General features: G+C 41.7%; 6 protein-coding genes across 6 annotated transcripts in view; 5 read left to right on the plus strand and 1 right to left on the minus strand.

Moving 5' to 3' along the window:
- Positions 1-445: 445 nt before the first annotated feature.
- On the minus strand, positions 446-18073 carry LOC134576744 (natural cytotoxicity triggering receptor 3 ligand 1-like). Its single transcript, XM_063435458.1, has 4 exons — positions 17776-18073; positions 6605-6901; positions 4228-4329; positions 446-594 (listed from the first exon to the last, which is right to left on the minus strand). The coding sequence occupies exons 1-4, from the start codon at positions 18071-18073 to the stop codon at positions 446-448; spliced, it is 846 nt and encodes a 281-aa protein (XP_063291528.1).
- Positions 18074-38749: 20676 nt separating this feature from the next.
- On the plus strand, positions 38750-72621 carry USF2 (upstream transcription factor 2, c-fos interacting). Its single transcript, XM_063436678.1, has 10 exons — positions 38750-39154; positions 56307-56353; positions 56857-56972; positions 58064-58183; positions 59684-59837; positions 60991-61078; positions 63093-63151; positions 64831-64925; positions 67621-67752; positions 68954-72621. The coding sequence occupies exons 1-10, from the start codon at positions 39117-39119 to the stop codon at positions 69041-69043; spliced, it is 939 nt and encodes a 312-aa protein (XP_063292748.1). The 5' UTR covers positions 38750-39116; the 3' UTR covers positions 69044-72621.
- An 18301-nt stretch (positions 72622-90922) lies between these two features.
- On the plus strand, positions 90923-93864 carry LOC134578013 (hepcidin-1-like). Its single transcript, XM_063436973.1, has 3 exons — positions 90923-91076; positions 91715-91777; positions 92483-93864. The coding sequence occupies exons 1-3, from the start codon at positions 90999-91001 to the stop codon at positions 92582-92584; spliced, it is 243 nt and encodes an 80-aa protein (XP_063293043.1). The 5' UTR covers positions 90923-90998; the 3' UTR covers positions 92585-93864.
- A 12330-nt stretch (positions 93865-106194) lies between these two features.
- LOC134577140 (hepcidin-1-like) lies at positions 106195-108114 on the plus strand. The gene is made up of 3 exons (XM_063435802.1): positions 106195-106366; positions 106861-106923; positions 107790-108114. The coding sequence occupies exons 1-3, from the start codon at positions 106289-106291 to the stop codon at positions 107907-107909; spliced, it is 261 nt and encodes an 86-aa protein (XP_063291872.1). The 5' UTR covers positions 106195-106288; the 3' UTR covers positions 107910-108114.
- Positions 108115-123504: 15390 nt separating this feature from the next.
- On the plus strand, positions 123505-141023 carry LOC134576745 (NACHT, LRR and PYD domains-containing protein 12-like). Its single transcript, XM_063435459.1, has 6 exons — positions 123505-123537; positions 130157-130481; positions 131558-131644; positions 136178-136216; positions 139880-140942; positions 141002-141023. Exons 1-6 carry the CDS (start codon positions 123505-123507, stop codon positions 141021-141023), a joined length of 1569 nt encoding a protein of 522 aa, XP_063291529.1.
- An 18-nt stretch (positions 141024-141041) lies between these two features.
- Positions 141042-144179, plus strand: part of LOC134577394 (nucleotide-binding oligomerization domain-containing protein 2-like) — a 4699-nt gene continuing 1561 nt past the window's right edge. Inside the window, exons 1-2 of the mRNA XM_063436109.1 lie at positions 141042-141683; positions 143243-143329. Coding sequence (XP_063292179.1) covers positions 141049-141683; positions 143243-143329 — 722 coding nt within the window. The 5' untranslated portion in view covers positions 141042-141048. The remainder of the gene's footprint in view (positions 141684-143242; positions 143330-144179) is intronic.

Raw genomic sequence — 144179 nt, forward strand, 5'->3', positions numbered from 1 at the left:
AGTCTGTACGTTCAGACGCTGCACAAAGTTTAAACCCTGTGCGCCAAAGGTGTAACTCCACCTATAGCATCGGGTGTCACCGGCCAGGCCGGAACAAGAGTTCTTTCTTTGCACAGAATTGCATTCATTGGCTAAAAGAGCTCAGCTGATGCTCTCAGCCAATGAATGGCGACAGCCACGACTTCTGACTTCTGCGGATCTGCACAATATAACATGTTCATTTTTAATGGAAAAAGTGACCCAGAAAAGGTACAAAGCCAGTAATGTGACAGCTCCACTTTAATGTAATTATTGTAATACCAGGAGGCATTTTTGAGAAAAAGTCAAAATAAACAGGATTTTCAGAAGAATTGCATTGTAGTAAAAGTATATAGATAGAGGGACTTGCCAATCTCTTTTACATTCTCGTGAGATGTAATTAAGTACAAAAAAAATCAAGCACTCTTCAACTAAATGCTTGCTTGGCACACAAAGCGTCATTGTTATTTAAACAATCAGCAGCGTCTAGCGAGCTAGCTCTGTTTATGGAAATCAGGAAATCCTGTTGCAGTGATGGTCGCATGACGCGGAGAGGCTGGATCCAAAAAAATGTATCTATAGGGCAAACAGAAAGCATGCAATTATTTAATACAATCTCTTATTATTGTACCTTGCCCTGTCTTAGAATAAAACTATATTGTGCACCCCTCACTGTGTGAATCTTTTCAAACCCCATATGATCTATAATTGCACGAATGTATCAGTTGAATTATCTTTATTTGTTCAAATAACGTACCAAATATTCTGTTTATTGCGTGAACTTGGATTTCTTCTTTGCTAGAAAATAAAATGAAATATATTGCAAATTATTTACCAGCCAACTCTGCATGACAATATATAAAAATACATAGCAGAACATTAATGGAGAGAGTTACAGTTCAGTGATTCAGTGATTCAGGAGATTATTGTGAATATACAGAGAACCATTTTTACCTATATGCAATGCATTCTGGGTACGTAGATGGGAACGTATGGCAGTGCATTGAATAGATGTCATTTCTATACTTAGGTCACTCATATTAAAGGGACACTGTAGGCACCCAGACCACTTCGGCTAACTGAAGTGTTCTGGGTGCTTTGAACCTTTTGCACTTAGTGCTGCAATGTAAAACATTGCAGTTCCAGAGAAACAGCAATGTTTACATTGCAGCTCTAAGTCAGCTCTCTGTCGCTGTCTAACAGACAGCCACTGGATGGCTTCCAGGATCCAAACAGACTTTTGGTCCGTTATCTGACGCTGTACGTCCTCACGGACCTCCAGCATCAGATTTTCCCCAAAGGAAAGTATTGAATAATGCTTCCCTATGGGAGGTCTAATGCGCGCACGCCCATTGCCGTACATGCGCATTAGGTCTCCCCAACCGGCGTTTGATTCAGGTAAGTGGCTGAAGGGGGGGGGGGGGGGGGGACAGTCCAGGAGCCTATTGTGCCAGGAAAATGGGTTTGTTTTCCTGGCACTATTGGATCCCTTTAAATATCTCTGTAACCTTCTCAAACACAACTAAGGGCAGTTTTTCAATGGGATGTTCTACAAATTATACATACTTCATAACAATTTCAATAGCACACATTGTATATTGGTATAAATAACAAGTAAAAATGGCAGATTTTTAGCATAACAATAACACCTTCAAAGGCATGTAGAATATAAGAACAATTTATAGTGCACTTTCACCTACACAGACTTGTTAACTTGCCCTTATCGTGTAGGTCCCCTCGTGCTGCCAAAACAGCTCTGATGAGTCGAGGCATGGACTCCACAAGACCTCTGAATGTGTCCTGTGGTATCTGATACCATGACATTATCAGCAGATCCTTTAGATCTTGTAGGTTGCGAGGGGGTAACAGAGGGGTCGGGGGGCTGGGGGAGTAGGCAGGGCTACTTAGATCAGATTTGTTGTTCCAGCACTTTTCACAGAAGCTCAGTTGTATTAAGATCTGGGGGATATGGAGGCCAAGGCAACACCTTAAACTCTATGTTATGTTCCTCAAACCATTCCTGGACAGTTTTTGCAGTGTGGCAGGATACATTATCCTGCTAAAATAGGCCACTGCCACAATAAAATTGCCACAAAGGCGTGTACGTGGTCTGCAACAATCTCTAAGTAGGTGGTACATGTCAAAGTAACATCCATATGAAAACCAGGACCAACGGTTTTCCAAGAGAACATTGTCTAAAGCATAACATTGCCTTTTTCCCATAGTGCATCCTGCTGCCATCTCTTCGCCAGTTAAATGTACACACACACAGTCATCCACCTGATCTAAAAGATAACAATTATCAGGCCAGGCAACCTTCTTCCAGTGCTCCTTGATCCAGTTCTGATGCTCATGTCCCCATTGAAGGTGCTTTCAGCAATGGACAGGGGTCATTGTTGGCACTCTGACCGGACTCTGGCCATACAGCCGCATATGCAGCAAACAGCGATGCAATGTGTTTTCTGACACCTTTCTATCATGGCCAACCACAAGTTTTTCAGCAGTTTGAGTTACAGTGTGTGATCAGACAGGCTAGCCCTGCCTCAACGCGTTCATTAATAAACCTTGGGTGGCCATGACCTTGATCCTGGTTCACCGGTTGCCCTTCCTTGCACCACTATTGGTAGGTACTAATCACTGCATACCAGGAAGGCCCCACAAGACGTGCTGTTATGGAGATGATCTCAACTAGTCGTCTAGCCATTATTTTTCCTGTTTACAAAACATGAAATTCAAGAAATTCACTTGCTGTGTAATATATCCCATCCCTTGATGTAAACAATATAATCAATGTTATTTACTTCACCTGCCAGTGGTAATAGTATTGTGTCTTATCAGTGTATTAATTCTTCTATCATCTCTCTTTATAGTATAGATCTTCATGTTTCAGGTAAGAAACATGTGGGTTAGTCAAAGGCTTGAACAAAACTTTGTAGAATTTCCACCTTGAAAAATTTCTGTGACTCACATATTATATATTGTTAAGATGATTCTTGGTACCTTGACGTTTAAAGGGGCACGCCAAGAACCCACGCCCTGGCTGCAATGTCTAGGTTGTTACAGTTAATTCTGCTACTTGTGTACAATGGTAAGGAGTCTTACTAAGCACATGCCATTTTTTTATTTACACACATAGTTACAGACCCTGTGTCAAGCCAGTTTGTGGGTGGTTTATCTTTTTACAGAACAGGGGATAACGGAGGATGAGTTTCAGGAGCAGGAGAAGTGTGTCTGGTTAGTTAATAACCTGTCCGCAGCTCTGTGCACCATCTGCACACTGTATATAATTTCTTTCCTGGAAGTTCCACGTATAGAGCAGATGTCCGAGTGTGACGATACCAAGGCTTGCTGTAATGTTCGCCAATATTCCGGATAACTACATGTTTAGCTCTTTAATGACCACCAGTAGTTTGAACTTTTATAATATATACCTTATTATTCCACTAAATGTCTTAATGATGGTGCATTATACGGGCTATGCAGGGCTTAGCTGACTATTATATTCAATGCTAGTATAGGGTCTGTGTGTACCAGAGGGTGATGGTGGCATTTATTAGCTCTGTACCTTTAGGGGTTAATCCTGGTTTAAAGGGATGGTTTGATTGTTCGTGATATTTAGGGCTCCATTCTGGTTTTATTGGAAGCCAAGTGAACCCCCCCACTCCCACCTCTCATAGTAACATGTAAGCCTCCAACACCAGACTAAACTGGTGCGATGAACTGTATTAAACCTGGGATTATGCATTATCTAACCCAACTAACCCGCCTTGTACCATCTAACCTAAACTCAGTAGTTAACCCTGTCTGTGCTATGAATTAGAACAGAATACCTGTAACTGTTGACACTAACTTCGAACACCCTGTGGAGGTGGAGGCAATACATCTAACAAGGCTCTTAAAAGATAGGAATAAATATTAAGATTTTATTTGACCTAGATAGGGATGGTGACCTGATTATTTTTGCACCATAAGTAACCAGTGGATTGGTGATCTCCTTTACCAAGTGTAGAAAGGAAAGGAGGGGATTAACAGGATCAGGTACCTGCATATATCCTGCGGGGTTATCTGGGTTTTGGAAGGGGAAGCGTTCAGGCTGTTATAGAGGGTCGTTCTAGGATATAAGACTCGGGCATTGAATATTGTAACATGCTGCTGTAATGTATATTGTAACATGATGCTAGTTGTACTTACCACACCCAAGGGACCTACCTGTAAAGAACATGCTTAGAGTAAGACCAATCAGAAGAGATAGTTTCATGATATTGAGATATTCAACCAGTTGGTATCCAGTCAGTCTTGATTCTATGGGGCCTGCAAGTAGCAGAGAAATAACAGACTGAGAAACACAAACCATAAATGTCATCGATATAAGGAAGGCCGACCACTTGCCCACAGAAGGATCTTCTGATAAATGTAGAAGCTGAAAGTAGGTGTTACAGTTACTTAAATACAAGTATTGACATGTTAGCGCAATGGTTTCCAAACCAGGCCTCAAGGCGGGCCTACCATTCCAGGTGGTTTTGACGGGTGATGCCCAAGAGGCAGCATTAAGCCAAATGCGAGGTACCAAATAGGTATCAGACAATCTCGTAGTCAGAGAAAGCCAAGGTCAGGGGCAGGCAGCACAGGTACAGAAACTGTGTAACAGGAGTGTAGGTCCAGAATCAGATAGCAACAGGATTCACAGAAGTGTACACACCGAAGAGAAAGACTGTGATTATATAGGGGAGAGGTATCCACCTCTCACATACTATTGGCATTAAGATATATCAGGTGTTCTGCACCTTTAAGAGGCAGTCTTTTGGGCGTGCGTGGACGCCTAGGAACTTGGCAGGTTGTGGAGTCTCTACACCTGGGATCGACTGGGGAGAGGAGCTTCCAGTGGGCCGCAGCGTGATGGGGAGAGTCATGGTACTGCGCCCATGTGCAGCGAAAGCTGAGCATGACGGAGTCCCCCGTGTGCACTGCGACGTGGCGAGGGACCACCAAGTAAGTGTAACTGTGACACCAAGATTTAGGGATTACCCAGATGTGTCAAGGTGTTTTTTTTTGTTTTTGTTTTTTTAAACACCTTAGACACAGCAAGGTTATCAATCCTGGACTGGTAGACATGCCTTGAGGACTGGTTTGGAAACCACTGTGTTAGCATATAGTTATGTATTTCCGTGTATTGCTTTTTTAAATAATTGAGAATAGATGGTTGTGGGATATGTCCATTGAAGGGGGAATCCTCAATTTTACAGTATAAACAGGTGCAACTATGTATCTTAAAGTATTTCTGAGTTCTTAGTGCAGTGCTCAATCCTAAGTGTAGATCTAGGAAAGACATTAGAGGAGATCTATCAAAGTGTTCTGTTTCAAACTGAATTGATAAAAAGAGAGCTAGGCCTGTTTTTGTTCATATTAATCGTATAATTTTGCAATGGGGAACCTGAGTAGTCATAGCAAGTTGACCTTCAGTAAGTATTCAATTTACATTAAACATTGGACAGGGTAGTAAAACAAGGCTTGACATTTGTTTTATATTCGGCGGTCTGCTCTAAGAGTTTATAATCTTTGGCTTTTATTTTATAGGATGATCTTTACCAGCACTGATAGTTATTAGGGAGTCCCAAGGACTGTACAATATCAAGTTTATATGCCTGCAGTCTGATCTGTGCTGGGAACGTTTTAGGGAATAACTCTGAATGTCTCCAGACATATAAATTGCATTATTATCAATCATTCAATGAGTGATGCATTATTAATATTCTTATTTATTATTAAAGAGCAAAACCAAAAAAAGGTCCCCTGTGTACTGTCCTGTGGAAATCCCCATGTAGATTTAAATGACAGGAGTTTTTAATACCACTAAATTGGCCATTGAAGTGTAAGCTCATCTGTCACAAAAATGCAAACCTCTCAGGTGAGTCCTACACTAAAAATTCACCTTGCTGCTCTCTGCCAAAAGGTAAAATCTCTGATGAGATACAGAGGGGTATTTTTCTGAACACCTGCACACGTATTAACCCTTAATAGGAAACACATGCGGTGGGCGGCAGCACTGTAACATGGTTGTGTGATTATTTGTTCTATGTACTTGGTGAATACTATAGCCCAGGGGTGTCCAAAAGGTAGATCCCCAGATGTAGCAGAACTACAACTCCCATGATGCCTTGCATGCCTTTAAAATTCATGGAAATTGTAGTATTAAAACATCTACCTATTGGGCACCCCCTGCTACAGCCTTTGCCCTTTGCTGCTGCCCAAGAGTAGTGAGAGTTTGAATGCAGACCTTATTTATGTGTGCTTTCAGGATATATACATATATATATTTTTTTTAAATATATTTTATTTAAAAGCGAAAATACTTGATTATCAGTGGTAAAACACCTACAGGCTTATTCGCTTTTTCATGCTAATTTGGTGTAAAATTTGCAATTTCAGTTCTTACTAATTCCTGCTTGAGTGAATAAACGTAGTTACAATTAAAGAACTATGATGTAAGATCGTGGGATTTGGCTCCCTCTACTGTCCTGTCTTGGTAATTACAGGATAAAACATTGGTATTTAGATTCTACCACAAATGCAAGATTGGTGCACTCACTGTAGGTATAGTTGATCCTCAGAGGTTCAGACAGGGAGACATGTTGGACGCTGCACATGAAGTTAATGACATTGGCCCTTAAGCTACTGGGCAAAATCAGGTTACGGGTACAGTGGAAGACACCATGCTCTGGCTCCCAAATCTCCAGTACTTCAGATGCTGGTAATGCCGTCTCTCGACTATACCAGCTAATATGGACTGGCGGGGGATAATACCCAGATGTCTTGCATGCCAAGGTCAGCTCCGGTTCAGTCTGTGTTGCCACCTGCAGGTAAATCTCTGGGTGTGAAGGGTGAGCTGTCAAAAGAAAGTTAATTACCGGAAAGTGGGCAAATGTCGTGAAAAGTGCTGCCCTGCCGTCAAAAGATTTCAAATGGAGGATGCAGATAATAAACGTATTAATTTAGGGGCACTATAGTGTTAAGAATACAAAGCTATATTCCCTCTGCCCCTGTGCGCCTCCTCCCCCCCATCCATGTAAAGGGTTAAAAAATAATTTAAACGCTTACCTAAATTCAGCGCCGATGTCCCTCAGTACTGGGCCTCGCTCCTCCTCCGCTGACGTCAGAAAGATCCAGGAATCTAATCCGCATGCGCGACAAACGCAGCGCACGCATATTCAGCCTTCCCCATAGGAAAGCATTGACTGGAAGATTTCCTATGGGGTTTTACAAGACTCTTTGAAACTGCAGGAGAATGGTAGCCATACGCAAGAGGCAGTCTTAACCTGCAATGTAAACATTCTCTCTAAAACTGCAATGTGGTCTGGGTGCCCGTAGTGTCCCTTTAAGGAGAGGTCCTAGGAAATGCCTTGAATGATAAATTAAATTCTTTCCTATCGAATAAAAATGCAACATACAGTAGACCAGCTGCACACCAGCGTGAGTGAGGCATATGTGTCCAGAAAAACATGATGGTTCTGACAATTCTATCTAGAAAGTCGTCGTCTCCCAATTAACTAACTAACAGTTAGGGAAGCATGCGGAGGGCCTTTTGGTAGAGTTATTCCGAATATTGTGATTAAGATAGATTGCACAGAGATTGTGCCGGGACACAGCACAGATTGTTCAGATTGTTCAGAAGCTCACTGAATGCCGGATTTTACAACTTGATCTTCTGTATTTACTTCATCACTCATCTGTTTTATCCCACTATCTGTACTCACATAATTTCACTGTAAACGGTCTCACAGAATGTACACAGGTTCTGTGTATAAAGACAGCATTCTCCTTTACTTTCAGCTGCGGACAGTCACTTGGAGTGGAAACACATTACTGTTGCTAGTGTTTAACATTTTGTTTGTTTTTGTTTTGTTGTTCTTTTGTTTTTGTTTGGTTTTGTTTTGTTTGCCGCAGCTGTTATTTGATACAGAGGAGCCACTATTTTTATTTTTTGGTCAGCACACTCACTGTCTGTATCTACTTTGATAAGGTAATATGGTATCTGAGAGTAATGATACATGCGTATACAACCCATTGGGGAAAAATATGAAACTCTCCATTTGCAAATCTATTTTTAATTGATTCAATTTGGGTGGATTTACATTTTAACAATATCAGTAATAAAAGGTTAAGTTTACTTTTAAATATCCATACATCTGCCAATATCTTCCAATTAATTTGTCAATTAACCCCTTAGTGACCAGACCGTTTTTCAATTTTCTTACCGTTAAGGACCAGGGCTGTTTTTTACATTTCTGCGGTATTTGTGTTTAGCTGTAATTTTCCGCTTACTCATTTACTGTACCCACACATCTTATATACCGTTTTTCTTGCCATTAAATGGCCTTTCTAAATATACCATTATTTCCATCATATCACACAATTTACTATAATTTTTTTTTAATTTTTTTAAAAAAAATACCTTTTCTAACTTTGACCCCCCAAAATCTGTTACGCATCTACAACCGCCAAAAAACACCCGTGCTAAACAGTTTCTAAATTGTGTCCTGAGTTTAGAAATACCCAATGTTAACATGTACTTAGCTTTGTTGTGCAAGTTATAGGGCATTAAGTACAAGAAAGACATTGCTATTTCAAAATATATATTTTAAAAATTTATCAATAGTAACATTGTAACACTGTTATCTGTCATAAATCTCTGAATCACATCTCACATGTACATATTTTTTTAAAGGAGACCACCTGGGGTATTTAATATGGGGTATCTCCAGTCTTTTTTAGCAGCCACTTAGTTACAAACACTGGCCAAAGTTAGCATTTATATTTGTTTGTGTGTAAAAAATGCAAAAAAACGTAGCGGAGCCTGACCGTCTAACTGAACACACGCATGTCGAAAGGGCTCCCAACGAACTTGCTGATTTACTGAAAATAAATACAGAAACTGAGTCGTGACATACACCACAGTGATCTACTCAAGTTTGGGAAGCACAAACGAGCTTACTGATACCTTACTCTAGTATTCAGACTAACGGGAGCCCCTGGTTGTGTGCTGCGGCCTGCGGGAGCTGGGAAGAGGCGGACGCTCTCCTCGCTCTTACGCTGGTGGTGCCGATCCACTCAATAATGACAGTCATTTGAAAATTTACGCTTTGTTTTACTTTTATACTGAGCACGTTTCCTTACTGGACCATTTCCGACTGTCACGCATCCTGTCTAACCTCTCTGAAATATACCCATACTATTTAACTCCTGTCCAACTGTTGATTATCTCTTGCTTTTGCTACCTATAAAAAAAAAATGTCAAATAAGTGCACCAACACAGAATGCCACACCATTATTATTATTAATATTATGATATTTATAGAGCTCCGTCAAATTCCGCAGCGCTTTGCAATGGGTGGGCGAACAGACATTGTAACCAGACAAGTTGGACACACAGGAACAGAGGGGTTGAGGGCCCTGCTCAATGAGCTTACACGCTAGAGGGAGTGGGGTAAAATGACACAAAAAGGTAAGGATAGTATTAGACTAGTGACAGTTGCAGAAGAGGAATCAGTTGGGAGCTATTAACAGTTTAATTGATATGCTTTTATGAAGAAGTGGGTTTTTAACGATTTTTTGCAGGAGCGGAGACTGGGTGAGCATCTAACGGAGGAGGGAAGCGAGTTCCACAGGAACGGTGCAGCCCTCGAGAAATCTTGAAGGCGAACATCAGAGGTGGGAGTACGGACAGAAGATACACGTAAGACTTCAGCAGATCGTAAGGGCCTAGACGGGACATACTTGTGTATAAGGGAGGATAGATAGGTGGGAGCAGCATTATTTAGAGATTTTGAAAGCAAGAACCAGAATTTTAAATTGAGCTCTATATTTTATAGGAAGCCAATGTAGGGACTGACAGAAGGGTGAGGCATGGAAGGTGCGGCCGCATTCATTATGGACTGTAACGGCGCAAGTTGGGAGCACGTAAGACCACTGAGAAACGGATTACAGTAGTCTAGGCGAGAAAGGACAGTGGAATGGACCAACACCTTAGTCGCATCTGGCGTTAAGTAGGGGCGGATGTGCACAATGTTTTTGAGATGGAAATGACAGGATTTGGCGATAGATTGAACATGAGGCTTGAAGGAGAGGTCGGAGTCAAAGAGAACACCTAGGCAGCGAGCCTGCGTGGTGGAGCTGATGGTAGCTGACCATTTAAGGAAGTGGGCAGCCATCCAGTTAGAAACAGCAGAGAGGCAGTCAGAGACACTAGTCAAGAGGGACGGGGAGAGATCAGGAGAGGACAGGTAGATTTGCGTGTCATCTGCATAGAAATGATATTGGAAGCCAAAGGAGCTAATGAGTTTACCAAGGGAGGCAGTATAGATAGAGAACAGTAGGGGACCAAGGACTGAACCTTGGGGGACACCAACAGAGAGGAGTTGGGGAGAAGAAACAGAGCCAGAGAAAGAAACACTGAAAGAGCGCTGAGAGAGGTAGGAGAAGCACCAGGAGAGAGCAATATTTTGTAGACCGATATTGCGGAGGATGAGAAGAAGCTGTTGATGATCAACAGTGTCAAAAGCCGCAGACAGGTTAAGGAGAATTAGGATAGAGTCTTGTTATGTAATGTGAAGCGCTTGGTTAAGCTGTTGTGGCATACCGGTCCTGTTGGTAACTTTATGCACTGCAAAAATAAAAAAATTTAAAGAAAAAAAAATGCAAAAAACTATTATGAACGCTAACTTTGGCCAGTGTTTGTGACTAAGTGGCTACTAAAAAAGACTGGACATACCCCATTTGCAATTGTCTTTGTAACGCTCAATTGTTGACAAGATGGAAACAACTGCAGATTTCTGAGTTTGATAATGTTTATTACTTTAAATAAAAAAGATAATCAATTTGAACTGTTTCTTTAATTCCTGGCAGGTTATAACCAGCAGCGGTGTTTGAAGTTGTTTTAGGATAAGGTAATTTTAACACAACCAGCGAGAAGTTCCAAATTAGGATGCAGATAATTAATAAGTAGGTGTTGGAAACAAGATTATGAGTTGATGTGGAGCAGATAGCGAACCACTTAGATTTAGGATGGTTATGTATTAAGTTTGAGCCAATCTGGTTTACTTAACTTATGAAGGAGTGATAATCCAAATTGGTGATAGAGATTCCACAGAGATTCGAGGTTGCAGCAGGCAAGAGAATATCCAAAAACAGTCCGAGGTCGTAGGAGAGGAGAAGGAGGGTAAATGATTAAACAGTCCGGGTCCGATACACAGTAGAAGTAAATATTCAGGTTGAAGTTCGCGGGAGCTTTCGAGTTGATCCAGCACTGTGGTGTTGACGCGGACTCTCTATGAACCCTGGGAACGACCACGTCATAGGAGGGGGAGTGGCCGCGCTCCGAGAACCCGGAAGTCCACGGTTAGCGAATGCCGGAAGGTCTGACAGAACCCCCCTCATAAGAAGCAGCCACCGGATGCTGTCAACGAGGTCTGGATGGGTAGCGAGCATGGTACGCGTTGATAAGTCGACGAGCATGCACCGCGGAGGACGACACCCATGAGTCTTCGTCAACTCCGTAGCCCTTCCACCGGACAAGATATTGTAAGGAACCACGATGGATTCGTGAGTCGAGAATCCTCTGAACCTCGTATTCCTCTTCACCTTGTACCAGAATGGGATCAGGAGTGGTATGAACATCCCTCATGAAAGGGTCGGAGTGGTGTGGTTTAAGCAACGACACATGGAAGACTGGATGCAGTTTCATGGTAGGTGGAAGTTTCAATCTAACCACGTTTTCGTTGATGAGTGACAATATACGAAAAGGGCCAAGGAAGAGTGAACTTAGTTTCTTTGAGGGACGGTTGGTAACAATGTTTTTTGAAGAGAGCCATACAAGATCACCAACCTTGTAAGTAGGGGAAGGTCGTCTACCAGTATCGAAAAACTTTTTCTGAGCAGATGATGCATTTTTAAGGTTATCACGTAACCTGAGGAAGAGGGCAGACATGAACGAGTTATGGTTGGAGACGTATGGATTAGAAGAAGGAAGTCCTTGATCGGGGAATGAAGAAGGATGGAATCCAAAATTTGAGAAGAATGGAGTCATTTTGCTACTAGTGTGTACCGAGTTGTTGTATGAGAACTCTGCCATTGGTAACCACGTGATCCAATCATCTTGTAAATGAGAGCAATAACACCGCAAGTATTGTTCAAGACATTGGTTAACTCTCTCTGTTTGTCCGTTGGTTTGAGGATGATAGGCTGAAGATAATTTACGTTGAATGTTGAGGGAGGAACACATCTCATTCCAGAATTTGGAGGTGAACTGTGTTCCTCTGTCTGATATGATTTCTTCAGGAAGACCATGGAGTTTCACGATGTTGTTGATGAATACTTTTGCAAGTTCAGATGAAGAGGGTAATTTCTTTAAAGGAATAAAATGGGACATCTTGGTGAAACGGTCTACCACCACCAGAATGGTGGTATGATGTTGAGAAGGAGGGAGTTCTACCAAGAAATCCATTGAGATGGACTGCCAAGGTCTTTCTGGAACAGGTAGGCTCAGTAATTGACCGAATGGTGGATGATGGTCAGATTTTGATCTCAGACAGGTTGGGCAGTTTTTGACATAAGATTCTATGGTTCTGTCCTGGCGAGGCCACCAGTAATATCTTTTAGACAGCTCCAGTGTTTTTCTTGTACCAGGATGACCAGCCAGAGGGGAATCATGAATCAAGGAGAGTATTTTATTCCTAAGCAAGGGAGGAATGTATAACCTGTCTTTGAAGTAGTACAACCCGTCCTTTTTTGATAGATTGTCTTGCTTGGGAAGTTCAAGATCTTCTTCTTTAAGATGTTTAATATCATCAGTTAATGACGAAATAATACCTATGATTTTAGGAGGTTGAGTTTCGTTTACAGGAAGATCTTGGTGAATTCTGGACAGGGCGTCTGCCTTTTTATTTCTGGATCCAGGTCTGTAGATGATTTGAAAATTTAAACGGGAAAAGAAAAGATTCCAGCGTACTTGTCTGGCAGAGAGTGTTTTGTTGGAATGAAGATATTCAAGGTTCCTGTGGTCGGTATAAACAATTACAGGAGTGCGTGTGTCTTCAAGTATGTGACGCCAGTTTTCGAATGCAGCTTTAATACTTAATAATTCTTTTTCTCCTACAGGATAATTTCGTTCAGCAGGAGACAAAGATCGTGAAAAAAAAGCTACTGGATGGAGAGGATCTTGAGGCGTTTGGTGTTGAGAGAGGACAGCCCCGATAGCTGTATCAGAAGCATCCGTTTCCATGACGTAGAGAAAAGCAGGATTAGGTAGTTGAAGAATGGGAGCACTTGTGAATCTCCGTTTTAATTCATCAAAGGCTGCTTGAGCCTCTTCGTTCCAAGCAAAGGACCGTTTACTGCTATTGAGCAGGTTGAGGGGATGAGCAACCTTAGAGTAATTTTTAATGAACTTCCTATAGAAGTTGGCAAATCCCAAAAAACGTTGTAAGTCTTTAGTATTAGTAGGAGTAGACCAGTTGACAATGCAATCTATTTTGGAGGTATCCATACTTATTGAATGAGGGGAGATAACATATCCCAAAAAAGTGATTTCATTGACTTCAAATATACATTTTTCTGGTTTTGCGTATAATTTGTGTGTTCTTAATCTGGATAATACCCATCTCACGTGTTTTCTGTGTTCTTCAAGGTTGTTGGAGTAGATGAGAATATCATCTAAGTAAATGATGACACAGACGTCTAGGAGATCTCGGAAGATATCGTTAATGAAATGCTGAAAGGTTGCAGGGGCGTTACATAGCCCGAAGGGCATGACAAGATATTCGTAAAGACCATATCGGGTTCTGAACGCCGTTTTCCATTCATCATTGGCCTTGATTCTAACAAGGTTATATGCCCCACGAAGGTCAAGTTTAGTGTAGATGGTAGCTGTTCTTAATCTTTCAATCAACTCATTGATCAGGGGAAGAGGGTAACGATTCTTAATAGTTATTTTATTTAAAGACCTGTAATCGATGATGGGGCGTATAGTCTGGTCCTTGTTTCTCACAAAAAACATGCTGGAAGCGGCTGGTGAACAGGAAGGTCTAATGAACCCCTTCCGGAGGTTTTCATCTAGGTATTCCTTGAGGGTTTTTAGCTCTGATTCAGAGAGGGGATAAATATGTCCAAAAGGGATAGGAGCACCAGGAACAAGGTCAATCGGACAATCATAGGGTCGATGAGGAGGAAGTGTCTCTGCTTCCTTTTTACTGAACACATCAGCGAACTCCGAATAGCTGGAAGGTATAGTGGATTCCCTAGTAACATGCAAAATGGGGATGTGTTGTAGACATGTTTTCTGGCAATATGCAGAGTTAAACGTGAGAGAGAAAGGAGCCCAGGTAATAAGTGGGTTGTGAGTCCGTAACCAGTCTATCCCTAATATTATAGGATAAAGAGGAGAATTTATGACATCAAAAACAAGAAATTCAGAATGGACATAATTAGTAGTAGTCCTTAAAGGGACAGTTTCAAGGCGAATGGGCCCCGAGGAGATTAAGGAGCCATCAATAACTCTGACAGAGACGGAATTACGTTTTTGAACACAAGGAATTTTATTTTTTGTAACAAAGGATGAGTCCAGGAACACCCCATTAGCACCGGAATCAATAATGGCCTTAGTCGTAATTCTTTCTTTGTCCCACTGTAATATGAGAGAGACAGAGGAGAAATGAGAGGTTGGTTTAGAAGGAAGTACACTCATTATAGTCGTGGTAGAACCATGCTTACCGCCTCTTGGACGTTTCAATAGGGGACAGTCTGGGACCACATGTTCTTGCGAAGCACAGTACATGCAGAGGTTCAGTTGTCTTCTTCTGGTTCTCTCTTCTGGAGTAAGAGGACTTCTCACAACCCCTATTTCCATAGGTTCAGCGGGAGTTATAGGTTTCTCCGGTGCCTTTGAAGAGGTGAAGGGTTTTTTCCATAGAGAGCTAGTGAGTGATTTCTCAGCTTTTCTTTCCCTAAGTCTTCTGTCGATACTGATTGACAGTTGAATAAGTGTATTTAGTGTAGTAGGTAGTTCAGTTCTGGAGAGCTCATCTTTGACAGCTTCAGATAACCCAATACGGAACTGGTTACGTAGAGTTATGTCATTCCACTGAGTTTCAGGTGCCCATCGTTTGAATTCAGCAATGTAATCTTCAACAGGCCGGTTTCTTTGCTGCAGTGTTCTAATGGTTAAATCTGCAGTCGCTTGTTTGTTTGGGTCTTCGTAAAGGAGAGACATGGCTTCAAAGAATTCATCCAGAGAATCCAATATGGGATCATCATTCTCAAGAAAGGAATGAGCCCAGGCCATGGGTTCACCTCTCAAAAATGAAATAACAGAACAAACTTTAGATCTTTCTGTGGGATATGATCGGGGTTTTAATGCAATCAACAACTTGCAAGAATTGATGAACTCTCGGTATTGGGACCTGTCTCCAGAGAATTTTTCGGGGTTGGAGACAGCAGGGTCACTAGCCGAGTGTGTAACTGTGTGAGGAGTATGGGTTTGCAAGTCCCTTACATAAGTAAGGATTCTTTCATTGGTGATCTGTAGATCTTGCATGCCTTGAGTGAGAGTATCCACCCTTTGGTTTAATCTGGTGATTTCAGAAGTGAGATCTGCTGTATCCATTAATTAGGCTGGATCAATCTGTAACGCTCAATTGTTGACAAGATGGAAACAACTGCAGATTTCTGAGTTTGATAATGTTTATTACTTTAAATAAAAAAGATAATCAATTTGAACTGTTTCTTTAATTCCTGGCAGGTTATAACCAGCAGCGGTGTTTGAAGTTGTTTTAGGATAAGGTAATTTTAACACAACCAGCGAGAAGTTCCAAATTAGGATGCAGATAATTAATAAGTAGGTGTTGGAAACAAGATTATGAGTTGATGTGGAGCAGATAGCGAACCACTTAGATTTAGGATGGTTATGTATTAAGTTTGAGCCAATCTGGTTTACTTAACTTATGAAGGAGTGATAATCCAAATTGGTGATAGAGATTCCACAGAGATTCGAGGTTGCAGCAGGCAAGAGAATATCCAAAAACAGTCCGAGGTCGTAGGAGAGGAGAAGGAGGGTAAATGATTAAACAGTCCGGGTCCGATACACAGTAGAAGTAAATATTCAGGTTGAAGTTCGCGGGAGCTTTCGAGTTGATCCAGCACTGTGGTGTTGACGCGGACTCTCTATGAACCCTGGGAACGACCACGTCATAGGAGGGGGAGTGGCCGCGCTCCGAGAACCCGGAAGTCCACGGTTAGCGAATGCCGGAAGGTCTGACAGTCTTCTTTTGCAAACGTTATGCCATCAAGGGGGTAATTCTCATTCCTGGGCTACCATATGCTCTCAAAGGCAACATAACCAAACTGGAAAAATTTAAAGGTGAAAAAAAGGAAAATCAAGCATTGATCCTGTAACTTTCAAAAACACTATAAAACCTGTACATGGGGTGTACTGTCATACTTGGGAGACTTCGCTGAACACAAATATTCGTGTTTCAAAACAGTAAAACGTAGCAGAACAACGATATCATCAGTGAAAGTGCCGTTTGTGTGTGAAAAATGCAAAATAACTTCACTTTCACTGACAAGATCATCGCTGTCATATGTTTTACTTTTTTGAAACACTAATATTTGTGTTCAGTGAAGTCTTCCGAGTAAAACAGTCCCCCCATGTACAGGTTTTAGGGTGTCTTGGAAAGTTACAGCATTAAATATAGTGCTAGCAAATTAAATTCTCTGGACTTTCGACCTGGGTTGTCAGGCAGGTCCCTCAAATTGCAATCAATAAAATTACTTAATAATGTAAAAATATTACATAAATACGCACGTAGAATTTAAATATATATACATATCTATATATTTGAAGTCTACATGTATATTTATGAAATTATTTATATAATTATATATGTGTATATATATATATTTCGTATTATTTTTATTTATTTATATATACATAGATATATATATTATTTCATTCTAAGTGTATTTATATATATATATATAAAAATACAGTTAGACTAAAATTACATGTATATGGAATTTATTTAAATAGTTTTACTATTTTTACATTTTTTATTTACTTATTTATATTTTATATTTTATAATCATATATATATATATATATATATACACAATATATATAGTTATTATATATATTATATATATATACGTGTGTAATTTAAATATAAGTGTATTTTTATATTAATATTTGTAAATGTGTATATATATACACATATAAATAGTTTTTTTTTAACTTTACTAAACATTATTTTACAGATGCAGGGAGACTGAGAGCCCAGGCAGTCCCCCTGCAGGCAGCACTATGGAAGCCTATTGCGGCCATGTGATCGCTCTTACAGAGCGATCAAATGGCACGCGGGGGCCTAATTTGTCAAGGGGGGACTGTCTGGGCTGTCAGGCAGTACCCCCAGACCAGGAGCAACACCAATCGCTGGCAGGGGAACGGCGGCGATCGGGTAAGCAATCTATGTGCCCTTAAGGACCATTTTTGTCAGATGTACCCCCCCTTCCCATTGTACAGCGCTGCAGAATTTGTTGGCGCTATATAAATAATAATAATAATAATAATATAAAATAGTGACAGAGGGATGTGGACTTAAAATAGGGACTGTCCCTCCTAAATAGGGACACTTGGGAGGTATACTTCCATATGTGTACTCAGATTGTGAATATAAATAGGAAAGAATTCAATGTATTGACCAGGTCTCCTACCGTACACAATCAGTTGAGTGCCGTTTCCTTGTTCTTGCTCTTTCTCCCATATTAGGACCTTACAGATGTAGATGCCTCCATCTTCCCAGCTCACGTTACTGATAATTAAGGATCCGTCACCTTCACTGAGGAACGTCTTTGGGAATGACAGGGAGAAACGTCCTTTTAGACTGATGACTTGGGTAGAGCTGACGTTGTCCCTGGATTCTACCCGAAGCCATGACACTGCCCCTTTCACAGGGGGCTCTCTGGGTGCAAAACTGCAACTTAACTTAGTTTCTTCTCCACGAGTCACCATCAGGGATTGAGGCCATTGTGACACTCGCAAAGCTTCACCCGCAAAAATGATAAACAAAATAATTATTACATATTAGTTTTTCATCTTTGTTTTCTCTTCATTGTCTGGTCACTAAGCCAAACGTCAGTGTTTCAACCAAATGTAAAACAGTCAGCACATTTGGTTATTTCAATTGGATTTGCATTTATTTTCTGTTTGGAAACCTGTTAAATCAGACACATCTCTTTACTTTTTCACAAACAACCTTATTGCAACCAATTCTCAACTAATTCTCTTTAATTTTTGATGCAATTCCCTGATACAGACCAGGGATATTACATCTATAACTCAGAACCCCCCTATCCCTAAATCACTCTAACTATACAGTCTACTCCACTTAATCCTGTAAAAAAAGCACCCCAAAATCTAAATTCACCCCCCCAAAAAAATCTACTTTTACTTTAACAAAGTCTTGGAACGTCAGCTGATGTTCAGTTATAATTCAATTACAATCCAGTTCTTTTTAAGTGGGTCCCATTGCACCAATGAGATACATTCAAAAATCCCAAAGAAACTATTTGACTCAATTATGTTGATAGCGACTATTGTAAATCTCAGAGGATTCTATCAGCAGAATTGAAGAGAATTGAGCTAAATGAAAGTTGCGTAGTTTGCTAACACAAATTTGGCATTAAGTGGTTAGACGTGATAAAACTCTGCAGTGATTATTTTCTATGGTTTTTTTTTATGCAGACTTGTATTTAAATTTATACAAAGAGCTAAATGAATCATTTTACTTGGAGTGAAATAATACTTAATAAATAGAATATATAAACATTGTGGGAATCAAAGGCAATGAACTCCATAAATTATTGGATAATATGCAGACCACGGCCATCTTCTTAATTAAAAAAAAATAAAAAAATGGATTAACACTTTTAATTTGACCAGTTCTGCCCAAAACATCCAGTAATTCAATACGTAATGAGAAGCTATGCAATCTCAATTTATGAATCACTTGTATGAGCTCAAAAAGCAGACAGTCCTTGTCTATATTTAATGTTTAACCCCTTAAGGACCAAACTTCTGAAATAAAAGGGAATCATGACATGTCACACATGTCATGTGTCCTTAAGGGGTTAAAGGGCAGTTCGAAAACAATGCTCTAAATATAGGACAAATCGTCCCAAGGATGATTGATCCCATTTTAAGCCCTGACCCTAAATTCTGCAGAATACATTAAAAAAATAAATTTCAGAAAGACATAAAAACACTAAAAAAAAATTTAAATCAGCACTACATGAAATGTTTAGAGTCGTATAATGATACATCGCTTGAAAGACGAAAAGTGTCGCTTGGAGCAGTGAAATCATAGGTTAAACACGGCAGAAACATATCTGGAGGGCGTTAAGAAGGTAATCGCAGGTGAAACTTTATGCAGAAAGAGGGGAGCTAGAAAAAGAGGCCATCCCCAAAATAAGGACATCGCGATTTGTTTGTTTTAGTTTGCTTTAGAAATAAAAAAAAAAAAAGAGTTGTTCTGTTATAAAAGGAGACTTACTGGATTTTGTTATTTGTTTTGATTTTTGTATTTTTAAGTTAGCTTTTTTTTTTTTTTTTTTAGCTTCTATTTAGTTAACAAGTAGGAAGCAGTAATGAAGTAGAGAATAAATATATATATTTACCTTCGATAAAGGTACAAAACATTTTAAACTAAGAAGATGTAGCAGCTTTTATATGTACTTGGTCAGAATTATTACTAGTACTAGTTTGGATAGCAGAGGCCCATTCCAATGAAGCTGTGATGGCCTTTCCTGGAACAGAACCTACGACTAGTGTTTGAGCAAGATCGATCTATAATTGGTGCATTAATCAACTGAGCTATCTCATTATTTTAGTGCATAGACTCCAGGAGATAGTTATGGAATATAAGATCAGTGCACAGTTACCTACCTTCAGATAGCATATGAGTCCCGAACGCAATAAGGATGAGGCTTTGCATTTGTGTTAATGTGCCGAAGAAGGATACAAGATAATCGAGTCTGAACCTTATTCTAGCAGTCACTTAGGGGTTAGGACACGGGGAGGGACTTTTGGTTGTGAAAGAACTCTCTGTGGTTTCACCGAATATTCCGAGGCTGATTATATCAGTCTAAGGAGGAACTGTGACTTCCTATACTTTTCATTATGTTTACTTTTAACAATATATTTGATATCTGTTTGCCAGGTCTAAATACAAAAAAATAAAATGTATATATATATAAACATCCACTTTGCTGTTTTGCACCATGTGGACTACCTGTCAATCATTGCTATAAACATTGTCCTTTTCCACCATTGAATATAGATAATGGAAACCAAAATATTATGGCTTTTTTTTCACCTCTTTATTTGTATTTTGTGCTCTGGTTGTGCCCAGATGTACCTCATTTGGATGTCACTTCTTCAAAATCCTCTTTGTACATTTAAAGTGACTCTGTGATGGTTTGATTTTTGGCTTTCCTAATGCCTCCTGTATCTTAATGATTATACTCCCCCTTGTTTATTGCCTTTATATATATATATATATTCTATATTCCTTGTGCAGACTCTCAATGTATGGACGCAGCCATTTTATTATCTGCCCACGATGTCTTCTCTTTGCCCTACTGTGAGATTACTTTTGCTGTATTGTTACATTGTGTCAACTTGACTGCTATACATAAGGAAAAGTAATTTATTTTCATTTTTTATAATTCTTTATTTTTCAGTTCCGGAGCGTTACAGTTCTTGCGTATACAATATCATAATACAGTACATTGTCAACAGGTTATTGTAGGCCGTTTCGTTTACATTTCGAATCTGACAGTGTTAGTAAACATTACATGCGCTTAAGTCACCTTCATACCTAACATTTCTGTCTTTTAGCGTTTGTTACTGAGTTGCACCGTGACTTATAGCTTATCTAGATACCCGTATTGAGCACCGCTTGGCCCGTGTATAGTTCCTTTCTGTTGGTTATCTGTGCAGTTACAATTAGACCTGTTCTCATACAGCATTTATGCATTTTACAACATCTGTAGGTATACTTTTTTAGAGTCTTGGTGGTTACCTGCATTTTCACGCTTTTAAAACCAGTGGTTCAGAGAGCGTATTTTGTTTTGCGCCCTTCTGGCTTTCGCTACATAACGAACTTCTTTTTCGGGGGTGAATTGGGGGAGGGCATGCAGGGGTTGTGGGACACACACACACACCGGGTGCTTCTATCTTGTGTGTGAGTTGATGTATGCCGCCTAGGCTTACTTGTTTAGCTCATGGTATCCGTACCGTCCTACCTAGGTATTCCTCCTAAGGTTGCCACACCTTGGAAAAGGTGGCCGTAGTGTTCCGTACCTGCGCTGTCAGTTTGTCCATTGTATAGTTGTCTTTTATTTTATGTATCACTTTGTGCATAGGAGGGGTGTCTGGGCTGAGCCATTGTTGGATCAGTGCTTTTCTGGCCGCTAAGGTCAGTTTGTTAACTAATTTCTGTTCTCTTGTCATCAGGTTGTCTTGTGGTATGGCTAGAAGGTACGTCCATGGGTCTTTATTTATTGGTCGCTCTAGTACTGCCGTCATTAAAGGACCACTCTAGGCACCCAGACCACTTCAGCTTAATGAGCTGGTCTGGGTGCCAGGTCCTTCTAGGGTTAACCCATTTTTTCATAAACATAGCAGTTTCAGAGAAACTGCTATGTTTATGAATGGGTTAAGCCTTCCCCCTATGTCCTCTAGTGGCTGTCTCATTGACAGCCGCTAGAGGCGCTTGCGTGCTTCTCACTGTGATTTTCACAGTGAGAGCACGCCAGCGTCCATAGGAAAGCATTGTGAATGCTTTCCTATGTGACCGGCTGAATGCGCGCGCAGCTCTTGCCGCGCGTGCGCATTCAGCCGACGGGGAGGAGAAGAGGAGGATCGGAGGAGGAGAGCAGGAGGAGATCTCTCCGCCCAGCGCTGGAAAAAGGTAAGTTTTTACCCCTTTCCCCTTTCCAGAGCCGGGCGGGAGGGGGTCCCTGAGGGTGGGGGCACCCTCAGGGCACTCTAGTGCCAGGAAAACGAGTATGCTTTCCTGGCACTAGAGTGGTCCTTTAATGTCTCTATGTCTGCCCAGTATCTTACTACCTTGGGGCATGTCCACCACATGTGGATGTATGATCTCCTCTCTCCGCATCCCCTCCAGCATGTGTCTGTGGTGGTTTTACCCATTCTATATAGTTTGGCCGGGGTGGTGTACCACCTCAGGAGGTTTTTTTTGCCTGTTCCTGAAGTGTTACGCATATGGACACTTTAGCTGCTGCTTCCCATATGTCCCTCCAGTCCTCCCCTTCCAGTGTTTGTTGTAGGTCCTTTTCCCATTGGGTAATGTAGGTGAGGGGCACTGTGTCTCTGTCTGGGGCGTTAAGTTGGGCATATAGCATGGTTATCAGGCCCTTACGTGTTGATTCTGTCATGCATAATTTCTCATAGAAGGTCAGTGGGGCCCTGGCTGCCTCTCTTATTCCGAGGGGTTTAGCGAAGTACCGTAATTGGATATATCACACATTTTTGTAGTGGCGCATTTTGTTTTAACTCCTCAAATGTCTTGAATGTGTCCCCGTTGTATAAGTGGTAGTACCTCTGCAGGCCTGTGTATTCCAGCCCTTTAAAGTCTCGTGCCCTCATGCCAGATGTAAATGCTCTGTTTCTCAGATACGGGGTGAGGGCGTTCTGACTAGTGCGTATTTATGTGCGTTGGCGTCCCATATTCTGATAGAATTAACTATTGCTGGGCAGTCTGTGAGTAGGGCAGGTCTGTCCGCCTTTGGTACCCATATCCAGTACTGGGGAGGTCTGTTCCCATTATTATAGATTCCAGGTCTGCCCATCTGCGTGTATCTGGGGTAATGAGTGCCACTATATTATCTGGGCTAGTTGTGCCGAGAGGTAGTATAGGTGAAGGTTGGGCATTCCCAGTGCCCCCAGGAAAAGTAATTTTTTATATTTTTTTATGAAAAGTATAGCGCTTTTTTTTTTTTATGAAAAAAAAAAAGAGTTTATATCTGGGAAAAAGAACTTCACCAACTAATTGCTTGGAACTCAGCTTTTTCCAGTTTTTTTAAGAATATCCATGACCTCTCACTAATGGAAATGCATCAATAGATGGTATTATGTACAAGTGAGATTAGCTAAAATGTTTCCAAATACCGACAATAAATGCTGGAGATGTGAAGAAGAAACAGGTTCCTATATGCACATATTTTGGGACTGTAAACAAGTTCGCACCTTATGGTCCTGGGCCTCTGATTTTATTAAAAAGGCCCTATGGTTAAATATAAAGAGTTCGCCACTAAATCGGCTTATTGAATGCGTATGCGACAGCTAAAATTTTGATCGCAAGAGCATGGAAACAGAAACTCGCCTTTTCAAAGTTGGCTTTCTCTAATCAACTGCTATGGCAGCTAAAGATGGAAAATGGGAGAATATAGCATGTGGAAGCAGGGGGGAAATCTCCATATCTAAGATACTCCATATCTAATAATGTTTTAGAGCTAGATGTTTTAGAGCTTAGTCCCTTACATTGTGATAAATTGAATTTTGAGATTTCCCTTGAACCTGGCTGGCAGCCAATAATGTAATGTATTGTATGTTTTAGTTTATGTTGTCGATACTGTATCTATACGCCTTAGGGAATCCCCCCCCCCCCCCACCAAAAAAAAAAAATTACATTAAAAAAAAGAATTTAAATAAAAAAATTTTAAAAAGAGATTCACTCTATATTTAAGAAAAGATGGTCCCCCTGGCTAGGCTCTTTGATGTAAACAATTAAACCCCATACTTGTTTACCCTGGAAATTTACTACCTCAATCATTCAGCTTAGATTTTTTTTTTTCTTTTGAGATTCATATTGTCCGTATGTTTATTAATTATATCTCCGAGAAGTCCCCTATTAGTGCGCTCTGTTTGGTCTGTTTTGTTTTGGCTAATTGTCCTATTCAAATATTCTGTAGAAAAGTCAATATACAACTAGTACATATACAGTCAGGTCCATAAATATTGGGACATCAACACAATTCTAATCATTTTGGCTCTATACACCACCACAATGGATTTGAAATGAAATGAACAAGATGTGCTTTAACTGCAGACTTTCAGCTTTAATTTGAGGGTATTTACATCCAAATCAGGTGAACGGTTTTTTGAATTACAACAGTTTGTATATGTGCCTCCCACTTTTCAAGGGGTGGATGGTTGGTGGACGGCCACCCTGTTCCAACAAGGCTGCGACGTCAGCAAGGCGGTGGTGGAGTCATGTTTTGGGCCGGAATCATGGGAAGAGAGCTGGTCGGCCCCTTTAGGATTCCCGAAGGTGTAAAGATGACCTCTGCAAAGTATGTGGAGTTTCTGACTGACCACATGCTTTCCGTAATAAAATCATCTTCATGTATGACAATGCACCATCTCATGCTGCAAAGAATACCTCGGCATCAATGGCTGCTATGGGGATAAAAGGAGAGAAAATGATGGTGTGGCCTCCATCCTCCCCTGACCTCAATTCTTTTGAGAACCTTTGGAGCATCCTCAAGGAAAAGATCTATGAGGGTGTGAGGCAGTTTACATCCAAATAGCAGCTCTGGGAGGCTAATCTGACATCTTGCAAACAAATTCAAGCAGAAACTGTCCAAAAACTCACAAGTTCAACGGATGCAAGACTTGTGAAGCTGCTATCAAATAAGGGGTCCTATGTTAAAATGTAACGTGACCTGTTAAAATGTTTAAAAAGTTAAAATGTTGTTATAAGTTTGATTGAAATAGCTTTTGATTTCAGTAAATATGCTGCAAACACAACAAATGACAATTTTCAGTTCTTTACAACCTATAAAGTGTTTTGAAACTTACGGTGCGTAATAATTTGGAACAGTGCATTGTAAGTTTTTTATGAAGACCCACAGATGGCAGGTGGAGATGGGACGGCGGTCTCTCTACCAGCCCTACAGGGATACTGGGCAGTCGGCTCAGACCCCCAGCAGCAGTGTGAAGTGCAGGGAGTGGAGAGCATTGTCTCCCCTCCCCAGCGGCAGTGTACCTTGCAGGGAGAGGAGAGGAGTGTCCTTCCTCCCCAGCGGCAGGGTGAGCTACAGGGATGCTTGGCGGTCAGCCCAGATCCCCAGCGGCAGATTGATTTGCAGGAAATAGAGAGCCGTGTCTCCTTTCCCCAGCGGCAGTGTGAAGTGCAGGGAGTGGAGAGCATCATCTCCCCTCCCCAGCGGCAGTGTACCTTGCAGGGAGAGGAGAGCAGCGTCCTCCCTCCCCAGCGGCAGGGTGAGCTACAGGGATGCTGGGCGGTCGGCTCAGATCCCCAGCGGCAGTGTGATTTGAAGGGAATAGAGAGCAGTGTCTCCTTTCCCCAGCGGCAGTGTGAAATGCAGGGAGTGGAGAGCAGTGTCTCCCCTCCCCAGCGGCTGAAAGTGTGTAAGGGAGAGGAGCTTGTGACCCACTCTCCCCAGCGGCAGCTTAGCCCACCAAGGGGAGACACTAAGTTCCCCACCGGCGCAGATGGGACCATGGTTTCTGCGCCCAAGCTACAGGGAGTACAGACGGTCGGTCCTGCTCCCCAGCAGCAGAGTCGTCTACTGGGAGGGGAGAACCTTGTCCCCCCTCCCCAGCGGCAGTCTAGCCCACCAAGGGGACATGATAAGCCCCACACTGGTGCAGATGGGACCATGGTCTCTGTGCCCAAACCACAGGGGGTAGGGACGGTCGGTCCTGTCCCCCTGCAGCAGGGCTGTTTATCCAAAGGGGAAACAGCCTGTCTTCCCCTCCAGCAGCAACACCAGGTCCAGAGGGAGGAGCCTACTAACCCTTCTCCTCAGCTGAGCCCCAACCAGGCTACTCCCGTGGTAGCGCTGGCACCAGGGCAGAGTACCGCTGGTCTCTGCCCACGCAGTAACCCACTGATCCGGAGGGCTAGTACTCCCCAGACCTGTGGTGGAGCCCCTGGACATGGACAAGCTACCCACTACCCCAGGTACAGTAACTTTTCATTGTGGGTGGGCTGCACTACTGACTATGTTTTGTGGGTGGGTTGCTGGACTAACCAAGGCACTGACCGACAGGAGGCCAGATACCTTGTTAGTCTTTTTGGGAAAGGGGAGAAATGTGGTGGAACCAACCTCGCCACTGGGCATTGGAGAAGCATGAACAAAAGAGAATAGGTGATTGCGCAGTTTGAATATAGCTCCACAAATTGTTGTCGAACGTCCCTAGGTTCTGTAAATAAAGAACACCAACATAGGGTAGTATGCTAGACACATAATATTGAGATGAGAAGCTTGGAAAAACTCACAATTTGTTGAGCATTTATAAGTTTGCTCTAAACTATATAGGCAGAGTGCATCAATCAGATGTACATATGAGAAGGCTAGGTCCCCCAGGAGGTGTTTGCAGTCCTCAGTCAGGTAGATCAGGAACCAGGTAGCCAGGTGTAGATGAAAATAAATGTATTTGTACACAATAAAACACACTAAAAAGCACAACGCGTTTCGACCCAATATTGAGTGTCTTCCTCAGGAGCAGATACAAATTTCAACTGAAAATATTCTCATTTATATAAGACAACCAATAAAAAATTAATTACAGGTGTACATAAGACAAACCCTCCCATTATTTCCATGTAAGGAATATTTCCGGTCCCAGACTGTCATTTCCGCCACCTCCAAGATGTCAGCTATGATTCCATATTGCTAACACGTCTCCGTTGACCTTCCCAAGAAGGCCGCGGTTCGCGGCTAATTCCGGTTCGTCATTTCCGGTTGCCGGTTTGCTAGAACAATGTCACTTCCGGTTTCGTCATTACGGCGAGACTTTCTGGCGGCCAGATAATGACGCATTGGTGCTCATTCAAAGAGGAGGGGGACGGAATGTATATGGTTGAAAATGCATAAGACGGCCATATTTAAGAAGGGAAAAACGAAGGGCAAATGATAAAAAAAATCAATTACATATAAATACAGACCAAATAAAGGATAAGAGATGAAGAATAAAATACATATATAACCTAATAATAAATAAAACTTTCAGGCATTAAGTTAAAAGACATAAAAGGTTAATAAGATATATGTAAACATAGGGATAATAACCTTCATAATCTAAGGCCATATAGGGCATAAACAATATATATATTTAAAAAGACACATATATGATATACAGATAAAAAAAGAGACTACAGATAAAAAGGAATATAGACACAAGTTTAGACTAATCAGCTTCATTATTATTATTATAAAATAGGACCTATCTCAAAATCAATATTTAACCCTTTGGGGCATAAAGTTTGGAGTTCCAACTGGATTCCTTTTTACTTAAATTAAATATAATATTCCCTCCTCTCCAATGTGTTTGGACTTGCTGTATTGCCATAAATTCTAATTCGTTAGAATTAGATACACTATGGTTAACGAAGCCATTTCTTATGTTTCTAACGTGTTCGAATAACCTTGTCTTAAGAGGTCTAGAGGTTTTACCTATATATTGTAGGCCACATGTGCCTTGCAATAGATATATAACATTTTTAGACTCGCATGTAATAAAGGAGTTAATATTGTACCTTTTTTTAGTTATATTAGATACAAAATTGTCTCTCTTTTTTGTGCCTACTTTGGTATTCTTACAAGCGTAACAATTCCCGCAGTGGTAAAAACCCTTAGTTGTCTTAGACCAGTTACTTAAAAAATTATTACTATTTCCTTCCTGTTTATCTACATAATTTGAAGTTAAAATCTGCTTGAAATTTTTAGCGCCTCTGAAGATAAATTTAGGATTATCACCGATATATTCATGGACATCGTGATCTTGCTTTAAAATATTCCAATTTTTATTTATGATCCTTTTTAATGACCCTATATTACTACAATAATCGAAGATCAACAGAATTTGTTTAATTTGTGTATTTTGATCCCTCTTTTTATAATTAAGTAGTTGAGGTCTGTCTAAATTGCTTACTTTATCTATATCTTTCTAAATCACAGTGAGAAGACGCTGACGTCCACAGGAAAGCATTGAGAAATGCTTTCCTATGGACTGATTGAATGCGCGAGTGGCTTTTGCCTCGCATGCGCATTCGGCGCTGACGTCGGAAGAGGGAGGAGAGTTCCCCAACGCCGAGGGCGCCCGGCGCTGGAGAAAGGTAAGAGTTTAAAATCTTCAGCCCAGCGAGAGTGGAACCCTGAGGGTCAGGGGGAACTAAATACCCTATAGTGCCAGGAAAACACGTTTATTTTCCTGGCATTATAGTGGTCCTTTAAAGTAACACTTTAGTGTTAGGAATACAAAGCCATATTCCTAAAACTAACATGTTCCGCAGCCCCTCCCAGCGTTTTTCTGATTCCAATGGCGAGATCCCTCGGTTCTGGGACATGGTCCACCATCATCCCATGGAGGAACTAAGGCGCATGTGTGGCAAGCACCGCGTACACTTCAGGCCTTCCCAATAGGAAAGCATTGTCTCAGGTTTTTCTCTGATGCTGGACGTCCTCAAGCAGAGAGTGAGGACGGCAAGTGTCGTGTTACGGAGTCAAACTCTGTGAAACTCCAGGAAGCTCCTCTAGTGGGATGAAGTAGGTGACTATAGTGTCCCTTTAATGCAATTAAAGAAAATAAAGCAGAAAGGGAAATGGGAGGGCGGAAAGAGAAGTGTGAAGGAAGAGAAGAAGAAGGAAAAAAGCAACAGAGAGGCAGAGGAGGTGTGGGGCAAGGTTCAGAGGAGCATCAACACAATGAGTGGAAGACTAGCATGAAGTGTAGTCAAGCCAAGTTGTCCAAAATTTATAAGCAGAAGGATGATAGTCGTTTGCAGTTAAAGGTTTATTCCAACCACCATAACCACTTCTGATGTTATAAATAGTCATGGACAAGCAATCTGTATGTGCAGTGTTTCAGCTAGAAATGGTACCTAGACGGAGTAATATGACCTTTTGTGCTGGGATCTAATTGCACCCCCCAGCACACATGACAGCCCAGAATGATTTTTGTGCCATTTTATTCTGTCACAGTTTTAACATTCTATCATTGTAGCCGATTTTTGTGGAGCGTGCCAGGAAAAAAACTGCATTCATAAATAAAAGTATGGAAAAAGTTTTATATACGTGAAAAGTGTGGATGGAAAATTTTGAATCAAACTTGGACTGTTGCTCTGTTTAAGATTCTCAGAATTGAATACGTGGATTGTAATCTTTTATTTTAAAATACATCAGCTACTTTGGGGTCATACAGACTCAGTTATCACTTTGTTCTCATAGGGGGGGGGGTAGGTTTATGGTGAGGTGGTTTAGATGGGGAGATAAAGAGTTATCTTTGGAGGATATATTCTCTCTATAAGCAGTAGTCTCTGTGGGTGCTTTATATAAACGAACAATATGGTGTGTGCTCCGAAATTAGGGCAGTGAGCTGCTGAGCATGCAAATATTTTGGGTCAGTAGCTATTTTTCTGATGATTTCACAAATCTGCATGCAAATAAGCATTTTCTTTAATTCTCTACTTCTATTTAACACTTGGCAATTTACAAAATATGCTCTGGAGTTAACTTCAACCCTTCAAGAACAATCTGGTACCATATATTTTATGATAAAACGGGATTTGTGTAGCCCCTTCTTACAGAATGGATAATACATCTTCTCTGTGTAGCAAAGTTTTATTTCAGAATAAAGTTAATTCCACTTATGCCAAAACAGAAGAATGCCATAAATACAACGCCTGATTGGGACGTGCTCATGCTATCACTGGAGCAAATATAAGGCTTCTTCATTGAAACGCGGGGCTTCGCCAAAAGAAGACGGGCACAGCGGGTGAGTGCCATCTACATAAATTTGGAAACTAAAATGTGGGAAAAGTGTGCCTATCTATATTAGAATAGACTAGTGATGTCCCGAACGGTTCGCTGGCGAATAGTTCCTGGCGAACATAGTGTGTTCGCATTCGCCACGGACGGCGAACATATGCGATGTTCGGTCCGCCCTGTATTTTTTATTTATTTTTTGTGGCCAAATTTACTAATACTAAGTAAAAATTACTTAGTATTAGTAAATTGTGCCCCTACTCGCAATACCACGAGTAGGGGCATGTCTATTAAACAGTGAGCAGCCTTTTTTTTTCCATCCAATCACAGTGCTCTGTCATTTTACACAGCGTGGGAAAATTCCAAAGAACTTTCCCACGCTGTGTAAAATGACACAGAGCACTGTGATTGGATGGCTTGAAATTTTCCCAAGCTGTGTAAAATGACAAAGAGCACTCTGATTGGCTTAAACCAGCCAATCAGAGTGTTCTTAGCCTAATTGCAGGGCGTGGAAAGGCTTTATAAGCCTTCCACCGCCCTGCAAAGCTCAGTCTGCGCGGTGCCCTCCATGGGTGAATATGGATTTTTTTTTATTATTTTTTTTAATTGCGTCGGTTATTATGGTTTTTTATTTGGCCTTTTTTTGGGGCTGAAAAAAGAAGATTTTAGAAGAAAGAAAACATTGAATGGTAAGTTGTTTTTATCTAATTTTTTTTTTTTTTACAGGTTTTTAGTTAAAGGTCCCCCCCTCATTATGTTGAGGGTGAGGGGGGCAGGGGTAGAATTTTTTTTGTGGGGGGAGGGTTGACTAGGGTCCCCCCCTTTGTATTTAGGGCCCCCACCCACCGCTCAGGGGTGGGGGCCGGGGGGGGACAGTAGGTCCCCCCTTATTGTTAATTTTAGGGCCCCCACCCACCGCTCAGGGGTGGGGGCCGGGGGGATAGTAGGTCCCCCCTTATTATTTTTAGGGCCCCCACCCACCGCTCAGGGGTGGGGGCCGGGGGGGGACAGTAGGTCCCCCCTTATTGCTAAATTTAGGGCCCCCACCCACCGCTCAGGGGTGGGGGCCGGGGGGGACAATAGGTCCCCCCCTTATTGCTAACTTTAGGGCCCCCACCCACCGCTCAGGGGTGGGACAGTAGGTTCCCCCCTTATTGTTATTTTTAGGGCCCACACCCACCGCTCAGGGGTGGGGGCTGGGGGGGGACAGTAGGTCCCCCCCTTATTGTTATTTTTAGGGCCCCCACCCGCCGCACAGGGGTGGGAGCCAGAGAGGGGGAGGACAGTAGGTCCCCCCTTCATTATCTTTATGGCCCCCACCCGCCGCACAGGGGTGGGGGCCGGGGGGGGGGAGGAAGGAGAGTAGGTCTCCTCCCCCCCCCCCTTCAACCACTATTGTGGCCAGAAAGAGTCCCTGTGGGTTTTAAAATTCGCCTGCCTATTGAAGTCTATGGCGGTTCGCGAACATTTGCGGAAGTTCGCGGTTTGCGAACCGAAAATTTGATGTTCACGACATCACTAGAATAGACTTAAAGGGACACTATAGTCACCAGAACAACTACACCTTAATGTAGTTGTTCTGGTGAGTATAATCACTGCCTTCAGGCATTTTTATGCAAGCAGTGTTTACATTGCCCCTAGGGACACGTCCAAGTGAACACTCCTGAGATGGCCACTGGAGGTGCTTCCTGGCTCAGTGCTGCAAAGGAAGCAGCCCTGCCGTTTAGCGTCTCCACGCTCTGCATAAGATCGCTGAATTTTCCTCCTAGAGATGCATTGATTAAATGCATCTCTATGAGGATATGCTGATTGGCCAAAACAGTGTTTGGCCGTGCCCACTTACCGATTTTAGCGAATCCATGGGGAAAGCATTGGATTGGCTAAAAATCGGCAATTCTGAGGATGTCACCAAGGGGGCAGAGATAGCGCCGGTGGACCCGCGCGGCGCTGGAATTAAGGTGAGTTTTAATCCTTTTAAGGGGGCTAAGGGGAGGGCAAGCCACCTAAATGGTGGGTTAAACACTATAGGGTCAGGAATACATGTTTGTGTTCCTGACCCTATAGTGTTCCTTTAATAGCCCCCTTTGTGTAATATATATGATTTAAAGATACATACATATATATACAGGATGTTAAGTGTTGAATATCAGCCACATGAATCTCAAAAAAAAGATAACAAAAGCAAATAATAGTGCAATATAACCAGTACTAAAGTGCGTAAGAGAACTCACTCACACTTTTCAGAGCTGCTAAGAGCTCAGCTGTATAATCCCAGTCTAAGGATATAGGTTGATCATAGGTAGTGAGTTGTATATCCGGTTGTAATAAAAATTATTCTACCCCATTTAATATCCGGTTTCTTGTCAAAACTTACAGACTTTCAGCTGTTTGCAATGAACACATCAAACGAAAGAAATTGAAATAGCTCAACTTTTTCAGTTGAATTTGGGGAAACCACTTGAAGCATTCGGTGTGTTGAGCTATTTCAATTTCTTTTGTTTGATTTATTCATTGCAAACAGCTGAAAGTCTGTAAGCTTTGACAATAAACCTGATTTTCAACAGGGGGTAGAAGAATTTTGATTACATGTGTACATGAACAGAAAACTTGCTCAGGTTGTCAAGAGCAATGGTGATGCAATCCCCACCTCGGGATCTGTATAGATCCAGGACACCAATAGATGGACTACAAAAAAATGTGATTGAACTTTTATTACAGTAAAAAACAATAAAACAAATATCAATAGCAATCAAAATACAAAATGGGCAAACACTTAAAGGGACACTATTGTAACCTAAACAACTTTAGCTTAATGAAGCAGTTTTAGTGTATAGATCATGCCTATCAGGTTTCACTGTACAATTCTATGCCATTTAGGAGTTAAATCACTTTGTTTCTGTTTGTTTTTTGTTTATGCAGCTCTTGCCACACCTACCCTAGCTCTGATTGACAGACACAAAAAAAAAAAACTGGTTTCACTTTCAATCAGATGTAATTCATCTTGAACAATTTTATCTCTTGCTCTGTAAATTATTATCATTTTATTATTTATATAGCGCCATCAGATTCCGTAGCGCTGTACAATGGGTGGACTAACAGACATGTAATTGTAACCAGACAACTGGACGTACAGGAACAGAGAGGTAGAGGGCCCTGCTCAATGAGCTTACATTCTAGAGGATAGAACTTAATTTAACATACAGGACCATGGTCTGATGTCACATATACCGGTATCTTTTGTCTGCAGCTTTTACAAGCCCTCCCCTACTAACCCCGCCCAGACTCTCTGTGGCTGTCCAATCACAGGCTTCCTAATGCAGCTCAATGAGAAGTCTTTGCAAGGCAGATGCTCTGGGCAATTGCTGCTTCTTAAATGTATCTACACTGAGCTTAACAACCAGGAAGTAATATGACCTGTTGCCTGCTTCAAAGCCATTGGGTGTAACCAGGTTCATTTATAAAATTGTACATTTCTAGTGGTCTATTGTATTCCCCACCCTATTGTGTTAAGAAAGTAGTTTAGGTCTCTAACCGATACTTGCCGCTCCCTAAAAATTGTTAAAACTAATCTTTAATCCAGCGTTGCCATAGACCTGCCCCTGATCCACTTCCTTGGATGACATAATCAGAATCTATGAGTTTGATGATCTCTCTCATAGGAAAGCATTGGATTGGCTATGATGATCTCAGCCAAAGAGGCAGGGCCAAACCCTCCTACATAGGATCACTTGGTAGGTATGGATTGACACCTGTCCTCAGGGACCCTGATACACACTGACACAGGGCAGAATAGAGACTGTTCCCCCTACATAGGGTCACTTGGTAGATATGGATTGACACCTGTCCTAAGGATCCCTGATACACACTGACACAGAGCAGAATAGGGACTGTACCCCCTACATAGGGTCACTTGGCAGATATGGATTGACACCTATCCTCAGGGACCCTGATACACACTGACACAGAGCAGAATAGGGACTGTTCCCCCTACATAGGGTCACTTGGCAGATATGGATTGACACCTGTACCCAGGGACCCTGATCCACACTGACACAGAGCAGAATAGGGACTGTTCCCCCTACATAGGGTCACTTGGCAGTTATGGTTTGACACCTGTACCCAGGGACCCTGATCCACATTGACACAGAGCAGAATAGGGACTGTCCCCCCTACATAGGGTCACTTGGCAGGTATGGATTGACACCTGTCCTCAGGGACCCTGATACACACTGACACAGAGCAAAATAGGGACTGTTCCCCCTACATAGGGTCACTTGGCAGGTATGGATTGACACCTGTACCCAGGGACCCTGACACACACTGACACAGAGCAGAATAGGGACTGTTCCTCCTACATAGGGTCACTTGGCAGATATGGATTGACACCTGTCCCCAGGGACCCTGATACACACTGACACAGAGCAGAATAGGGACTGTTCCCCCTACATAGGGTCACTTGGCAGATATGGATTGACACCTGTACCCAGGGACCCTGATCCACATTGACACAGAGCAGAATAGGGACTGTTCCCCCTACATAGGGTCACTTGGCAGGTATGGATTGACACCTGTCCCCAGGGACCCTGATACACACTGACACAGAGCAGAATAGGGACTGTTCCCCCTACATAGGGTCACTTGGCAGATATGGATTGACACCTGTACCCAGGGACCCTGATCCACATTGACACAGGGCAGAATAGGGACTGTTCCCCCTACATAGGGTCACTTGGCAGGTATGGATTGACACCTGTCCTCAGGGACCCTGATACACACTGACACAGAGCAGAATAGGGACTGTTCCCCCTACATAGGGTCACTTGGCAGATATGGATTGACACCTGTACCCAGGGACCCTGATCCACATTGACACAGAGCAGAATAGGGACTGTCCCCCCTACATAGGGTCACTTGGCAGTTATGGATTGACACCTGTACCCAGGGACCCTGATCCACATTGACACAGAGCAGAATAGGGACTGTCCCCCCTACATAGGGTCACTTGGCAGGTATGGATTGACACCTGTCCTCAGGGACCCTGATACACACTGACACAGAGCAGAATAGGGACTGTTCCTCCTACATAGGGTCACTTGGCAGATATGGATTGACACCTGTCCCCAGGGACCCTGATACACACTGACACAGAGCAGAATAGGGACTGTTCCCCCTACATAGGGTCACTTGGCAGATATGGATTGACACCTGTACCCAGGGACCCTGATCCACATTGACACAGAGCAGAATAGGGACTGTTCCCCCTACATAGGGTCACTTGGCAGGTATGGATTGACACCTGTCCCCAGGGACCCTGATACACACCGACACAGAGCAGAATAGGGACTGTTCCCCCTACATAGGGTCACTTGGCAGATATGGATTGACACCTGTACCCAGGGACCCTGATCCACATTGACACAGGGCAGAATAGGGACTGTTCCCCCTACATAGGGTCACTTGGCAGGTATGGATTGACACCTGTCCTCAGGGACCCTGATACACACCGACACAGAGCAGAATAGGGACTGTTCCCCCTACATAGGGTCACTTGGCAGATATGGATTGACACCTGTACCCAGGGACCCTGATCCACACTGACACAGAGCAGAATAGGGACTGTTCCCCCTACATAGGGTCACTTGGCAGTTACGGATTGACACCTGTACCCAGGGACCCTGATCCACATTGACACAGAGCAGAATAGGGACTGTCCCCCCTACATAGGGTCACTTGGCAGGTATGGATTGACACCTGTCCTCAGGGACCCTGATACACACTGACACAGAGCAAAATAGGGACTGTTCCCCCTACATAGGGTCACTTGGCAGGTATGGATTGACACCTGTACCCAGGGACCCTGATACACACTGACACAGAGCAGAATAGGGACTGTTCCTCCTACATAGGGTCACTTGGCAGATATGGAATGACACCTGTCCCCAGGGACCCTGATACACACTGACACAGAGCAGAATAGGGACTGTTCCCCCTACATAGGGTCACTTGGCAGATATGGATTGACACCTGTACCCAGGGACCCTGATCCACATTGACACAGAGCAGAATAGGGACTGTTCCTCCTACATAGGGTCACTTGGCAGGTATGGATTGACACCTGTCCTCAGGGACCCTGATACACACTGACACAGAGCAGAATAGGGACTGTTCCCCCTACATAGGGTCACTTGGCAGGTATGGATTGACACCTGTCCTCAGGGACCCTGATACACAGTGACACAGAGCAAAATAGGGACTGTTCCCCCTACATAGGGTCACTTGGCAGGTATGGATTGACACCTGTACCCAGGGACCCTGATACACACTGACACAGAGCAGAATAGGGACTGTTCCTCCTACATAGGGTCACTTGGCAGATATGGATTGACACCTGTCCCCAGGGACCCTGATACACACTGACACAGAGCAGAATAGGGACTGTCCCCCCTACATAGGGTCACTTGGCAGATATGGATTGACACCTGTACCCAGGGACCCTGATCCACATTGACACAGAGCAAAATAGGGACTGTTCCCCCTACATAGGGTCACTTAGCAGGTATGGATTGACACCTGTACTCAGGGACCCTGATACACACTGACACAGAGCAGAATAGGGACTGTTCCTCCTACATAGGGTCACTTGGCAGGTATGGATTGACACCTGTCCTCAAAGCCCCTGATACACACTGACACAGTGCAGAATAGGGACTGTTCCTCCTACATAGGGTCACTTGGCAGATATGAATTGACACCTGTCCTCAGGGACCCTGATACACACTGACACAGAGCAGAATAGAGACTGTTCACCCTACATAGGGTCACTTGGCAGATATGGATTGACACCTGTACCCAGGGACCCTGATACACACTGACACAGAGCAAAATAGGGACTGTTCCCCCTACATAGGGTCACTTGGCAGGTATGGATTGACACCTGTACCCAGGGACCCTGATCCACACTGACACAGAGCAGAATAGGGACTGTTCCCCCTACATAGGGTCACTTGGCAGGTATGGATTGACACCTGTCCTCAGGGACCCTGATCCACACTGACAGAGCAGAATAGGGACTGTTCCTCCTACATAGGGTCACTTGGCAGGTATGGATTGACACCTGTCCTCAGGGACCCTGATACACACTGACACAGAGCAGAATAGGGACTGTTCCCCCTACATAGGGTCACTTGGCAGATATGGATTGACACCTGTACCCAGGGACCCTGATCCACATTGACACAGAGCAGAATAGGGACTGTTCCCCCTACATAGGGTCACTTGGCAGGTATGGATTGACACCTGTCCTCAGGGACCCTGATACACAGTGACACAGAGCAAAATAGGGACTGTTCCCCCTACATAGGGTCACTTGGCATGTATGGATTGACACCTGTACCCAGGGACCCTGATACACACTGACACAGAGCAGAATAGGGACTGTTCCTCCTACATAGGGTCACTTGGCAGATATGGATTGACACCTGTCCCCAGGGACCCTGATACACACTGACACAGAGCAGAATAGGGACTGTCCCCCCTACATAGGGTCACTTGGCAGATATGGATTGACACCTGTACCCAGGGACCCTGATCCACATTGACACAGAGCAAAATAGGGACTGTTCCCCCTACATAGGGTCACTTGGCAGGTATGGATTGACACCTGTACTCAGGGACCCTGATACACACTGACACAGAGCAGAATAGGGACTGTTCCTCCTACATAGGGTCACTTGGCAGGTATGGATTGACACCTGTCCTCAAAGCCCCTGATACACACTGACACAGTGCAGAATAGGGACTGTTCCTCCTACATAGGGTCACTTGGCAGATATGGATTGACACCTGTCCTCAGGGACCCTGATACACACTGACACAGAGCAGAATAGAGACTGTTCACCCTACATAGGGTCACTTGGCAGATATGGATTGACACCTGTACCCAGGGACCCTGATCCACACTGACACAGAGCAAAATAGGGACTGTTCCCCCTACATAGGGTCACTTGGCAGGTATGGATTGACACCTGTACCCAGGGACCCTGATCCACACTGACACAGAGCAGAATAGGGACTGTTCCCCCTACATAGGGTCACTTGGCAGGTATGGATTGACACCTGTCCTCAGGGACCCTGATCCACACTGACACAGAGCAGAATAGGGACTGTTCCCCCTAAATAGGGTCACTTGGCAGGTATGGATTGACACCTGTACCCAGGGACCCTGATACACACTGACACAGAGCAGAATAGGGACTGTTCCCCCTACATAGGGTCACTTGGCAGGTATGGATTAACACCAGTACCCACAGACCCTAATACACACTGACACAGACAATGAAGAAGATTGACAGGTATTCGTCACGTGACAGCCAGTCGTATGACGTAACATGACTTCCCTAGTCCCCGCCCCTCTCGGCGCGCGCCCGCCCGCTCCCTTTGTTTATGAGGTGAAGTGGCGCGCTGCTTTTGGCGCGCTGCTCTCCGTGCACGCGCACCGCAATGTTCGTAAATCAGCGAAAAAAAAACGAATACCGTATCGGGCAGCGGGGTGAGCGGGTCCTGGGAGAGCAGCGGCTCCGAGTCCTCATATCAATCCGGTTTATGTGGAAAATTATCTGTAATAAAGGTCCCAGGCCATATACTGTATCCCAGCCCGGACACTGTCTGTCTCGGTCCGGGCAATCCGCGCGCGAAATGTCTGCTTAGTACATAATAACAAAACTGCCCGATCGCGCCTGTGAAACACGGATCCCAGTTTTATACCCGCCCGCGCCGGTCTGAGCGCAGCACGTACACTGTGAATGTGATCAATGCTCGCTCCCCCTCCCCTCTCTGTGTGTGTGTCGGGCCCGCCCGCGCCTGTCTGTGCGCTCAATACAGACTGTGTGTGTATCGGGCCCGCCCGCTCCATTCTGCGCGCTGTGAGTGTGTGTATGCCGGGCCCGCCCGCTCCATTCTGCGCGCTGTGAGTGTGTGTGTATGCCGCTCGGTGCGCTCCGTATTGCGGGCAGTGTGTCTGTGGGTGCGAGCTGGGCTCTCTGTCTCTCCCCGCCTCCCTCCTCACGTGTCCCGGCAGGCGGGCGGGCGGCGGTGCGGGGCAGGCCGGGCAGGGAGCTCCTCACATGACCCGTGTGTTTGTCCCCGTGATCAGCTCCGTCAGGCCTCCCGCCTCCTCCCCGGGCCCCGGGCCCCGGCCCTGCACAGCCTGACCCGGGGGAGCGCCCGAGCCCCGACACATGGACATGCTGGATCCGGGCCTCGACTCTACTGCCAGGTGAGAAATCCAGCCCGGGGCTGCGGCCTACTCCGATACCCGGCCAGATACCCCCCCGGGGGGCAGATACCCAGCCAGTAACCCCCCCCCCCCCCGGGGGGCAGATACCCAGCCAGTAACCCCCCCCCCCGGGGGCAGATACCCAGCCAGTAACCCCCCCCCCCCCCGGGGGACAGATACCCAGCCAGTAACCCCCCCCCCCGGGGGCAGATACCCAGCCAGTAACCCCCCCCCCCCCGGGGGGCAGATACCCAGCCAGTAACCCCCCCCCCCCCCGGGGGGCAGATACCCAGCCAGTAACCCCCCCCCCCCCGGGGGGCAGATACCCAGCCAGTCCCCCCACCCCCCACCCAGCCTGTTACCCCCCCCCCCCCAGCCTGTTACCCCCCCCCCGGAGGGCAGATACCCAGCCTGTTACCCCCCCGGGGGGCAGATACCCAGCCAGTAACCCCCCCCCCCGGGGGCAGATACCCAGCCAGTAACCCCCCCCCCCCCGGGGGCAGATACCCAGCCAGTCCCCCCACCCCCCACCCAGCCTGTTACCCCCCCCCCCAGCCTGTTACCCCCCCCCGGAGGGCAGATACCCAGCCTGTTACCCCCCCCGGAGTTCAGATACCCAGCCTGTTACCCCCCCCCCCCGGAGGTCAGATACCCAGCCTGTTACCCCCCCTTCCCATGGGGGGCAGATACCCAGCCTGTTACCCCTCCTCCCCCTGGGGGGCAGATACCCAGCCTGTTACCCCCACAGGAGGCTGGTATATAGTTTGTTACCCAGGGAGGGGGGAAGATATACAGAATTATACTCCATGTCACTTGCTAGGGGTAATGGGCCAGTTATATCTTATTTTACCAGGGAGGGGGCAACGGGTCAATATTATACCCCATATCATTATTGAAGGATTATACCCCATAACACGAGGAAGGGGCAAGATTGTATTTCACTTTACCTGGGAGGGGGCAACAGTGCAGGATTATCCCCCAATATTACTATAAAGAGGGCTGGATTATAAACCATATTATTTTATTGTTGGCATTATATAGCGCCAACTTATTCTGCAGAGTTTTGCAAAATTTATAAAGAAGGAAATTTAACAATAAATGAGGGGGTGTCAGCAATATTATACCCCGTATAAATTGGAGAAGGATAATACCCCATAACCAACATAAGGGGGCAACTGTGTAAGATTATAATTCACCTTACCTAGGTAGGTGGGAGGATTCTGTATCACCAGGAATGGAGCAACGGGACATGATAATATCCCATATTACCATAGAGGGGAAACAGGGCAGAATTATTAACTATATTATTATTGGCATTTATGTAGCTAAAATTTATTCTGCAGCGCTTTAGAACATTATGAAGGTGAAATTTAACAATACATGAGAGAATGAGTATCCGGTTCACAGGAGCTTACAAATCATGAGGAAGGGGGGCATCGGGCAGGATTTTAACATCTATCTCAATGAAGGGACAACGGGGCAGATTATAACCCTATCACAAGGGAGGGAGCAGCAGGGCAGGATTACACCACATATAACCATGGAAAGTCTGACTGGGCATGACTATATCCCAAATTACCAGGGACTGGGCAACAAGACAGGATTATAACTGGATATTATCCAGTTTGCAAGGGTGGGAGAAATTAGGGCCGATATTAATGTGTATATTTGTGTGCAGCTTTGCAATTGACATATTTACTGAATTATAGCTCAGTACGGCTTTGTGTTTGCCAAGCCTCCAGCTCATAGTGGCTTCATTTGCCATCAGCTGACGAACATGTAAAGGTGGCGGCAAGAGGGGAAAATGCGGTATATATCAAGTCACATTCTCCTTCTGGGCGCCAGCTTTAAAGTTGGCATGCCTCCTGGTGAGAGTGGTCGGCTTTGCAAGTGACCGTATCACTTTAAATGATGTTCACTGCACTCCATCCAAAGACAGTCTCTTCTTTAAACTGCAGTGGACCAATAAGAGTAATGAATTTTTTTTTTTTTAAATCCTCTATATATTGTGTGCATTCTGGCTAACATGATGAAATTATTCGATTTAAAATCTGCATGTTAGAGACACATTTAAGGACCTAATTCTATTTGGCAATCATATGTCTTCCGACAGACCTACTCTCTAATTGGAGATTACAACAATAAGCCCAAAGCAAAACTGTCTATGGCAATTATATAATGCAATGCGAACATTTGCATACATGACTGTGCATGGTGTACGCTATGCAACGCGATTGCAAACACAAATGCAGGAAGGCCAGAAAACTGCTCTATTGTTGCACTGTTTGCCAATACTAGAAGGGACTGTTTAAATTATAAAGCATATATTTTGGAGTCATTTTTTTTTTTCACACAGCATTTTAAACATGCTGATGTGTAATTCGGGCTTGCTTGGGCATCCTAAAATTCTACCTAAACAAACTGTCTGCTTAGCTTTCTCTTGATAAAATACTACCTTATCTGAAGTGTGAATTCCAAAGTGTTTTACTTTAGAAGCATGCATGTACGCTGAACAAACCTGAAAACCAGTTAAACAAAGAAAAATACTCAAATTTTAGATAGAAAGTGGAGAAGGATTGAATGAAACAAATATACCTTTTTAAGAAAATCAGTTCATTATAAAACATTAAACTATGAGGTGTATTTTTCCTTCTCATTTTTGATAGCTATGAATCTTCAACACCTCGACACTACAATGATATGTTAAAGTGAAATTCAAATTAATAATACTGCCTATAGTTTTATCAGATACTTAATGTAATTTTATACGTTTTATCCATGGTGACTTTTCCATTTACAATTAATGGAAGTTAATTTAACAATCTGTGTGTTTGGGTTGGCCCTATATTACCAAATAATCAACTAGCTCTATAATTATCCCAACAGTCACAATTTAGGACCCACTGGCGATATTGGAGGAATGCCTTAAAATGCTGAGTGGTAATGTCATTAAAGGACACAATAGTCACCAGAACTACAGCTTCATGTGGTTGTCCTAGTGTCTATAGCCTGTTCCTGCAGGCATTTTCATGTAAACACTGCCTTTTCAAAGAAAGGTCAGTGTTTACATTACTGTCTAGGAACACCTCACGTGGCAGTTGCTCAGACAGCCACTAGAGGTGCTTCTTAGGTCAGTGCTTCACAATTTGCAGCACTGACATTCAGTGTGTCCACCCTCTGCATGGAGGCGCTGAACTTCCCCCATAGCAATGCTGATTGGCCAACGTGTCATTTTGCTGCACTTGCGCGATAGCCTCCTACTGCTTATCAGAAAGCATTAGTTTGGCTGAGAGAGTTAAGTTTTATGGTCTCAGCCAAGGGTGCGGCGCCGGAGGACTCGCCTTGCACTGAAATTAATGTGCGTTTTAATTCTTTTTAGTGAGGGATGGTGGCCTAATATGTGTTCTTAAAGGACCACTCTAGGCACCCAGACCACTTCAGCTTAATGAAGTGGTCTGGGTGCCAGGTCCAGCTAGCTTTTACCCTTTTTTTTTTTTTTTTTTATAAACATAGCAGTTTCAGAGAAACTGCTATGTTTATACTGAGAGTTAAGCCAGCCTCCAGAGCCTCTAGTGGCTGTCTCATTGACAGCCGCTAGAGGCGCTTGCGTGATTCTCACTGTGAAAATCACAGTGAGAGCACGCAAGCGTCCATAGGAAAGCATTATGAATGCTTTCCTATGCGACCGGCTGAATACGAGCGCGGCTCCTGCCGCGCATGCGCATTCAGCCGATGACGTCGCGAGGAAGAAGAGGAGGAGGAGGAAAGCTCCCCGCCCGGCGCTGGAGAAAGAGGTAAGTTTAATCCCTTCCTCCCCCCAGAGCCCGGCGGGAGTGGGTCCCTGAGGGTGGGGGCACCCTCAGGGCACTCTAGTGCCAGGAAAACGAGTGTTTTCCTGACACTAGAGTGGTCCTTTAACACTACAGGGTCAGGAATACATGTTTGCATTCCTGACCCTATAGTGTTCCTTTAATAATCATGCTCGATCCAATTTGCTGGTTGAAACTTCAGGCTGGAATATCTTTTAAATGAACACTCAAGTACCATAACCACTACAGACCATTGTAATGGTTTTGGTGCCTGCAGTATGATGGCACTGTCACAGAAACAGTTGTCAAACTTTTTCTAGAGCGTTTTGACAAATTATTCTGGATGATCCCCAGGGCACTCATGACACCATAGCCACTGCAGCAAACTACAACTCCCATAAATTTCCAGTCATATTGAATGTGCTGCTATTCATTTACACACCGCTAGATTCACTGTTAAATGAACTGGGCTCCGTGCAGTGATCTGCATGAGGGAGGAGAAAGCTCTATTAAGATCACGCATGTGGCATCCAAAGAGAATTGTCTTCCTGATTGACAGCTCTGAGGGCTGTCTTACAGCTGCAGCAAACTTTACATATTTGACAGTGATAAGTCTCTGTAGCACGTAAGAGTGGCTGCAGGGTACTCTCTGCACCTTAAAATTGACAAAAGTGAAATATGTTAGGGTGTTAGAAATTATCACCCCTTAAGGACCAAACTTCTGGAATAAAAGGGAATCATGACATGTCACACATGTCATGTGTCCTTAGGGGGTTAAACTACTGGAAGGTGCAAGTGAGTTTTTAATTGTGTTTTAATAGTTTCCTTGGCTCAGTGCACAACAGTCTTGCTGATAAAGGTAGCATCAGCCAGGAACCTGTCCCACTGATATAACTCAGAATATTTGTACATATTTGATGCTCTACCTGCAAAAGAGCCTGGACTCTGCCTGACACTGCCAGCAGGGCCCTGTTGTAGACAAATAATCTGCCATTGTGGCTCTTCCTCAGTTTTAATTCAGGCATGGTGAAACAAAAAGAACCAAGATGAAGATATACTGAATTAATTATCAGTTATTTTCTGAGCCTGGCACCCATAGCTGTTGTGGTTGATATGGCAAATGGAATGCTGAAGGAAACTCACACCTGTTGATAAGTACACGCAAGCTATAGATTGTGTTTTTAGTTTAATAACTTTGTCAATATAATTTTTTGATGTTATATGGTATGTAAATTACCACCTGTGATGCCATAACATGACGGCACATGCTCAACACTGTTTAAAGAATGCTGCAGCTCTCATGAACTGATACTGCATTTCAATGCAGAGAGTCTGTGAAATGTATTTGCGTCACACTGTAATACACATTTTAAGTGAGCCTATGGGAGCAATGGTCAATACCATGTCTGGCCCAACAGTATACCATTAAACGTTGTGCTTGTCTAGTTGAAAACAGGGTTTTCAGTGAGTCCATGCAGACTGCTATAGGTCATTCTGAATTGACTCACCTTATTACAATAGCCAGGAGTTTGGAAATCTAAAATAAGCCAATCTACGTGTCCGTAATGACATTCTAAAGGTGTAGTCCAGTCTACTTGTCTGTCATGACAGACTTCTTGACCTGACACTAAGTAATTTCAAATTGGAACATTTGGGGACATTGGCCGGTGATATTTAGTAAAGTCTTTATTTTTCCAAAATTACATACACATGACAAAACTGAGGCAAAAAATAGCTGCTATGGAAATTCCCCAACTAAGTTCTAATTGCAGCTAGCTATTTTTGTCTCTGTAATTTGCAAAAAGTTGGAGTTTAGTCTCTTGCCCCCCCCCCCCCTGTCTCCATAGTGTGTTGGCTCGGTGTAACGTTTGTGTGGTGTGTGCAGACTTCATGCAAATCTAAACCTGTCCTTCAGTTATATTATGCATACCACGCTGTATTAGTTTCCAGCATTCGATGCCTTCCAGGAACCCATGCAGGAGCCCTGCTGCTTGCACACAGCAGGGATAAAGGACAAGAAGAAACAGTGTAAAACCCAGAGCCGTATGTCCTGGGCATTGGGTGATACAGGTTCCACAGCCCTGTAGACTGCAGTCTGTGGTGAGACATAAGCTTGTGGCTTCAAACGTCCCAATGTCTAGAGATAGTGATACTGCTGGGGCCGCCCAGACCTATAGTAACAAGTATTTTGTGACACATTTCCCTCTAGCTTGTTGGCTTACCCACAACTGGATGCTTATAATTGAATGTAATCAACAAAGACATTTTATTCTCCCCTTATACAGTTTTCAGAACAGATACAAGCCACAAGCTGTACAGAGCAGATACAATTTATATTGTTTTAATGAGCATTCTTTGTCTTCTGTTGCTTGCATGAAGTACTGCCTTTAAATCTCACACAGCTTGACATTTCTTGTAGATTCTGCCGCTCCCGTAATCCTCCTTCCTTATCTATTACATATATTTAAAATAAATACAGACTGTACATATAGCATGGTAAGGTTCTGCAATACTCCCACTAACGTGAAGTTTAGTCTGAAAATGTACGTTCAATTAAACGGACACTATAGTTACCAGAATAACTACAGCTTAATGTAGTTGTTCTGGTGAGTATAATAGCTCCCTTCAGGCATTTTTATGCAGACATTTCAGAGAAAAGGCAGTGTTTACATTGCTTCCTGGCTCAGTGCTGCACAGTAGGCAGCCGTGCTGTTCAGTGCCCCCACACTCTGAATGGAGAGGCTGAATTTTCCTCATAGAGATGCATTGATTCAGTGCATCTCTATGAGGAGGTCCTGATTGGCCAAAACGGCCAATCCCTATGGGAAAGCATAGGATTGGCTAAAAATCGGCCATTTACGGTGCCTGAAATAAAGTGAGTTTTAAACTTTTATAGAGGGGAGATATGGGGGGGGCAAGCCACCTAAATGGTGGGTTTAGCACTATAGGGTCAGAATGACATGTTTGTGTTCCTGACCCTATCGTGATCCTTTAAGTTCATTTGTATTACACAACAATGAATATTGTGTTACATTCATTGTTTGGACGTGTCAGTGCTATGCAAAGAAAATGTCATGGTAACGCATAGCAGTCCTGAAATTTCATGCATTAGTGTACAGCCAATTTTATAGATTCAGTTGTATTAACATGACAATTCCAGCACAGTGACAACTTATAGAATGTAAGCTCAATTGAGCAGGGTCCTCTTCAACCTATTGTTCCCGTAAGTTGTTTTTTGTTTTTGTTTTTTTAATTGTCCTATTTATAGTTAAATCCCCCTCTCATAATATTGTAAAGCGCTACGGAATCTGTTGGCGCTATATACATGGCAATAATAATAACATATGTTATAGACTGCCTCTGTGCAATATGTCTGCAGTGATAAACTTGCACATGTTGGAAGTGGAGCTTCAGCCTTAATTTTACATGCACTTGATTGAAGCATGCCTGCAGGATGATGGCATTTTATATAAGCACCATCATAACAGTGGATTATTCTGAATGAAGCTATAAGTAAAAGGGCAGCACTAGCTCTTTCATTGAAAACTATAAATAATCCTCGAATTAGTTACAGACGTCTGTAGAATTCTACTCTACAACTACTGAGACAGGCGGGAAAATATATATTTCTAATTTCTCACTAGTAGCAAATTATTTACATATGTAACATATTTGCATATGTCTTTATGTTTTCTGTATAAAGCATAAGAATAACTCTCTCCCATCCAAATAAATATACTGTTATCCCCTCCTCAAGCCACACAATATTTACCTGGGAAAAAAAAAAAAAGTCAAGGTGTAGTGAATAGTCTTACTTATGCGATCTTACCTGTGCCAAACAGTGGTTGAAACAGGCACTGTTTCGTCACCCTTGCAAATAAATTCAATACATCGCTTATAGCAGTAGCATCAGTGGAATCACACGCTGATACTAGGAAGATCTAAGGTGTTTTTGTAAATATAAGTTTATTAAACGTGAATGGCTCACTGAGATTTTAAAATGGAATTTTGAATCCTTCTCACAAAGTACAAGAAAAACAAGCCCTGGCATTGTTGGTGATGTTACAAGGCGTGAAGTGGATGCTAAATTGAAGTAAATACATTAAAAATCTTGCATTGCTCCTCTGTTTGGGTATCACAGATATGTAGCTTATTTAAAACATACGTTTTCAGTGAAGTGATAATGATAAATGACCGTGTGTAAATAAGAGGCCTTACCAAGTAAACGCAGAGTTTGTACAGTTCTGTTTGGAAGCTGTAACTGCTGCACTGAGCTGTTACACCCTTCTCCAGGATTTCAGACAACTGGCAAAGAAACTGGGAAGAGTGTATGCTGATGGGTAAATGTAGAAAGCTGTATCGGGTCCAGAAGTCTTTAAATAGGACCCAACTACAGCATCTACACATATATATTTGGCTAAAATAGAGTGAATAGACTTGGTTTATCATTTATGCTTTGTAGTGCTCGTTATTTGGAAGCAACCCATTTAATCCTTCTTTGTTGAAGGTATGAAAGGAACATTGAAAAAGGAAAAAAGATAGCAGTGTTTGGGCAGTGACTTTAGTTTACACAGGACCTTTGTAAAATGCAGAATTTGGTTTCATGGATATACTGGCACTTCTGATGCCAGGGGCACGCAGTAACAAAATTCACCTGGCGATCTCAACATTTGTAGGTGAAAGCCGCATGACCTTAAGGGATTTATTTATTTGGTCACTGGTACAGTAAATTTATACATAGACTCCCGCATGGGGAGTCTTTAAATTTTAGACGGGAGGGAGATGGTTCACAGATAACTATCTCCCGCTGTGGTAGATACCAATAATACATACACTAAAGCAAATCACATATATTGGGAACACTTAGTGGCTCCGCGCCCCGGGAAGGGAATGGGTCACAAATATAATACATACATCCCTGGATAGCCCTGGTTCCCAGCTAGGTTCCCTGCATATAATGGGGATATCGGATGTACAGGGCTCTGTACATCCCCAAAATGAGTTCCACAGGATTGCTTGGTTTAGGCCGGTCAATTCAAACTTCATGCCAAAACCAAGCAATGACCAATCGGGAAAGGTGTGAAACCAATTCCGGCCAATCAGCACTAAGGGGGGGAGAGGTGTTTATCAGGAGAAAGGGCGCAAAACCCATTTGCACCAATTGGTGCTCAGGCACTAGAGGTCTTTCGCCGCCCACTCGAGAGAGGGCGCGAAACCAGTTTGCACCAATCGGTGCCCAGGGAGGAGAGGGGTTTTGCCGCCTAATCGGGAGAAAGAGCACGAAACCCCATTTGAACGGGCGGTCCTTTACCTATTTCCGTTCGTGCAGCAAGGGAAGTGTCTCCTTTCGGGATACGAATGCTCCCCTTGGGTGGCGTTCGCCTATACAAAATGGGGGCCACCCAGGGGAGCACTCATTAATTACTTCCCTTGTGGTTTCGCATTTGTTACTGGTGTGAACACTCCAATGAGGTATCTGGGTGGCCCACGTTCCGGAGATGAACGAGTTCTGTTCGTAGGAGCACTCCTGAACGGTAAGCAGGTCATATTACACAAAATATAAGGGGAAACACACAATACAAGGGTAAAACATATGCATAATCAGTGGGCATGGTACTCAGTGACAGTGATTCGTCACAGTGGATGGTCTTAAAAAAAAAAAAAACACTATAGGCACCCAGACCTCTTCATCTCTGGGTGCTTTGTCCCTGTCCCCTTAGCCCTGCCATGTAAAACATTGCAGTTGCAGAGAAAATGTTTACATTGGAGTGTAATGACTGCTTCTAGTGGCTGTCTCCCTGTATTTACACGGAATTTAACTTTGTGAAATGATGCTGGACGTCCTCACACTCTGCATGAGGATGTCCAGCCTCTTCAAATCCCCTATAGGAATGCGTGATTAAGTAATGATTAAGTACTGAGTACCCATTATTTGCCGGCGGGGTTGGCACTGGGGCAGAGGGACATTATGTTAGGGATACAGTTTTGTATTCCTAACACTAGTGTTCCTTTATATGCCCTATTTATGTTTGATACAAATCCATGGATAGAAGGCTACATAGTGATGACGGTATGGGAAGTCTTGCAGCGTTAATAACTAAAGCGAAATTTGATGACAATAAAAACAGGGTCATTCAATAAAGTGAGAATTCAAGGTAAAAGTAGCCAAGCTGGAGACATTCTCTAAGTCTGCTCTGCTTCCAGTTCAGCTAATGTGGTCTTAAACTCAAAATTCACTTTGAATTCTCACTTTAGAGAATAACCCTGAAAGTGAACTTCAGATTTAAGGCCTAAATATAAAACGGAGTTGTCTTGGAGACTGTTTCTGCTCTGACTATTTTGGCCTAAAAAATTTTTTTTTTCTAAATTCTTTATATTGTAATGACAGAAAGCATAATGGTAAACAATAACATGGCTTATGCAAAAGCCTTCATGAGGATGCATAGTTGCAGCGTGCGTAGTCATGGAATTTACATTCAGAATAAAGAGAGGTTAGTGAGTTTGTTGCCGTTCGTTCTGTTGCTTTCCGTCACGTGTTTCCAATGTCAGGATAAAGAGTGGGGGCGGGAGTCCGGGGTGGATAGTAGGTTGGGGATGTGGTGGGCTTACGGAATGTGTCAGGGTTGTGTTGGTGGGTCGGGGTTGTCAGTGTGGTTTTGGTGGTTGGCGTACAGGTCTTGGAGGTGGGGGTCTTGTCTGGTTTTTGGTGGTTGTCTCGTGAGGGGGGAGATCGGGGGGTGGGGAGAGGGGATGGAGAGAGGAAGATAGATTGGTGGAATGGGGGGGAAGGGGGGAGGGAGAGAAGAAGAAAGTGGAAAGTAAAAAAAGAAGAAGAAGAGAGGGGGTAGTGGAGGTTACGCCCCTTAGGGTCTATGGTGCTATTGCGGCTCTTATCAGCCATGGGTCCCATATTTTGTGGAAGAACTTAGTTGTATCATGGATTAGAGCGGACAACTTTTCCATTTCGATTGCATCTTCCGAAGTACTTCTGGTGCTGAGGGGGTAACGTTGCTGCCCCAGTGTCTTGCTATGGTTCTGCGTGTGGCCAATGCGACTCGGGCTGCAAGTTTATTTTGGGCCCTGGTTAGGGAGTCATGTGTTTTAGAAAGGAGCCAGATCCATGGGTCTAGTGGGAGGTTGCTATGTAGTGTCCTATTGACTGTTTGGGCCATTTCACGCCATAGTTGGGAGATTTGTGGGCAGTCCCACTGGGGGGGGAGGGAGGGAGGGGGGGTGTTGTCTGTCTTGTTTGGGGAGCCATAGGTGTAGGGAGGGGAAGTCTCGACCAAATAGGTTGTGTTCTAGGTCCACCCATAGTTTAAGCCCTGCTGGGGCCTGGAGATTCTGGATTTGGGCCAGCTGGGCCGCCTGGTGGTAATCCCAGAAGTTGGGGAGGCCTAGCTCCCCCGTTTTGTGTGGGACGTACAGTGTTGTTCTCTTGATTCTTGCTTTTTTTCCCGCCCAGATAAATTTGTCGATTCGAGTCTGTAGCGACTTAAAGTCTGGTTTGGATATGGGGATGGGTAGAGCCTGAAAAAGGTAAAGGAAACGCGGGAGCAGGTTAATTTTTATCGATGCTAGACGGCCCAGCCATGAAATGGATAGGTGTTGCCAGGCTTCTAGGTCCTGAGTTGCTTTGTTTAGAAGTGGGAGATAGTTGAGTTGGTAGGTTAGGTGTAGATCTGCCGGTAAGCGCGTGCCGAGGTATTGTATGCTTTGTGGTTCGTATCGGAATGGGTATTCTAGTTGGAGTGTGTCCAACGTGTCGTCGGGGGTGTGGGTTGGGAGGGCCTCTGTTTTGTTTAGGTTCAGTTTGTAGCCCGATACTTTGGCATAGCCGTTTCGGAGGTCGAGCAGTGGGGGTAGGGAGCGTGTGGGGTCTGTCAGGGTCAGTAGGAGGTCATCTGCGTAGGCTATCATCTTGTATTCCTCGTTGCGGATTTTGATGCCAGTGATGGCCTTGGTCTGTCTTATTATTTGAAGGAGGGGTTCTAGTGACAAGCCGAAGAGGAGGGGGAGAGGGGGCAGCCTTGTCGCGTGCCATTGTGGATTGTAAAGGAGGGGGTTGGGCATTCGGGATAAGGAGGTTCGCTGTGGGGTGGGAGTAGGGTCCCCTGATCATGTCCACGAAGGCCTCAGGGAAGCCCATTTTGTCACGGGTTGCGAATAGGTAGGGCCAGAGTATGCGGTCAAATGCTTTTTCAGCATCTAGGGAGAGGAGCGTGGGTTGTCGTCGTTGGTTAGCTATCCATATAAGGTTGAATGCTCTCCGTGTGTTGTCGCTTGCCTGCCGGTATGGGATGAAGCCTACTTGGTCTGGGTGGATCAGTTTGGGGGAGGAATGGGTGTAGTCGGTTTGCCAATAATTTTGTAAAGAGTTTGATGTCTGTGTTTAGAAGTGAGATTGGTCTGTAGTAGACTTGATCTAGGTGGTTTTTGTCCGGTTTCGGGAGTTAGCAGATGTTGGCTCTCAGCATGTCAGGGTGTGGGGGGTTCCATCCATTATGGAGGTGAATAGTGATAGGAGGTGTGGTAGGAGTGTCGTTGGGTACGTTTTGTAATAAAGCCCAGGAAACAGTCGGGGCCCCTGAGCATTTGTTTGGCTTGAGGGATTTCAGTGCTAGCGTGATTTCTTCGCCGGTGATAGGAGTAGTAAGGGTCTTTCGGCCCTCGTATGTTAGCGAAGGCATGGGAAAGCGTTCCAGGAATGTCTCTATCTTTAACCGTCTGTTGTTGGGATCTTGTCGCGATTCTGGGTTGTGGTCATAGAGAGAGGCATAGTAATCTTGGAAGACGGTCGCTATTTGGTGTGGTAGTGTGCGTAGTTGACCATCAGGTGCTTGTATTTGGGCGATGTGTCTGGAGCGTTGCCTTTGGCGTAGCCTGCAGGTCAACAGTGTGTCTGCTTTGTTCGATTTCTTATAGAACGCTTGTCTCGTCCATTGGAGCGCTTTTTAGCATCTTGTGCCATAAATTTCTGAATTTCTTGTCTGTGTATTTGTAGTTGGGTCGTTAGGGCAGGGCAAGTTTTTTAGTTGTTGTTTTTTGTGAGCCGTGGCCGCTGCTATTAGTTTGCCCCTTATGACAGCCTTATGGGCTGCCCAGAGGGTGCCTACGGAGGAGACCGAGTGTTTATTAAGTTCGAAGTAATCAGTTATGTCTTTTCCGAGGGCTTCTTTGATGATCGTGTTGTGGAGGAGTATGGGGTTGAGTCTCCAGGACCATGTTTTAGTGGCATGTGGTATTGTGAATTGGAGGGTAATGTCGGCATGGTCCGACCATGTGATCGAGCCTATTGTTGCATTTGTGACGTACGGGAGTAGGGAGGGGGACGTGAGGAACATGTCAATGCGTGAGTAGGAGGAGTGGGGGTGTGAATAGAAGGTGAAATCTGAGGTGGAAGGGTGGAGTATTCTCCATGCGTCGACTAGTTGTGTGCGTGCTGCAAATGTTTGCAGCATCTTGTCCGTCCGGGTGGACAACTGGGGTCTTTTGCTTGGTATGTTTGGTCTCCTTCTGTCTGCCTCGGGAGACATGGTTGCATTGTAGTCCCTCTCCCACAATCCTGTGGTGCGATGGGCCTGTAGGGCTTCCCAGAAGTTATTGTCTGGGACGGTAAAGGCGTATCTGTGGGGCCCGATGTGACCTGCTAGTGTTGTATACCTGCCCTGTGGGTCGGTTGTGGTGTGAGTGAATGTTATGGGGCAGGTTTTGCGGACCATCACAGCTACGCCGTTTTTCTTCCCCGTTGGGGAGTTTGCTAGGTGGCATTCTCGATAATGTCTGTTTAAGAGGGGGAATGCTCTGGATTGTTCGTAGTGGGTTTCCTGGAGTAGGATAATGTCGGCTGCGGTGCGGTTGGACCACCTAAGCAGGCGGTGTCTTTTGTTTGGATTGTTGAGGCCTTTACAGTTTATAGAAAAACATGTGAGGCGTGCGGATTTGTGTTCCGGTTTGTCTCTGGGTCCCGGAGGGGGCTCCTGTATAGGGTGTTGCGACATGAGGCGGGGTGTTGAGTGGGCGGACAGTGGTAGAGAGGGAGGACGGGAAAGGAGAAGGGGAGAGAGAGAGAAATTAAAAAAAAAAAGGGGAGGGTTGTGGGGGGGGGGGTGAGATGAGGTGTAGGGACGGCAGATAGGGGTAGAGAGTGGGTGAGTGTAGATAGTATGTGTGTTGGTGTCTGGGGGGATGGGTAATTGGGGGGTCAGTCGTGTGTGTGTGTGTGGCCTGGTCTTATTTCAGTATTGCAAGGTCGTTCTGGGCGCGGCTTGTGGTTGGTCGTGTCTATGTCAAGTCTACGTGGGCGGTGGTCCGTTGGAGGGGGTCGGTAAAGTAGGGGTTGTCCGTGGGTGACAGGGTCTCCCTCTTCCCTGGTTCCTGACCTGTCAGTTGTTGCACGAGGCGGTTATTCGTTAGTAGAGAACAGGTAGTGTATGTCTTTGGGGTTCTCTCGGTGTCCCTTTGTTTTGTATTGTCAGTGGTGTCATAGGTCCGTCGCCCCATCTGGTTGCGGTGTGTGTTCCTTCTGGAGCATGAGTTAGAGAACAGTTGTAAAACATTTTGATAATATACATATAACGTTTGTAAACCATATATAAAACTTATATACATTGACATTTCCATCCTGAGGTATTGGGTATATCTGACCCACCTATGGCATAGTATGGTGTGAGTTACACTGGTTGGGATGCCCGTGGGTACCCTAAGGTGGTGGGGGCTCTGTTATGTGTTCAGTGCGTGCTGTGGTTGTCCCACCTATGAGGCCTAAAATTTTTAATTTCACTTTGCATTCCCAACAATTCTCAATTTAGCGAATAACCCTGTATATAATGTTAAAATTACGTACTTTTTAAACTGAGGGTAAAAAACATTAGCTTGTCCACTACATTATGGGTGCCATTTGTTCAATCTGCCCCTGGTGCTACTGCTGTGCAACCTATATAAACCATATAAGAGAATCTCTGAAAATAGGCATAACACCACCAAGGGCAAACAAGCTATTGTGAAAGTGTTCACCATTATTGATACTATTTTATCAGCTGCTTCAGAAGTTTATTAACTCGTATAGGATTAAACTTTGTGATCACTTGAGAGAAAGCCTTGGTAATCATTCCCAATATGTAAAAAATATACAGTTGCACCAGGTCAGACACAAACCATGGCCTATTATTTATTTGAGAGAAATGTTAATTTTAGGCAAAATAAGCCTCCTAGACAAAGTAGCTTGAATATTCATCCTTATATTTGCAATGCCGTGGTGAATTTTACACAATTCCTGGTTGAGTTTGTAACGTTTTTGCCAGCTCAATTTGATGATGGTGGTGGTACCCCTAAACTGTTGGAAGATAGCATCCCATCTGCTGCAAAACTGGATACTTGGGAAGCTTTAAAGGGTTACTATAGTCACCAAAACAACTTTAGTTTAATGAAGCAGTTTTGGTGTATAGAACATGCCCCTGCAGTCTCACTGCTCAATCCTCTGCCATTTAGGAGTTAAATCACTTTGTTTATGCAGACCTAGTCACATCTCCCTGCATGTGACTTGCACAACTTTCCTAAACACTTCCTGTAAAGAGAGCCCTATTTAGGCTTTCTTTATTGCAAGTTCTCTTTAAGAGTGAAGTCTCCTGTGAATGTTTATCCTTCCTTTATTGCGAGTTCTGTTTAACCCCTTCCCGACCAAGGACGTCCTCAAGGACCACGGACGTACCCTGAACGTCGTATGGGAATTAAAGCTCTGGAAGCGATTATTGCGTAAATATACATTATAAAAAAGAAATATATAAATAAATTGACTCCTAAATGGTAGTGGATTGAGCAGTGAAACCTGAGAGGCATGATCTATAAACTAAAACTGCTTCATTAAGCTAAAGTTGTTTAGGTGACTATAGTGTTCCTTTAAGCTACTGTTTTTGTCACTCAATGAGAGTTCTAAGGCTGTTTCTCTCATTCATCTGCCTCAGATTAATTTTTTTAATAAACAGTTGCTGGTTTGCTGAGACATTACAATCCCTGTTTTGCAATGTAATCCGGGCTGCTGTAGTGGGGTAACTATTTTTATTTGTTGTCTCTTTGAGTCGAATATGAGTGCTTACATGTGCAGCAGCCCCTGTGGAAAGACTTCAGGCTACATCTCCAGACCACTCCTTTTTAATGTAATAGTAAATACTGGCTTTGATTTGAGTGTTGTTAAACTGTTGCGACATTAGTGACCACGTGTGGTGATGATGATAAGCGGGACTCAATAAACACCAGAAACAAATGAGATTTTTTTAAGTCATATGATCACAAAAAGGCAAGAAAGCCTTATTTTATACTAAGGGAACCCGTCGTAAACAATATTTAGGCAGATGAGGCTATGTCTTAGGTGCCCGAGGACAGTACAGCTCACAGAAAGCGATCCTGTGTTAGATTGTATTGTCATAAGACTAATATCTAAATGAAAGCATCAGCTAAAATCTGTACACACTTTGCAGTTTAGTACGTTTAACTTAAAGGCATACTATAGTCACCAAAACAACTACAGCTTAGTCAAAAGGTAGTGTTTACATTACTGCCTATGGACACCTCTCGTGGCAGTCACTCAGGCAGACACAGCGTGCATCACTGACATTCAGCTTCTCTCAATGTTTTGCCACGCTTGCACAATAGCCTCCCAATGCTTTCATATGGGAAAGCATTGGATTATATGAATTTGTCAATTTTATTACCTTTTTAAACAAAACAAGCCGTTTTGGTGTATAGATCATCCCCCTGCAGTCTCACTGCTCAATTCTCTGCCCTTTAGGTTAAATGACTTTGTTTATGCAGCCCTAGTCACACATCCCTTCTGTTCATGTGACCTACACAGCCTTTCTAAACACTTCCTTAAAGAGTCATCTAAGGTTTAAACTTCCTTGCACTATTGTACTTTCTGTTTATGGTAGAGAATTGAGCAGTGAGACTATAGGGGCATGATCTATACGCCAAAACTGCTTCATTAAGCTGAAGTTACTTTAATGCCTATAGTGTCCCTTTAAGAACAACAACAACAAAAAAAGGGACACTACAGGTACCAAAAACAACTTTAGTTTAATGCAGCAGCTCTGGTGTGTATATATCATGCCCCTGCAGTCTCAGTTCTCTGCCGTTAATAAGTTAAATCACTTTTGTTTCTGTTTATGCCGCCCTAACCACACTTTCTCTGGCTGTGACTTATACAACCTCCATCAAAAATTGTTTTCCTTTTCAATCAGATGCTAATTGGTAGTCATGGTAGTCAATATGTGAAAGTTGTCACTTTTCTCTTGAGGCTAGATTGTTCGATATATAATTTTTATTAATTTATTTTCTTGTCTATCTAGTCACGATAAAGGGCAGGACACGGAAGACGTTATTGAGTTACATGAGGGTAAGTGTCATGTTTTCTTTGTTTGTTGTCCACAGTTACTTTATGGTTTGCTTCATTTCCCATTTTCTGTGGTTTCACAGAGTTTCGCAGTGAACAATTTGTTTGTTTTCTTTTCTTTCTTTGTTTCTTTTTTTTTTTTTCTTTCTTTCTTGAAAGACGAGATGGAAGCAGCTCCAAATGGGAAACTATGGAGTAAAATGTTATTCCGTATGTTTGTTTTTTAATTATTGTAAAGATAATACACAAAAAATGGTTTCAGAAAAAAGCATTCTTCACTTTTAGTTTTCCTCGATGCACTCTTGTGGGTTTTCCAGAAACATTATAAGTTTGTTTATTTATAGGAGCAAAGTAATTTTAATATCGGGAGACATAATCTATACACCTAGCGGTGGCTACTCCAATAAAGAAAGACAAACTTTGTACTAGGCAGTGCATTCCTTGTTTGTGATATGTTTTATATTGTGTATGATTATTGATTGCTACTTACCTTTTGACTCTTGCAGGAGAGGAGACCGCTCCAGACGAGCATACAGCGGTGGCCATAGCCACTGTTCAACAAGCTGCTTTTGCAGACCACAATATCCAATACCAGTTCCGCACAGAGAATAATGGAGGACAGGTATAAGCTGTTGTGAGTGTGTCAGGACAAGCTCTATAAACAATGCTGTTTTTTTTCCCATGCAGAATTTTGTACTAAAGATACATCAAATTCTGTAATTACATGTTCTTGGTAAATAAAGGTTGCATTGTATAGATATATTTCCATTCTTAAAGAAGCGTTTATTTCATTGCCGGGGCACTTTTGAATTGGTTATATGGATATCACTGTTTGAATAATACATGTCAAGCCTATATATATAGTGCCAGCCTTATTACTAGCAATTGTATGGGTTATATTTTAGTCATTCATTTTATTTCCTTATTTAGCCAACAACTTTATTTTGATGGAGTATAATTTAGAAAAGGAATTCAGGTCTTGGTCTGATAAAATAGTGAGATTAAATGATGTGATCATGACATTTCCTAACTTTCTGAAAGACCTGGGCCCTCTCTTCTTCTTTTTATTTTTTTTAGTACCATAATAAGGAACCTTTCGTGGTCTATGGGGTGAGCCGTATCACATAAACCCCTGTCAAGTGGCCACGGTTTAACTTATCGCATAGCATGAGGGGAATTGCTCAATAAGCTGATGACAACAGTGCTGATAAGTTTAAAAAAGTCCAGTTCAAGATTTGTAAACTAGATTGTAGGCAGCAAGCTGTCAGCTATGCATGTGAGGGGTCACCGCTCGCCCCTCCCTGGAAAAGGAGGTACTAGTTGTACCGATCTCACAGCTGAGGTGGAAGTAAAACAAATTCTCCTTTCTTGGGGGTAGGTTTGTAGTTCTAATGATTTATGTTAATAGCTGCAGTCACTCTCAGTAGGGTTTACTCTGCATGAAGGCTGTTTCATTGATGCAAAGTTGTTACTGTGTTTAACTTGTAAGAATTTAACTTTCTTTAACCTAGTGTTTGTGTGTAATGTATGTAATTTTGAGTAAGTTTATGACCATTCATCATTTTGTTTTTAATTATTTTGTTTATCAATGCTCTGTTCTCTTTTTAGCTTTAGGTAAACGTGGTGTGACTGTGGTTACTTGATAGTAAAAGCTTGCCTGTGTTTCATTCAACATGCAGATCTTTCATTAACTTTCTCCTCCCCGTCCTGCAGGTGACATATAGAGTTGTCCAGGTGACGGACAGTCAGCTGGATGGACAGGGGGATGCAGCAGGAGCGGTCAGCGTGGTTTCCACAGCTGCCTTTACTGGTGCTCAGCAAGCCGTGGCACAGGTGACATATGCATTAAGTGTCTTGGGGTTGTGCAGTTGTGAAAAGCTTGACTAAGACTGAAAAGGACACTGAGAAGCAACCACTCCAGCTCATTCCTAAATAGTTCAATATAAAACAGTGGGCAGTGCCCAGATACTCTAGACATCATAACCAACATTGGAAGCTGGTCCAGAGAGTTTAGATACCCTCAGGGATGCTTATGTCACTCTGAGGGTCCTTTAATAACACCTTTTTCAAAATTGCAAAAAAATAATCAATGTTTTATTCCCAGTATTCTTAAAACTAGAAAACGTGCAAACATGCTGTGGGCCTTATATGCCCTTACCTTTTGGCATTTTGCTGGATGCACAATGTGTAAGATAGTTGCTAAAACTATGTGACAATACTTTTCCCTTTGATTTCAAAAGAAGTATGCTTGTAGCACCAAGACACTAACTGAAGCTGCCAAACGATCTGAGCCGTTAGAGAAACTTCACGAAAAACAGCCTTCATGTATATCTTTCTTTTTCTTTTCTTTTTTATGTTTTCCCAAAAATTTATATAAATCTATTAATGTAAAATCAACTGTGGTATGTCTTTTTAAACTGATATGCCAAACTGATATGCCAAACTCTTAAACAACCATTGCTGTTTGCCTTGCCTGGCTTATAGTGCAAGGAAGTCCCACGCTCCCCGTGTCCCTCCAACCAGTTGCTTGCAACTACAGTGACTTTAACAAATTGCTTCAGCTGTTAGCCCACCTCTCTCAGTGACAGACATCACAGGAGGAAGCTCTACTTCCTTTGCCTGTCCGAATACTTGTATGGCATGCTCTAAAATAACCTTCCCTACTGACTACTACTCAGACGTTTTACGCCTATGCAGCAAACAAGCATCTACAATAATTTTATTTTTTTTTCCTAAAAATAAATGGAGCTACCAATAAGCTGATCACAGCTGCTATTAGCTTTGTCATCAGTTCCATGATTGCCAAGTCTTGAACTAATTCTCCCAAAACTTGCTCACATTTGAAGTTTATGCTTTTTTTGTTTGTTTTTGTTTGAAACGCCTCCACCCTGCAATGTCCCTGTGTGACTGTTGTGATATGTGTAAAATTGTCATCTGACATCCTGTGGTAGTGTTCCCAGCCCTCTCATGTCCTTTGTGGAAGTAGCCAATTGACAAGTTCCTATTTTGGCCTAGCTTGTGGTTTTTAGATTTCGTTAATGACTTTAAATGTAACCTATGTGGTTATTCTATGGTTAAGGGGAAAGTTTTGATGATTTGGGATGTACATGAATTATGTATTAGTTTATTCTTTTTCATTTTTACTCTATTGAAACACATCTTTCTGTAATGTTTTGCTGCACATACTATTTTTCATTTTAACTCTTTAAGTGCCTGAGATATGAGCACCACATCACTGTATAAACTTGTGCTAAAACATTGATAATGACTTGTCTAAATGTTTACTGTGCACCCGCTGTAAGCCACTAACATCTTGAAATCACAACTTGGCAGGCAGTCATCCAGAATCCTTTCAGTAATGGCGGAAGTCCTTCAACAGATGCAGTCAGTGGAGAGGCCCGATTTGCCTACTTCCCAGCTACTACCGTGAGCGACACAACAGCCGTGTCTGTACAGACAACTGATCCTGCACTGGCACAGGCAGGAGGTGAGTTGGGTTTCTGGCTACTAGTTCGCAGACTAAATATTGACTGGTTTTCCACCAAGTTTTAAAGCTAGCCTGATATAAATCTGATATGTAATAACCAGGCCCACTTGGTATGATGGACTTAATCTTTTTATACAGTAGGACTCCTTTATCCATGGAAGATATGTGCAAAGCTATCTCTCCCCGCTGATGTATACAAGTTGTAGTAAACACTACTTATAAAAGTATGTAAGTTTATAAATTAAACTGTCATCGTATAAGGTAGTGTACATGATAAAGTTTTTATAATTTGTGCATAACAAGACTGAAATTCCATGAGATTTGACAGCAGAACTGCAATGATTAAGTATTCTGAGGCCCCAGTACAAAGCGTAAACACAGTTTAGTAAAATCACTGTATTGTGCTGGTAAAGTCACTAGTAAATGTGTATACAGTATATAAAAGTGACGCCATAAATGTAAAACCTCTCTTGGCACTCAGTCAGATTGCTTGATGGGTGCTGTTCCTTACTCACTGAAAAAGCATTGAGGGTGTCATGGAACATTCTGAAGCTTCCTTACCTATAGGGGTTAAACCATTGACAAACAATTTAACCTCTATGGGTAAGGAAGTGACAGGGACCTCCTGACGCCATAACAAATGCATATCAATGAAGTTGTTATGGTGCCCAGAGTGTTCCTTTAGATGTATTCATTTCTTATGCTGCAATATTCGTTTAAGGTATGAAAGTGGGCATTCCATATTCAAATATTATGTGGGTGACGTGCTTCCTTTGGTTATTAATAAAGCACAGTCTATGCACTGCTTCAGGAATATTTGCAGTATGTCCATTAGATTATACACATTGTATCTTGGTTTGTGCTATGGGATATATATTAAGGTCTCTGACCATGGCACCTGCAGTATTTGTAGTTAATAGAAATATTCAATGCATTGCAATAAAAAGTACAATTAATAGTTGTGTTACGTAATGAATAGCTTAAATTTCAAACTGTAATGTTTTACATTAAGTGCCATATTGTCACATGTATGACAAATCACATGATTAATATTTTACATGGTACAGCTCCCATAATCAATACACTAACTGCTGGCGCCCATAACAACACACTTCAGGTTTATTCTGATGCTAATTATTCATTCTTTCACTAGGTCAATTTTATGTTATGATGACCCCTCAGGATGTACTTCCAGCTGGATCACAGCGGTCTATTGCACCCCGGACGCACCCATACTCTCCGTACGTATCAACTAGAGGCACTCTTTGTACTGTCTTAATAAATTACAGCTGTGTTCCCAGACCTTTAGCAAAATAGTTATTCATAAAATATGTTGCTGACCTATTCAAATTAAAGCACTTGTTCTGTAGTGATCTTATTTTCACATTCTGATAAAACACAGTGCTGTAGTCTGGCTGTGCTGCCATTCATGTTGTATCCAGTGCTCTGCCTCGTGTTTGCATCCTGCAATGGTACTACACAGGTGTAAGTTTCACTGTGCTACAATTCCCATGTAGCACATAGCTTAGTCTCTTTTTTTTGGTTTCTGCCTTGCTGAGCATTGTTATTGTAATACATGTTCATTTTCATTGGTCCAACCATTGGTTTTCTATCCGTGCATTTATTTATTTTTTTCCATGGAATGATTTGATCCTTCCAGCATGATTAGTTAGAAGTTAAGAAAGCAAAGATTAGACTTGTATCAATACAGAGCTCGATGCACACATGCACCTTATTCTGTGCTTATTCATGCCGAGGATTGTATGAAATCTTGGCAACATTTTTGTCAAGAGTGGGGGTGGTTGTATTGATGTAATTGTGTTTGTTAGAAGATCAGTGTGTGAATGCAGGAGTGTGTTTGTGCGAAACATCATTGTATTTATATGGAGATATTTGTTGACATCTTGCTTTCTGTCCATCCTGTCCTCATGCCTATTCGTAAGAACAATCTCTTGATTACAAGTGAACTTTCCCTTTTTTTTTGTTTTATATCATGATTATGCCCTAGCATTTTGACAATCTAGAAGTCCAGCTTCTGACAAGGTTTTGTGAAATAGTGCCATCTAGTGGCTATTTAATTGTTTTCATTTAAAGAGTAACCCTCGCGTCAGAACAGTTTTAATATTATGTTTACTTAAAAGGTTACTTGAAGTACCATAACCACTTCAGTGTTTTTAAGTGGTTTAGTTTTCTGTTTGAAACTGCACATACAGAGATAAAGCCCAGTGCTTCCAGAGGTGTAACTCCACCTCAAGCAGTATCATTAGGACTGGTTAATGTGAAGTCTGTACCCCTGTTGTTCTGGCCATCTCCCAGTAAGTGGGAGAACTTGGACTCCATGTGGGATCTAAGTTTATTTCTTAAGTTTCCTTTATCTTTGTGGGGGAGGGTCAATGTCAGTAAGAACCAAATATATATTTTGAGAGCTGTGAATGTATATATAGTAATTCACAACTCTCTATCCTGGAACTGAATGAGCTTAGCCCCAGGTCAGTCTGGAAGTGAGCTTAAAGATCCAGACAGGGAACAGGAGAAACAAAACCAATAGGGAAGATTGATCAGCGTCACGGACAGTTTCGCTCCTTTATTTTTTTTTATTTTAAATTTTTGGAACTTTTTATTTAATCTATCAGATTATATATGTTTTCCTTTATGCCATTTTTTCAGCAACTCAATGTTTCTGTGACTTGGTTTTTCCCCACTGGAAACATTTGTTTTACTTCTTCTTCTTTTTTTTTCACTACATTTTGTGACCCTTTTTTTAAAAAAAAAAAATATGGATAAATCTGTGGAAACATTGTGAAAATTAGGCCGAAAAAGGCTTTTGCGTTTTAGAAAAATGTTATACATTTGACCAGATTACATACAAAAAAGAAGAATGGACACTTTTCATAACCGCTTGATAAATTTCCAACAATGTGTCCATTTCTTCACGTCATTAGTGATATGTTCTATCATAAGGAACAAATCGTTATTACTAATTTTCAGTGGTTTCATTTCCAGAGACATGACGGTTCCCAAGTATTTTTTTTATATATATTTGTGTTTTCTCTAACTTACTAGAGTCTTATCTGACTGGTTTCTAGCCTCTGTTGGTTTTATGGCAGTTTAAGTTAAAGTCCGAGCACAATATATTTGCATTACTTTATTCATCCTTGATCCTTAGTCATATAAGCAGAAACCTGCCACACAAAAACATGTGTGGATAATAGCTTTTATAACATGTATATTTGTTATCCTTTGCAATTTTTGTAGTAAAATGGACGGAAACCGGACTCCTCGAGATGAAAGGCGCAGAGCACAGCACAATGAAGGTAAGTTGAAGGCAGATGTCGCTCCTATGTTTAAAAAGGGTTCAAAATCCGTGCCTGGAAATTATAGACTTTTGAGCTTAACTTCTGTGACTGGGAAAGGTATTTCAAGGGCTTGTAAGGGATAATATTCAGGAATTCATTGGGAAGAACTGTATTAACAATAATCAGGATGGCTTTATGAAACACAGGTCATGTCAAACTAACCTAATTGGATTTTGCCAAGGCATTTGATACGGTTCCTCACAATAGGATTAAAGAAATTGGTCTAGATGAAAATTCTTGTATTTGGGTAAAAACATTGGCTTAAGGATAGATTACAACGATTTGTCATTAATGGTACATTTTCAAGCTGGACAAAAGTAGTAAGTGGTGTCCCTCAGGGTTCTGTTTTGGGACCGCTTCTATTTAACATATTTATAAATGATCTTGAAATAGGTATTGGAAGCCATGTTTTAGTGTTTGCAGATGACACAAAATTTTGTAAAGTAATAAAATGTGAGCAGTTTATTGCCTTGCTCCAGATGGATTTAGATAGATTGGGGAACTTGGCACTAAAATGGCAGATGAAATTTAATGTAGAGAAATGCAAAGATATGCACTTCAGGGTAAAGAAGGCACAAGCAACTTACACCCTAACTGGTAGTGAATTGGGGATTACAACACACGAGAAGGATTCGGGAATTGTTATAAACAACAAATTAGGTAGCAATATGCAATGTCAATCTGCAGTTGCTAAGGCCATTAAGGTTTTGTCATGTATAAATAGGGGCATAAATTCTCAGGATGAAAATATAATTTTGCCACTTTATAAATCGCTGGTAAGACCACACCTTGAATATGCTGTGCAATTATGGGCACCTGTTCTAAAGAAGGATATCATGGCACTAGAAAAAGTGCAGAGACGAGCTACAAAATTGATAAAAGGAATGGAGCATTTTAGTTATGGAGAGAGGTAAAAAATTTAAATCTCTTTAGTTTGGGAATAAACGCACCCCAGAGGGGATATGATAACATTATACAAATATATTTGTGGGCAGTACAAACCATTATTTGGAAATCTATTTATAAGCAGGGCTATACATAGGACACTAGGTTACGCATTTAGGCTGGAAGAAAAGAGATTTCATCTAAGGCAAAGAAAATTTGTTTTTTTTTACAGTAAGAAATGGAATTCTCTGCCTGAAGAGATGGTTTTATCAAAGTCCATACAGATGCTTAAAAAGCAATTGGATAAATACTAGCAAAAACATAACATACAGGGATATAATTTCTAATTAGTGGGGTAATAGCTGCTTGATCCAAGGAGATTTCTGACTGTCATTTTGAGGTCAAGAAGTAATTTTTCCTAGTTTGTTGCAAAATTGGAAGCGCTTCAGACTGGGTTATTTGCCTTCTTTTGGATCAACAGCAAAATCATATGTGTGGAAGGCTGAACTTGGACGCAAGTCTCTTTTCAGCTATGTAACTATGGTTATCGATAAATATTCACACTTTGTGTAGTATTTCAATCATCATTGTGGGTACTGCACTGCATTCATGACCCCCCAGATATGCACATCTGTTTCTGTTATGTTACATTCATTCTCTGTGAGAACATAATTCTCATTTAGTTTCTCTCCTAAACTTGGGGGGGGGGGTTAACCTTTTTTAAAATATTGAACACACATTTCTTTTTGCAGTGGAGCGGCGACGGAGAGATAAGATTAACAACTGGATCGTCCAACTGTCCAAAATCATTCCAGACTGCAATACAGAGACTAGTAAAACTTCATCAGTAAGCAGAATCTGTCTCTCTCCCATTCTTTCACCAACACCAACAAGAATGTAAAGAAAAGTCTGGGCCAAAGTTCTAAAAGTGTAACAATTAGCAGAAACATTCAGTTAGTTTGCATGGCAGTTTCATTATTTTTCAGCGTTGTCTCAGTCTGTAGACTCCATATTTGTAGTCCTTATTGCTGTGCAGATGAAAAAGGTAACCAACATCAGGAAAGAAGTAAAAAATAGTCATATATTTACAAGCAATCTGCCATGCATGATAAATTAAAATGGAATAGAGTAGTATATGGTAAAAATGTTGACGGAACACTCTATGCTCCATAATCATAACCCTATTTGGTAAGAGGAGTGCCTTGACACCCTTCTGGGTTAAATAGTCAAGTCGTTTGTGAATGATTTGACAGCTTACCTGGGCTCTGCTGAGCACTTCTTAGTCTGCAAAACAGGCTGGCGAGTGGTCAGCTGATGCTGTGCGGTGAGCTGGCCGTTACGGCTTAGCTAAATGGAGCTAACAGAAGGTCCTAGTTGGTTAGCTGCTAGTTTTAGAAGCGGCTACTCCAGGTAAGCTGTCAGACCATGTAGTGGTTATGGTCCTTGGAGTGTTCCTTTAGTGACCGTGAATAAGCACACAATATAGTAACATTCTCTAGACTGTAATATCATTTGAGCAGGGCCCTCATCTACCTTTTGTTCCTGTGCCACTGTGTAATTGTCTCATTTATTGTAAATTCTCCCCCCCCCCCCTTTCATAAAGCGTTGTGGAATTAGTTGGCACTATATAAATACCAATAATAATCATTGTAATTGATGTTAACATTTTTAAGTGTCCCTGCACATCTAAGTGTGAAGACGGACTTACATTTGATCTCTTGGTCTTCTCTAATATCCTATAAAATGTATATGTTAAACTTTATGGTTATATTTTATTTTTCGGATACTTGGATGCAGTGAGTATAGAGGTAAAAACTACAAATCGGCCACTACGGCAGAATGTGAACATCCATAGTCTTGCAGTGGCCGTTTAGGTCCTCGACCCCCGCCTAATTTAACTCACCATTTCTGCCGTGCCGGTCTCAAGGGGAAGAGCTGCTTACCGGCAAAACGTGTGTCGGGGCTCCTACTCCTAAGCGTCATCCTGCAGCTGACTTACTATCAGACCTTAATGCGTTATCATGCCACTTGACTTGCCTACCTGACCCTTTAGTATGCTTCTTAGGTCTTAAGTCCGGTTCCACCAATGAACCTCCAGATTGGTCATTTATTTCGTAGATACCCCGATTCACCATTTAGATTACCTGCCTCTAGATATTTCTTTTAGATTATTAGCTAGTGCAGCAGTTTCCAGTATTTACATTAGGTGCCCTCGAAGGCACAGACTAGCAATCAGACGATAGGTGCCCTTGAAGGCACAGTAATTGCCACTGCACGCACTAGCTTGTATTTGCTGTTTACCCTCTCTGTGTTACCTGGTATATCGGCTTACTTCAGTGACCTCCGTAATCACTTCATCTAGGGTCTCTCGTTTTTTTTTTTTACCCTGATTTCCTATCTCAGCCACTTGGAAGTGCCGTCCGTTAGCCTGATTCACACTGTAAGGGACTTCCCTATTTAGACAGCTGACCGTTATCAACTCGATTCTCTGTGGCTTGCAGTCAAGTATCGCTTGGATGATACTTTGTCTATTACCATAACGATAGGGAAATCGCCACACCCTATATTCTATCCAGGCTAGCCTTAACTTGACACATTCAAAGAAGCATACGTTTCAGATTGTTAACTATTTGCAGAAATAATCACTTAAGTTAGTATCAGCTTATCCTTTGTATAAATTGTGTACATACTTTTTTCTTTACCCTTTTCACTTGTTTTGGTTCATTCTCCATCCACTGATTAAGACTTGGCAATTAGCCTAGCCTGTTTTAATAATATAATAAAAGTAAATTTTTGTTTTACTTTCAGCCAATTGACAAAGTTACCTCCCTTCTGTTCTTTACTAATTATTTAGGGCTACCCCCTCCATTCTCTGTCTTGTTCTCTATTACTGCATTTATATTTTCTTGATTCCTCTATCCCTAGTTGATACAGCAAGTACATGAATTGGTTATTCAAGCAATTATCTAATATTAACACACGCATAATTTGGTGTATGCGTTTGCAACTACAGCAATATAATTAGAATGATCTATAGCCTAACCAGTTTGAACAGGAACGTCCACTGTGAGGAAAAAATAAATAAATTTTACCACTAGGTGGAGCCCTTTTATTAAAATCGCAATTACTACTATTTCTGCACAGATACAAATACTACTTTAAAGGAACAAAAGATAAATTGTATGAACAGTTTAGTAAATATACCCTCAATGAAAGCATGCATGTAATTTGTTTTGCATATTTTCTCTGGGGGTACATGACATCTTAGCTTTTTTTTTTTTTCTCCAGCACAGTCTTTCTCGACTGTGCCGTGGAATAATCCATCATACTCAAAAGGTAGACGACCATGTAGAAATCTGCGACTGCCCAGGCACCTGCCTTTTGAGTTTAGCTCCACAGAGCTAAATGAGCAAAACACCTTGCGGCTGTCTGACCAGGTGGAGAAACATTAAAAATAGTTATATATATATTATTTAGAATATTTAGTACTCCTATAATGTGCAGTGCTTTCAACTGTCCTTAAATCCTTGTCTGTATTTTAGCAAAGTAAAGGTGGCATCCTCTCCAAAGCATGTGACTATATCCGGGAACTTCGACAGACAAACCAACGCATGCAAGAAACTTACAAGGAGGCAGAGAGACTGCAGATGGATAATGAGTTGCTACGACAACAGGTCAGTAAGTTGATTATTCCCAAGTGACCATGAATGCATTGTCATGTTGGGCATAGGGGTTATGGGATACACAAAGCAATCCGATGCATAGCAGCGTGAGAACCAGTGCAGTGATCTCTGCTATGTCCTGGTCTCTGTAGGCATCATTGTAAAGGCAGCAGATTGTGAGAAAATGCTGCAAATAAACAACATTCAAAACACACTAAGCACAAAAGAACTTTAACTTCACAAAGCAGTTTTGATGTATAGATCATGTCCCCACACCTTTCCTGGTTGTGATTCACACAGCTTAATTAAAAACAATAAAAGTATAATTTTCAATCCGATCTTAAAGCCCAGTGTGTTCACTAGAATGTCGCTCTCTTGCTCTGTAAATTGAACACACAGGGTGCTGTTACAGAGTAGTAATAGCAGGTTATTAACAGAGAAGGAGAGAAGCCTTATACATGCACCTTGGGTCAGAAAGTGTTTGAACACCAACAGTTGGTCTCTATGGTCTTCCCTGCCTCACTCCCTGCACAGAGAAGAACATAGAGACTAACTTCTTTTAACAAATATTCCAATTTCCTTTTAAAACATGATGAACTGATCATTATATTAAAATACAGTTTTGAAGTGACAGTTGTCTTTTAACCCCTTAAGGACCAAACGTCTGGAATAAAAGGGAATTATGACATGTCACACATGTCATGTGTCCTTAAGGGGTTAAAGAGGTTTCCATGTCAGTGTGTTTAGTGCTTAAACGTTTCCTTAGACTCTTTAGTACTTGCAAAGTGATACATATTGGAAGTAGGGGGACAAACACACTGACTGAGAGTCCAAAAGAGGTCAGCTAATCTATCTATCTATTATCTTCTCTGTCCGTCACCGCGAAAATAGACATGGTTTCTAAAGCGACTTAGATTGACACCAGTTTTGTTGGTAAATAGGTCATCAATGAAGAGACTTGTCATAAATGCTGTAGCCCAGCAGCACATATATCCGCTTCTGCAGGGGCTTCTTCCTAGTCTGCAATCTTCATCTTTTTCTGTGGGATTTTCCATTAGTCTCAGCCTATTTACTTAATAGGCATAAGAGACTTGACAGCCATCTGATTTACTCTGGCCATCTAGCTGTTTAGAAGTTAGAAAGCAAATGTTTAAATGTACTGGCCTTGTAGTGTGTGTCGTCTTGTTCTTGACGTGATTGTACCTTTTATTAGATCGAAGACCAGAAGAATGAGAATACCTTACTGAGAGGACAACTGCAGCAGCATGGCATCGATGTGGTAGAGGAGACCCAGAGGCAGTAACTGTCCACCTTTGCACCATTTCTTTTTGAAGTAGGGTTTTTTGTTTGTTTTTCTTTTGTGGAATGAAGAGGAGGAACAAGCCACAAGGAACCTTGATATCTACACCCTTCCATCTGCCCCATGTTCTCCCAGAACCCCAACTCACTTGCCACCTCCCTTCATTTAACCCCTTCTATCTCCTTTAATTTTATAGTGTCAAAGACCTTTTGCTTATCCTTTTTGAAATACTTTGAGGACATTAAGGCACAAATTCAGTGGTTGACAGCCACAGATCTCCCCAGCAAGAGTGGAGAACCATTCAATTGACCCCTTTCACCTGGAACATTAAGACATTAAAAGTATATAGGGGCTGGTCCGTTGCCAGTGGGGCCTGTCCCATATCTCAACACAGTATATTGAATGGCTGCCAGCCGAAGGCTAGAGAATTTAATTGCTTTCTTTCTTTTTGTTTTTTTCCTTGTGCATATATATATAATTTATATATGTAGACGTATGAACAATAACATACACTTTGACGATATCACACAACCTTTCCTTATTCTGAAATATTTTTTTTATTTTATTTTTTCCTTTTTAAAAATATTTTTAATCCTCCACAATTTGTGGAAGGACAGATGATCGCATACAAATAATCTGTTTACGCCAGAACTGTATTTCCGATAGGAACCGAGAGTCTAAATCTGCACAGAATGATGTTTTTAGTTACAGGTTGTAATATCCTGCATCGAGTGGAGGGGTTAGAGATTGGGCATGTGAGCTAAGGTTACGGTAGCCAGCACGTAGCTTGCCAGGAGGAAATTAAACTCCCACAATTTCCAAATGAGCTTAGAAATAAGGAACTGTTGGTTCATCTGCCACTGATGATTAACTGTCAGTTCTGGATTTAAATTAATTGAACTTGTTGATTGTGATTTGCTGTTGAAAAAGGAAAATTTGTTAAAATAATTGACTGTCAGGAATGCATCAAGCTCTATTTAAATGTTGCTCATAGCTCTGGCACTAAGATGTTTATGTATCTTACAGACATTAGGTAACTCAAATGATCACACCGGCACCTTTTACTTACAGCAATCAGATTCAGTCCTGTTTGTGTACTATACAAACTGTCATGTAGGCTATGTCATAGGGTCCCCAGGCACCATGGGAGGATGTCCAGCCAGATTTACATTTCTATTAAACCATAACTTTCTGCATTCCTATTAACAGAGACCAAGGAGACGGCTGTGCATATAATGATAATTGTAAGTAATCCTCTGTCTCTACATCTGTGTGCTCTGTTCTGGAATCCAGGGAGAGCTCAGACTGTGTATTTTAAATGGATCAAGAGATCATACCTATTGCATTGAATTGTTGCCCCTGATCTGGTGTCCACCTAATTTTACTGTCATGATAAATTCCACTTGAAGACAGCTGGCAAAAAAGGCCATTCTGTACACAATCATCTTGTGGAATTATAGCTAGTTCTACTTATCTCCAGGGTAATGCCATCTTTTTCATATTTCTTGGAGAAATGACCATACAACAGCCTTGCATATCACAATAGCAATTGTTTTTGTTTTTTCACTGTCAGACTGACATGTCCAACCCATCAATGGTTCCATGTTCCTTCATTGTTTTAAGAGCACCTGAATGCCAAATAAACAGGCTCCACTCTGTTACACAAGCTGTAGAATATCAATATGAAAATGGGAATAGTTTACTTTGATTTTATTTCACCCTCCCATCAGTTGCACCCAATGATGGGAACATTTAACTGCTTTGACTGTAAGCCATCATTCAGAGTCATCTTGCCTTTCTGTTGGGCCATGGTACATTCAGTGTTTTCACTTGGAATAACTTATCAGTCGTCTGCAGAAGTCTTCTGCGCCCTAAATTCCATTGTTTGAGAACATCATTCCTAGAATCAGAACTCCCCTTGGTATTGGATGCTCTAACACTTATTTAGGCTCTCCACCTCCAATGAAGCCTTGGTTTGACCTGAAGGCTTTGTTGTTAAGTAAGATATTGGGAGAGAAGAAACAAGTTGTTTTGTGATAATTTAGTTCTATTTTTAAAATAATGTTCTGAAGGGTACACTTTAGTTGTTTGGGTACACCTCCAAATAAAGTCCAGCTGTTATTAATATGGCTGGAAAGTTTGGATTGCCCACTTGAGTTTATTTATCAAACAGGAAGTTTATAACCAATAATAAGTTTAAGACAAAACTATTGAGTGGTTGAAAAATCTGATGAGACGGTAAGCTTTTTTTCTACCAAAACATAATGAATAGTAATAGTACAGATTAGGACTGTGTACTGATCACTTTTTCATATTGAATGGATTTTAATTGCATGATGCTGGCTTTTCCATAAAGAATACTATGTCAAATGCCTTGCTATTTATCAATATTTTTTATATTGTATATGGTGCCACAACTCAGTTACACGCTTTATTCTCTCCTCACCCCCCTCCAGAAAACCTTCAAAAAGTGTTTACAGTTTATTTCTGTGGATTTTATCTAGACTAATTGCTATCCTTGTTCAGTTCTGCCCAGAAAGAGAGGAACAGTAATTTGGCCAATAGCAAGGACTCTGGGCACCAGGAATCCAGAAGTGCCTACTACTTTTTTCTGCAACGGCTAGAACTATGAAATTACCATAAAGAAGCCATTAGTGGATAAAATACATATTCTTAACACCTCAAAATAAAAACTGCTTCCACAATTCTGCATATTGTAATTCTGCCACGGTTTTCTTTCTTGTCTGCACACTCCACAATGGAGAGGCAGGAGTACGAGCAGTGCTATTGCCAAGTGACAAGTTCCCAATTTCTAGAAGCAGTCATGTGGCTGAGCAATACAGTCTAGCTACGTAAATGAGATAAACAGCCTCATGATAATTGTATTTTATTATTCATTAATATCATATTTTGGAGATATTTTAGTGTTTTTCTATAGCACAGCCTATCCAAGGACAGAACTGCTTTTTTAAGAAATTGATCAGCTAGAACAATGCATGCAAATGTCACTCTAGCTGGATGTTCAGACACTGCCACTGAAGTTAGAGGCCAGTCTCCTAGGTCTATTGTTTCTCCAGCCCTTCCTGCACCTATTTTGACTATTGTCACTGTGGCAGAGAGATACCCATTGTTTTCCCCAACAGTTTTTAACTGCACAAAAGATGTCTCTACCAGCCAGCATCTCTAAATGTATTTAATAGAACAGCTGGCATACTTTGAGTATTCATATCTTATGAATGTTTAATTTGTCACGCCTATTTAATTTTGCAAATTTAGATCTGGTCAGACGAGGCTACTTATGCATTTTCGGTAAGAACAGATTTAAGAGGCTAAATAGATGCTGGCTTGGAGTGTACTCAATGCAAATAAATGAACTTGTTTCTTGTATTTTTCCAGTGTTCCTACACCTTTTAATTCCTAGTATTCTAAGCTCAGTACAGATTCTCTAACTCAAGAAACGATGAATGTTCCATCTTCTGTAATATAGTTCTAGGCCACGTGATGCAGACTGTTTATGATAAGAGAATGCTTTCTAAATTTAAGGTTTCAGCTTCCCAATAAAGTGACAGTTTTTGAAAATATTCTGTAAACCTTGTTTAATTATTTGATTTGTTTAGCCCACTTCCTTGGTGAATTGTTTCATTTTTATTTAATTGCATTAAGGACTCATTCTAAGACCAGTCACAGGTGTTGTCGTCACGCCAGCCGTCTGTTTGGTGTTCAGTGAAGACACCCAGGATGGCCTTGGTAGTCAATTGAATTTCTTTTGATAACTTCAGGAGTAGGATTGTGTTTGATGTAATGGTTGGGATTATGGTAAGAAAATACACAACCAGTATTTTTATTACGATTTAAAAATTAGTTTTGTCTTTGTATTTTGAACACCTGATGTCAAGGTACACATTTATAATGGACTTTCCCACAGACTTATCTCATACGACCAGACAGGGATTTTGTCATTAGTTCACTATGTATTTCATATACTGTCTAGACTTGTGCATTTGATTTCTCCAGAAATGTAATACATATGAATTTTAGGTGATCTGCGATTCTAAACAACAACAAACTCCAAAACAGACAATGAGCAAGCAGTCTCGTTTGTTTCATGGGAGGGTGCAGTGATTAGTACCTAACAATAGTGGAGCAAGGAAGAGCAGACAAACTAGGGTTATGGGCGCCCAAGGCTCATTGATGCATGTGGGGAGCGAAAGCTGGTCCGAACACACAGAAGAGCTATTGTAGCTCAAATTGCTGAAAAATGTAATGCTGGTCACGACAGAAGGGTGTCGGAACACAGTGCACCACAGTTTGCTGCTTGTTGGACTGTGCAGCCACAGACCAGTCAAAATGTTCATGATGATCCCTGTCCACTGCCAAAAGCACCTAAATTTCAAACATGAGCATCAGAAGTGGACCATGGAGTAATGGAAGAAGGTTGTCTGGTCTGATGAATCAGATGGATGGCTGTGTGTGTCGTTTACCTGGGGATAAGATGGCAGCAGGATACACTGCAGGAAAAAAGCAGTGTTAAGCTCTGGGCAATGTTCTGCTAGAAAATCTTGGGTCCTGGTTTCATGTGGATGTTACTTTGGCATCTACCATCTACCTAGAGATTCCCTGATGGCAGTGGCCTCCTTCAACAAGATAATGCACACTGCAAAGATTGTTTCGAGTTCCAGGTGTTGCCTTGGCCTCCAAATTCCCTAGATCTCAATCCTATTGAGCATCTGTGGGATGTGCTGAAACTACAAATGCTATTCATAGAGGCCCACCTCACAACTTGCAGTATATAAAAGATCTGCTGCTAATGTCTGGGTGCCAGATACCACAGGACACATTTGAGATCTTGTGGAGTCCATGCCTCGACGCATCAGAGCTGTTTTGGCAGCACGAGGGTACCTACACGATATAGGGCAGATGGTTTTAATGTTTTGGCTGATCAGTGTAAGTGATCGGAAGAGAGATTTTCTTTCTAAATTTATCAGCAGGGTTTTCACTAAAGTGAGAACTGGGAATTCAAAGTGAATGTTAAATTTAAGGGCAAAATAGTTAAACTAGAAAAATTTAAGCAATTCTTCAATTTCGGCTGCTTGGTTATAAATTTGTAATTCACTTTAAATTTTCAACAACTCCCACGTTAGTGAATAACCCTGTTAATAGATCTGGGTAACGTCTGCTTTATTGCTTTAGTATGAAACCAATTATTTTTCTTGGAGCAATTGAAGATAAAACTAATTCACTAAACTGTATTCCACATTTTAAGTCGAAATAGCTAGGCTGGGTTTTAGCCAAAAGTTTAAAATGCTGCTTAATTCTCAACACTTTCCCTTTTATTGAATATCCTTGCTTGCTTCTACTTTGAACAGACATGAACAATTGAGTGAGAAAATGGAACCAGCAGATATTTACAATGTATATATTTTTATTTATTAAATTACTAGGGCTCCTTTTATTTATTCATTTGACATTGATAAACTATATTTCTTTCCTTTGCTCCCAACTGAGGTGTATGTTGCAAGTTAAAAAGCTGAAATGGTTAATGAGTAGTACCAGCATCTAGTTATTCTCTTCAATGCTTACACCCAGTCTGCCTGACGCCTGCCTACCACCGGCGCCACGCTTCTATTTGCAATGTGTGAACTTTAACTCGCTGTCCTATCTCTTGTGTGTGTCACATCATGATGAAACCTCTGGGGAAACTCTACAACTAAATCCCCCTAATTCAATCCAGGCAGGTGCTGGGTGTGAACTTTTATACCTCCTCAATTCTGGTAAATGAGATTTTAAAAAGTTAGATACCTTTATCATTACTGTAAAATGTATTGCAGTCTCCTCTACCCAAATAAAACAAAACGCCAGTCTACAGATCGTCACTCCAAGGTTTTTTGTAATGCAGATTATTATTTGCAGGGTTAAAGTGGCAATGTGAATTCTGGATACTGATTACAGGATAGATAGTAATGATGAATCAATGGACCCCTTGGGAACCAGTTAAAAAATAAATCACTCAAGTCTAATAAGTCTTTGAAATATACATTTTTAGATTTATAATTTACAAATAATCTAGTAAAGTGAAATATAAATTTTGCTCAAACCATGTCAAGTGGTTGTAGTTGAGAGATCGATTGGGGCTTACGTCGTACGGACCCAGATGCAATGCTCAATGACCACCGTTGCTCAACGTAGGATTTGCTGTTATTTGTTTTGTTTAGTTCAGGATTAGACCTAAAGAAATAGCTGCTAGAAAAACCAGCAAACCTTTTTTCAGTTTACAAAATACAATCTGTTCAATATGAGTAGAAAATATTGCATATCACTAGACAATTTTAATATAATATTAGTCAGACGCAAGGCAAACACTTTAGAAGAAGAGGGACTGTTGGCATAATATCTAAAACCTTATGTTAATGGTCTGTGGAAACCAGTAACTGTAGCTGTATATCCACCCAGCTCAGCTGTACTAATCACTGTTTTATGCCTGCCTAGATGTAGACCTACGGGCACTTGTCTTAGATTTGTCTGTCAAAGAGAGCCATCCTTCCGGACAAGTAAGGAGAAAGCCAGACAAGTGGTATGAGTTGTTATGACTGCTGTGGATGCAGAGTAGATGATTCAGTGCTATTGGATGGGGAACCAAGATAGATCCAATTAAAAGCTTAGATCCTGAGATTTGAAAGACTACAGTCATTTGACTCTGTTAGGGGAGCATTTGGGAATTTAGATATTGTAAAGAGGAAGAGCCTTCATTTTCTTGGGAGAAAGCAAAGATGGGAAATTGGCACTTTGGAAGATGTCACAATATGTTGAATAATCTCTGCTGCTGACAGCCATGCTGTGAGTTGTCTACCATTGCTGCTACACCGGTTCCAGTGTGGCATACACCTTCTTAATGGGTGTCATCCTCTCGACTGTTGGCTCGTTTGAGCAGGGTCCTTAACTACCTATTGTTCCTGTTACATTTTGTTATTGTCTCATTTGATAAATTCCCCTTTTATTGTAAAGCGCTGCGGAATAAGCTGGCACTATATAAATACCAATGATGATAATAATAGGTGTAGTCATGGCTCTTTGACTAACATTGCCCAATGCCACCCATCATCACTCTAAAGCCCTATCAAATAACAAAGATCATATACAAATAAGGTCACAAATGTCTATTATAAGTGACTTGTGAGCCAGTACTTGGTCGTAGTTAATGAATGGAGATCTGGACAATTTCTCTCGGTATTTAATCCATGTTATCCAGGGTTCTTTGGCATAAGTGTAAAGCACAATTCCCAGTGAGGAGTCATTCGAGTTCCTTAAAGTGTTACTATAACCCTTTTGAGATTGAAGACTTATCAGGCATTTTGGAGAACTGAAGTGGTTATGGTGGTCAGTGACCCATTAAACTGCTGGGGCTTTCGGAGAAGATCCCCTGTGTCTTGCTGTGCTGCAACTCCTTTATGGATGCAGTACTAGTACACATTATGGGTTTGTCAGCCCTAGTAATTTTTCTGCAGACACTTCTGCTTGTTGCCCACGACTACCAGGAAAGTGAAGGTGAGTAAATGGAAAATGTTGAAAATTTTGAAAAAGTTCAGGATTTCTAGATCGTACCAGAGTCCTGTAACTCGAATATAGGCAACCCTGCTAATTACTCACTGTGTTTTGAACATTTACAGCTTACAGTTTTGCAAGACTAAATTACTAACAGTTTGTACTGTCATGGAGGTGGCCCGTAACGTTAAAGAGAAGCAAAATTAAAAGCACTCTGTTGGTGCACTCACACCAGAAACGGCTAACAACACATGTATAACACATATTTGTGCTTGGAATTTCTAATACATAATGGAATGTAGAAGGAGATGCAAAGTTGGTCGAGGTGTGCCGAAACCAACCTACGAGTAGGCCTGTAAAACGAGGGCCCACAAAGGGGAAATGCATATATAGATGGGTGTAGGTGGGTGGGGACAAACAGCTTGAACGGCAAAGGTAAGTAGGGGGTAGGGGTTTAAATAGGGTCATAACTCCTCCCACAAATTCAGGACAAATGGCCTTCCAACTTGTGCTCGGAATTTATCTAATACGTAATGGAGTGTAGAAGGAGATGCAAAGTTGGTTGAGGTGTGCCGAAACCAACATACGAATAGGCCTGTAAAAAAGAGGGCAAAAGAGGATTCAAAGTAAACACACTTTATTGCAAGTTTAAACAGCGAGATTTCTGAAGGCTTGTCTGAGCTCCCTATCTGGTAGAGGTATTTAAGTGTTGTATATTGAGGATTTCCAGCGTCCCAGTCTCTTAATGATGTATACCAGGGTGTTAGTGCTTGCAGCTGATGATGCTGCACCTATGCGAAATGAGTGACCAGAGAAGGAAGCTGGGTTGTAGCCCAACCTTGATAGTAGGGTTCTGATGTGTGAAATTAATTTAGCTATGGTGAGTGGGTGCCCGTGGAGTAGTAGTAGTAGTGAAGTGTCTGGTTAGTGCCTGTGGTGAGACAACAGGAGCGAATCCAGAATATTTACTGGGCACCAAATATTCTCGGTAGGGAAGCGGGGAATGATAGTTGGATAGGCAGTGTGATTAGTTTTGATAGAAGGTAAGGAGAGTATGTAGTGGTCATCTACTTTCTTTAAGTGAGAAAGTTTAGGGAATTGAGCGGTATCTCCTTGACGTATGATTGTGAACTCCTTAGGTCTGAGGAAACCGTAAAAGCCAAAAAGATGGCGGCTTTAATGATCAGATTTGTATTACGGTCAAACAGGGATTTTTCCAGTAGGTCGCTAAGAAGCCTAAATATTGGACCATCTATCGGCAATCTTGTAGTGCCAGGGGGAAATGTGGCCTTATAAATACCTTTGAGGATTTTCTTGATTGGGTAGGAAGTTAAGAAAGGTGCATGGTTAGGGAAGGTAGTGAGGATGTGATGTTGTACCCCAGTAAGGTAGAGTTTGATGGTATTGTGTTAAAGTTTAAGGTGTAGGTGACAGAAGGAGGCAAAAGCCACCATAGTTTTAATGGAAAAGTCTCCTTGTAAGTAAAACTCAGTGGTGAATTTGTTAAACATAGTCAGTGCCCTAGCGTAAGTGATCATGGTGTTGGGTGACCGTGCGTGAGTGCTTGTTCGTGGAGTAGTAGTCCGCTTAATCCAGGATTAGCTCGTGGAAAGGTGGTATCCTGGATGGTTATAGGTGGGCCACAGGGGGTTCCTGGCCAAAGACCTGAAATTGAGAGCGTGAAAAAGCGTCAGCAGCTGTGTTATGGACACCAGGGATGTGAAACATTGGATGTTTCTTTAAAGACTGGAAAGGCATCCGACTCAGTGGGCCCTAACCAGTAGTTGTCAAAATGTCTGCGAACACTGTGCGTCCTGCTCAGTTTGTGGTGAGAGCTCTGAACTTGGTGGAATGAACCAAATAAATCCTGTACCCTTTGGCCGGGCATCTACTATATGTGTGTAAACCTGCCCTGGCAGGATCGTCCATAATGGTTGGGCAGGAGACGGGTATCCCATGGAGTGAATAAAGTAGCTTGGAAACAAACAGTCGCACCCTGCGGGATAAAACATATAGCGAAGTCAAGGGGTCCCAGTGAGGACCGGAGCCCCTTCACCGCGTACGTACCACCCCGGAGGAACAGGACTATTACATCCCCACTATGAGTCAGCTTCTCTGAGGTAGGCTGGCTTGAAAAGTTGTGGTTCATAAGACTATGGCCAAGAAACGAGCTTGGCATAGGAACAAGCGTTTGCTGGTGACAGAGGGAGCAAAGGTGAATGGATAGTCGTTTAAGGTTTATGATATACCTGTCTTGCTTAACCATGTCTTACCACCTGCTGAAATAGTAGATTGCATGGTGTCATCAACTTACCATATTACAGTGAGAACTCCTCAGCGGGCATGAGAGAATTGATGCTGGGAATGGAGGAAGAAATTGGATGCGATAAGGTCAATAACAAACGGTTTTTTTAATTTGGAGTGTAAGTAAATAGCTACCCCTGATGGAGTAGGTACGCTTAGGATGATCAAGAGCTGAACATGATGCCAGCATTGACTGTGGACAGAAGGTGGTCCACCGTACGTAATGCAGTAAATGTGGATTAAAAGGGGTTTAGGTCATATGATTGTACCTGTGGGGAAGGTCATAAGTCCCGTGAGAGAACCTGTCACCAGATAAATCCCAGTTGCCTAGCTGGGTGTGAGTGCAGGTAGAAAGGCAACTTATTTCTTAGGTGACAGTCGGGCTGGGCACATGGTCTTGGTGTGAGCCCTGAAGCAAATGGAGCAGATGTGCAACAACATGCACGCTCTGTAACTGCATGCCCTCATATTAAAGTTATTGCACACCTGCACTTTGCCCAGCTTGTCTCTTTGTCTGCCTTCCTGTCTTGTGAGTGGGGTAAACGAGTGGTGGGAAGTGGAAGGCTCTGCGTCGCAAGGGCACAAGTCGGTGGAGTGAGAAGTGGAACTACATGAGGCACAGGACAAAGGCCTCAAACCGGCAAAATTATGGCAAAACAGTTTAGTGCCAATCTGGCACTAGTCGATTCTAATGTTGAACTGTGCCAGATGAGTAGCTGCCTTGGCCGACACTGATTTGTGATAGTCGTAAAATGAGGACCCTCCGTACTTGATGCCCAAGTCAACCACCTTGTGCATGTATAAGTTAAGCTCTTCCCTCCTATGTGGGTACACCATGCAGATAATGTCACGATAAATGCCAAATGCGATGACAAACTGGGGAATGGAAAGTTTTTTTATTTAGTCGTGGATCTCTGGCTCTTAAGACTACTGAAATGTCCCTGTAATTATACGCTCTGTTTTCTAGGATATCTTGGGAGGCTATGAGAAGAGACACTAGATTAACGTCCTTACCATCAAGAATGTCCTTCTTGATGGAAGCTGGGGCAGAGTGGGCTGGTGAGACGTATAGGGTAGTGGTAGTGGCTGGTGGAGAGTATGAGGGGTATGATAGACAAGAAAAGTACTGTTAAATTAGTAGTATCACGGTGATGTAGGTTTACGTGATTGTTGTTGACATCATAGTGAGGAATCTTAGACCAAGCACGTTTTGACGTTTAGTGGGTACTTTGGGAGGTGGGGAGACTGTATGAGGCCATGGAGGCTGAATGTGGCCTCAAGGGAAAAAACGTAAACTGGTAAACCTTCTTACCTGATACAGTAATACGGGATTCTGGGATACCACTTCCTGGAGATTTGTTTGAAGTAAAAGTAGTGGAACCTAAAAACATATGCATTCTAAGTATAAGGAACCAGAGTATATTTTTTTTGTTTTTGTTTAGGAAACAGAGATTTGCAATTGTGTTAATGGTCTATAATGAGCCTGGTTAAAAAAGCACGTAAGAGCTTAACCTATGACCTGCAAAACTAAGAAAAGATGTAGTGAGTGGAGCAACCTTAGTAACGCAGACGACTAGTTTGAATTCTAGGGACAGGGAAAATAAATAGTACTATAATAGACTAAGTTTCAGCAGGGTTAAATAATGGTGCTTGGTGGTGTATAAGCATACCGTTACTTATAAAGTGATTGTGGCTGAACTGTGCCTTTAAGAAGATTCCCCTGAGTAAAAATTTGTGTCCCATAATTTAATGTGACCATAGACGGGAAATAGTGAAACACAGAAATTACTATTTTAGCCAGTGGTGACTGAAGAGCCAAATACTGAACACATAAATTGATATAAGATAAAGATAATGGGAAAGGGTGAGTGCTTTCGTTTCTGTGAATGGCATAGCGAGGTACATTCATGACAGATTAGTGAAATTTAAACGCTGAAGCCTCCTGCGTTTGGCTAAACGAACGAATGCGGATTGTAAACAGAAAAGACCAGCTGCGTTCGGTTAAGTGGAGCATACGAAAGACTGAACGAAAGCCGTTTATATGCGTTCGGCTGTACAAACGTACGAATGAACAGACGAACATAAGTAAGTTTAGTGCGGGCGGTAGTTAAAACGAAAGACAAACGAAGGTGTGTGTACTCTGCGGTCGGCAGTTACAAACAGAGAAAGTGCTCGAATGGTTATAATGAAGGGAACCCTTCCCCGCGTTTTTAGGCCCGAACGTGGGAAATAGCTGAACGCTATTTCCCACGTTATGCTTACGTGGACGTGCCAGTCTCGTGACCGGAAGCCGGGTAGCGAAGTCGGATAGAAGTTGGTTGACTGGCACGGAGGTTGGAGGCAGGAGCTGCTGGCGACAGACTGCTTGCTGGAGACTGGATGGACCGGAAGTGTTGGTTGCTATGGAGAAGACAAACAGCTTGAACGGCAAAGGTAAGTAGGGGGGTAGGGGTTTAATAGGGTCATAACTCCTCCCACAAATTCAGGCCAAATGGCCTTCCAACATATTTAATATACAACTAGTATAGGCACACAACAGCTTCATATTTTTCTTTATTCAAAGTAACTGATAACATTTCTGTCTTGCTGTAACTTGACAAAGGACTCATAGTGAGACCAAAACGTTGTAAAATGTCTTGACCCAATAAAGCTGTATGAATATGAAGCTGTTGTGTGCCCATACCAGTTGTATTTTCTATGTTAATGAGAAACTAGAGACATCTACTGATCAGCCACAACATTAAAATCATTGACAGATAAAATCAATAACATTGATTATATGGCACCTGCCAAGAGGTGGGATATATTAGGCAGCAAGAGAATAGTCAGTTCTTGAATTTCATGTGTTGGAAGAAGGAAAAATGGACAAGCGAAAAGATCTGAGTGACTTTGACAAGGGACAATTAGTGATGGCTAGAGAACTGGGTCAGAGCATCTCCAAAACAGCAAGTCTTGGGTATTCCCGGTATGCAGTGATTAGTACCTAACAAAACTAGTGAAAGGAATAACAACCAATAAAGTTGTGTCAGAGTCGTGGACGCCCAAAGCTCATTGATGCTTGTGGGAGCGAAGGCTAGCTAAAATTGCTGAAAACATAATGCTAGTCATGATCAGGGACGTATTTGCCATGGGGCAAACAAGGCATTTGCCTTGGGTGACAATTTCAAGGGAGCAGCAAAAAACGCCGCCCAGGCAAATACCTGTTTGCCTCGTTTAATGGGAGCCCAAGAGCTTGCTGGCCGGCCACCTTTAGGCTCCCCCAGGGCAGGCGGCTGGACGTGCAGGCGGTCGGGCAGTCACACTATGCTGTCAGCGAGGGAGCACTTTCCCCTGAGCTCTCTGCTCAGCTCCTTCACGCGACCCGGGGTAATCCTGGGAGCCAGAATATGACGTCATATTCTGGCTCCGGGCATCACTGCGGCGCCCGAGCCGAGCAGAGAGCTCAGGGTAAAGAGCTACCTCGCTGACAGCATAGTGTGACTACCCGCCCGCCCTGGAAACAACCGTCCGAGTAATAGTGTATGTCTATCAGTGTGTCAAATCAGTGAGTGTATGTCATTGTCAGTGTATACGAGAGTGTGTGTCTGTCATTGAGTGTATGCATTTATCGGTGAGAGTGTGCGTCTGTAAGTGAGTGAGCATCTATCAGTCAAAGTGTGGCCTTGAAAGGAAGGGGTGGGGAAAATTAAAATTAGGGGGGGTGCCCGAGCACCGTCCTGCCTAAGGCAGCACAAATCCTAAATACACCACAGGTCATGATATGTGTCACAACACACAGTGCATCACAGTTTGCTGCATATGGGGATGCGTAGCTAAATAGCGGTCACAGTGCCCACGATGACCTCTGTTGACTGCCGCAAGCACTTTCAATGTGGACGTGAGCGTCAGAACTGGACCATGGAGCAGTGGAAGAAGGTTGTCTGATCTGATGAATCACGTTTTCTTTTAGATCAGGTGGATGGCTGATGGCGTTTGTGTCATTTACCTGGTAAAGAGGTGGCAGCAGGATGTATTATGGGAAGAAGGCAGTGTTATGCTCTGGGCAGTGTTCTACTGGGAAACCTTGGAAACTGGCCTTCATGTTGATGTTACCTTTACATGTACCACCTACTTAGAGATTGTTGCAGACCACGTAAACCCCTTTATGTCAGTAGCATTTTCTGTTGGCAGTGGCCTCTTTCAGTTGGATAATGCACCCTGCCACACTGCAAACATTTTAGGAATGGTTTGAGGAACATGGCAAGAGCTCCAGGTGTTGCCTTGGCCTTTAACCCCTTAAGGACCAAACTTCTGGAATAAAAGGGAATCATGACATGTCACACATGTCATGTGTCCTTAAGGGGTTAAATTCCCCAGATCTCAATCCTATTGAGCATCTGTGGGATGTGCTGAAACTCTAAATGCAATCCATGAAGACCCCACATCGCAACTTGCAGGATTAAATGATCTGCTGCTACTCTATTGGTGCTATATATCACAGGACACATTCAGAGGTCTTGTGGAGTCCATGCCCCAATGCATCAGCCCTCTCGGCAGCACAAGGGGAACATACACGACAGTGGCGTACACATGACCTATGGGGCCCCGGTGCGAAAATTGATCCGTGGGCCCCCCCCCCACACGCTTACTCTGTGCAGGCCGGGGCCGCAAGACATGGCGGCGGGCACCTGTTCGCAGGGGTTGCAGGGTTGCGACCCCTGCGACCGCGGTATGTACACCAGTGCATGCAGATGCACACACACTTAAAGGACCACTACAGACACCCAGATCACATCAGCTCAATGAAGTGGTCTGGGTGTCAGGTCCCTCTAGTTTTAACCCTGCAGCTAAAAGCATAGCAGTTTCAGAGAAACTGCTATGTTTCACTGAGGGTTAATCCAGCCTCTAGCGGCTGTCTCACGGACAGCCGCTAGAGGAGCTTCAGCGATTCTAAGACACTGAACGTCCATAGGAAAGCAGTGAGTAATGCGTTTGCCTCTTGCCGTGCATGCGCATTCGGAGCTGAGCGGCGGAGGGATCCCCAGCGCCAAGGGAGTCCGGCGCTGGAGAAAGGTAAGTGCTGAAGAGACACACACACTCTCACGAACAGACGTATACACACTAGCTAACAGACACACACATTTACTGACAGAGACACAATCAGCGACAGACATACATACACACTCACTGACAAACACACACTCACTAACAGACATCAAACAGACTCACTAACACAAACACACTCAGTAACAGACACACACAGTAACACACTCACTGACACTCACTAGCAGACACACACTCACTGACACTAACACTAACACACACAATAACACTCACAGTAACAGTAACACACACACTAACACTCACAGTAACACTAACACACACACTAACACTCACAGTAACACTAACACAAACACACACTAACACTCAGAGTAACACTAACACACACACACACTAACACATTTTTTTTTAAATTTAATCCCCCCAGCCTCCTTACCTTTTGGAGTGCTGAGAGGATTCCCTGGGGTCCCGTGGTGCTGCTGGGCTCCTGGGGGGGCAGTCACCCGGCGGGCAGGCAGGCTGGCCGTTGCGCGAGGGAGCACTCTCCCCTGAGTTCTTCCTCTTCAGCTCCCTCGCGCGCCGCGTACTGATACCGGCACCGGAAGATGACGTCATCTTCCGGCTCCGGTATCAGTGCGGCGCGCGAGGGAGCTGAAGAGAAAGCACTCTGGGGAGAGTGCTCCCTCGCGCACTGGCCAGCCTGCCTGCCCGCCCGCTGGGTGTAAGCAGGGCCAGCCTCGGGGGGCCCGGAGGTGGCCGGCTCCTGGGCCCCCCAGGAGAAGAGGCTGGCCCAGTGCGTACATACCGGGTCGCAGGGGCGGCCGGGCCCCCTGGTGGGCCGGGCCCGGTCGCAGCCGCGACCCCTGCGACCCTGGTATGTACGCCACTGATACACGATGTTAGGCAGGTGGTTTTAATGTTGTGGCTGATCAGTGCATATACTAGCTTTCAGAACTGATAAATGGAAAGAGAGGCTGTCATGATGGGACTTGTTTATGCTGGAAAATCGGCGCCTAGGAGGGCATGTGCTAACAGTTTATTCAAGGTCTATACACATGGCCTGTCTTGTGACAGGTTAATCAGCATAGCTGACTGTGGGACACAAGGTCATGACTTGAGATAGAAGATTAGGATGGTTCCGCCTGTAGCAACAGGAAGCAATGGAATGGATCGCCTCAAGAGGCGTCACTGACCGGAATGTGTACCTTTGTGGAAAATTACAAAATATACAGGTTTATTCAATAAACAGTGAGGTTGGTGAATTGATTGATAAGTTGCAACATTTCAGTCGAAATCTTAGGGGGGAAAAGCTTCAGCATTGGAATCTTGAGTAGCCAATTTCAATGCGCCTCTCCGTACACCATGTGTCCCATTTCTTTGACTTGCCTATCCATCTTGTGATCTCCCCACCAACCTGATACTTTGGTCTAAAAATTGCCCCTGGCCTGTCAACTCACTGCTTAGTGAATAATCACAATAGTTACAATAAATAATTCAACAGGCTAGATTCATAGGTGGCTCTGATTTGTATCGCTCACGCTTCCCCCAAAAAACATTAAAACGAGAGACTTTATCATTCCAATAAAATAGATACCTAGAAAGGGAACACATTATTTTGTGTACAGCTAAAAAAATCAATAGCTCTTTTTGTGGTTTTTGTTTTTAAATTGTGTTTCACTGTATTTCCTCAATTTGGGTCTCTCAAAATTTAGTGCAGTTTATTAAAATACCCAAGACAGCGGAAACTTTATCATTTGCGTTTAGTAAACTGAACTTCAAGAACTGAAAAGCATGTTGAGAAAAAGAAAAAATTACACCACTTCCTGAAAAGCAGTTAGTTATTTCTTGTTTAGAATATTCAAGACATGGAAAAATATATCTCAAAATCCTTATATGACAGCGTTGTTTCTCCGGCAAGTGCGGATCTTGCCAAGCTAACATGGTGTCACCTTGTAGCTATTAAATGTAATCTGCATTCAGTGGACTTCAGGTGTAAGGATCTTGTAAAATAATTGCATTGGGTTTGAAGCCTTTCAGCTTAAACAGAAAAATGGTGTGCGTAAGTGCATTAAAATTAGAAACAGACGCACACCAGGTATTTCGACATGTCCACCTCCATCAGTTTGACCTTGAGGTAAGTGTCCCTCCAGTTCAATGTGCACCATTAAAAGTGCCAGAGGTTATTAAACAGGTAGTTAAGGCAGGTAAGTACAAGGCAAATGTACATATTGCACCCGTAACGAACCAGCTGACTGCATCTGCAAAATGGCGATAGTAAGTCAGGACTCTGCGCAGATCCCTTCGCACCAGAAAGAAGAGTGTGCAGATTTTTACTGACACCGGGATATGAATGGCTTTCTGCAACAACTATATCTGTTAATTCTGTCCACAAGGTACATTAAAAAGTGCCCCTAACTCGTGCACTCAGTAACGACTCCCATACTTCTCTGCCAGCCTATATTAACCAAAGGATTATGGGAGTTGTAGTACGACAACAGCTGAGAAGCCTGTGTTTGACACCACCTGCACTAGCTTTCCTTTAATAAGTGGATTTACCCGCAGTATAAACACTAATCCCTAAAACGTCACGGTGGTTTTACAAGCGCCATTTAACTCTGTCCTGCAACTTGTTGGGCAATCTGTAATCAGTCTTGGACTGCAATTCTCATCATGCTCTGGCGCTTTGAAAATAAAATGAGCTGCAGTTTAACAGCAGCCATAACATGAGTTCAAGTTTCAAAACATGACCGAAAGACTGACTATTGTAGTTTTCAGTAAATAACTTCAATAGTAACATGAAGATAGTACATTGCCACAGACTGGCCAGGTCTCCATCTCCCCCTTCCTCCACCGTCACTGTCTCCGGCGAGAGGTCAGTGGCTGTTCTAATGCCTTCTGGCGCCCCTGGGTCTGACTATGCTCGACTACTGGGAGCCAGCAAATGGTGAACTTCAGACCAGTACATAGAGAATGGGAGGGAGCACAGCTTCTACCCACTAAATCACTCCCTCGAAACCTCTCCGTTATACTGTTAGAGTCAATCAGATGTAGCAAAATAAATGCTAAAATGTTCATTATTTTTGGAATCTTGCACTTTTTAAATCCAAAAATTAGCTATTTTTTTATACTGAAAGACAGGATAAAGAAATCATGATTTGCTTAGGAAGTAAAAAAATTAAAAAGTTATTTCTAAAGTGATTAAAGAAACTTCCTGGATATTAAGTTGTTATGGTACCAGGAAGTCTTTGCCACTGGCTTACTTTTAGGGGCTATATACGTGTGTTTCTCATGCCATTTTGTGAATGGAGAGTTGACACCCTCAGCCTATCAAGCCTCGGACTCAAACAAATGTTTAGAGGGCAGAGCTGAGTCGTTCGCTATTTGTCCACTGAAGGTTAAATGGCACCAGGTACCAGCTGGCACTATAAAAACCTGATTCCAATTAAGTTGTTATGGTGCTCTGAGCATTCCTTTAAATGAGCACTATAGTGCCAGGAAAACAAACCTGTTTTCCTGGCATTATAGGGTTATTAGGTACCCCCCCCCCTCCCTTGTGCCCCCCTGCTGGCCTGAAGGGGTTAGAACCCCTTCAGCCACTTACATTAATCCAGCGCAGGTCTCCCTCAGCGCTGGTGACCTCTCCTCAACCTGCCAACATCAGCTCCCGAGTTGAGCCGAATGCACATGCGCAGCCAGAGCCACGAGCATTCAAACCGCCCATAGGAAAGCATTACTCAATGCTTTCTTATGGGGATCTGAACTCATGCTGCGTGAGTTCAATGCGATTTTCACACTGAGAATCGCGGAAGCGGACACTAGAGGCTGGATTAACACACAGTGAAACATAGCAGTGTCTTTTAAACTGCTATGTTTACAGCTGCAGGGTTAAAACTAGCGGGACCTGGCACCCAGATCACTTCATTGAACTGAAATGGTCTGATTGCCTATAGTGGTCCTTTAAATATCTGCATAATCTAAAAATGCTATTTTCCATAATAAAATTTGCTTCTGAATAATATTAATCATGATCCACATGTTTTGCATATCCATAACTGCAGAAACACATACAAGGTAAGATGGGCGGGCTACACACCTGTACACCTAGGTCGGGAAAAAACTCATACTGGGTGACTTTCAATTACAAACCAGCTTTTTCTTGCATAGCTTGTAGACATCCCCCAACATTACTAGGAAAATAGAAAAAAAAATACTCAAATGTGCAAATTGTGCTGTGAGGTGTAAAATGACCTTTTACTAATGGCTTTGGACATTGGCAGCCGGATCAGAGTTTACACAATTACAATATATCAGTTTTATATAAAAGAGGACACACACTTCACACACAAAGGTTTTCAGCAAGCTAAAGTGCTTCAGAGTTCTAGCATGTCCCTTTAAAATATAACAAACAAAAAAATCATATCTAAAAAATAACAAAATATTACAATATTTTTCAAAATATTGAACCACTTAAAGAGTTTGTTTAAAACATGGGTCCTCAAACTCCGGCCCCCCAGATGTTGCTGAACTACAACTCCCATGATTCTCTGGCTATCTATGTAATTCAAAGAATCATGGGAGTTGTAGTTCAGCAACATCTGGGGGGCCAGAGTTTGAGGACCCATGGTTTAAAATAATTTGAAAAGCTTATCCAACAATGTTAAATCAAAGCCATGCTGTTCAGTTAATAAACCCATATTTTTTTCATTTCTTACATACCAAAAGCTTATCTAAACATTTATCTGTACTAGGGGGCAAACAAAATGCAACCCGAAATAGCAATACATTTTCCATATTTACAGGATTACTGCATTTCCCTGTTGTATGAAAAGGTTTTGCAGGTTGTTGTTTTTTTTTCCCTACAATGAATACTTTGCGAAAGTACAACATTCTCAGACTACAACCTATGTAACCCAAGCAATACTTGTGAAATTCTGGAGAAGTTTTTTTTAAAATTGCCAAAGAGAACAAAGTGAAAAAGAAAGATACAAGTAAAAGATTTAATCAAACTGTATTTTTAAAAAAAAATTACTTAAAAACGCAACCTAAAACAGAGCAAAGCAATTAAAGAATGTCATATTGGTGAGCAAAGTAAAGGTCTTGCTGCTACACACGTGCAGTTTGTTTAGTTCCGAATGTACATTCGGATGAATTTCGTGGAAATTCGGATGCTTACGAATGTCTGAATTGCCGAAGTCCCGAACCGAACCGAATGCTATTAGTCCGAATTGCCAAAGCAGACAATTTTTTTTACTTAGACAAATTTCCGAACCGAACCAAATTTTTGGCCCATGCACATCCCTACTTGCTGCTCTCTAAAAAGCAAATACTGTGGCAATATCTAAGGATTGTATTCAAGAAATCTTTAGCTTAAGCTAACGTGTTTTTAAATGGCTCAGCGATTTTTAATAGCGATTGCATTTACCTTACCTTTTGCAAGTGTTAAATAATATTTCCCAGCATGCAACTCACTTCCTCTTAGTGATCAGTAACTCAGTTGCATATTTTTGCATCAATGTTATGTATAATGTTTGTTAACAGATGCATAAATCGCAATAAAGGTGTAATAGTAGTGGCAGAACTAGCGCCGGCTCAGGGGGCTCCATGCACTTAGTGTCACCCGATAGACATGTTACAGAGAAACATTGTTTACATTTTCTCATCTCTGTATGAAACAATGTTTCTATTTCTCCTCGTTATTTGTATTGTTTGCCCTGGTTGTGCCTTGTCTGAGCTAGATTATGATGTAATTTGATAAATATTTAATATTTGTTTAAAAGAAAACGGAGCATCTCATGAGCAAGGTATAGGTGTTTTTTTAATATATTATTCAATGGTGTAAAATCCAGAGAAGTAGCTGTTCCCATTTAAAGGGATACTTCAAGCAACCACCTGTCTCGTTATACAAGGAATGCACATTTATGGAGCTAGACAAGAGGCTCCCTGTCTCATGTGATCCGACTTATTATGTCTTAGAGGAATCAATGATAACCGTGACTGCACACGATTTTATACCGCATGCGCTTGTATTTGGCGACTTGTACAGTATCTATCATAGAATTAATTGAGACAGCCTTCACAGCAGTCAAGAGAAAGCATACCTCACACATTGAGAAGTATGGAATCAGAATGGACCTTCAAGGGGACATTGCCGGTACTGCAACTCTGATGACACCTAAAATGGGTGGACCTGCCTGGGAATTGGGTGTATCTGCCCCCCCAGAAGAGGCATGTTAGGCTGGCATCATGCATGCCAGACTGACAGACAGCTTCCTGGCTTGGCCCCAACATACAGAACGGTGTAGAGAGCTCCTGCCGAAAAGCTCTCTGCGTTGTCCTAGTGCCTGCTGCACAGTACGGGCAAGTCTAAGCAAGTACCTAGACAGGTCGCTACTATCCCCAGATGCAGGACACCAGGGAATTAAATCAGAATAGCAGGACAGGACCCCAAAACAGAGATAGTCCCACTAAAATTGGGACAAAGGGCGACTTGAGAAACTGTGGCAGCAAGTAGTCTCATTGATGGAAAAAGAAGATAATAGCTGGTCAAGCGATTTCATTCATGTCTTTTCATGAAACTACCTATCTAGCAGAAACCCATCAGGCAGGGGTTTATGAGAGGAAAACAGGGCTCCCATTACAAATTATTAGCCACTTCCTGATCCCATCAGGCAATGAAGATTTGAAGAGCGTAAAAGCAATTAAAAACTCATATAATGGAAAGAGTTGGATCAGCCTGTTCTCAAGTAACATATTACGCATATCATTTCGAACATTTTAAAATTCCAAAACATATTCCACAACTAGATTTCAGGAGAACAGATTTGTAACTAGGATTGCCTGTAAAAAAAATAATATGTAAACATAACAGATAATCAGTGGACAGATAAGGACAGATAACACAGAGCTATCAGGAACATGACCTTCTGTGTATGACTCCATGGCTGGGGAAGGCCCATAAATAGAGCTCTCCTACAGCAGGAGAGATAGAATCAGTTCTCACCGACTGATCGAGCCTGAAAGACAGAGAGAATATCTTAAAGACCATCTTAACAACCATCTCAGAGACTCCAAGAAAATGAAGACACTTGCCCTCTGTGTGCTGTTTCTTCTATCCGTGCTCTACAATAGGGTCCACAGTGCTTCCCTGGTCAAGGTAAGTGTATATATATATATATATATATATATATTATGAATTTTAATGTCAGACCATGCCATGAAATTTGAGGGCTTAAAGAGATTTTATTTTTCAAACCCAATTTGCTTGTGATAATTTTGTTGTACGATACTATATAAGTCACCATCAAAAATCAATCTGCAAAAAAAAATCTTTATCGATTTCTTTTTAATCACTGTAATTCCTTAATCCCTGTCTGTCTTTAATACGTCATTATGTTTTGTCTTACCAGCTACCCCTATCTCCCCTTTTCACAAACTCCCAAAAATTCATCTATTCACCATCTTCCTTTACCTCACCAGTTCCTTTTTCTGCAACTCGTCAGAACTAAATACCTACTACATCAGAACTGTTAGATAATAAATCTAAATAGAGCTAGTAGGTTTTGGTTGTTTTTTTTTTTTACCTAAAAAGCTCCAACATACTCTGTGGTGCTGTATAGTAGATAGACAGTGTATAATACTGTTTATTCAGTTCATGTGACCTTTTTCTCAATGTTTTTAGATTTTTATCATAGAGTGGCGATGTCAGAGTATTGTCTTCTAATATTTGATAGACTGTCAGCTCGTTTTATAAATTAACATAGGTTAACAGTAATTTTATTTTTCATTACACAGAATGAAATGATTAATGATGCAGACCAAGTATCCGATCCAGAGTGGTCAGAATCAAATATTATGGTAAGTCCACATCCGATCTGGAAATATAATTGTCTCAAATTACAATGCATGTCTGAAGATTGCTTCCGATTTTGACATAGTTCTCTAACTTCTTATGATTTAAGGAAATAATCCATTTTATAAGTAGCGACTATGAGATAGAGCTATTCAGAGTATTTTAAAATGTATGACCTTCTTACTCACATTTATGGATACATGTCAATATTTATAATGGACTAAGATGGACTTTTTTTGTGGTTGCAGTTACTCAGGCAGCCACTAGAGGTGCTTCCTAGCCCATTGCTGGACAGAGTGCTTTGCATGAAGTTCCTGAATGCTCCCCACAGAGATCCATTGATTTAATTAATGAGGAGATGCTGATTGACGCAGCATGGCGTTTTTCCGCACATGCCCAATAGCCTCCCAAAGCCTTCCTATAGGAAAGGATTGGCTGAGAACGTCAAATCAGATCATCGCAGTCACGAAGGCAGAGCAAGGCGCTAAGCTATTCTGGCCTACATTTCGCAAATCTCACGTCAATTCTCCACAATGCTCTGGTTTACGGAATGACCCCCCTCTCCCTTCTCCATTAACTTTTAGTGTGTATAAAATGAGGAAGAAGGGAAATGTATATATATAGATTACATAGTATATCCCGTTACCAAACCCTGGGCCGATGAAAGCCGGGACAATATTAAACTCGCTTTTTTTCTTCACTTTTATCAGGAGCCCCTTCTTAGGACGAAACGTCATTCACATCTTTCTATCTGCACCATCTGCTGTAACTGCTGTAAGAAGAAAGGCTGCAACTTCTGTTGTCTAACGTGAACCCGCGGCTCTTCTCGAGAGGGGACTGAAGGATGACTCTGAATCCTAAGATATGCGTTTAAAAGACACACCGTAGCTCCAATCACTAGTCTTTCTGCAAGCTCTTTGCTCTGTGATAAAGCCCGATCCTAAACTGCGAAGGGCTAAAAGACATGAGTAAGACTGAACTGCGTGGAGTCCAACTACTACTTTACAAACGTTGTCCTCTTAAGGTCCTTGCTCTCTGCTGCTCACTGTCTCACCTTTATTTATACCTATTTTACGTTATTATTTCTCGATTTTGTATTGTAGCTTGTGTGTAAAGTTGTTTTGTATAATAAATATGTATATTATTTTTTTCAAGGTTCAAATACATTTATTTTATTTATAGAACTACAGGAAAGGCCTCAACAAACAAGTACAGTTAAAGGGACACTGCAATGGACATCTATAGTTACTTTTCTTAATTTAACTAGAGTGAGATCGTTTTTGAGCAGATTGCATTTGAGTGTCAGTTTCTTTAGCAATGACTTTTAGAGTTTATATCTGTTTCACGCAGTGAAATCAGCTGTTTTCATCTTTGAGTAGATAATTTTAACAAATATTTCAGTTTATCTCAGTTTCTCTGGGGTTGTCTCCATATCACTCAACACTGGCATCCTGCGAAGTGGGACACCCAAAGCAGACTCTCCCTGAAAGGATTGGCAGGTCCGCCAAGCTGCCTGTCAATCAAGCAGGCCAACCCAACAAGGGTGGAAAACCTAGTGCCCTAAGTGTAGCACAAGCGCGTGTGATATGATGCATTCACCTTACACTTTTAGGACAGTTTCCTGGTGTCCCCAAAATCAGGACACTAGGGAACAAAGTCAAGACTGTAGCACAGGACCATAAAATCTGAACTGTCTTGCCAAATCAAGAATGTTGGGAGGCCTGTCACTCTGATGGTCCAACTATGATGTACTGTTGTAAAATTCAGCATCATTAGGATCTTGCCCCAGAACTTCTAAGCCTTTCTAAACGTTGCTTTATTTACCAAGGCTGGGGTAGCAAAAAACATTTATTTTCTAGTAGTTTAACAAAATAAATGACTAGGTAAATTACTGATTTCTTACAAAAAAATAAAGTCCTAAGTTGCTTTGCGTGGGATATGTCCTAACAAAGGTCTGGTTTAATATGCACATGAGTGGGACTCGTGAACTACAGTGTGATATAAACATATACATTCCAAGTTCAATCTGTGATTCATTGTTCCTCCAACTGTACTTGTTTGCTTCATTAATAAATCTGTAATTTTTAAAATATGTTCAGTCTCATTTCTTATTTTAATTTATAGTTAATTAAATATAATTTTTTTCTTAAACTGTGCAATACAGGGCAGTCAGAATATGAAATGGTCGTACTGGAAGGTGGCCACAGCTTGCTGTCACGATACCATGATGCTCAATAAACTCATTGCCGCTTTAAGCGAGAAATAAGAGTGGCACATGCACTGAGATGGGAGGAAGAGGTACAAAATAATAATTGGGTATCGACAGAAGCTTATTTCTTTAAAGAAATACATCTGAATTCAATTCTTTATCGTGATGATTTAACTAGTATATAGTAAAAATTCACCATTATGGCATATCTCAAAGGCCGGCGGAATTCTAATCATAAATACTCCTTGATCCCATTTCCAAGCCCGATCACGCCTATTGTGTGGATTCAGGAGAAGATTCATTCTCCTTTGCTAGAGATACTACTAAAGGCGGGATGTAGATACTTAAGAGATTTGTATGTTGATAATAAATTCCTCCTATTTGATTATATTCAGTCTAATTTGAATATTCCAGCTAATATGTGATTGGAACATAACAGGTTGAAATTGAGTATTTATTCATCGATCTATTGTCTAAAAGAGTTTAGACCGTTGACTTTTTGTGAAAAAATAATATGTTCAACAAATAGGAAGCATATGCTATCGAAATGCTTCAGTTTTTTGAGAGATGGGGATTTAAACATTAACCCCTTAAGGACTGGACTGTTTTTGCGATGTTGTACATTTGCGACCAGGCCTCTTTTTACACTTTTTGTGGTGTTTGTGTTTAGCTGTAATTTTCCGCTCTCTCATTTACTGTTCCTATACAAATTATATGTTGTTTTTTTCAGGACAAAAAAGGCTTTCTTTACATACCATTATTTATATAATCTCATGTAATTTAATAAAAAAAAAAAAGGATGAAAAATTTAAAAAAATACATGTTTTTTGACTTTTACTTGAAAAATCTTTTACTCATCTACAAAAGCGAATAAAATAAACTGCTAAATAGATTCAAAATGTTGTCCTGAGTTTTAAAATACCCAGTGTTTACATGCTTTTTTTTTTGCAAGTTATAGGGCTTTAGGTACAAGTAGGATATTGCGGTTTCAAAACGTAAATTTTTTCAAATTTATCAATAGTGACATTGTGACACTATTATCTGTCAAAAATCTCTGAATAACACCCCACATGTACATATTTTTTTTTAAAGTAGACAACCCAGGGTATTCAATATGGGGTATGTCCAGACTTTTTTAGTAGCCACCTAGTCGCAAACACTGGCCAAAGTTAGAGTTCATATTTGTTTGTGTGTGAAAAAAGTAAAAAAATAAATTGAACGCTAATTTTGGCCAGTGTTTGTGACTAAGTGGCTACTAAAAAAGACTGGACATACCCCATTTGCAATACCTTGGATTGTCTTCTTTTGCAAATGGTATGCCATCATGGGGGTAATTCTCATTCCTGGGCTACCATACGCTCTCAAAGGCAACGTAACCAACCGGGCCATTTTCAATGTAAAAATATTTGACCCATATATTTGACCCTGTAACTTTCAAAAATGCTATAAAATCTATACATGGGGGTACTGTTATACTCGGGAGACTTTGCTGAACACAAATATTAGTGTTTCAAAACAGGAAAACGTATCACAACAATTATATCATCAGTAAAAGTGCTGTTTGTGTGTGAAAATGCGAAAAAAAAGTCACTTTCACTGACAATATCATCGCTGTGATAGGTTTTACTGTTTTGAATCACTAATATTTGTGTTCAGTGAAGTTTCCCGAGTAAAACGGTACCCTCCATGTACAGGTTTTAGGGTGTCATAGAAAGTTACAGGGTAAAATACAGTGATAGCAAATTAAATTCTCTGTACTTTCGGCCTGGGTTGGCAGGCAGGTCCCTCAAATTGCAATTAATAAAATTACTTAATTATGTAAAAATATTACATAAATCCGCATGTAGAATTTAAATATATATGCATATTTATATATTTGAAGTCTACGTGTATATTTATATAATTATTTATGTAATTTTGTATATGGACATATGTATATTTCGTATTATTTTTATTTATTTATATATACATAGATATATATACAATTTCATTCTAAGTGTATTTTGATATAAATATATATATTTTAATATCAAAATACAGTTAGAATAAAATTTCATTTAGATATGTAATTTTTTTAAATTTGTATTATTATTTAAAAAAAATATTAATTTAATTTACTTATTATTTGTATTTTATAATAATATATATATATATATACGTGTGTAATTTAATTATAAGTGTATTTTTATATTAATATATGTACATATTAATATAAAAATACACTTAGCATGACATTATATATATGATATATAGACATATATTATATAGATATAATATATGTCATATAGACATATATTATATAAATATAATATATGTCTAAATATCATATATATATATATACACACACATATATAATTATTATTATTTTTTTAATTAACATTAACTTTATTTTTTTTATGATTTTACAGTTGCAGGGAGACTGCCTGTCAGCACAGACAGTCCCCCTGCAGGCAGACACATGGACACCTATTGTGACCATGTGATCACTGTGTTGAGCGATCACATGGCCCAAGGGGTCCTAATTCGCTGCGGGGAGACTGTCTGGGCTGCAGGCAGTCTCCACACACCGGGAGCACCGCCGGGGGAACGACGGCGATCGGGTAAGTACATAAGACCGTTAGGACGGTTCAGGACCGTCATCGGTCGGCAACGCAAAAATTGCCGATGACGGTCCTGAACCGTCCTCGGTCGCTAAAGGGTTAAATCTCTGAATGTAAGAATTTGGGAGGAAGAATTAAATCAATCTTGGCCCATGGAGATATGGTTGGCTGCTTTTGTCTCAACAGATAAATTAATTAAACATGTCTCATATAGGGAATTATATTTCAAAATTGCAAATAGATGGTATATAACGCCGCTTAAACTTTGGCAAATGAAGAAAGATGATATTTCTAAACTCTGTTGGAGAGGTTGTAACCAAGTAGGCTCAGCGATACATATGTGGTGGCTTTGCCCTTACATACATAAATATTGGAAGGAGGTACAATATGAGGTGTCTCGTATCACTGGTGAAAAGATTGTTTTAACCCCAGAACTGGCTCTGTTTCATTTCATAGCTAGTTACCGCACAAAATAACTAAAATCCCTCCTGCTTGGTACTCTTTCAATAGCGAAATGGTTGATTGTTGTAAATTGGAAAGCAGGGAGGTTGCCAAAATGGTTAGATGTGGAAAGGATCATGCAGAGAAATAGAGCATTAGAAAAAGAGGATGGGCAATTACAGGTTTATATAGCCCCGAATTATAGGTGGGCCATCTGGGACGACTATTGTTTAACCCATGGACAAAATTCTTTATAATCTAGGCTACTCATCAGCCCACCTCCCCAGGGAATTTTGGAACTATTTATGTGAGATGTGTGTGCTTGTGGTACATGGGTATTGAGGGTTTGTGACCCGGACACACCCCATCTTCCCGGGTTTTCCATTTTACAGCCTTTGGAATATTTCCTCACTCCTATCTATATAGAGTGTTTTTTATGTTCTAGGGCTTTTCCTCTAAGATATGGCTGGAGATGATGGTTAACATGTGGAATTGGAGTATCCCCTTAATTTAGGATTATGGGGGGATTGGTGAGGAAGTTGGGCAGATGGGGGAAGGATGCAGGTTATAACTTGTAATTTGGATTGATCACTATATTAAGATAGAATGTATTGAGAGATTGACTGTTGTATATGCTTTTTTTTATTCTTTTTGTGTAACCTGCTTCAAACCAATACCTATGTTGAGTGTAATGTATGCAAATTATTTTTTTTAATGTATTTTGTGATAAAATTAATTTAAAACAAATATTTTAAAAAAAGAGAGAGAAGAGACAAAAGTAAGGAAGAGGGGGAAATGGTTGGGTTAAAACATTAAAATAATGTTCTTTTCCACATCCCAGATTTTTGTTAAATGTCCAAGAGATTCATGCAGGTTGGCAGCAGAAGCATATAGTGGAGTGGGCGTCAAAGGATTTGCTGGGCTCCCGGGTGCACCCTGTGCTGATGCTGGTCACCAGGATATGATATCATCCCAGACCTGGCATCAATATTGAGGAGTATGGCACACAGTGCACAGAATGATCCCAGCAACTCTCAAAGGACCCCAGGAATGAAGCTCCACTCCGGCTGTCCCCCCAGGAAAAGTAGAACCTGGCGGCTCTCATTGCAAAAATTAAAAATACATTTTAAAACAAATCAATTCAAGTATGCATGTGTGTATATATGTGTATGACTGTACGTGTGTGTGTATATGTGTATGCATGTGTGTGTATGTGAATGACTGTACGTGTGTGTGTATATGAATGTGTGTGTATTGTAGTGATGCTGAGCAACAACAACACAATTCTACAGTTTGGGGGCCACCAGGTTTGCACACATCTCAGGAGGGATTTCTGTCCCACTCCTCTTTGCAGATCCTCTCCAAGTCATTAAGGTTTTTCGTGGCTGACATTTGGCAAATCAAACTTTCAGCTCCCTCCACAGATTTTCTATGGGATTAAAGGACCACTCTAGGCACCCAGACCACTTCAGCTTAATGAAGTGGTCTGGGTGCCAGGTCCAGCTAGGTTTAACCCTTTTTATATAAACATAGCAGTTTCAGAGAAACTGCTATGTTTATATAAGGGTTAAGCCAGCCTCTAAATCCTCTAGTGGCTGTCTCATTGACAGCCGCTAGAGGCGCTTGCGTGATTCTAACTGTGAAAATCACAGTGAGAGCACGCAAGCGTCCATAGGAAAGCATTGTAAATGCTTTCCTATGCGACCGGCTGAATGCGCGCGCAGCTCTTGCCGCGCATGCGCATTCAGCCGAAAGGGAGGAGAGGAGGCGGAGAGGAGGAGGAGAGCTCCCCGCCCGGCGCTGGAATAAAGGTAAGTTTTAACCCTTTCCTCTCCCCAGAGCCGGGCGGGAGGGGGTCCCTGAGGGTGGGGGCACCCTCAGGGCACTATAGTGCCAGGAAAATGAGTATGTTTTCCTGGCACTATAGTGGTCCTTTAAGGTCTGGAGACTGGCTAGGTCACTCCAGGACCTTAATGTGCTTCTTCTTGAGCCACTCCTTTGTTGCCTTGGCTGTATGTTTTGGGTCATTGTCATACTGGAATACCCATCCATGGCCCATTCCAATGCTCTGGCTGAGGGAAGGAGGTTCTCACCCAAGATTTGATGGTACATGGCCCCGTCCATTGTCCCTTTGATGCGGTGCAGTTGTCCTGTTCCCTTGGCAGAAAAAAAAAACCCAAGCATAATGTTTCCACTTCCATGTTTGACGGTGAGGATGGTGTTCTTGGGGTCATAGGCAGCATTCCTCCTCCTCCAAATACAGTGAGTTGAGTTGATGCCAAAAAGCTTGATTTTGGTCTCATCTTCACCCAGTTATCCTCTGAATCATTCAGATGTTCATTGGCAAACTTCAGATGGGCCTGTACATGTGCTTTCTTGAGCAGGAGAACCTTGCGGAAGCTGCAGGATTTCAGTCCTTCACAGCATAGTGTTTTACCAGTTGTTTTCTTGGTGACTATGGTCCCAGCTGCCTTGAGATCATTAACAAGATCCTCCCATGTAGTTCTGGGCTGATTCCTCACTATTCTCATTTGCGAATAACCGCACCAACTGTTGTCACCTTCTCACCAAGCTGCTTGGCGATGGTCTTGTAGCCCATTCCAGCCTTGTGTAGGTCTACAATCTTGTCCCTGACATCCTTGGACAGCTCTTTGGTCTTGGCCATAGTGGAGAGTTTGGGATCTGATTTATTGATTGCTTCTGTGGACAGGTGTCTTTTATCCAGGGAACAAGCTGAGATTAGGAGCACTCCCTTTAAGAGAGTGCTCCTAATCTCAGCTCGTTACCTGTATAAAAGACACCTGGGAGCCAGAAATCTTCCTGATTGATAGGGGATCAAATACTTATTTCCCTCATTGACATGCAAATCAATGTATAACTTCAAACAAACGTTCAAAATCAGCAGGGGATCAAATACTTTTTTCCATGTACTTTTAATTTACCACACTGAAGATTGATAGTTAAAAATCAATTTTATTCTAACGATATTTAAAAATATAGAAAATATATAAAAAAAAACTTTCCACATTTGGTCTTTTAAAAATCACAGATTAAGCCATGAGAAAGTCCAGACCTTATTTGAAAATGTTCGGCGTCCCGAAACAGCTGAATATTGGTGCTGCAGAGGTTACAAACAATGGTCTTTACTGGAACAAAGATGATAGATGATGGCTGATCGTGATATGAGTCAGACCCCTCCAGACGCGTTTCTCCGCATTCGGCGGCTTTGTCAAAACTTTATGGAAAGTTGTTTTTCTATATTTTTAAATATCGTTAGAATAAAATAGATTTTTAACTATCAATCTTCAGTGTGGTAAATGAAAAGTACATGGTATATTGATACCCCCTTTTTTTTTTCTATCTTTTACATATATATTGATCCATATAATGGAGTGGACAGTTTAACACATTACTGGACTTGTATTCATTTTCTCTCATTGTTGTATTGTATTGAGGTTTTTCTGTTTTTTTTTCTGGGATATATGCTACTTGCTATATAGAATTATTTAGCAGAGAAGGGGTTTTTATAGTTATTTTGTCCAAACACACTTAGTTTGACACCACTGGGTCCCAGGGAAGCATACCAAAAAGTATGGAAGCAGGGGGTCACGAAAAATATGTAATGTAGTCTTTTAGTGTATATGTCTATGTACATATCTGTGTGTGTGTTATCGTTTGTATTTTTGTTATCTGTGTGTATTATCTGTGTAAGTGTGTTATGGGTGTGTGTGTGTGTGTGTGTGTGTTGTTTGTATATGTGTTATGTGTGTGTATATTTTAACTGTGTGCATGTGTTATCTGTGTATATATGTGTTTTATCTGTGTGTGTGTTATGTGTCTGTGTATCTGCATGTATATCTGTGCATATTTATGTGTATCAGTGTTTGTATCTGTATGAGTGTAATTTTATGTATCTTGGTGTCTGTGCATCTGCACATGTGTTATTGTTAGAGTCTTTTATATGCATGTGTGTCAGTATGTGTCTGTGTATTTGTATCTGTATTAGTTCACCTGTGTATCTGCATGTGTGTCAGTTTGTATCTGTGTGTATCTGCATGTCTATACCTCTGTATCTGTATGTGTGTCGTCGTGTGTATCTGTGTATCTACAAGCGTGCCTGTGTGTGTGTGTGTGTGTATCTGTATATCTGGATTTGTCAGTGTGTGTCTGTACATGTGTTTGTTTATGTGTATCAGTGTGTGTATTAGTGTATATGTGTATACAACTCAGCATTCAAACTCCACCACTGAACACAAATACAGCCATGCATTCAAACATCAACACTACATACACCCGTACATTTAAAGGCAAACACTACACACAAGTAAAAAATTACTTTCAAATGGCAACACTACATAAAAACACACAACACTACACACAGATACACTTCTACATTCACACACACATACTCCATGCAAAACCATGCTTACATTAAAACATACAAACACTAATCAGTGCTAAGTACAACCCTGCAAGGATGGGCAGATTGTAGATCCCCAGCTGGTAAAGCATTGTGGGAGTTGTATGACAGACAGGAATCTACTTTATTTTTCCATCCTTTCGATAGGGGGCCCAAATAAAATCTTGCACTGGGGCCCTCTCTACTTTAGCTCCGCCACTGATCAGCTTGTTATTGCAACAGCTAAGTCCTATTTTAAAAGCATGCACTGCACAATGTGATGTGATACAATGAATCACTGATTAAACACATACATATCCTGGGCTGCCTGAGGTTGATGGAAGTCACAGTCCTGTGTATTGCAGCTGCCATCATTGCTGTTCCTCTCCTGCCCCTCATATACCAGGGGCTGGGAGAGAGAAAAACACAGAGTCTCACTCTCCCCTGTACCTCTAACCAAAAATCAGAGAGGAGAGAGAAACATAATTAATGGTAGCAGTGGAGTCATAATTGTAGCTTGAAAGGGAGTTAAAGCAAATGTGTGTTTTGTGTCTGGGTTTCTCTGTGTTTGTGCATGTGTTTCTGTGCAATGGTCAAAAATGACCTACTAAGCCCTCAGTGAATACTTTGCTAACAATCTACTTCTTACCCCTACTTCTACCCTTTGTGCCACTATACCCCACTCCCTCTAGAATGTAAGCTCCGCAGGGCCCTCCACCCCTCTGTTACTGTGTGTCCAACTTGTCTGGTTACAACTACATGTCTGTTCATTCACCCATTGCAAAGCGCTGCGGAATTTGATGACGCTATATAAATATCATAATAATAATGGCATAATAAACAATTTCAAGACAATTTTAAACAAAATATTTAAAATCATGATAAAATAGATCATGTAGTATAAAAGGTATATACATGCGAACTGTGTATTATAAAACAATAATGCAGTCCATACACTTTTGCACTGCTAATTAATACCTTGTCAAAAATAAGAGTCTTGAAAAGAAGAATCTTAATGGGAAATTCTGACCTCTTGTGGACTGAGTGTGCAGTACACATTTTTATTATGTTACTCCTATCACTTGAAGGGACACTACGGTATAGTCACCAAAACAACTACAGCTTATTGTATTTGCTCTGGTGAGTATAATAATTCTCTTCAGGCCTTTTGCAGTAAACACAGTCTTTTCAGAGAAAATGCAGTATTTACATTACAGCCTAGGGTTACCTCCAGTGTTAACTCCTCAGATGTCTACTAGAGGTGCTTCCTGGGGCAGTGCTGCACAGTGTGACTGACATTCAGTGTCTCCTCCCTCTGCATGGAGACACTGAACTTTCCTCATAGAGATGCATTGATTCAATTCTTCTCTATGAGGAGATGCTGATTGGCCAGGGCTGTGATTGGCTTGCGTTGGCTCTGCCACTGATCTGCCTCCTTGACAGTCTTAACCAATCCTATAGGGAAGCATTGTGATTGGCTCAGAGAATCACATCTGATAATGTCAGCCAAGCAAGCAGATCAGGAGCAGATCCAGCAGCTGCAGACTTGAATAAAAATAAGATTTTACTATATTTAAGAAGGGAAACAGGAGGGTGGGGGTTCTAAATGGTGGTTTTAACACTATAGTGTCAGGAATGCATGTTTGTGTCCCTGACCCTATAGTGTTCCTTTAAATTCATAATAAAATACAAACCAAATATATGATAAACTATACTATCCTAGCAACCTACTTTTCTACCCTACCATAACCTTTTGTGTCAATATACCACACTCCCTCTAGCATATAAGATCATTGAGCAGGGCCCTCAATCCCTCTGTTTCTGTGTGTCCAACTCGTCTGGTTACAAAAACGTGTCTGTTAGTTCACCCGTTACAGCGTTACGGAACTTGTTGGCGCTTTTGTATATAATATTAATAATAATACAAATGTTTTATCATATATCTTTAGTTGGTATTTTATTTTGTATCTCATATTTTTACTATAATCGTTCGCTTATGATTTTGGAAATTTTAAAAAATTTGACCGATTTTAACTTTTTGGGATTTCAGTATTTGTGGACAGTGTTTTTGTAGCTACTTGCTGTTTAATAAACACCCCGAGGAAAAAAAGGAGGTTTTCAGGCATCTATAAAACCCGCATATTAAATATATATGTGAAAATCTACCATGAACTTCTATTGAATACGAGAAATGAAAGGAACGGTCATAATTGTATCATTTTAATTTATAGATGAATTCAATACCCCCGAGATCCTGCAACTTAATTCTCCTTCCATAGTCTAATTTTATTAATCTATCTAAACAAGAAATGTGAATTAAAAGACTTCTAAGTAGTTTTGCAAAAAAATAAAAAACTCCATTGGGGTAAATGTTAGAGAGGAATACAGAATAAATTCTACATGGAGCACCATATGGAGGTTTAGTTGTATTAGAATGGAAAGGTCCCACTAAAAAGTTGACATTTTCTAAAATGCTTCTTTAGTCTGGCTAAACTAATGTGAAAGTGTTTCTGATATTAAAGGACTTTGAAAACAATGTATTTTCAAATCAGCATTAACATTCCACACCAGGGCAGGTCAACATGGCAGCAGGTAGAATGTAGTAGGTAGCACTAAACAATACACTGGTTATTGTCAACACAATACACTGAGTGTTGTACAACTCTAGCACTGGAAGCGATCTAAAACTGATACATAACTTTTATAGATACACTGCAATATCTTTATATATGCCATTCACACTTTTAAGCCCACTATTCTAGTAGTGGACTCCAGGTAATCCAACTGGTTTATAGAATGTTCTCCTCTCAGCAAGACTGGAACCAGTGAATAATCAAGCATACATTCCCCCAGTAACTAGACAAGACATAGTTCAACTGATTTTTATTTGGCCACACACGGCTTTTAAGCACTGACCCCTAGCATGGGGTCTCCAATACAAAATTACCGGGGGTTTTCTCCCAAGAGCCTCTGTGTTTGAGAGATAATTGAGTGAGAAAACTACAACTCAATTATCTCTCAGCTACAGGAAAATATATAGAATATATACAATCCCCCAAAAGTACCCCCAATATAATCAGGAATCCAACAAGAGTTATATCCCTGGATAGCTCTGGTCTGAGTATCCAACTTGGCCAAATATCACTCAGATTTGTTTGGCAGAATCGGATCGCCACCGGGGTGAAGTTTTGACTGGCTGGGCATGAGGTGATGACCCAAAATAGTTCCAGGGAAATAGGGGCCCCAGCCGGTCTCTGTTCAGGAGTTCCTGTGCAAACACCGTACAAGGGATTCTCCTGATTTCAGGAGAATGCTCCCCCTAGTCGGTAGTTCCTACTTCCCGAACGTCGTTCGCGTAGCCGAAAAGGGTTCCAGGCACACGACTACCAAGTACTGCTGCCCATGTTTGGAAGACAAAATGGCTGCCATTCTTTTGTCAACCATGTGTATTTGGTTACACAAAATAGCAGCCACCGAGGGGAAGCATTAATTAATTACTTCCCTTGCGGTTTTGCACTTGATTTGTTGGTGTGCACGTTCTAATGGGGTACAGGGGTGGTCCTCGTTTGGGACTCAAATACAATGTGTTCGGGTAACATAACTCCCGAACGTATAAAAAAGAGAATTAACGAAAGGAACGGTACCTTCCGCCACAATTCTATCTCAGCACATTTCCGAAATTTGCTCTTTTCCAGGGCCAATCATCTTATTCACATAAAAATCACAAATTTCACGTACAACCTTTCACACATGCCTGTATCTACAAAACAAAAAAGGCAAACCCAGCAGATCACAAAAAGAGGTGAAGTTCCAAGATGGCAACCGGATTTCTCTTTGGATCAACAAACTACTGATAATGATCATATTAAAGGAACACTGTGGGCTCTCAGACCACTTTATCTCGTTGAAGTGGTCTGGTCTGTCCCCTTAACCCTGCAATTTAAAACACTGCAGGTGCAGAGAAACTGTTGTATTTATTGCAGGGTTAAGACTGCCTCTAGTGACTGTCTACCGGACAGACACTAGAGGCGCTTCCTGCTGTTTCATGGAGTTTGACTCCATGAAATGACACTGGACACGTTTTGCATGAGGGTGTCTAGCGTCTTCAAACCCACCATAGGAAAGCACTGAATAAATGTTTTCCTATGAGGAAGTCCTAACATGGTGTTAGCTGCACATTAGGTTCCCCCTCGGCACTGACGGTGGAGAAAGCAGAGAAGGAGCCAGTGCCAAGGGACCTCGATACTGGAATATACTGGAATATGGTGAGTGCAAAAGGGATTTTTAACCCAAGAATCACAAAACCTGAATATGCTGTCAAATACGGTAACTTGAATTGTGTAATTAAATAGGTGCTGAAATGCCCTTGGATTTTTTGAAGAACACAATATTTTTCTGGTAGCAACATTTAATAAAACCATTCATTATTTCATGTAGTTAGAGAGACATTCCAGTAAAACACTTCAGGCCGGGCCTCCCACCCACAAGCTCCAAAGTAAGTTAGAACCTGTTGTTCTTAAATGACCCCTTTTACCGTAATGCAAATCATCACTTGATAAAAAATTCCAAAACCATTCCTGAATTGGCAGGGGAGGGGGGCAAAGCTGACGGGAACTAGGAGCGCCAGTAAACAAAAAAAAAAGAAACATAACAGATAATGGTTGAGAGATAAGGACAGTTAACAAACTGGCCTATAGACTTATCAGAATGGTGACCTCTAGATATGACTCCTGGGCTGAACACGGCCTATAAATACAACTTTCCTAGAGCAGGTAGGACTGCATCAGCTAGCTCAGTGTGAAACTACCCGCAGGACAGATACGGACACCTTACAGACCATCTCGGAGATAATCCCAGAACAAAAATCATGAAGTATCAAATTCTGTGTGTGCTAATTCTTCTCTCAGCGCTCTCCAGTAAAGGCCACTGCGCTTCCCTGAATGGGGTATGTATATTATACACAGGTTTATAGTTTTTTTTCAGAATTCAATTTTACTCACATATATTATAATCATTGTACGTATGTTTTATGTTTTATATATTGTTTGTTTTCGTGCTATCTTTAGGGCTGCCTAAAGTCAAAGTAATAGACAGGTTTTTGGACAATGTATGCTTAAAATAATCTAAAGTTTAAAGTTCTCTTTAAAGAGAATATTTTTCTTTGTCCGTATTCGCAAAATGCTGCCAATTGCACGTTTTTCTTCATTTCTATTTTTAAAAAAAAAAAAAACTTTAAGTCTTTAGCAATTGAAGTAAAATTTTAAAAAAATTAACGTCTAGAAAATGTAAATATATTGTTAGTACTTCTCAAAGGTCATAATAAGTACTTTTATCAATATATTTTAAAAATGCACTTATACACAGGAATTTAGGCAAATTAATTTACTGTCTTACCTATATGCATTTTTAATCAATACATTCTTTTATATTTTAAAATAGAAACAAATAATGAATTCTCCCGACCATATCACCGAACCAGAGACGGAGCAATCAAATATCATGGTGAGCTTAAAAAAATGCTGCCTGTTGTGATTTACTATAAAGGCAACATTTTGTTTGCAGGTTTATGAAAGAATAGTGGTATATTATGTTTGCTGTTGAAGATTAATCGTTAGTATTATATTTCCCAACCACCACCCATCATAAAATATCCCATCAAAACAAAATATCAAAGGTGTGATTCTTGTTCCTTATTAAATGATTGGGTTCTCAAGGTACCTCTCTGTAGGTGCAAATGAACGTATTCAATAGGGCAAAGGGAGAGCAATTCTAGAGCAAATTACTATAGCTGGAGCAATCTCAGTTGAAACCATTGAGATGTACGTCCTGATTAGTTTTAGCACATTTTCTTAAAACTGTTTTAGTTTTGTCGTGACAAACAATGCTTTAAGGTTTAGGTGTTGTTCAATTTATAACTTGTTGCATGTTGATAAAAAAAACTACCCACATTGCTGAGATATGTTGAGAATTCCCGCAGTGTTCTGGGAATGGTACCGTATGCTTGTCTTTTTTACACTTTGCAATCTTTTTGTAAGATTAGCGCAACTCCCTACGTAGGTAGAAACCCTATGGCAGGGGTTCCCAAAAGGTAAATCCCCAGATGTTTTATAACTTTGTCATTCTAAAAGCATTCTAAAGGCAAACAAGGCATCATGGGGGTTGTAGTCCTACCATATCTGGGGGATCTACCTTTTGTGCAGCCCTGCTCTATACTTTTATTCTAACAAACCCACCATCTGACGATTTGTTAGTGACTCTGCGAGTTGCTACAGTTACATAATTAGAATGTCACCATTTTAATGCGTGTCAATTTTCGATTTAATCAAAACAAAACATTCAACTACGTCCTATTTCTTTTGTTTAACTAGGGGTCCTTACTCAGGACAAAGCGTCAATCTCATCTTTCCATCTGCACCTATTGCTGTAACTGCTGCAAAAGGGGCCGAAACGGCAAAAGCAAAGGCTGTGGTATGTGCTGTCTGACCTAAAACTATTGTCTACAACCCGGATTTCTTGGAATTCCCAAAACGAACTCTCTATAAACCAGGGACACGAATAGAAGCACTGATCCTAATTTTTTTATCCATTGATCAATCTATGCGATAATCAATCCCAGAATGCAAGGGGTTAAGAGATAGGTGAACGTTTTAGAAGACAACATTGAACCATCTCGGAAGCTGAGATAAAATCTGTTATTATGGAAGTGGTTGAGGTTTTTTTTTTAGATCCTAATTCCGTCAATTGTGGTATTGCCTTATTTATGTCTTTTTTTCTACAAAATAAGTTTTCTTTTATATCATAGTATGTGTAATGTGTTTTACTTTGTTCATGTTAATATGTATTTTATTCTCCTATATTTAAATACATGTAATATTTATTCATTATACACTAGCTAATCTCACGTCATACTACATCTATGTGAATGAGGTCTAAGATATTTGAATCAGAAATGTTTTGTCTTATTTGATGTGGACCAGAGATGTTTTGTCTTTCACGCTGTTTTGCCTGATTTATTTTTTATTTTTTTTAATAAATAATGCATCTACAGGATATTATGTTACAAAACATATCTGTACAGGAATCCTCCAATACACCTGAGTCCAACTACTCAGCTATGTAGCCTTAATTTTGAAAGCCCATTTTTGTTAACTTATTTCTACGTGTCATTTATTAAATAGACCCACAGGCATTTATTCCTACTGTGCGTAAGGAAATGAAAGCGGGGATTAAATTTTATTTCCTTAAAAATTAGAATCGAACAGTGGACTGTTATACTACTGAGCCAAGAACAAACTCAGATTGTTAGTCTAAAACTGCCTGGCAATAAAGACACAATAATAAATGTTTGGAAGGTTAAAGTCTTAAAGAAATGCTAGTCAGGACATTTGTGATTCTTTTTTTTTGTATGAAGTGTATTTGTGTTTAATAAATCTGAAATTTGTAAAACGTATTCTGTATTGAGTGTAAGATTGATTTAAAACAGGTTTCATTTTTAAGTAGATGCGGGATTCAAGGCAAATTTTCTTTGTATTTAAAAAAATAACGTTCAAATGAGTCTATTTCAGAAAAATAAAAAAATAAAACGACCAGAGAGTTTATACATTACACTGCGAATTGTGGAAAACTGACAAGTAAATAGCTATTTTTCAGTTAGAATATTTGGGTGGAACATTTAGTAATGAACATTTATTATAAAACAAAAGTCAATAGACATAATAAAAAGGAAGAAATAAACAGAAAACCCCAAATACTCACTGTGCTATTAAAATAGCAGTATTTATGTCCAAAGAGAACCTTTGGTAAAGAAATGGCAATTTGTTACAAATTCAATTTAGCAAACAAAATAGATTACAAAGTCTTTTTGGTTTTTTTTTTTAGATTGTATACACTTTTACATTTATCTCAGCTTCTAGGTTGACTCTTGCGAGGCAAGGCAAAGGGCGCAGAGTTCCCAGTATTATGAGCTGCGATTAATGTAGTCTAAACCCGGCTGAATATGGTCAGTGCAATATATTTTAGTACAGGTTGCTCTGATTTCATTCTCATCAGGTCTGATCACCTCTGCGAATCTAGAACAGGGGCAGACAATCTTTAGCACTCCAGATTATTGAGGACTACATATCCCATAATGCTCTCACAGACAAATAGTTGCCAAAGCATCAGGGGAGATGCTGTCTACAACACTTGGTCTTTCCAAAGGTTGTCTACCCCTGGTCTAGACAATTAATTGTAGACCAAACATTAATACATAATGGCCGCAAAATAAAATTATATCTAAAAACACTTCCTATACTTTAACGAATCCTTGACATTGACAAATCTTCATTGAAATTACAAAGTATATAATTAGATCTGTTAGTCCATTCATAGCTTTGCCACAGGAAACACGGAGAAGAACTAGAGCTCCCCCTGGTGGTAACACATGTTGCAGCACCTGGCTTCTGTAAAAGTGACCCATAATATCTCAGAATATCGCACAAGCAAATATCCCATTCAGTATCACAAGAAGTGCCAAGAAAAGCACAGTTTTATTGCTCCAATAACATAAAAATAAAAGCAACAAATCTGCCACCAGTACCAGTATCTGTGAGAAAAAGAGGGGGGGGGGGGTGGAAGACCAGACAAAATTCTGCTAAGCTGAAAGGATGAATGCGTTTCACGTCTGAAACAACGCTTTATCAACATGTTAAGGCGACATTCTGCTGGCTGAACATTTTTATGTTATTGGATATACCTGAGTTACCTGTGCAATGTGGGGTCTGTGAGATGATCTTGGCTGCTATATGTTGCTTTATATAATATTTTTGAGCAATAAACCTGTACTTTTATGACTACTTTCTGTGATATTGAATGGGACAGTTGTTTGTACGGTATCCTGAGATATTATATGCCTACGTGTAAAAATTGAACCATAGGACCGGCACCGACTTACTTCTCTTAATGGGAACATAGTAACTATGACCAATGGCTCATCATTTTCAACAAATTATCCACTTGTTGGAGTTGCGGCAATTAGGTTACAGGAAGGGTTTAATTATCCCTTGTACTTTGGACATTTTATTCTGTAAAAGTAAACAACCCTAAGGATTCCGTTCAGGTGTGCCTGAGATATAAGGTGTTTCTTATCTTTACATTCTTTACATCTCACAACCTACGTTAAAGGGAAACTCCAGTGCCAGAAAAACGATCTGTTTTCCTGGCACTGGAGGGTCCCTCTCCCTCCCACCCCCAATCCCCGGTTACTGAAGGGGTGAAAACCCCTTCAGTGACTTACCTGAGGCAGCGGCGATGTCCCTCGCCGCTGTCTCCTCCTCCGCGACGCTCCTCCTTGTGATTGTGTCGGCCGGTGGGCGAGACTGATCTCGCCCACCGGCCGAGGAGACCTAATGCGCATGGGCGGAAATGCCACGCATGCGCATTACGTCTCCCCATAGGAAAGCATTGAAAACTCATTTCAATGCTTTCCTATGGGGTTTTGAGCGACGCTGGAGGTCCTCACACAGCGTGAGGATGTCCAGCGACGCTCTAGCACAGGTTTCCTGTGCTAGAATCCAGAAAGTGACCTCTAGTGGCTGTCTAGTAGACAGCCACTAGAGGTGGAGTTAACCCTGCAATGTAATTATTGCCGTTTATGAAAAACTGCAATAATTACACTTGCAGGGTTAAGGGTAGTGGGAGTTGGCACCCAGACCACTCCAATGAGCAGAAGTGGTCTGGGTGCCTGGAGTGTCCCTTTAAGCCACTGTTATAATGGCGTCATCTGTTGGAAAATATCCATAAACATCCGAGAACAGTAAATCAAAGTTAACAAACTACTAAAGTAATTATAGTGAATAGAAGTATTAAACCAAGCGAAGGGAATGAAAGAGGAAGGGTTCAGGGAATACTTGATTCAAGACATAAAAACCTGAAATACCCACTTCACAAACGGCCATCCTGGCATGCAAGGTAAACAGATTGAGAGAGCTGTGTGCCGTTGGGACGATATAAAACGTCCGTAGCAATTTAACGGGCTGCCCACGGCAGTATTGACTGATAGTGATGTCCCGAACGGTTCGCTGGCGAATAGTTCCTGGCGAACATAGCTTGTTCGCGGTCGCCACGGATGGCGAACATATGCGATGTTCGGTCCGCCCCCTATTCATCATCATTGAGTAAACTTTGACCCTGTACCTCACAGTCAGCAGACACATTCCAGCCAATCAGCAGCAGACCCTCCCTCCCAGACCCTCCCACCCCCTAGACAGCATACAATTTAGATTAATTCTGAAGCTGCATTCTTTTTTTTTTTGTGTGTTTGTGTTTATTATACATTATCCTCCATAGCCAGTAACCTGTGTTTATTATACATTATCCCTCCCATAGCCAGTAACCTGTGTTTATTATACATTATCCTCCCATAGCCAGTTACCTATGATTATTATACATTATCCCCCCCATAGCCAGTAACCTGGCCAGTAACCCCCCACAACCTGTAACCTGTGTATATTATACATTATCACCCCACAACCTGTAACCTGTGTTTATTATACATTATCCTCCCCATAGCCAGTAACCTGTGTTTATTATACATTATCCTCCCCATAGCCAGTAACCTGTGTTTATTATACATTATCCCCCCATAGCCAGTAATCTGTGTTTATTATACATTATCCTCCCAAAGCCAGTAACCTGTGTTTATTATACATTATCCCCCCATAGTCAGTAACCTGTGTTTATTATACATTATCCTCCCATAGCCAGTAACCTGTGTTTATTATACATTATCCCCCCCATAGCCAGTAACCTGTGTTTATTATACATTATCCCCCCCATAGCCAGTAACCTGTGTTTATTATACATTATCCCCCCATAGCCAGTAACCTGTGTTTATTATACATTATCCCCCCATAGCCAGTAACCTGTGTTTATTATACATTATCCTCCCATTATCCGTGCCCATTCACAAGAAAGGTAATAGGGAGGAGTCGGGCAACTATAGACCAGTAAGCCTTACTTCAGTAGTGGGGAAAGTGATGGAAACCATGTTAAAGGATAGGATTGTTGAACATCTAAAAACACATGGATTTCAAGATCAGAGACAACATGGGTTTACTTCAGGGAGATCATGCCAAACTAATCTTATTGATTTTTTTGATTGGGTAACTAAAATTATAGATCAGGGTGGTGCAGTAGACATTGCTTACCTCGATTTCAGTAAGGCTTTTGACACTGTTGCACATAGAAGGCTTATCAACAAACTACAATCTTTGAGTTTGGATTCCAATATTGTTGAATGGGTAAGGCAGTGGCTGAGTGACAGGCAACAGAGGGTTGTAGTCAATGGAGTATATTCGAAGCTTGGGCTTGTCACCAGTGGGGTACCTCAGGGATCTGTACTTGGACCCATTCTCTTTAATATTTTTATTAGTGATATTGCAGAAGGTCTTGATGGTAAGGTGTGTCTTTTTGCGGATGATACTAAGATATGTAACAGGGTTGATGTTCCAGGAGGGATAAGCCAAATGGAAAATGATTTAGGTAAACTAGAAAAATGGTCAGAGTTGTGGCAACTGACATTTAATGTGGATAAGTGCAAGATAATGCATCTTGGACGTAAAAACCCAAGGGCAGAGTACAGAATATTTGATAGAGTCTTAACCTCAACATCTGAGGAAAGGGATTTAGGGGTGATTATTTCTGAGGACTTAAAGGTAGGCAGACAATGTAATAGAGCAGCAGGAAATGCTAGCAGAATGCTTGGTTGTATAGGGAGAGGTATTAGCAGTAGAAAGAGGGAAGTGCTCATGCCATTGTACAGAACACTGGTGAGACCTCACTTGGAGTATTGTACGCAGTACTGGAGACCATATCTTCAGAAGGATATTGATACCTTAGAGAGAGTTCAAAGAAGGGCTACTAAACTGGTTCATGGATTGCAGGATAAAACTTACCAGGAAAGGTTAAAGGACCTTAATATGTATAGCATGGAGGAAAGACGAGACAGGGGGGATATGATAGAAACATTTAAATACATAAAGGGAATCAACACAGTAAAGGAAGAGACTATATTTAAAAGAAGAAAAACTACCACAACAAGAGGACATAGTCTTAAATTAGAGGGACAAAGGTTTAAAAATAATATCAGGAAGTATTACTTTACTGAGAGGGTAGTGGATGCATGGAATAGCCTTCCAGCTGAAGTGGTAGAGGTTAACACAGTAAAGGAGTTTAAGCATGCGTGGGATAGGCATAAGGCTATCCTAACTATAAGATAAGGCCAGGGACTAATGAAAGTATTTAGAAAACTGGGCAGACTAGATGGGCCGAATGGTTCTTATCTGCCGTCACATTCTATGTTTCTATGTTTCTATAGCCAGTAACCTGTGTTTATTATACATTATCCCCCCCATAGCCAGTAACCTGTGTTTATTATACATTATCCCCCCTATAGCCAGTAACCTGTGTTTATTATACATTATCCCCCCATAGCCAGTAACCTGTGTTTATTATACATTATCCCCCCTATAGCCAGTAACCTGTGTTTATTATACATTATCCTCCATAGCCAGTAACCTGTGTTTATTATACATTATCCTCCCATAGCCAGTAACCTGTGTTTATTATACATTATCCTCCCATAGCCAGTAACCTGTGTTTATTATACATTATCCTCCCATAGCCAGTAACCTGTGTTTATTATACATTATCCCTCCCATAGCCAGTAACCTGTGTTTATTATACATTATCCCCCATAGCGAGTAACCTGTGTTTATTATACATTACCCCCCCCCATAGCCAGTAACCTGTGTTTATTATACATTATCCTCCCATAGCCAGTAACCTGTGTTTATTATACATTATCCTCCCATAGCCAGTAACCTGTGTTTATTATACATTATCCCTCCCATAGCCAGTAACCTGTGTTTATTATACATTATCCCTCCCATAGCCAGTAACCTGTGTTTATTATACATTATCCTCCCATAGCCAGTAACCTGTGTTTATTATACATTATCCTCCCATAGCCAGTAACCTGTGTTTATTATACATTATCCTCCCATAGCCAGTAACCTGTGTTTATTATACATTATCCTCCCATAGCCAGTAACCTGTGTTTATTATACATTATCCTCCCCATAGCCAGTAACCTGGCCAGTAACCCCCCACAACCTGTAACCTGTGTTTATTATACATTATCACCCCACAACCTGTAACCTGTGTTTATTATACATTATCCTCCCCATAGCCAGTAACCTGTGTTTATTATACATTATCCTCCCCATAGCCAGTAACCTGTGTTTATTATACATTATCCTCCCCATAGCCAGTAACCTGGCCAGTAACCCCCCACAACCTGTAACCTGTGTTTATTATACATTATCACCCCACAACCTGTAACCTGTGTTTATTATACATTATCCTCCCCATAGCCAGTAACCTGTGTTTATTATACATTATCCTCCCCATAGCCAGTAACCTGTGTTTATTATACATTATTCCCCCATAGCCAGTAATCTGTGTTTATTATACATTATCCTCCCAAAGCCAGTAACCTGTGTTTATTATACATTATCCCCCCCATAGTCAGTAACCTGTGTTTATTATACATTATCCCCCATAGCCAGTAACCTGTGTTTATTATACATTATCCCCCCCATAGCCAGTAACCTGTGTTTATTATACATTATCCTCCCATAGCCAGTAACCTGTGTTTATTATACATTATCCTCCCATAGCCAGTAACCTGTGTTTATTATACATTATCCCCCCCATAGCCAGTAACCTGTGTTTATTATACATTATCCCCCCCATAGCCAGTAACCTGTGTTTATTATACATTATCCCCCATAGCCAGTAACCTGTGTTTATTATACATTATCCTCCCATAGCCAGTAACCTGTGTTTATTATACATTATCCTCCCATAGCCAGTAACCTGTGTTTATTATACATTATCCTCCCATAGCCAGTAACCTGTGTTTATTATACATTATCCTCCCATAGCCAGTAACCTGTGTTTATTATACATTATCCCCCCATTGCCAGTAACCTGTGTTTATTATACATTATCCTCCCATAGCCAGTAACCTGTGTTTATTATACATTATCCCCCCATAGCCAGTAACCTGTGTTTATTATACATTATCCTCTCATAGCCAGTAACCTGTGTTTATTATACATTATCCTCCCATAGCCAGTAACCTGTGTTTATTATACATTATCCTCCCATAGCCAGTAACCTGTGTTTATTATACATTATCCTCCCATAGCCAGTAACCTGTGTTTATTATACATTATCCTCCCATAGCCAGTAACCTGTGTTTATTATACATTATCCCCCCATAGCCAGTAACCTGTGTTTATTATACATTATCCTCTCATAGCCAGTAACCTGTGTTTATTATACATTATCCCCCCATAGCCAGTAACCTGTGTTTATTATACATTATCCCCCCATAGCCAGTAACCTGTGTTTATTATACATTATCCCCCCCATAGCCAGTAACCTGTGTTTATTATACATTATCATCCCATAGTCAGTAACCTGTGTTTATTACACATTATCCTCCCATAGCCAGTAACCTGTGTTTATTATACATTATCCCCCCATAGCCAGTAACCTGTGTTTATTACACATTATCCTCCCATAGCCAGTAACCTGTGTTTATTATACATTATCCCCCCATAGCCAGTAACCTGTGTTTATTATACATTATCCTCCATAGCCAGTAACCTGTATTTATTATACATTATCCTCCCATAGCCAGTAACCTGTGTTTATTATACATTATCCCCCCCCTAGCCAGTAACCTGTGTTTATTATACATTATCCTCCCATAGCCAGTAACCTGTGTTTATTATACATTATCCCCCCCATAGCCAGTAACCTGTGTTTATTATACATTATCCCCCATAGTAATTTATCGTTGGACCTAGGCAGCATGATGTCTTAGGCTGGCCCAGAGAGTGAGTGAGTGAGTGAATAATATAACATATATGTTCAGAAACATATTAGTAATATATGTAAATCGGGTTCATGCAAAGAGGGGGAAAAGGTATTAAAGAAAAACACACTTATTGCATCAAATTTACAAAGCCAAACTTTTAAAAGCTTTCCTCATTTCTTTCTCGGGATGAGGAACAGGGCCGCCACCAGAAATTTTGGGGCCCCTAACTCAGCTCAGGGTCTGGGCCCCCTGGGGCCCGCCTCCAAATACCGCCCACAGGGTCCGCCTCCAAATACCGCCCACAGGAATACACACACAGACACACACACACACACACACTGATACAAAAGGACACGGATACATACTGACAGACATACATTGATACTGGCATACATACATACAGACATATATACAGACATACAGACATACATTGATACTGGCATACATACATACAGACAGAGAGACATACAGACATATATATATAAACGATGAGGGCCATAGTAATGAAAGTGAAGTAGCTTTTTCCTCCAAAGTTCTTATGCCAGTTAAAGGACAACTCCAATGTTAAACCTTCAATATGAAGATTAAATATTGAGGTGGTCTTTCCACCTCCACAATGCCATGTGGCCACATCCTACCGGCACAAATAATGACAGTTACTTACCTTTTTATTTGCAATTTGTGCCAACGTGCAAATCTGATTGGGTATTTGTGATCACTCACCCAGTGAAAGCTTTCGAGGAGGATTAGAGAAGATTTTTTTTTTATGTTGATGGTTTTATTTTTGTTTGTTTTTTTGCAGGCAGCTTTTGAGGGAAAGGGAAGAGTTACCTGTTCTCATGTATAGTTGAAATGTTCTTAACATTTACAGACCTTGTTCCGTATGTAACAAAAAAATGAAGTTTAAAAAAAAAAAAGCAAATTTAGTTTATTATTTACTGATTATGCTGTACATTTATTTCAAGCATAATACTTTGATATACACTGCATTTCATGTTCCCAGTGTAACAAAATTATTTTCAGTTTGTAAAACTACTCCACTATGTATATTTTAAAAATGTCATTTTTTTTCGGAAAAAGAACGGGACTTCCTAATTTCTGGAAATTTTTAATCTCTAAATACAACCCTATTTACACCTTGTGTTCGTGAGATCAAATAAATATGTATACTAAGTTATATACGTACCTTGTGGTTTTGTCCCAGCTGGTTGCCTAGTACAATATGTAGATGATGTGTTACCGACAAAGTGCTATCAAAACATTTTTTCCAACATCAACAAACTTTAGAACAGCTTAGCTTTATGTTTTGTGCTGGAAGCTAAACAAAATCTCCCCAGCTTGTACCTGAATTCTACTCAGTTGTCTACATATAGTTTTTCATGTAATTCAGACGACCATAATCAATCTCCTATACTGAATATGATCTTTAGGTAACATCAAATAGCATGCTATTACAGACAGCCAATATCATGCTGAGAAAAATGAAAGTCCATTTGTTTTGACAAACATAATGCATAATGCCCCCAAATTATTCACATCCACCACAAACTGAAATCTTTTTAGGAAGTGCCTGAGTAAGGGCACTTTCTATATGTGGATGACACTGCATCAGTTTCTACCCAAATGTCAAATTTGACATCCCACAATGTTAATGGCATACATGTATATACTGAAAGTACAAATACAGAAAAGAAAATCCATGAAGATTAATTTTATGCTCCACTAAATTCAGTTTTTCTGTTTAAAGATAAATAAATAAATAATTTCAAGTTATGACAATCTAAATTTTTTGCGTATCTATTTTGATGCACACAAATACCTTGACATGCATAGAATGACACATGGAGAGAATTTAGAAATGTTTTGATAAAAGAAGGTTTGGGCAAAGTTCTAAAAGAAGAGCAATCATAGTGGTAACAATAAATGTCCTCAGCGATTGATTGCTCTCTTTTAAAACTTTGCTCCACTTCTCGGTTATGATTAAATTTATAAAATCATTCATACACACACAAACACACACACAAAGCTCATTTTCCAGCCACCCTCCTGTCTCTTACCTTGTCTTTGCAGGAGGGTGGCTGGGGCTGATAGGAGTATTCGGACGGCTCTCCCTCACTGCCGCGCGCGCGCTCCTCCCGCGCGGAGTGAGCTGGGAGGAAGTGACCACTTCCTCCCAGCAGCACTTGCTGCGGCTGCTTTTTTTTTTAAAGGGGCCCGGTCGCGCTATACCACGGCCACAGCGCTGACCGGGCCCCTGAAGATATGGGGTCCATCGGGTGGCCCCAAGTGCATGGGCCACCCGATGGGCCCCATCAGCGTGCGGGCGCCGGTGCAACTGCACCGGCGGCAATTCTGCCGCTACACATGGGGCCCGGGCGGCCGGGCCCCCCAGGGCCGCCGGGCCCGTGACAACCGTTATGGTTGTCACCCCCTGATGGCGGCCCTGATGAGGAATATATCGGTTGTAGACTGAGGATTTCCATCTGCCCAATCTTTTAATAATATGCACTGGAGTGTCAGTGTTGAAGGAGACCGAAGCTGCCCCTATTCTAAATGAAAGACCCGAGACCAGGGGCGTATTAGCCGCGAGGCTAACAAGGCATTTGCCTTGGGCGGCATTTTCCAGGGGGCGGCAAAAAAAGCCGCCCCCAAACGCCATGGGCAAATGCCTTGTTAGCCTTGCGGCTAACAGACATGCTGGGCTGGTGGCTGCCGGTCGGGCTGCTGGGCTGGTTGCTGGGCGGGCGGCTGGCGAGGGAGCACTTCCTCTGAGCTGTCTGCTCAGCTCCCTCGCGCGCCGCAGAGTGAGGCTGGGAGACGGAATATGACGTCATATTCCGGCTCCGCCTCCCAGCCTCACTCTGCGGCGCGCGAGGGAGCTGAGCAGACAGCTCAGAGGAAGTGCTCCCTCGCCAGCCGCCCGCCCAGCAACCAGCCCAGCAGCCCGACCGGCAGCCCCACTAGACCCCAGGGAGAGGGAGAACCCCCCCAGCATTCCCAAAGGTAAGGAGGCTGGGGGGGGTAAATTAAAAAAAAAAATGAGTTAATGTGAGTGAGTGTGTCTGTTAGTGAGTGTGTGTGTCTGTTAGTGTGTGTGAGTGTGTCTGTTAGTGAGTGTGTCTGTTAGTGTGTGTGTGTGTGTGTGTGTGTCTGTTAGTGAGTGTGAGAGTGTGTGTGTGTGTGTGAGTGTGTCTGTTAGTGTGTGTGAGTGTGTCTGTTAGTGAGTGTGAGTGTGTCTGTTTGTCTGTTAGAGTGTGTGTGTGTCTGACTGTGTGTGTCTGTTAGTGTGTCTGTTAGTGAGTGTGTGAGTGTGTCTGTTAGCAGCTAACAGACACACTCACACACTCACTAACAGACACTCACACACACTGACATACACTCACTAACAGACACACTCACTAACAGACACACTCACTAACAGACACACTCACTAACAGACACACTCACTAACAGACACACTCACACACAGACACACTCACACACAGACACACTCACACACAGACACACTCACACACAGACACACACACACAGACAGATACGCATCCATTAGCTAACAGTTAGCTAATGGATGCGTATCTGTCAGTGTGTGTGTATTTAGAAGGCGGGGGAAGGGTTGGGTGGGGGTGGCGGGGGGGGGTGGGTGAGGGGGGCGCCTGAGTTTTGTCCTGCCTAGGGCAGCACAAAACCAGGATACACCCCTGCCCGAGACATGGATACAACCCAATCTTAGGAGTAGTGTTCTGATGTAGAAGATGAATTTAGCCGTAGTCAGAGGGATTCAGTGAGAGTAGTGGTGAAATGTGTGTGGCATGACTGAGTGTGGGTAAGTAAGAGTCAAGTATTTTAACTCGGCACTAGTTCTAGGTGGGATAAAGTGGTATAGCGGATGGATGAGTAGTTTGGTTCGTTTTAGAGGTTTGTAGAGAAAGTATATAGTGATCATGATTTTTAGCGATATCCAATATAAAATGCTATATAAAATTTGTGGGAATATCGAATAGTCGTGTACAGTAAATCAGAGAGGGCTCAGAATATCGAACCATCGATCGGTAACCTGGATGAAGTAGGGGGGTCTATCTGTTTTATTAAATACGCGGTAATATGCTTTTTTTTTTTTTTTTTTTTAATTCTTTATTTTTGTAGTGCAACAAAAATTATAACAGTAGGCGTGCGGTGCCCCAATAGCATTCCTCACGCTGAATATCGACATTTTAACAGTGGGGTTATTCATATATCTGTGCACATTTGTCATTTATATCAAGATTGTCCACGTTTAAGCTCTACGCTGAGTATACATGTAACATGTGGTCCTGGTTTAGCTGCGCAGGTCCAACGAGACCTTAGCGGTGCAATGCGTTATATGCTTTTATAGTGCATTCAGTCTAGTCACTGGCTTATCTGGTTATCATGCGCTATTTTTGACAAGTATGAGAATGACAAGTATATTTCAGGTTCACAGGTGATTACAGTGTCATGGCTAGTTAAGAAATGCACATTTTTTTATGGTTTAGTTAAACAGGCTGAAACATAGGACCGGAGAAAAAAATGGAAGTACTTGCCTATAATAAACGTTTCTTGTATAGGCTAATCTATGGGTCCAAGCACTGGATCCAAAAAGTAAAATTAAATAACACATTGCTAGCAATAAAACATTGAGATGAACATATAGGTAAACTAGTAACTTGGCTCCTTATGAAGCTGTGAATATTCATACAAAGGTAGTTAGCTGTAGGTAGGGTTAATTCTGCTTTGTGACCACTGGGTACTGGTCGCACCGTAAAGACTCTTAGGGAACAGTTAGTTTAAGTTCTCTGCCAGAGAACTGGTGTACATTACGTGCTGTCCGTTTATCCTACACCTCTTATGGGCCATCGGAGCTTGGCAGGCTGTATGGTCAGTAAGGGTAGGGCCCCTCCAGGGGAAACTCCGGGCGCTTCATTGTCGTGTGTAGCTGCTGGGCCATGCCGCTGGGGCAGGGTCGCCTCCATTGCGTTGGGCATGTGAGGGGATTCTGGCTTCTTTGGTTCCCTCTGTGCTGTTGCTTTACGTGGGCGAGGTGGGTGTAGGGCTCTCTGCCACCATCTTCCCATTTTGTGTTCTGGCGGTGCTGCACTCTGTTGTCGAGGGGCGCGGTTGCTCGCTGTGAGTAGTGACCCCTGTTGCTGCTTGTTCTTTAGGGGGGTGCGATGTGGGGGGAATCTCGGGGTGAGCCCCTGTTGGGACTTTGGGCGATTCAGCCGTGGCCGAGAGTGGAAGTGCTGGGGCCTGCATCGGGTCCCCCCCCCCGTCTTCCCGCTTTCTTTGTCCCCTTCCGGGTCCGAGTCGGCATTGTGGGTTTCGATGTGGAGACACTTGGAGCTGCTGCTGATGGGACCCCTTGCAGGGCACCCCTGCGGTTGTCTATTTTGGCACAGAAGGCCGCCAAAAGTCTGTCTATTCTCTCCGATAGAGGGAGCAGGACAGGCCCAGGTGCCTGAGCCCACATGGCTTCCGCCATCTTGGGTGTCGACAGCCCGGGGGTGTCGGTGCACATGGGTTTATACATCGGCTTTGGACTACCTGCTTCTGTTGCCGGGATGACCCCCACCGGCAGGGGGGGGGGGGAGAGGGAGTTCCTGGCGAGTCTCTGGTGCAGCGGGTTCCAGTAGGCAGGGGGATCGGCCGTCTCACCCACGCTGCTCGGATAGGCCGCATGCAGGCCTCGGTTCTACCCTCTGGATGCAGTCGCCAGCGTTGTTCAGGATAACTATTTAGCTGTTTCGCCACTGTACATCTCTGTTGCTGGGGCTGGGAAGCTGGCTGCATGTATGTATTTGCAATAATTTTTGTAATTTTAAAGGTTTTAAGCCAGGAGCTCATCTGCTGTGCGACCGTTCTGCTCGGCTGTCAGGCTCCGCCCCCCGGTAATATGCTTTTGATGGGATAGGACGTTAGGAAAGGTGTTGTGGCTGTATTTACCTTATCCTGGGACCGACCTGGCTCCTAAGCTTGAGCCGCGCGTGGCTGGATCACTCCTGCCTCCACACGAGCCGCATGTGGCTTGATCTCCTCTTCTGACTTAGCCGCGTGCACTGACCGCAGTGATCGGTCACGTGGCCCGCCTGGCACTAGGAGCACGGCTCGAGTCACGAGCTCGCTCTTAAAGGGGCAGTGGGAGCCAAAAGTTGATTCAGGCTCCCATTGGCCCACGTCATTCCAGCACCCCCACACACAAACGTTTTGGGGGCGTAGGCATGACGTGGGCCAATCACTGGTGTAACAGTAGTGTACATTAAAAAAAAAAACTAGAAATTTGACTGTGAAATAATAGCAGTCAGTTTCCTTCACACGTGTGCGTTTCAGGGCCTGCCAGGGCACAGTGTCACACATGTGCAACTCATATCTGGTGTAACAGTAGTGTACATAAAAAAAAAAAAATACAGGGGGCTTGTTGTCACCTTTCGGGGACCCTTGGTGTTGTACGTGGCTGGGTGGAGGAAGAGACCTTCAATGACATCAGTGAGGACAAGGAACGGGACATGGCTAGCTTGGTATTCAACCTTGTGCAAATGGGGAGTTTGCGGTTGTGCAAATGGACTGTTTGCGGTTGTTTGCGGTGCATTAAACGGGGAGTTTGGTCTGTCACTATGAAGCGGGCGTAACCCTTACACTACCTGATCGATACAACATCATACCTGATGTTTTAAAGCACGTTATTCCAAACAATTTAGGAATGTTAGGTGATGTATGCCCTTTATGGATTAAAACCAGACTCTGCATCAACTATGTCATTTTCCATGGGAGTTTTGCCATGGATTCCCCTCCGGCATGCCACAGTCCAGGTGTTAGTCCCCTTGAAACAACTTTTCCATCACTATTGTGGCCAGAAAGAGTCCCTGTGGGTTTTAAAATTCGCCTGCCTATTGAAGTCTATGGCGGTTCGCCCGGTTCGCGGACATTTGCGGAAGTTCGCGTTCGCCGTTTGAGAACGGAAAATGTTATGTTCGCGACATCACTATTGGCTGACAGCACAGAGTGATACCTTAAATACTGAGTGATACCTGGGATTCCCCAGTCAGTCCCTGCTGGTTAGAATCCACATTGGGAAAAGAATGGATGGTTTTATTGCTTCTACATGAGAAGCATTTCAATGGGTACTGAAGCAACTGCTGAACATGCGCCTTATGTCTCCAATACTTATCTATGAGGTATTGGATTAGAAAAAAGTCTTCATTAAATGAACACTATAGGGTCAGGAACACAAAGGTGTATTTCTGACCCTAGAGTGTTAAAACCACCATTAAGGGTGCTTGTCCCCCCCTCCCCGAGCTCCTTTAGTAAGGGTTAAAAGGCACCTTATTTCCAGCTCTCCATGGGTCTGCATGCCTTGGTCTGGCCCCCGATCCGTCTCTCTGGCTGACAACATCGAAATTGATGATGTCAGCCAATTCAATGCTTTCCGACAGGGAAAGCATTGGATTGGCTGAGATTGTCAAGGAGGCGTGGCCAAACATTGCCCTGGCCAATCAACACCTCCTCATAGAGATACATTGAAGCAATGCACTTCTATGAGGAAAGTTCAGTGTCTCCATGCATCTGAGGATCTGAGGATTGCCCACTGAATGTATCCCCAGGGGACAATGTAAACACAGCCTTTTCTCTGAAAAGGCAGTGTTTGAATGAAAATGCCTGCAGGGACTGACTATAGTCACCCGAATAACTACATTAAGCTGTAGTTGTTTTGGTGACTTTAGTGTCCCTTTAATGATCAGTGTATCAGTGGCAGAGTGACTTCAAGAAGACTGATGGAATATTGAATACTGTAATAAATGTTAGTTTAAAAGCTTTTTTTTTTTTTTAAATCAAACACTAACATAATACCATACTAACATAAACACTAACATTATATATATATAAATATATGGTTAGTACAATGTTAAACAAAAATCTGCACACATTTACGCCTTTCAAATATTTTTAATGGCTTGTCTTAAACAAACTTTAAAACACAATTCTCTCTCTCTCTCTCTCTCTCTCTCTCTCTATGTACATATATATATATATATAGAATTGTGTTTTTAAGAATTTAGAGAATGTGAGAGAGAGAGAGAGAGAGAGTGAGAGAGTGAGAGAGTGAGAGAGTGAGAGAGAGAGAGCAAAATCCAAATATGCTGTTCCCACAGAAATCACAAATTTGCAGTGATGTTACTACCGCAAAGGATTCTGGGTGGGCCTATGCAAATTAGTTTAACAAAGAATCACATTTTTGCCTCATTCTTTGCAAGCTGTGTTTCAAATCTGTTGTATACAGCAAACACAGACTCAAAGGAATCCATGTTTAAAATGTAATGAGGCAAAAATGTGATTGTTTGTAAAACTAATTTGCATATGCCCACCCAGAATTCTTTGTGGTAGTAACATCCCTGCAGATTTGTGATTTCTGTGGGAAAAGCAAGTCTTATGGCTTGACTGGTGTGCAGATTTTTGTTTAACGTATTAACAATCCACAGACTTCAGGTGGAAGGGGTTTTCAATCACAATTTTTCCCCACCATAACCTTTTGGGATTTTGCTCTCTCTCTCTAAAAACTTAAAAACACAATTCTAGAGAGAGAGAGAGAGAGAGAGAGAATTGTGTTTTTAAGTTTGTTTAAGACAAGCCATTAAAAATATTTGAAAGGCGAAAATATTAGACTTGCAAAGAAAATGTAATTATCTCTCCCCTTTTCTCTATTTCTTTAATTTATTTATTGATTGATGTATTTCTATTATTTATATACAATAGTATAATAATTGAATCTATGGTATATGGGCTTAAAGTGTGTGCAATAAGAAAATTATTTTTTGTTTATTGCAATGATATCCTATGTACATATATATAATACCTATGTATATTATCCAATTCCAATAGCTAGGTAGAGGGAAAATCTCAGACAGGGTCAAATGGAAAAGATGTATTCATTTTTTTTAGTTGCTTTACTAAGCTAGTCTAGCAGCGATGTATCCTGGGTAAACTGGTATCGTAAAATTGAGGCGTTTATCAAAGGTTAAAGTCACACTGGGTGCAGTCTTACTTTAGACTCCAAGATTCTTCGCAGTTAGTAATTAAGTGACGGAACAAGTGACATTATGTAGAAAATGAACAGAATGAGAGCAATAGATATGGTTCCACCGGTGTAGCTGTAACAAGACAAGGTAGGTCTATATATCATTGTATGTGATCTGTACTGGGAGAGCAGTACATCAGATTGGGTGGTTCGGGACTGCTTTAGAATGATGTAGCAGAGTAGCACTTGCTGGACTGGTGTTGGGACTGTGCAAATATCTTTGAGGTTCGCGTCCAGTTGGACAACATTTGATGGAAATTTTCCCTTTTAGTAAACTAATCTAGAGGCAGAGTAGTGGAAAAGCAAATGTTTAAATTGACCTCGCAACTTAAATGTGACCTCCACAAAGAACTTAATAACATGAGAGATTTTATATAAATTAGGTTCTTCCAAAAAAGAAGAAGGAGGCTTAAGAAATTATATCAAGTGCAAAATATATATGTGTAAGCCAGGCGATACTGCTGTGAAACTCACAGCTTTATTTATACACTATGAGAAGCTGAGTTATGTCTCTAAGCAATGAGTATCTGTGTGTATGTATGCTAAGATAATCTGCTTTGTATGTTGACAACACAACAAGAAACAGTGTTTTTGCACGTAGACACTCAGCAGGACCTTTGATCATATAATTATACTACTAGCAAAGACAAGAGTGTGACAGTAGTAACGAGGAACGCCTTTTGGGAAGTTATAGAGGTGGTTGATCCAACTGGGGTGTCCGTAAGGATAGCAAGTGTTATCACAAAGCTTTGGATGGACTGGAAGTGTCGGGCGACGGTCATCAGCATGGAATAACTGGCATGCTATGACTAAAAGAAATGTTACATATTCTTTGAAAACACTTAATAAAAACACAAACAATACTTCTATGAAGAACGCTACCATACGTTTTTAAATGCAAATGATTTATTAAATACGAAAGAAAGAAAACACATACATAACATTTTCATCTTTTCTATGGATGTTCAATCACAGACAGTATATTGTTTATCAAACATTGTGTCAAAAGTCAGTAATATGTGGGAATATTCTGGGAGTAGGTTCGTTTGAGTGGGAACCAAATCTCTGTGAGATTATTTTAAATAATGGTGAACTAACAAAAACGATCCCTTTTGAACACATGTCGAACAGCAATGCACAAAATCATTACGTTCTAAATGTCCTATTTTGTATATCTTCATTAAAGCAGCACTTCCAATTGTACTGTCTTTGTAATTTTGTCAAGACCCCCGTAAGTGACATGTCCACTTCAATAGTAGCAGACGATGGGCAAATAATAGGAGACAAAAACGTAGCAGACACTCTTGCTCATCAACATCAACATGTTGACCTTCAGTTTGTTTTTACCTCAGTCATCTAACATGCACCTGTGCCATTTTTGAACACTTGCTTGTGTACAAGAGTACAACATTTTGGTCCATAGAGATAGCATTGGTTACTTCATGTATCTTACTTGCACATGCACAACAAGATGCCATAAGCTTGTATTTCACATCTCGAGAAAACATGCCTGTTCTCATCAGGTTTCGGAAGTGACAAGAAATTCACGGGAAAATGGCCTTCAACTCCTGTTGTATTTGTTTGGCGAATATTGTATTGTCTCTTAGATGTATTGGAACTCTGTCTTTTTACTTGCACCGATTATACCCTTAGACAGAGGTGCAGAATGTATTGGCGTTTTATAAATAAAGAATAATGACAATAATGAATTAGTAACCTACTGTGTTTTATACGTTTGTTCTGACTGCATTCAAATTCCAGATAAAGCCTAACGCAGTCTATACAAATTTCATAAAGTCGCAGTGCAATTTTATATGACTGAAGCACTGCTGAAAATGTATCACATATGTTTAATAGAGAGTGTTGATCTCAAGCTGTTGCTGCTGATAGGCCAATAATGATGTAAATGTAACCATAATCACATCATTTCAATATTTGTCAACACTTTTTAAATATCAATTTGGCAAAGAAGGACAAAAGCCTTACGTTAAACAGACAGGTTTAACTGATTACAATCATTCCGAAGTTTAAATATGGAGAAAAATAAGTCAACACCAGAAATACTTAAAATCCACAGGAAATACTTTTCAACTGGGTAACCAATACCCCAAAATGTTTATCCATTAGCAGAACAAACACCACAACCACCTTCCCTGAATTATATGTATACCTAATACAACATTAAGTAAAAATAACATGTTAAAAATGGGAACAATGGAAAAGCGATTTTAACATCTTTGTTTATATATTGTGAGTGAAAAAGTGGAATAGAGCTTGATGGCAGATATATCAGGCCTGATTTGTTAAACAGCAGCCAGAGAATCTTTAGTTAAATGCCCCAGGGAGAGAGGTTAAACTATGCAATATACATTGCTGATGCTCTACAAAACACAGTATGGGTCCCTGGGGCGGAGCATTTGGAGAGCAGGGTGGGCCAATGCTCCAACAGCACTAGTTGCTGTGTACTGACCAGAATCTTGATTTAGCTTCAGAATTAACTAATTGGCACTCACCTGTAGCTGGTCAATTAGCAGACAGGCCTTTAAAAGAAGAGATTAGCCTGCTGCAGGGTGAGTGAGAAAAAGCCAGCTAGGAGAGCTAAAGGAGAGAGGAGCAACAATTGTGTTTATTGCAAATCCATTTTGTTTTTTTGTGGAAAATTGGTAAGTGGGAAGGCCACCCAATTACAGATAGTGATTTCTGTCTAGTAAGAGCTCAAGTAAGAGCAAGGAATTTTTATTTGTTTATTATTATTTAAAGCACCTGTTTTCTTATCAAATAAAAAAAGGAAAACTGAGCTGAATGTGTCCTGGACTTTGTATACCCTAGAAGGCTGTGGTTACCGCAAGATCAGTGACAAAATCCTACCTGTAAAAGAGGTGGTTTGTTACAATATATTATTACACATCAAGATTAACTAAACAAAAACAACTCAAAATAGATTCACAAATTAGTCCTGATTGTTAAATGCCTCATATGTCTGGGATCTGACTTAAAATTTTGTAGTTAACGCTAACCCTATACCAACCCTAAGCTATGCCTAAACTAACTCTAACCATATACTTACCCTAACCTTACCCCAAACCGTAACACCACACTATCCCTAACTCAAAAACATTAACCATAACTCAGCACTAATCCTTATTGCACAATAACACTAACCCTACACTAACTCTAACCATATACCTACACTAACCTTACCCCAAACCGTAAACCCACACTATCCCTAACTCAAAAACATTAACCATAACTCAGCACTAATCCTTATTGCACAATAACACTAACCCTACACTAACTCTAACCATATACCTACACTAACCTTACCCCAAACCGTAAACCCACACTATCCCTAACTCAAAAACATTAACCATAACTCAGCACTAATCCTTATTGCACAATAACACTAACCCTACACTAACTCTAACCATATACCTACACTAACCTTACCCCAAACCGTAAACCCACACTATCCCTAACTCAAAAACATTAACCATAACTCAGCACTAATCCTTATTGCACAATAACACTAACCCTACACTAACTCTAACCATATACCTACACTAACCTTACCCCAAACCGTAAACCCACACTATCCCTAACTCAAAAACATTAACCATAACTCAGCACTAATCCTTATTGCACAATAACACTAACCCTACACTAACTCTAACCATATACCTACACTAACCTTACCCCAAACCGTAAACCCACACTTTCCCTAACTCAAAAACATTAACCATAACTCAGCACTAATCCTTATTGCACAATAACACTAACCCTACACTAACTCTAACCATATACCTACACTAACCTTACCCCAAACCGTAACCCCACACAATCCCTAACTCAAAAACATTAACCATAACTCAGCATTAATCTTTATCGCACAATAACACTAACCCTACACTAACTCTAACCATATACCTACCCTAACCTTACCCCAAACCGTAACCCCCACATAATCCCTAACTCTAAACTAATCTTACCCTAACCCCCCTGGTGGGGGGGGAAAGGAAAGGGGTTTTCCAAGCTCAAACAGCACAGAGCACTTTGTGAGCACCCTCTCCTGTGTGATTGCAGAATGCTGTCCCTGCTGATCAGACAGCAAGATGTTTTTGGCCTACAAATCCCAGAATTCATTAAATGCAGTAGATAGCAATTGAATTATGGGAGTTGTAGTTCAGCAACAGTTGGTTTGCAGGGCAGAGTTTGGAATATCTGGATTAGAATCAGAATTAGAATGTAACTAAATATTCAGTCAGAATTAATGCAAATGGCATGGAGACAATGTGGTTCACTTATTTTGCATATTTGACTGATCAGAAATGATGCTTGTGATCCAGGGCCAGTCCATCCTGGCGGGAATTTCCTCTTGTTTTAGAATCGTCACTCTTTTTTATTGAGAAGGATGGCGGTTGCTAAAAAATAAATAAAGATTGACAAGAGCATCAAGAATTATTTACCTCGCCACTCAGGCAAGGAGCTCCTGGGAAAACAAAGTGGCACAATGTAGAAACCAAATGAATTAACAAACCTACAATAATAAATGTTCACTTACAAAATGTGTTAGATAGAAGCCTCCAGATCTTTTATAGGAACATAAACATAATTTTAGAATGCTGGGTTAACACTAAAACAGCCAAAACAGAAGATGATGGACGGGTATTCACCTATATACTCAAACATTGATTCTCAACTTGTGATTTTCTTTCTCATTTTAGATGTCTCGGGATGCAGAATGCTTGCTCCAGGTCAAGGCCTCTCGGTTGAAATTAACCGACTGGCTAGAAAATAATCCTCTCGTGGTCCTCAGGTGGCTCCATGCTAATGGAACTCTACCGCAAGATAAATATTTTTTTCTCCTGGGTAGAAATCCACAGAGAAACCAAGTGATCTCTCTCTTGGAAACTGTGACCCAAGATGCGGAAATTTGCAAAGCATTCGTTCATGTGCTGCAGCAAGTACAGGAATATTACTGCCCGGATTTACATAACTGGCTGAAGGATAACTTTCCAGTCTATATCAAGGAGTCTACTGGTCCAATGGGTAAATCTAATGCCATTAAATAATGGTTCAAGCAACGTGTTCTTATATGCTTTTCAAGTTAGGAGAACTGAGCAACCATCCGGGCCGTGGCGTTAGCATTTTCATAGCTCCAGCGGCTACATGGAATAGTGAAAAGTCACATTGCTAGAGACATTCGTTCTACCAAACCCTACCATTTCATTGGTTGCCCGTTATTAAAACCAGTCAGTGACGGAAGTTGGAACTTGCCCATTATATTCATAAAGCACTTGTAACGCTAACGGGAGGAGAGCAGCTCCCAACGAGATGTATTACATTGCCTAACACTTGACTAAGCAATAATACAACATATGCTCCATATAATGGCCACTTTCTTCTACATTTTTATAGTAGTAGTTTCTATTCTAAAGAGAAAAACACCTCTTATCTTCTCTTATCAGAAGCTCAATTATGTCTCACTGCATCTCCAAAGAAGTATTATAAATAATATGAGGGTATCCTGAATTTCGCATTTATGTATTTAACAAATTCTTATATAGTGCCCTTTTTTAGAGCAACCTTTGTAGGTAAACTTCATGGCTACATTATAACAGACAGTGAGAAGCGTTTGGACCATTTCAATTCATCATTTTTTGTCACTGTACGTGACAAAATTAACTCATATCACACCTTTTTATTTATTATATTTGCACATTATGCATAATAAAATTATGTTGTAAAACGTACAGTGCCTATTCCTCAAATAGGCAATCTCTCTACGTATATATACATTTTAATTTTAAGGTATAATTACTGTTTAAAGTGACACAGAGTATATATACCCCACTATTATTGCACATTATGTGAGAGATAGTTGTGCACAATAGGAATATTGTATATTGTTAAAACGATCTATAGTATACTATCTGCTATTTTTTCTTTTCATGTCCTATGTACTGTATACTAAGTGAGTGCCATCTACTGGAGGATTAACAGATTACGGTTGTATACATTTTATACTACACATCCAACACTGCTCCTCCACTTGTGAATACATTGTAATTTAAGAATATAATTCCTGCTAAAGATATGAATTTCACAAAATATTATATTTGCAGAAAAAGAGAAGACCAGTAGAAGGAGTGCCTTCGGTTGGTTTAAAAAGAAGATAACAAAGGAAAATACATATAAATGTAATCATCCAGGTAGGTTATCACCCTTCTTCATATTGCTTGCAAATGGTTATTATTCTCTGCACTGCTATCTGTTTTTGATATTTAGTGACATAAATTGGCGTTTGCAGAAAACGGGAAAAGTCATGAATTTGGTGTTCAAGTAGCAATTGTTTGGCACAAGCATTAGGAATTGTATAAAGCTGCATGTACGGATTTAGTAAATTTGGTGTGAGAATTCAGCGTTGCATGAAGCTAGTTTCTGGAAATTAAATATTAACAGGCAAAAACCTGACCCTCTAGTGAAAAAAATAAAAATGGCAAAAAAATAAAATAAAATACAATTATTAATAAGATTAGGGCAGTCTGATAATCAAGTTTAAAAAAAAAAAAAATGTATTATGAATTACAATGAAACAAGCCAATATATCTCAGGGAAAATGTCCAACTAAGCTGCCAGCTGAAATTATCCTCATACGTTTAAGATATGGTTTCAGTTTTACACCCACAGATATATCTGGACTAGAACTGGTTGCACTTTGTACTTACTGGGACTCGATTCGTATAAGTATCATGATAAACGTTGACATAAGCAGTTTGTATGTATTTTACCGTGCTTCCTGTACACTTGATAAGAAATTAGCAGATAACAGTTTTACAGTTATAGCTATTATTATTACAGTAAATAGTTGGATGAAAAGAGATTAAATAAAGCAATAGCCTGGTCCAGGGCTGCTCCCTTGTCGCTCTTGCGATCTGCTTTAATTGATCTAGATGTAGAATATTGGCTTTTCCATTCTGTCATACATATTATTGATTTATTTTTTTGTCTAATAAGTTTTTACCTTTTGACCAATTACAGACCAAGTTTGGTCTGGACGCCTCCGATGCCCTGATGCACAGACAGATGGTGGTTTTACTTAGTGATTATTTTAATGTGTCTGATCAGGATCTGAACATACGTAAAGTTATGTCATCATTAGAAAAAAATGATCATTCAGATCCTGGTCGGAAACACACCATCTCGGTGTGCTTTACTTATTTTGCTGGGGAATCTGGTCCAAAATTAAACTTTATGACAAAATGGGAAAACCAACTGAAAAATGAGTTTTAAGTGGAGGAATGGCACGAGATTCTGATGGCATTACACGGTATTACACGGTCTGCGTCGCTTTTGGAGTCTCATTACAAACTTATATACAGATGGAACCTGACTCCCTCTAGACTTTTTAAATTGCGATCAAGTTGGTTCTCTGTATCATGTCATTTGGTCTTGCCCTAAACTAAAACAGTATTGGGAAGATATTCACACTCGAATTAAACGTATCACTGATCAAATCCCCATTATATCACCAGAATTGTGTCTCCTGAAGAGATTCCCAGATGATTTGCCAAAAATTAAAATAATTATTTTAGGCAATCTCTTGGTTTCAGCCACTTCGGTCCTTCCTCGATATTGGAAAACAGCTACTATTCCTTCTATGACTGAGGTGTTAATAATACTCTAGAAACTAAGAGATGTGAATTAACCTTTAGACCACCTTCCAATACAGTTAAAGGGACACTATAGTCACCAGAACAACTACAGCTTTATGTAGTTGTTCTGGTGAGTATAATCATTATATGCATTTTCAGAGAAAAGGCAGTGTTTACATTGCCCCTAGGTACACCTCCAAGTGGTCACTCCTCAGATGGCCACTGGAAGTGCTTCCTGGAGCAGTGCTGCATAGTAGGCAGCACTGCCGTTCAGCGTCTCCACGCTGTGCATGGGGATGCTGGATTTTCCTCATAGAGATGCATTGATTCAATGCATCTTTATGAGGAGATGCTGATTGGCCAAAACAGTGTTTGACCCCGCCCCTTGCCGATTTTAGCCGATCCAATGCTTTCTCCATGGGAAAGTATTGGATTGGCAAAAAATCCACAATTTTGATGATGTCACCAAGGGGGCAGGGCCAGCACGGTGGACCCGTGAAGAGCTGAAAATAAGGTGAGTTTTAACCCTTTCTGAGAGGGCTACCTAAATGGTGGGTTTAGCACTATAGGGTCAAGAATACATGTTTGTGTTCCTGACCCTATAGTGATCCTTTAACGTTCTGAAATATGAATGGGAACTGGGATGTCAAGAATCAATATGAATTATAACATATAACTTCACCTGACCAGATAATAACGTTATTTATACATTGTCGGACGTAACATATTTGGCATCTTTATTTATTTTTTAATAACTAACTATACTTCATTGAAAAAACGTAATTGTTACATATTGTTTCAGATGATATGTGGAAATTGTATTCCCCAGTTGTTTGCTTTTCTGTTGTTTTTTTGTTTTTGTTTTTTTGTTATGCATGTTATTTACACATATATTCATATTATATCATTATTCTTACTGTTATGGAAACAGATGTATTTATAATAAAAAATATTTGAAAAACAAAATAAACAATAAGAAAAGAAAGCTATGAAATCTGTAGTCACATGGCAGTAATTTATACCCGGAGTTCACAGTCTTAGTTCTTACATCTAGTGTAGTTTATTCAGATGTTTCGTTTCAAACTTTAAAACTGTGGTGGTGGTGGACCGTGCTAAACTTATACAAGCGGTAATGAAGAAAATATATAATTACATAGAGTTGAAAAAAAATTCTGTACAATGTGTCACAATAAATTTAGTTTTGAGAAAGCGAAACACGTTAAGTGAGAACCTGAAACCAGAGATTGCTCAATTCCATTGTGGACCGGTACTTCTTATCTAATTTTATCACTTTTATATCTATTGTTTAATAAAGTAAGTTTTTAATTTAAAATATCCAGTCCATTTTATCTCAATACAATGCTTCCTGCATTGCCACAAAAGCAAATGCAAGAATATGTAGAAAAAAACAATGAAACACATGACATCGGAAACAGTTAGAGATAACACTATGCATCATTTTGAGAAAACAGCACTGTATTTTATGTTAAGGGTATGGTAGAGAAACTGCGCTTTTTCAATTACGTGAGTAGGAAAAGTAGTCAGCGGAGAGACAAAGTGGCATGTTAAAAAAAATCATGCTATACTGACTGACTATGCGAAGGGTGTGAGCAAGAATATACGATTAATTACATGCTGGGCTGATTAGGAAAAAGGTTAAGCATACCAATGAAGCCACCGGTGCCCTGCACTCTCTGTCAAGACTGCCTTATGAGTTAGAGTAGTATAACGTGCCGGCCCCCCAGACCCAACATTTGCTATTGATTGTGCTGCTCTGACTATACTAGACAGGGGAAAGTAAATCAACGTAATATAGGCGAGCAAAGCAGAGTTCGTGGTAAGACTTGGTTAAATAGCTTGTCTGAGAGTGCACCCCATCTCGGCAGTGCCGTGCTCTGTGGGAGTACCGCATGGTACAGCTCACTGATCAGAATGTCCATGGTCAACCTATTCCCCTGCTGGGCAAAGTGGTGGAAGGCTTGTTGGGGTCCTCTAGGGTTGCGGGTGCGACCAAGGCGACCAGAGGCCTCTCCCCAGTTCTGGGCCCAGTGGCAGGTCTGCATCTTCTCTCCACAGACTTGGGAGCTCTGTGATGCCGTGTCTTTCCCTCTGCCAGCGTTGTGCCACTGCCAGCGGCAGGCGGTCTTCCTGTGATGTGGGCGATGCTTCAGAGGAGTTCTCCAGGCGACCTTTAGCCTGGGTGGGCTATCAGTCTGTGGGGCAGGTACTCGGGTTTGTGATGTGCCCAAGGTAGCTCACTCCCCCGTCCCCCTCACCTCCGTCTCACGGTTATGAGGCTGTGGCAGTTGAGCCATGCGCTGGTACAGCTTCTCCCAGAACTAATTAAATATTCTGTCCAGGCGTGTCAGTGCCTTGTCCTCAGAGTTGTCACTCAGTTGCTGAGATGTGTGCCCCTATGACCAGGGTGCGCCCCCCTTTTTATTATGCCTGGTGTGTTCTGGGCTGGAGGCTTGGTGGGTGGCAGGAGGCAGCGTAGTCTCATGCATGGGGTCGGTGGGGACCGGGATATCCTCCGCCGGTCCATAAGGTGGGAACGGGGATCCACGCTGGTGTAGCAGGATATAGCAGCAGGGGAGCGGCTGTAAGCCGTGAGATCCAGTTTGATGAGACCGGTGAGAAACATTACTTTAGCGGTACCATCTTGTAGGTCTCCCGGTCCTCTGTCGATTGGGCATCAAGTTAAGCCGGTTCGCAGCCTTTGCCAGTGTAGAGATCGGGTAAGTTTGCACAGCAGTGCTTTTTTTTTTTTTTTTTTTTTTAAAGGGACACTCCAAGCACCATAATCACTACAGCAGGCTAAGTGTATTGTAAGGAATTGTAAGGAATCAAAAAATTTTGAACGGTATGAATTCTTGTATAGGGTCTACCGGGCACTGCTCCCCGCCTACACCACCATCTCCTGAGACCTGGAAGTTACTCAGCAGGACATTCTGACAGCTCTATCCATTATCTGTTTCTATCTGTAATTTATTTAGGATGGAGATATAAAGCCACCCCATATGTGTATATGCACAAGAACTAGCTATTTTATATATACTTACCTCTGACATCTTATTCTACTTGTTACAGGCCAAAAAATAAATTCAATCACCACAAGGCACCTGAAAGGTAAATAAGAATGATAATTTAAACAGAGTGTAGTGCTTTTTCTGATTTCTTTCAGATGTAATATGCTTTAAAGTTGTTTTCCAGATATCTCTCAGCTATATAAATGGTGTCTGCATGGATCAGACACATGTTAAAGTGGCACTGTCATGCCGAGCTTACCTTTCTTTAATCAATTCCTCTTCTCTCCCTCTCTCAGGATCTGTTCTTCATTTCTTCCTGTCTGCTCTAGTTTTCTTTAAAACATAAGACAAAGTATCGTCTATTTGTCTGATAGAGGTTTCCTACACCTGACCATCTCTGACCAGCAGAGGAGCAAAGTGTGCTTAATTTCCGGTGGTCAGAGCAATTTTCCCACAATTCTCACATTTCCTCCGTGTTCCCGTGATGCTTCCTATCACTTTTCCCGAACGTCCTGTCACTTAGACAGAATGCCGGCAAAGCTACCGAATTGCGTCCTAGCTATCTACCAGTAGGCTGAAAGACCTAAATTGGTGTTTCAGGCAAATTTACTAATACTAAGTAAAGATTACTTAGTATTAGTAAATGCTGCCTCTACTCACTATATCACGAGTAGGGGCATGTCTACTAAACAGTGAGCCACCATAGGTGATGTGACCATTGCCATGCATGCGCATTAGGGACATCAGTGTTGAACTCAGGTTAGTGACAGAAAGGGTCATTAACCCTTTTTGCACTGGGGGGGAGGGGAGGGAAGCCTTGACAGTGGCGGAAGCTACAGTGCCAGTAAAACGAGTTTGGTTTCCTGGCACAATAGTTTCCTTTTAAGAATAATGCTGGGGTCTGATGGACCCCATAAAAGACCCCATAAAGGATTCCTTTTTTTTTTCAAGATTGTTTTGTTGTTTGCATATGTAACTTCTGCAAGTTGTTTTTCACGCTTTGTGCTGTTTGGTACAATTTATTTTCGCTGACCCTTGAGTGTAAGTTAAATCTAATATAAATGTCACACTATGGCAGGTTTTCATGTCAAAGAACAAACATTGACCACAGAAAATGTACTGTTTTACTGTGTACTATCAGGGCTTCCATCAGAAATTTTGGGGCCCCTGACACAGCTCAAGGTCTGGGCCCCCTGGCGCCTGCACCCGAGTCCCCCCCCCCCCCCCCAAGTCCGCCCACAGGGATGCAGTGTCTGCAGGGCCGGTGCAAGGATTTTTGCCGCCCTAGGCAAAAGTAAAGTTTGCCGCCCCCCCATGTGACATCACAGTGCCCCATCCATATGATCTGCCATGTTAATTAACACAGTGCTGCAGTGCCGCCGTGTTTACAATAAAAGGCCTGCAGGGACAGGCTATAGACACCAGAACCACTGCATTAAGCTGCAGTGGTTCTGGGGACTATAGTGTCCCTTTAATGTGAGGTAAATTAAAGATTAGTGCCACGAATAATATACTAGATTGCCTACTTACAACCAGATGAGGATGATGATGGGCTTCAGCTGCCGTCTGGCTCCACTGGTCTGGTGTAGAACAGGCTCTCTGGAGGCGGTTTGTAACTGTGGTCACAAAAATCAATGTTCTGGGAGAACGGGAAGCAGCTCCATTTTTTGAGGGCCCTTTACACAGCTCAAGGTCTGGGTCCCAGGGTCCACCTTCATGTTCCACTAATGAGTTTGTTCACAGGGGTGTGTGGGGGAAGGATGTCCTGATGTGTGTAAGGAATGCATTGTGTGAATCTGTGTTTGTATGTGTAAGGGCTGCAAGGTGAGTTTGTGTATGTATGGGATGCAGTGTGTGTGTCTGTAAGGGATGCACTGAGTGTGTGGAAGGGGTGCATTGTGTGTTGCTGTGTGTAAGGGATGCATTGCTTGTGTATGTGTGTCTGTGTGTAATGCATTGTGTGTTTTTCTGTGTGCAAGGGGTGCATTGTGTGTGTGTGTGATGGATGTCAATCTCTCCCCCTACCCCCGTCAATTTCCTTCTTTCCCCCCCTCCAATTTCCTTATTTTCCCCCTCCCTCTCATTGCCTTCTCCCCCCTCCAATTTCCTTCCTTCTCCCCCTCCAATTTCCTTCCTTCTCCCCCCTCCAATTTCCTTCCTCTCCCCCCTCCCTCAAATTTCCTTCCTCTCCCCCCTCCCTCAAATTTCCTTCCTCTCCCCCCTCCCTCAAATTTCTTTCCTCTCCCCCTCCCTCAAATTTCCTTCCTCTCCCCCTCCCTCAAATTTCCTTCCTCCCCCCCTCAAATTTCCTCCCTTCCTCTCCCCCTCCCTCAAATTTCCTCCCTTCCTCTCCCCCTCCCTCAAATTTCCTTTCTCTCCCCCCTCCCTCAAATTTCCTTCCTCTCCCCCTCCCTCAAATTTCCTTCCTCTCCCCCTCCCTCAAATTTCCTTCCTCCCCCCTCAAATTTCCTCCCTTCCCTCCCTCTCCCCCCCACTCATTCATATTTCCTCCCTCCCCCCTCAAATTTCCTCCCTTCCCTCCCTCTCCCCCCTCCCTCAAATTTCCTTCCTCTCCCCCTCCCTCAAATTTCCTTCCTCTCCCCCTCCCTCAAATTTCCTTCCTCCCCCCTCAAATTTCCTCCCTTCCCTCCCTCTCCCCCCCACTCATTCATATTTCCTCCCTCCCCCCTCAAATTTCCTCCCTTCCCTCCCTCTCCCCCCCACTCATTCAAATCCCCCACCCTCAAATTTCCTCCCTTCCCTCCCTCTCCCCCCCTCAAATTTCCTTCCTCTCCCCCTCCCTCAAATTTCCTTCCTCCCCCCTCAAATTTCCTCCCTTCCCTCCCTCTCCCCCCCACTCATTCATATTCCCCCCCCAACCCCTCAAATTTCCTCCCTTCCCTCCCTCTCCCCCCCACTCATTCATATTTCCTCCCTCCCCCCTCAAATTTCCTCCCTTCCCTCCCTCCCCCCCCACTCATTCAAATCCCCCCACCCTCAAATTTCCTCCCTTCCCTCCCTCTCCCCCACCCTCAAATTTCCTCCCTTCCCTCCCTCTCCCCCCCCACTCATTCATATTTCCTCCCTCCCCCCTCCCTCAAATTTCCTCCCTTCACTCTCCCCCCCACCCCACCCCCACTCAAATTTCCTGACACCCGGCGGGCAGCCTGTCACCTCAGGGCCCCCCAGAGGCTTGCCCTGCTGACACCCGGCGGGCGCGCGAGGGAGCACTCTCCTCTGAGTGCTTCCTCTTCAGCTCCCTCGCGCGCCGCGTACTGATGCTGGAGCCGGAAGATGACGTCATCTTCCGGCTCCGGCATCAGTACGGTGCGCGAGGGAGCTGAAGATGAAGCACTCAGAGGAGAGTGCTCCCTCGCGCGCCCGCCGGGTGTCAGCAGGGCCAGCCTCTGGGGGGCCCTGAGGTGACCGGCTGCTGGGCCCCCCAGGAGAAGAGGCTGGCCCAGTGGGAACATACCAGGGTCGCAGGGCCCCCTGCGACCCGGTATGTTCCCACTGAATGTGGGGCCCGGACGACCTGAGCAGTCCGGGCCCCCCAGGACCGCCGGGCCCATGACAACCGTTGCGGTTGTCATGCCCTGATGGCGGCCCTGTGTACTATTAATATGTTTTCAGCAAAAAAACACAAAACAAAACATATTTGCTATAAAGGAAGGGAAACCATAATAGTAGGTAAAGGCAAGCATCTCAGAACGGTTTAAATGATTTTTCTGATCAAACCTGTTTGTTTGTTTTTGTTTTACAGAATCTCTGCGGGATCACAAGCATTCTCTTTTGAAGCAAAATGTTAAAGTTCAAGGGAACATTGGAACTTCCTGCACTTCCTGTGAAATATTTGAAATTCAATACACCGAGCTCTTCATCACCGATGAGGACCAGAATGAAGCTCCAAACCAGCATGAATACTTTACATTAGCCAATCGTCGGGCTCGGATCTATGAGCACAACAAACATAAAAAAATCAAGCTGACTGATATTATTTCCCCAAACAATCCAGAATGCAGGGAGCCACGCAAGGTGCTGATAACTGGGATAGCTGGCATTGGCAAGAGCTTCGCAGTGAGGAGGATTATGCACGAGTGGGCAATGGGAATGGCTTTCAAAAATGTCTCCTGTGCAATGAATTTTGCATTGCGTGAGCTCAACTTAATAGAAGGCCCAGTCAGCTTTCTTGACTTAGTCACACGAAACCATATTCATCTTCAAGGTGTATTAGAGGAACTGTGTAAGGATCCTACAGACCTATTGGTCATATTAGATGGACTAGATGAATTCAAACACCCAATCAACAAAGGAAAGAAGGTTGATACCATCACTGAACGGGTTCCTATTCAAGATCTGGTATATAGCCTCATCAATGGAACATTACTGTCCAGAGCATTTGTTGTGGTAACTAGCAGGCCCCACACAACCACTTCTTTGGTCATGTTTGACCGAAAAGTGGTTATCCTTGGTTTTGATGAAAAGCATGTGAACAATTTCTGCTTGAGGTTCTTCAGAAACAGCGAACTATCTGAGAAAGTCTACCAGTACATCATGCAGAATGATAACCTTTCCGGTTTGTCATTTATTCCACTCTACTGCTTCATCATCTGCACGGCACTCAAAGGCTTCTTCTCGAACATCCCAGAGCCCTGCTCCACTGGCAAACCACCACAAACTATGACTGAGGTTTATTCCTGCTATCTGTGTACCACCATGCATCATCGCACAAATACAGAGACATCCAAAGCAAATAATACTAAGCAGGAGCCCACTGTACTCTGCACTGAGGCAACTCTTGCAGAAATGAAAGGCATTCTTTGCCAGCTGGGAAAACTGGCCTATTACTCATTATTGAATAATAAAATAATTTTTTATGGAGAAGACCTCAAAAGATTTGGGTTTGACCCGTCCCAATTACCTGATTCATTTATGAATAGAATTTTTGTTCACGTGGAAGGGAAAGGGCCCACCGAAATGTTTTCATTCTTTCACATGACTATACAAGAGTATTTTGCAGCCCTGCACTGTGTGATTTGGATGTCTCCAGACCCCGAGGAACTTATACAATGCTTGGATCTCTGGTGCTTTGGGAATCATCCACAAGAGCCAGTACAAAGTCAGCTCCTGTCGTCATCTATGAAAATTATAACTGCCAAGCAGTGGGAGAATCTAGAAATCTTCTCTAGATTCTTCATGGGAATTCTCTCCAACAGAATTGAAGGGAAATTAAAGGGGCTGGTGGATTGTCTGAGTGCTGATATTCTTGGTCCCCTTGCCAAATGGTTTAAAGGAAAAATTAAATATGCAGTCAACCGGAGACTCCTAAATCTTTTACATTGCCTTAGGGAACTTCAGCGAAACACAGTAGTGGAAGAAGTAGCTCCTGACATTAATGAGGTCAACTTGTTCAAGGTTATCCTAAACCCTGCGGACTGTGCTACCCTCTGCTATGTGTTGCAACATTCCACCACCAGACTTAAAATCTTAAACCTTGGCTACACGAATATTGGCATGCAAGGGCTTCGAAGGCTACAGCCATTGCTCCATCGATGTCAAACACTCCAGTGAGTATTAGTTTAACAGTGAAAAAAGGAACTGTCACTTGGGAGATATTGACACTTTCTAGTAGCTAGCTAAAAGTTAACTATTACCTGCCTTTTTGTTTTTCTTTAACCCTGTCGTTTGGTATATTAAGAATTATTGCAGTTTTCACATACAGTGGGACCTTGGTTTACGAATTTAATGCGTTCTCCGGGACGTTTCTTATTGCGAAAAATTTGTAAACCAAAACGTGTTTTCCCATAGAAATGCATTGAAAACCAATAAATCTGTTCTGGAGGTCAGAAAAAAGTCAAAATGAGCTGGCATGGAAACCAACCCACAATGCAGAACACACAATAAAAGGCATGCAAACGACGAAGCTCAGCTCCCTACCTTTCCACAGCTTGAGAAATGCACCAAAAAGTCCCAAAACAACTGCAAACAATTTCCAGAATGGCTCCAAAACTCGATGCAAAAGTCGCTCCACACAGGCTCCAGCATGCAGGGGGCGGTGCTATAAACCTCCCAGGTGCAATGCATCCTGGGGAAACTTGCTTTGTATTGCGAAAAAAAATTGTATTTCAATGGATTTTGATTTGTAAACCAAAAATTCTGTTAACCGAGGCGTTTGTAAACCGAGGTCCCACTGTATTCCAAAAACACGAGGTTTCTACATAAGCCCTTCATTTCCATTCTGCGGTGTTTCCTTTTTATGATTTGGGTTTGCTGTACATGATGTCATGAGTTAGCATTCTAAGAAACTTAATTCAGCACTTCAGCTTTTACAGCAGAGAACTGACAATTGAATAACAACTTCTAGAAACCATTGTTTTGCCTTTAAACCTGTGCTTATGACAAATGCTATAGAACACTATAGAAAGTATAGCATGGATGAGTCACTTCCTGGGGTGGACAGAGGTCATTGAAAAACATGCAAAATGAAGAGTTTTGCAAAAAAAATCAATTTTTTATCCTTTTTATTCAATCATTTTCCCGCAGAGTTTGAATGCACTCTTTATTGCTTTTAAAACAGACTGAGTCTTGGAATGTACCTATAAGTACCTTTGACTCTTTGTTTGTGTACTTATTCATACCTTATCTTACTGCTGTATGCTATGCAAAGAAATCCTTGTGTCTGCCAATGAACCTGTGTAGACAGAGATTACTATCTGATTTTTTTTCCTCTTTCTACCATGAGTCAGTTCTATTTCTTTTTTTCAACTTAGCGCACACTGGTCATATAGGGCAGAAAGCTATGTATATTATACCAAGAGAAAAATAGCGTTTTAAAAACACATTACACATCATCGCTTTACTGTATCCTACACAACATTCAAATGTGCTGGTCCAACCGCAAATGTGCTGGTCCACCCGCAGTGTCGGTTTAATGTTTTTGTGCACAATTATAGTTAGAACAAAAAAATATATATTTTCTTTTACATTTAAGGAAACCAAGCTTAATTTTCACGTCCCTTTTACGATGATTATGTCCATCTATTTAACGTATTTTTTAATCTTCCTGTGCAGTACTGATCAATGGATCGTAACGCATAAGTCTGAGTATTTCTTCTTTTATCTTCAGCTTACGCTATAATTCTCTTGACAAGGACGCTGCAATCATGGAGGCCGACGTGCTAAAATCTTCCACTTGTCAAGTTAAATGCTTACTGTGAGTATTGCTAGAATTCCGATCCCATCAATCCCATCTGTTCCTCTCACCATTCAGCAGCATTTAAACTGCTTTATTAATTTCCTTAAAGAGGGGTGGGTACCTCCAAGTTACTGACTTTTCTCGAACTCCCGTTCTATAAAACATATTTATATCCAGAGCACTATCAGGTAGTGTGTGTCGCCCTGTCAACATCTTGCCAATACACAGGCATCTTCTTCCTATGATACCAATGTGACCTTTACATTCAAACAGTCCATGTAAAAAAAAAAAAAATAATAACTGACAAAATATATTCACATCTCGACTATTTGGCTTAAAATGTCAGTTTTTAATTTACTATTACCATCTACTATTTGGTAGATAAACACCAAAATCATAGATTGTTCAGGGTGTATGTTAGGTCCAAATACCTTTCAAATTGCAGTTAGATACATTAAGTTTCTGAATTTGACACTTTAGGTACCATCATCACTTACTCTCCTTGCACAGATGGTTGTGCCCCCACATCCCTGTTTCATTGAATTTGGTTAATTTGTGTCTGCAGCGATTAACAAAATCCAATGTAGCTACATGATCCCTCTCGCACTCTGTGACAATGCTGCGTGAAGATATGTATCCCCCAACTGTAGGCTTGTGCGCTCCATAAAAGTCATAACTGACTTGTGTGAGCCATCTCATACCTTTCCATGAGTGAACCTGAACAGACACTTGCATGCATGGCTGAAAGTGGCTTTATTCTTTAAAAAAAAAAAAAAAAGTATTTCTATATATCTATATATATATTTGTGTGAATGAAAACGTTTGTGAATGTTGAGTTATAGGATAGTCTCAGTGATTTCAATAAAAA

This window comes from Pelobates fuscus, chromosome 11, assembly GCF_036172605.1.
Source record: "Pelobates fuscus isolate aPelFus1 chromosome 11, aPelFus1.pri, whole genome shotgun sequence".
NCBI lineage: Eukaryota > Metazoa > Chordata > Amphibia > Anura > Pelobatidae > Pelobates > Pelobates fuscus.

Bases quoted from the DNA above. Each gene is read 5' to 3' on its own strand.
- LOC134576744 (XM_063435458.1), bottom strand. From the start codon at position 18,073: ATGGTGACTCGTGGAGAAGAAACTAAGTTAAGTTGCAGTTTTGCACCC. The intron at 6,902-17,775 runs GTAGGAGACCTG...TTCTTTTGACAG, and splicing joins CACTCAACTGATTGTGTACG to CTCACCCTTCACACCCAGAG. The intron at 4,330-6,604 runs GTGAGTGCACCA...TGCTACTTGCAG, and splicing joins GAGGATCAACTATACCTACA to GCCCCATAGAATCAAGACTG.
- USF2 (XM_063436678.1), top strand. From the start codon at position 39,117: ATGGACATGCTGGATCCGGGCCTCGACTCTACTGCCAG. The intron at 56,973-58,063 runs GTATAAGCTGTT...CCCGTCCTGCAG, and splicing joins CAGAGAATAATGGAGGACAG to GTGACATATAGAGTTGTCCA. The intron at 58,184-59,683 runs GTGACATATGCA...ACAACTTGGCAG, and splicing joins CTCAGCAAGCCGTGGCACAG to GCAGTCATCCAGAATCCTTT.
- LOC134578013 (XM_063436973.1), top strand. From the start codon at position 90,999: ATGAAGACACTTGCCCTCTGTGTGCTGTTTCTTCTATCCGTGCTCTAC. The intron at 91,077-91,714 runs GTAAGTGTATAT...TTCATTACACAG, and splicing joins ACAGTGCTTCCCTGGTCAAG to AATGAAATGATTAATGATGC. The intron at 91,778-92,482 runs GTAAGTCCACAT...CACTTTTATCAG, and splicing joins GGTCAGAATCAAATATTATG to GAGCCCCTTCTTAGGACGAA.
- LOC134577140 (XM_063435802.1), top strand. From the start codon at position 106,289: ATGAAGTATCAAATTCTGTGTGTGCTAATTCTTCTCTCAGCGCTCTCC. The intron at 106,367-106,860 runs GTATGTATATTA...ATTTTAAAATAG, and splicing joins ACTGCGCTTCCCTGAATGGG to AAACAAATAATGAATTCTCC. The intron at 106,924-107,789 runs GTGAGCTTAAAA...TTGTTTAACTAG, and splicing joins CGGAGCAATCAAATATCATG to GGGTCCTTACTCAGGACAAA.
- LOC134576745 (XM_063435459.1), top strand. From the start codon at position 123,505: ATGCGCCTTATGTCTCCAATACTTATCTATGAG. The intron at 123,538-130,156 runs GTATTGGATTAG...TTCTCATTTTAG, and splicing joins CTCCAATACTTATCTATGAG to ATGTCTCGGGATGCAGAATG. The intron at 131,645-136,177 runs GTAGGTTATCAC...TACTTGTTACAG, and splicing joins ATATAAATGTAATCATCCAG to GCCAAAAAATAAATTCAATC.